Source organism: Anomalospiza imberbis, chromosome 4, assembly GCF_031753505.1.
Source record: "Anomalospiza imberbis isolate Cuckoo-Finch-1a 21T00152 chromosome 4, ASM3175350v1, whole genome shotgun sequence".
NCBI lineage: Eukaryota > Metazoa > Chordata > Aves > Passeriformes > Viduidae > Anomalospiza > Anomalospiza imberbis.
The window spans coordinates 50,573,025-50,716,147 of NC_089684.1; the positions used below are offsets into that span (position 1 = coordinate 50,573,025).

General features: G+C 45.2%; 2 protein-coding genes and 4 long non-coding RNA genes across 13 annotated transcripts in view; 3 read left to right on the top strand and 3 right to left on the bottom strand.

Moving 5' to 3' along the window:
* Positions 1–6,525: 6,525 nt before the first annotated feature.
* LOC137472930 (uncharacterized) lies at positions 6,526–11,965 on the bottom strand. Its single transcript, XR_010998491.1, has 3 exons — positions 9,560–11,965; positions 9,041–9,124; positions 6,526–7,692 (listed from the first exon to the last, which is right to left on the bottom strand). It is a non-coding gene; the product is annotated as an uncharacterized lncRNA (long non-coding RNA).
* Positions 11,966–45,649: 33,684 nt separating this feature from the next.
* Positions 45,650–101,183, top strand: FGFR3 (fibroblast growth factor receptor 3). Of its 6 annotated transcripts, none has more exons than XM_068188468.1 (18): positions 45,650–45,801; positions 45,989–46,220; positions 66,948–67,211; positions 71,542–71,595; positions 77,493–77,662; positions 82,351–82,474; positions 82,895–83,085; positions 86,362–86,512; positions 90,374–90,567; positions 91,434–91,579; positions 91,672–91,793; positions 92,960–93,070; positions 93,224–93,414; positions 94,103–94,225; positions 95,816–95,886; positions 97,317–97,454; positions 97,891–97,996; positions 98,085–101,183. In XM_068188468.1, exons 2-18 carry the CDS (start codon positions 46,040–46,042, stop codon positions 98,247–98,249), a joined length of 2,502 nt encoding a protein of 833 aa, XP_068044569.1. In that variant the 5' UTR covers positions 45,650–45,801; positions 45,989–46,039; the 3' UTR covers positions 98,250–101,183. The 6 variants fall into 6 exon arrangements, with proteins under 6 accessions (XP_068044569.1, XP_068044570.1, XP_068044572.1 ...); XM_068188469.1 differs by having other exon boundaries at positions 90,374–90,561; positions 91,431–91,579; XM_068188471.1 differs by having other exon boundaries at positions 90,374–90,561.
* An 81-nt stretch (positions 101,184–101,264) lies between these two features.
* LOC137472933 (uncharacterized) lies at positions 101,265–114,513 on the bottom strand. Of its 3 annotated transcripts, none has more exons than XR_010998493.1 (4): positions 113,486–113,569; positions 107,900–108,017; positions 106,400–106,541; positions 101,266–101,785 (listed from the first exon to the last, which is right to left on the bottom strand). It is a non-coding gene; the product is annotated as an uncharacterized lncRNA (long non-coding RNA). The 3 variants fall into 3 exon arrangements; XR_010998494.1 differs by lacking the exon at positions 113,486–113,569 and adding an exon at positions 114,392–114,513 and having other exon boundaries at positions 101,267–101,785; positions 107,900–108,006; XR_010998492.1 differs by lacking the exon at positions 107,900–108,017 and having other exon boundaries at positions 101,265–101,785; positions 106,400–106,544.
* Positions 113,782–114,932, top strand: LOC137472934 (uncharacterized). The gene is made up of 2 exons (XR_010998495.1): positions 113,782–113,868; positions 114,410–114,932. It is a non-coding gene; the product is annotated as an uncharacterized lncRNA (long non-coding RNA).
* An 8,899-nt stretch (positions 114,933–123,831) lies between these two features.
* Positions 123,832–125,651, top strand: LOC137472935 (uncharacterized). The gene is made up of 2 exons (XR_010998496.1): positions 123,832–124,269; positions 125,127–125,651. It is a non-coding gene; the product is annotated as an uncharacterized lncRNA (long non-coding RNA).
* Positions 125,652–141,721: 16,070 nt separating this feature from the next.
* Positions 141,722–143,123, bottom strand: part of LOC137473330 (coiled-coil domain-containing protein 42-like) — a gene marked incomplete at its 5' end in the record, with an annotated part of 2,333 nt that continues 931 nt past the window's right edge. The window contains 1 exon segment of the mRNA XM_068189208.1: positions 141,722–142,875. Within this exon segment, the coding sequence (XP_068045309.1) occupies positions 142,768–142,875 (108 nt within the window).

Below are 143,123 nucleotides of genomic sequence, written 5' to 3' on the forward strand. Positions count from 1 at the left end.
AGAAGCAATATTTTCCCAGCAAACTGCCAGCATTGTTACAATTTTCCATCTTTTTTTTCCTTCCACCCCCACTTGTTATTTAGTATTTGCATTGACAGATGAAGGTGGGATAGCAGGGTTCTCCCAGAGCTCTGGATTCAGTCCTGGCTCTCAGGACATGCCATCCCTGCCAGAAACTGGCCAGGCATCATCCAAGCTCAGCCCAGCCCTTGCTCCCTCCACTGCTGCTGGGAGCCTGTGTCAGAGCAGTGCTGCTCAGGTGGCTGAAAAACATCTTCTGATTTCCTGGCTATGTTTATTAGTGACCAGTTTATAGCCATTTGTTCTTGTGCCAAGTCTGCCTTTTGCTTTAATAGTTCTTTTCCCTCCTTTGTATCTACATCCCTGCTGTATTTATAGACAGCGGTCATGTTCCCTTCATTTTGCTGGGTTTAACAAGCCAATCTCTTTTAGTCCTGTCTCATAAAACAGGCTTTCCAGGCCCTGATTATCCTCCATCCTAGTTGCTTTTCTCTGCACCTGTTCCTGTTTGAATTCATCTTTTGTGATAAAGTCAAACCAGTTTAAAATCACTGAAATATCCCACTGACTCAAGGACTGGATTTGATTATTTTTCCAGCCAGAAGCATTGTAATAAATCTCAGTATTATTTTATGAGGGCTATGAACAAAAGCTATGTATTTTCTTAGGCTCAGGTATTATCTAATTATTACTTGAGGACCACACTACTCAATAAAGCTGCCTTTCTGGCTACTAAAGAGACACGTGGCTGTGATTGGCATGAAACAGATGTGACATCGCTCCATTCGGTGCTGGGAGAGAATCTATTTATTTAACTTTACCAATTAACCTTTATTTTTTAAAGTTTGCAATATCATCCATCAAACTGGGAGGATTGCTTTTCACAGGTGCAAATGAGTCATCGCATGTTTGCCAGCTTGGAAAACATTTAGAAAATTAGGGGCTAGGACTTCAGGAAGGAAAAAAAAAGGGAAAGAGAAAAGAAACTTAAGAAACTACAGTCAGTCTCACAGCCCTTACTGCGTTGTGGCTATCGTACAAGAAGCAGAAATGGGTTTTCTTGCATCTCAGGTATTGTGCTGGTTTCTGAGATCCTTGTCAGCAAACATCAGTGGCTCTAAAGCTGAGCCCATCCCGTAATGAAACAGTTATCCCAGACTTAAAGGCAGGATTAGCAACCCGAAGTGGAGCAGAGAGCCCCTCTGCACTTTTTAACACCTCATGAAGAGATCTGGCTGCCAACAAAAGGAAAATCCTAATGTGTAAAAAATGCATAATAATAAGGACTTTGGCTGAGTGGAATTCCATCACGGATCAGATGAAATTGCCTTGTGCAACTTGCTGAGGGCTCCATGCTATGCTAAATGACCTTTGTACCATGTAAAATGGGCACTGCGGCAGGATGCCGGGAGGATCAGGGGCTGGGCTGCTCTTTTATTTTCCCCCCCTATGGAGTTCAAGCTTGTCAAGAATACAACAAAAACGAGAGGGAGAAAGAGGGGGAAGAAACGTCCCATTGAATTTTTCATGAATGATTTTTGTCAGAGGAGAAGGAACATCTGTGTTTATGAAGGCTCCGAGGAGGGGACGCAGCGAAAGCAGGATGCCACCATCTGCTCCTGGGCACCCAAGGAAGTGTGCAATGCCCCATTCCAGTGGTAAAACCCAACCTGTGCTGCAATGTTTTGAGGCTGCAGATGAAAAGGACCATGCCTTTGCCCTCAGTCTTTTCTGCCTGCAGCTGCCTGCTTTGCACTTGTGAAGCAGCAGTGATTTCCAGAGGATTTGGGTCTGAGGTTCAGTGGATCTGGATGCTCAGCACCCTAAAAACCAAGCACTTTCTGCCTCTAAATGATGAAAAACCCATTACAGCCCCATTAGTTCATGTGTCTGAGAAGGGCAGTTGGGTGGCCAGGCAGGTTCATGTCTCTCTCCACATGGGACTGATCATCACCTGAGGCCATGCATGGATGCCCCCAGAATCCGTGAGGAGCTTTTCTTTCTTCTTTTTCTTCTTCTTTTTTTTTTTTTCTTTTTCTTCTTCTTTTCTTTCTTCTTTTTCTTCTTCTTTTCTTTCTTCTTTTTTTGCTGGGGTTTCCTCACCTCCCTCAGAGGCACCTGGGGCTGACAAGAGCTGGAAAGGTGTGAAGCAGGGAAGGACAGAGGGACTGATCCTTACGGAGGTGTTAAACACTGTCTTGGATCACCCACTCAGGGCTACATTTGGCACCATATTTGAGACCAGACTCTCTCAGCTCAGACTGGCAGGAGCTGTGGGGCTCTTTCCTTTTGTTTGAAGTAAGAGCTCTGAGCCTTTCTGTAGAATCAAGGGGGAATTTTACTTTACAACTCCTCTCCTATGTTGTAGTCAAAGATGCCCTTGAGGAATCCTCCACCAATAGCACAAGCTCTGAGGCTCTGACTGTAAATCTGCAATTTATTACTGCAGGGCAACGTTTTTTATCTTGTGGATGTGGACATGTGGAACAGATGCTCAGTGGTGACTTTGGGACTGGACATGTGCTGCAGAGTTGCCTGTTGTGAAGGAAGACTGAGCTCAGCATCATCATGTCTGCTGTCAGTTCTGTTAACTCTGCTAAGGACAGGGACTGATGTGCTGGGAGCCCAGACACAATCTTACACCTGCCAGTAGCATAGGATGCTCCCTTAGTAAAATAAAAAATAAATAGACGCCCAAAACTGATGAAAGGGATCCAAGGTATCTCAACAACTGTGTTGTACATCTGCAGAAGCAGGATATGAGCATCTGTTGTCATACACTCAGTGGTTTTGTATTTGATCTGGCTATGCATCAAGTGTCAAACTTCCCAAGAGCTCACAATTCAAACCACAGCTAGATTTCAAAACAAATCTTTTTCACCAGAGATCACCAGGTCAGCAGCTACCCTGAAAGCTTGCCCAGGATTGTGATGAAGAGTTCTGAAAGGATCAATCTGATTGCAGGTGCAGAGCACGCAAAAATCAGCCCTTGAGTTGTTGTCAAGACTTGTATTTCTGATGTTACCTTCTGCACTGCCCCACACCACAAATAATCCTGCACTGCCCCACAGGTTCACACCCACGTACCCCAAGGGGTGAACAAGCCTGAACAGGCAGAGATAAGAATCTGCTCCATGGCACTGGATACCTGAAGTGCTCCAGTCTCCTGAGGGATATCCATGCTGCCTCTTCAAACAAAGATTCCCCCAGAAAAAACACAAAACTCACACAGAGCACCCAGTATTCCTGAAGGCCAAAAGGCATATGGAAAACACAGCCAGAGAGGAGCTGGAGTCCTGGGTTCTTCTTCTACCCACTCTAGTACCATTTTGCATGACTCAAAATTGTTTATTCACTCTACCTCCAGATCTCTTTTCACCTATCTATGGAATTCATAACCACCTGCCAGAAATTTTTCATTAATTAATTTAGTCTGGGAATGTTGGAAGAGCTGTTACTTAAATACAAAGGAGATTTTAAAAAATATTATTATTTTTATTAAATCTTGTTCCTCCCTCCAGTACTCCCTCCACCCGCTGCCCATGGCCAGAAAGTTAATTACTCTGCACCTTCTGAGAGCATTACAGAGCAAGTGCTTCCACAAATCTCCCTAGAACTTTTCTTCACATGGGCTGGTATCATCAGTCAGAGACCTGATCCATCTGGAGATAACAGGAGTAATTTATCCTTTGTGGCAGCTCATCTTCTTGCCCAGATATCCTCAGTGCTGAAGCACTGAGCAGGGTGGAATCTTTCCCTTGGAGGACAAGAAGGAGAAATTGCCCTTGATAATCTCTTTTTCTGTTGGTAGCAGTAACATTTGACTCCGGTGATGTCCAATGTCCCTTCCCTGGCTGAGAAAGCCACAGAACAGACACAGGAAGCATACTTGTTGTAATTCCAGCTTTTCCTCCCATGCTACCTCCCCTTGGAGGGGTGTTGCTCTTTATGCAGACTTGGATCTCTGGGCAAGGGCTCAGGGGGATGGAAGTTCCTCTGCCCCATCAGCACTGCTCATACTCCATGTGACAGCACCATGGCAGCTGAGCAAGGTTCCTCCAGCCCCCAGTGATGGACAGCAGAGCTCTGCAGCTCTGAGGAAGGATCATTCCCCAGGGACATCACTGGACACACAGTCCTGTTGCATGGTTTTTGGTCAGCGCACTGCAAGCACTGCACTGTGCCCCACAGCAGAGTTAGTGGTGCTCTGCCAGCCCCCCGCGACTCCACGGTGCCTTCCCCAGCACCAACCAGTCCCCTCACAGCAACCCCTTTCTTCTTCAGTTCAAAGTGCTCTGGCACTTCATCTGGAAAATTCTTTAAATCTACATTACCTCTGCCTTATTTAATCTTTTCGGAAGCACTGACAACCAGTGCATGAAAAAAGAGATTTTAAGCTGAAAAGAAAGCAGCCCCTGATCACTTCTTGGGGCTAAGTTACAAACTGAATTGGAAACTGGAAGGTGAAAAGAATATGTTACCTTTTAAGTGTCACGTTTTTCTCTGCAAAAATGCCTTTTAACTGAGCTGTTGCAGAAGGCGTAGAAATAGCATCAAGCCACGGCCTTAGATCTTGCTCTATGTTTTGCTCCTAAACAGGTGCCTTTGGTGTCTGGCTTTGTTTTTACAGAAATGGGGGCCACCAGGCATTCACTAGGAATTTGGAAATCTCTCAGACTTGGGAAGATTTATATCTCTTTGTTGAAGCACTGAGAGTCCCCACTGTTTACAACACTTCATAGCACAAATCAGATCCATCCTCAGCATCAGCAGCACGGAGAGAGACCTGGACACTGCAAATACCAGAAAGAAGAGCAAAGAGGAATTTGTAGGCAGCACCAATGCAGCTGAACATCATAAATCCCTATCAGTCACATCTGAAAGCTGCAAACCACAATGCCACTTGGAGATAACCTGGGTCTCAGCTGAGGTGCTGCAGACTGTGTATCTGAGGTGAAGGATGTGCAGCAACACTCTCGTTGTACATTCCCTCCGTGCTGCAGGACACAGGGCAGACAGAACTTCCATGATCCTGGCTGAATCCCCATCAGCAGGACTATTTCAGGACACAGTCAGGGGAGGACACAGCCCAGAGCACATCACCTCTCCAGGAGGCACAGCTGCCTCCAGCTAATTATGGGTCAAAACACATCCAAGGTCACCACACCCCCAAAGTGCCTTCCTGCATCAGAGCATCTATTTACCTAGGGTGGGAAAACCACCAGCTAGCCCATGGCACATCCCAGCAGGACTCTTCATACACTTCTCCTGGTGGATTTGCAGGTGTCCATGACAGAGAGGAGATGGGCAAAGGTGCTGGGACAGAACAGGGAGATGCACGGGTTCACTGCACAGGTCAAAAGCAGATGGGGGGAGAAGAAAGGCTGAAGCAGCATTCCAGGGCTGTTTTTTCCCTGTGTATCTCACAAATTAATGGAGTCTTCAACATCTTTGCTGTAGCTGCACCCGCATCTGCACCAGGGTCACATCCCTGGGGTCCCGTCCCTCCTACCTGGTGGCTGTCTCTTGGACCCCTTACACCAGCCACCCCTGTCCTCTTGTTTCTGAATTTAGGTCTGAAATACTTTTGGGTCTGAACCCTTTCCCTTTTTGACCCCCAGGACACTCACCTGAGCTGGGACCCATCAATTTTGAAAGAACTTCAGCAGGAATTTTTCCCAGCTAAGAAAAAGAAAGCCACTATTTCCCTACAGATGACATAATCTCTGCTGTTTGTGAGCAAACAGGCTGTAGGACACAAGTAAGAGCAGTGTAACAGAATAAAACACTATTTATACATCAGACAGTCTGACAAATGTTGATTAAAATGTCTCATAATCAAATGGCAAATACAAAGACATATTTTCTTATCTGTTAAGGAGCTTTTATAGCAGCCTAGGCTAGAAATGCTTTGCTATTGTACAGGCTCCAGTGATATGAGTGCTTTTTGCAGAAACAGGCATGAACCTTTGTTGCAGGAGATCTTGTCTCAATCTTCTCTGACAGTGACTTGATTTCAGACAGCTCAATCCAGTTGTTTATGCACAGGCATCCAGGGCTACCAGACACGGTCTTCAGGGTCCCTCTAGCCCCCAGGTGACACAAATGTCCCCAGCCCTTCTGTTTGATGTGCTGGGCCCCTTCAGGTGTTTGACAAACTCCCAGTCTTGTCCAGAGCAGCAGATAACCAGTTCAGGGTGGTCAGATTGAACCCTTAATCCCCTGTGCATCAATCTGCAGTTTGCAAAACCTGAATTACCTTTTCCTCCTTGTTTTTTAAAACAGCCTAGGAGATCTGGGAATGGGATCTCTAGTGAGTCCCTATCAGCAGGCACCATCATATCCTTCTCTCATACACATACCAAAGCAATCTCGAGGAGAGCTCTTTCCCAGAGCACTGATTAGAGGTTTATTGATCTCCCTTGGGATGCTGGAGAGCTCCCCATGTGTGTACCTCCCCTGCATGCCGTAAGACCACTGAGTATGAAAACAAAATAGAAGCAATAAGGAGCAAATTGCTTTTTATTTATACAACAAAGCTGCAGGCATGCAGGGCAGAGGCAAAGGAAGCTCCTTCTCTGCCTGTTGAGGACCTCCCTGTGAGCATCAGGTAGAGCTTCAGCTCAGCAAGGCTTCATCAGCATCCAGCAGCTCCAGGGAAAGCGCTGGTTGGTGGAAAAGAAGAGGGGGAAGCAGGGCTGTGTTTGCACCAGAGTGCTGTGGCTTGCACCCTACCAGCTTGAGCTTTACAAGTGATGGATGCATGTGCAAAATCTTGGGAGCAAATTCCACTCCTGAACAGATGCAGACTGCCAGGAGCTGGAAATATGTCTGCTACCAAAGCTGGAGGCAGTGCTGTGAGGGAGGGTTGGTTCCAGCAGCTCCACCAGAGCAGCCTCAGGACAAGCTCTGGTGCAGACAGCTCTGACTCACCAGCTCTCAGATCTGTCCTGGAGCAGGAGGGAAGGGTGAGCCTGCACAACCCCACAACGATGATGTGTGTTCCCCCACAGTAGCAGCTGTGCAGGGATGTGAGCCAGGGGAGATGGAAACACTGCTCACTGCTTGTCCTGCTTTCCATCCCATCCCTTGCACAGACAGGACAAACAGCAGAAGTCCTGCTTAATTCTCGACCTACAGGCCAGGACACTGAAGGAGGTGCTGGCAGGCAGCAGACCAAGACTAAAAGACTGATGACAGAAAAAGGAGGCAAAGCAGGGAGCTGAACATGGATCCCTTGGGGTAGTTCACCCACCTGGTGGGGTCTCCTCTCTAAGGAAAAGCACTCCAGGTAAACACCTATTTCTCCAATGTTTATGCACACCTGAGTTTGCCAACGCCTCTCATCGTTGCCAGGGCCTCCCTCTCCCAAAGCACCCCAAATGTGCAATTCCCTCCTGGAGGGAAGACGGGCTTGGCTCTGATGCCGAGCAGACAGGTGAGCGCTGATGGTACCGCAGCTCCTCCAGGGGAATGATTACCTGATTTATCTCCAGCCAAATCCTCCCTGATGTAAATTGTAGAAGCTCTCTTGGCAGGAAGCCCCATCCCCTTATATAAGCTGAAATATTGCCTTTTGAGATTTATCCATTACTGCCAGACTGCTGAGCCGTCTGTCTTCAGCAAAGGCCCCAGAAGAGGAGAGGATGGTTGTGTTCATACCGGTTTTGTCTGTGCAAGGTAAATATTATTGCTCATTTTCCCCTGCAGCAGAGAGCCCAATGTCACCTGGACTAAGATTCCTCCTCTCTGCTGTGCCAAGACATTGGCTCAAATGGCAGGAATTCAATTTGACCCTGTAAATATCTTTCACATTTAAATGCTTGATCTTGTGGGGGAGGGAAGTCTCTTTTGGAGGTCTGAAATTTATACATATGCACAGAGAAAAATGTTTCTGAAGGAAAATTCCAAGCAGAAAATCACTGTGCATATGGGGAATGGGTATTGAGTAAACTGCAATGCCATTCCCCTTCAGTCCTCCCTCCCTTCCTTCCCACCCACAGAGGTACACAACCACTCATGTACACCCCAGCACCTCAGGTCCCCACCAGAGCCAAGCACACCCCTGGCCCCTGCCCAACTGCTCTTCCACACAACCAGCACCTCTCCAGTCATTTGTGCCCGTTTCCTGGAGGGATCTGGTCCCCATCCCCACAGCAATTCCACTCCACTGTTGGACCAGTTCTGTCTGGAGAGCTACATGCTTAAACCCTCTGAGGGCTGACAGGCCCAGGGAAGGAAGGCAGCTCTTCCCTCTGCAAAGCCCTGATAAGGTTCTGGCTGACAGACCTGGAGGGGCTGATGGGGTCTGCTGAGGTTTGAAATGCTCATTACACAACTGCAGATTGCAGAGGAAAGCAAACCTGGTCCCCAAAGTGTAAACCTAGAGATAGGGACAGGTAACTGGAATTACACTGCCTGAGACATGGCTTCCCTCATTTAATGTCACTTAAGATGCCACATGAACTTAAAGCCACTTCTTTGCACTGAGGTTTAGTAGGCGCCCTGTGGCTGTTCATTCTGAATCCACTGTTGAGCACTGGCAAGAGGGGAGCTCCTGCAGAGAGGTTTCTGGCCAGAGCTGGGTCAGGTTTTCCCAGCTTGGTGACAATTCATAGCCCCAAGTAGGAGCAACCACTGAGAGCTATTGTCCTGGAAAGAACACCTCTTCCCTTTCTATCTCCGTGTCCCAGTCTCATTCAGAGAGATATCTTTCATCTCATCCTGCCCAACCCACTACTTTGAGCTCATTCCTCTCTGCCATTCCCACAGCACTGAGGCAAACCACTGCTTCTCCAAGGAGAAGCCAGCTTGGATGCAATTTTCCCTAGCTGCAAGGGCAGCAGGGAAGTGAACTGCTGGCTGTCATTGCACGAATTGCTGTGCCCTTTCCTGGTGTTTCTTCTCGTGACAGACCCCTTTGCCACCTGGCAGCAGGGAAGACCCTCATACAAACCCTCAGAAAAGCAGGACTGGCATTTGAAGTGTGAGATCCTGGACTAGGTAAACCCCAATTTACAGTAAGACAGCCCCCCATCCCCTTCAGAGTGCTGTCATGTTTCTCAAGGGCTGGGGACCATTGTTAGAGAACAAAGCAGCATTTCTATAAAAGAGGAGAGCACAGTAAATAAGTTCACTAACTGAGAAAAACAGCCTTTTAATATCTCTCTTTGTGACTCATAGTGTGAGGGCCAGCTGTTACTACTGGAGAGAAATTCCTTGCTGATTAGTCTTTTAAAGGGCTTCCCAGATAATTAAATAATGATTTCTCTCCCCATTCATTCTAAGTGACAAGAGAGCCTGGCAAACCCACTAAGCGTGGAAGGGCAGCATGTTTTCCCAAGCCTTATAGGAGCTTAGCTATTCTGCAGCTAATCCGGTGCTTAAACCCAGCCGCAGATCCCCGCACTGAGGGACAGGCTGTGCCACCTTCCTGGTGCTCCAGGGCTGACCTGGGACAGGATGAACTCCTGAAAATAGGCTTTAGGCCAAGGCTGTGTTTTTAAACATGAAGTGACTATAGGAAGGATGGTCTCACCTGAGCAGATAAATTAACTTTTCTTTGACTCCGCTTCCTGAGAAATCGGCTTTGCCTGGGGTTTGCATGAGCTCAGCGTGGTGAAGGGGAATCAATCCCTCTCTGTCCTTCCTGGACTGTGCTCAGAGCCACCACTAGAAAGAATGAGTGACCAATACGGAGGCCATTTGGGCTTTTTCTGGGATGATCTGGCTTTCAGCACATCCACTGCGTTTCCAAGTCACAGCATGAATCATGGTGATTTGCTCAGGCAGGAATTTCAGCCATAAAATTGCATGGCCTCTCTGGGTACAGCTCCATTGGTCTGATGGAGTTATCCTGGATTTCCACCAAACTTAAAAGGTGAATAACAACCTGTGTGCTCTCCAGGTGAAACCAGGTGTAATCAGGTATATCCAGTCCATGCAGGATTGGGAAGCAGGTATGTCTACACCTGAATAACTGCATTCTCACTTATTTTCATGTGTTTGGCTTTCAGAGAGGGTCCTTACCTCATAGCTTACTAAACCAGTGGGAAATTTCAGGATTCAATAACCTCTGGGAAAAATTAAGGTCAAAAATTAAGGTCAGCACCAACAGAGAGACGTAGCACATATTTTACCAAGGATCAAGACTGGTTTGTAGCTCCAGTTGTGCTGAAACATTTTTTCCAGTGAGCAGATGCTTTTATTTAATTGAAAACCAATGAGAAATATCATCTGAGACAGAAAAACATTGACCAACCATATAAATATGTGAAAATGAGCTTGTGAGTTTTGCCCATTCCTAATTGAGAATCTGTTCTTGTGGTTAATTGAGAATCTGTTTAGGGGCAAGATAGGGGTGGGATAGATAGAAGGGAGAAATATTTAAGAAGCAAGTGTTCTATCAGTAACACACTGTCATGAGAATCTAGCAAAAAAAATTTTTTTTTTTTTTAACTAAGATCCATCTGGACATCTTGGCAAGGAAAACAAATGCAGCATTAGCAAAAGAGATTTTTGAAGAAGATGTTCCAACCCAAGTGCAACCCACAAGGGATGGACGTTCAGGCACTTGGAAATGTTATGGATTTGTAATGTCCCCACAGAACCTGTTGTTAACCACTGAATTGTCAGGTAAACTGAGGTAGAAAGTGGTTAAGTAATACAACTGTGTGACAAAACCTGTCAGAGGATGAAGTGCTTCCTCCTCTCTTTACTCCAACCCTCAAGGAAACTTCACCCAGCCATAATGAAACCCCGAGATGGAGTGAAGTCTCTGATGACAGGCGATTTTTGATGAACTGCTCCCCAGCCAGCAGCCATGAAGGCAACGGGCACTGCAAAACTTTCCATGGAAGACTGGCTGGGGGAGGATTCTCCTAGGAAAACTTGCATTTAAATGGCATTGAGTACTTAGCCTGACAAAAGGCAGGAAACCCAAAGCAAAGGGTGACACTCTGTCTTCAACTTACATTTTTATGTCTTTTATTCCTTTATTCCCCGCAGTGCAAATCAAGGACAGGGGGTCAAACTGATTCCCTCAGGATTCCCTGTGTTCAGTGGTCTTCTACCAGAGATATTTGGTGGCCAGTATCATCAGACTAAGCAACTTTTCCTGGGAATAGGAAATTAAGGCATGATTTTCTAATTCACAGTGCAGAAGAGCTCCATGGCCACCCTTGTTCCAGGGGAACCAGTGCTCCCATCAGCCTGGGTCCCAATCCTTTGACCCTGCAGGGAAGGTTAGTGAGACAGAGGTGCTGGGAGACAGGAAGAAACAGGGGTGCTTTGTAAACTGATAATGTTTCCTTTGATCTGAAAAGAGTGAAGGAAGGCAGAAGCTTTTTTAGATAAGCCATGGAAAGAGAGCAGCCCCAGAGCATGATGGCTGAGCTTCAGCAGTGGCTGGAAGAAAGATGGACCTCTTGCTAAAAGATAAATGCTTCAAACCCCCAAAGCTGAGCTTTCTGAGTAAGAGATATACTTTTTTCTATGATCTTTAATTCATCAAATTCTGGTTTTCACATCTGTTGAAACTATTAAAAAAATCTAAAAACGCTCAGCAAAACTAGCTTGAATCCAGGGAGCCCTAGGCATTGAGAAGTTAAAACTTATGGTCAAAATGCTACCACTCCCAATTCCTTTTTATCAGCTGTGTCCTTAGGAAAAAAAATACTTTTAAAGCATAATTTGTCACGTGAAATGTCCCTGTTGTTTTGTCTCATTATTCTGCTCCTCTGCAAAGGCAGCCACAGACCATCTTCCCTAATGGATCAGGAGGAAACCGAACCCTGCTGGTTGTTTTGTTGGACAGCAGAACCAGCAGTGGTTCCCAACATCTGGGAATTAAGGCGGGCTCTCTGCTCTTTGCGTTGCTTTTTTCAAGAGAGTCTCCAGGTGAATAATTATCCTAGGGTGAATCTTGGTCTTCCCAATCTCCACAGTCACTTTTGAAGTGCACTGGGAAGGGAGCTGTGGTGCCACAGTGAAGCTGTTCATGTTTTCAGAGGGGGCTGCACATCCAGAGTTGGGTAAACTCTCCTGTTTACCCACCAAACACAGCCCTGGCATTGTGGCTGGCACTAGAAGACTGATTTTTAATGCTTTCAGCTACTGGTAGCAAGTCCCTGGCAATCTCAGCTGGCAACATATTGATAAAGCAATGAAACTCTGGAGGCAAAGAAGCAGCATCTGTTTCAGCCTGGGGATCTGGGGTGGGTAGAGGTTCGATTTTGTCTTTTTTTAACTATTAGGAAAACATGATAATCAAATCTCTCTGCCACTCTTAATTAGCAAGGGGAAAAAGCAGTACAAAGAATAATTAGCAGAGGCAACATTCCTTTAATATGAGGCCACAGCCAGACACCCCAGGCAATGAAAACACATCGGATTGTGCAGGGGCATTCAAAGTCAGCTACAAAAGCAGAGGAACTCCCCTACATGCTAACATTACTGCCCTCCTTATATTGCACTATAAAACCGGGGTGTCAAAAAGGCTAGAGATTTTACACTTGGTGTCAGTGGTTTATAGTCATTAGACTAATTATGTTGGTGTTTTTACCACCTTTATTCTACTAATTGGTCTAAAAGCCAAACAGGGACATCATTACTTTAGACAAACAAGCAATTATTAGGCCATAAACACACCCTGGTTTGTGTTCCCTGGGTGAGGAGGGAGCTCCTAATGCTCTCTCTGTGGTGTCTGCCACAATAACAGGCATTACTGATGCACTTGACTTTAGCTCTGCTGACAAAGAGGCCTCAAAGCTGCTGATACACAAGAGAAACTGGGTATTTGTTACCTCCCTACGCACAGATTAAGGAAAATGGCATCACTCCAGGTTCAGCCCATACATTGCTCTTTGTGCCAGCACAACTCGACTTCATTTTTGGTTGGGTTTTGTCGTGTATTTGCTCTTCTAGGAAAGGACAGCTCAGTGGATGCAGCAAGAAAAATTTGTTATGAGACACCCATGAAAACTGTTGTATTTCCAAGAAATTTGGTCTTCTTGTAGGCTACTGGGTGGAACATTAAGCCGTGACATTCCAAGACTTGTCATTGCCTCGAGCTCTGCAAAATACATCTGCTTTTCCCGAAAGGGCAGCATCTTCCCAGGTTGCACACCCTGGCAGTCCTTCACCAGTTATTGCTCTCCCACTTTGGCTGTTTCACTAAATGCTTCCAAAGAATAGTGACTGCTCCTCAGTCCTCCTTGCATTCCTGGGAAGGCCATTTCTGCTGGCCACTGCGTTTTGCTTGAAGGCTCTGTGCACTTCACACTTGTTAGCACAGACTGCGTTCTAAATTGCACTTATTGGAGAGCAAACATTTGCACGTGGTTAGAAGAGCTGGGTTATGTGTCACCTGGCAGCAGCACTGCCACGGCTCAGAGACCTGGGCTCTTCATCACACACAGCAAAGATTTCAATACCATAATCCCTCACAGAAACCCTAACACACCTACTTCCAGTGACTGTGTGTGCAACGGGTGCTTCAGAAAGGTATGAGGGAAAAAAACCCAAAAAAAACAAAAGAGAAATCCACCTTGATATTGCCACACTGGAAATATAAAAGCGATCTAATAGGAATATCATGGTCTAAAACTTTATTTTATTTTACCACCATACAGATAGCTCCTCTTCAGATGAGATTATAAACTGAATTTATCTTTGAGTAGAACAAATGTTGACCATGCATTGTCTTCAAGAAGCCATAGTGATTTTCTGTAAGCACTAGGATAGCAAGAAAAGATTAGGGCATTTGGAAGGAGGTTTATCTCAGGCAAAGCAAGGAATGACCTTGCACCATCCAAAATTCCTTCCCCAGTGTCCCCAGGGTGTGATAGTCCTCATCACTGATTCAAATGTGTTTCAACAAATTGAAAGGCAGCGTTGTCGTGAACCATTAAATAACACATGTGTTTCCTACAAGGGTGATCTACTTTTAAATGTTTTTTGAAACAGGCTGTGTGGTTAGTCTGAGTTCAGATGCTGGAAACCTCTGTGTTTCACCTAAATAAAGTGCTCTGGACTGAGGCCTTTTTAGGTTGCTGAAGGACTTTGAAATCCTTGTGTCCTTACCACATCTCTGGTTTTTTAAGCCCTTCCCCTGAAGACTTCATCAAGTATTCTCACTTCAAAACTGATAACACAAAATGGTCCATTAGAATTAAATACATATGAAGAAAAAGTCAAATGCTCAGTGTTTCACAAATGTTTTCTGCAGCAAGACTCTGACTGCTGTATTTACTCAACACGTCAGAATTTTGACTCTATAGTTTCTTAAACAAGCCAAGTTTTTGTTTTATTTTATGTTCCATAAATCCATTTAAATTGGACTATAATTGTTAATTTTAAGCTCTCTCTCAAATGTTTCTAAGGGACTCTGTAATATCCAAGAGAGCTGGCTCCTCTCCTTTGGAAATAAGAAACTGCAGCTTCAGTGAGAAACACTATCTGAACAATGTCTTCTTTAAACAGCCCCCAGAAGCCCTGCATTTCCAACTCTAAGGGGAATTTGCATGTGTTTCAGCATCAAAGGTTGATATGACCCTATCACCTAGGGACTGTCATGTTATCTAAGTGCCCGCATATCAGGAGCACGATAACATTGTGTGGCTCACAGCTGTTGCAGAAACGACATATTTTCTGAATTAACCTAGGCTCGGATTTATATAAACTATCCCTGATAACATCTGCCCAGGACTCTCCTTTGAAAATGAGCAGAGATCCTGCCCAAGCGAGCTCCCTTCTGCAGCCGGGAACCGACAAAAAGCCAAACCAAAATCCTCTCCCTGCAAAAGCCATGCTTGGATTCGTGACGCTCACCCCAAGAAACGGTGGAAAAAAAGTGTTTAGCGGCGAAGGTAGAACAATGAAGATGTCAAGCGGCTTCTCGGGAGCGAGCCGCTGCGTCTTGTCATGCTTGGACATGAACGGGGAGAAAAATGTCTTTATTACCCGGCGCGGTAACCCCGCAGCGCGCCGCCGGCTTGATCCTATAACTTTCCCATTAGAAGAGGGCGCCCGCAATCCTAATGAGGCACAATAAGTAGATTACGGGAGTCCTTTTGTTTTGCTAAACAGCCGCTTTTTCTGGCAGGGGTCTCACAAAGGTGTGCGGGGCCCCGGTGCGGGGCCCGGGACGCGCCGTGTCGGGCCGGGCGGGGCGGGGGAATCGGCGGAGCCGCGGAGCGAACGCGCGGGGCCGCCGGGATGGGGCTCATCAGTACCGAGGCTCTGCCCATTGTATCTGGGCTATAAAGCTGTCAGAGCAGCCCGACTGAATGTTCCCTCACTCCTATCCTGGCGCTTCCTCCCCTCTCAGCAGAGAGCTAAGCCCCGGGATCTTTTGTTTTCATGAGAAACCACTGGCATCTCACATTTATAAGGACTTTTAAAGCTCTGCTATGAAAAATAGCTGTGTCTTGAAAATACAGGGGATTTTCTTGTTGTTGTTGGGTTTCTTTTAATTGCATGCAAACCAGCCAGTGAATTCGTGTAGTCCTCTGAGAAGTTATTTTTACAGAGAGATCAGTGGTTATTTAGGATGCAAAGGAGAGCACAGCTTTTCACCAGGCTGCAATCTTTCCACCTTGCATATTCATTTCAATGACTGGAGTAGGAGACTGCTCCAGGGGAAAAATAGCAGGGATGGATTCCTGCCTCTGTGAAGGGACTGGATCTGTTGGAAAGATAAGGGGGAATAGCAAGTGGGCCCACCACCCCTGTAATGGGTTTCTTAGCTATGTTCCTGTAACTATTTGCATGCTGGATGGATGTGGAAAAGATATTAGAAGTGTGGAAAAGTTGATAGGAATGAGCAAACCAGCCTGTAGGCTGAGGTGCGGTGTGCAACATTGCATTCTCATTTTCTGTTGGTTTTAATTAGGCCACCCAACCTTTGAAAATTGAGGTTAAGGAGTTGCAGGTCACCTGAGGACCCTGTAGTGTGGCTGCTGATCTGCAAGGAGAAAGACTGCACAGCCAAGCAGGAAGTTTCATCACAGCCTGCTCAGATGTTGCTTGTCATCACTCTGGTCAAAATGGAGATTTATGGAGAAGAGACTCTCCTACTCTGCTTTGGTCTGTACATGTGACTCTGACAACAGAGAGAGAAGAAGTATAAATTTTGTGAAAACAAGTAAAAGTATCTGGGGTTTGAGATCACTGGGAAGCTCTGTTTTGTGTTATAAAGTACTCTTGTTGCACCTTCAAGGGGGCAAAGCTGCCCTGGTGTCCTGACCAACCTGTCCACAGGGACAGGCTGTGCACATCTTTGCAAATCCTCATTTCACCAGCAAAGCACATGAGTGCCTGGACACAAAGCCTGGGCAAAGATCTTCTCAAACTAGAAGCAAATGTTCATGCATTGAACTTTTCTGATGGATCCAGAAATATTTGCTAAGAAATTTCCCTCACAGTCCTTGGTCTGGAATGGTATCTTAAATTTTTCCGTGGATACTCCTGTGGAATTTCATTGAAAATCTGATGTTTGTAATCCTCCAGAACCATTGCAAGTGTTTCTAATGAACTGAGACTACGAGAGGGAGAGGAGGCTATTCAATTTGTCACTGCAGGTTCCTTCTTGATTGTGATTAATACTATCTTAATGATGGCATTAACCCATCATAGATTGAGATCCCACTATGTGAACCAATATACCAGGGCAGATGGATGCCAGAAACCCATTTTTTCCCCCCGGAAGGGCTCACCCAAGGCACCAATAGGCACACATGAAGCCATGCAACCAACTGTGCCATCCCTAAGAGTAGATAGATATTTTTGTATGTCATAATCCAGGAAAGAAGACTCAGCTAATTGATCGCATCACTGAGCACTTGAATCAACTGCTGGGTTCATCTCAGTCAGCTGAAATAAAGTACAGCATAAATGTGATGAAACTGATTAAAGTTGTACCAAAAATAAAACCGGGAAGGATTTTGGATGTCAGATATTTTGAACTTCCTCTGTATTAGAAAAACAAACCAAACCAACCAACCAACCAACCAACCAAACTCCAAAGCAATAATTTCAAACCTTATCCAAGCAGCTGGCAATGTTTTTTATGGACACTTGAGACATGTTACAAGTGTGTTGTTGGGTCTAACCATTGCCTGAAGAAGCCCTTCTAGAGGAATCTTATCCTTAGATTGTATTAGCACATTTTGAAGGATTATACCAAATAATTTTCTCTCTGATCTCCCTAATGCCCCATTGGTTTAACTTTTTTTCTTCCCCATCACTGCCTACTCCTTGTTCAGCACCGCCAAAGGGCTCAGGAAGCTGCCTCTTTCCAGAGTTTGGATGAGGACTCTTCTCACAGCCATGGCAAAGCCTCTGCATCCTTGAAAACACATTGTAGGGCATCAGACTACACACTGTCACATTTTTAAAACCACTCTTCTCATGGGATCCAAAGAAAACAGCACATCCTGACTTCTGAGAAAACTGGGAAGACATCTGCAACCCTGGGCTGCGGGATAGGTTGGAGTAGGGTGCCCAAAACCCCAACAATACCAAAGACAGCTACATTACCCCACTCTGAGGTCTGCCCATCCTTCAAAACCCCTTCCTAAGACTCCACCCTGGACCCCCAGGGGATAGCAACAGTTGGTGACAAGCAGCTGGGAATGTTGCAGCACCAGAACTTTCCAACATACAAAATACAGCCTCGGGCTACCCAGCTCTGCATTTCTCCATGGAGGATCTAGGGATGTGCTTAGATAAAAGATATTGTTGAGAATAAATCTTGCTTTACAAGCGTTTTTACTCTTGGCAATGGGTGGGCCACTGGAAAAAGGACTGTTAGAAAACAAAACTGAATCTGTATTGTTGGCCAGGGCAGAAAACGATTGTCCAAAATAAAGCATAAAACTTGTTAACAAGCAAAGCACACTATTGGATTCAATGGCAACAGGAGTAGGCAAAAAAAATGAAAACCTTCTCCAGGCACACTGAATACAGCCCTTATGAACTAAACCTTTTCAGAAATGTTATTTTATTTCTTGTGTGTCGTGTGTTTCCCCCCCCACCACCATTTTTTTAAGGGCTTGGTTTTATTTTTAGCAGCAATCCGGTTTTTTTTTTTTTTTTTTTTTTTTTTTTCCCTTTTTCAGATATTTTCCTGCAAATAATAATTGGTTCTTTTGTGGCAGCATTTCCACATTGGCAGGGGTGTGTAGGGCTTTCTTGGAGGTGGCAAGAAAAAAGGGAGTGATTTGTTTCAATGGGTTATTGTTGAGTGAATGCAAATATCTGCAGCCACTGGAGCAAATAGGAGCAGGGGATTAGATGCAGGAAGCTGGCTGAGTGGCATAGGCCATCTGTCCCGGGCCTGAGAAAAGAGGAATCTCGTTTGCAGTGTATGTTAATTAGTTAGATGATTGGCTCAGCTGTCACCTTTGCAGAGTGAAAGCGCACGGGCACAATTAAATTCATGTCCATGTATGTTTATCAAAGCACATGTTTTTAGACAGCTTTGGTTTTTAGGTGTAATTTTGTCTTCTCAGACACCGAGAGGATTCTTTGCTATTGTGCCCACAAATGGAGGGGACAAAAAAAGGAAAAAGGAAAAAAGAGAGAAGAAGAAAGAAAATACTTTAATTAAAACATGATCTGGATTGTTTGCTGAAGCGTTTCTGGCCACATTCTTTAATGCACTTGAAATTACCCATTTGCATCAATAGGTTAGCTGAATTTATTTCCATTCAAATGTATTCCCTTGATGTTTCTACAGAAGGTGGTAGGTTTGGAAATACATGTATGGTAAGTTTGGGCTCCTACGGTGCCCCCATTCAAACACAATGTCAATATCCTACACTTAAAAGGGACCCATTAGTTAAAGTAAAACGCTCCCCAGTTTGGGGTGGGTTTTGGTTTTGTTGTCATTACGCTGACATCTCCAATGCAGCATCCCCAGTAACTTTCCTTGGGAAGAAGTTTTCTGCTTGCAAGCCCCAGAGAGTTATTTCCCACGGTGTCATTTCAATTATTTTTGATTTATTTGTTTACTGTCTTCCAGTCCTTGTCAATGCACAAAGGGACACATCTCCCCCTCCACAGGCACACAGGGCCCTGCCTGTGGGGTTTTGGGACACTGTGGAGTGCCAGAGGAGCCACGGAACATCTGCCCAAGTGCCTTCAGGGGTTTGTGCAGAGAGGACAGGCAAGGGGACAGGGCAGGGCTTGGGCAAGGGACCCTCCCTGGCCGGGGACACTGACACTGACCTTCACATAGAGGCATGAAAAAGCTGCAGAAGCTCTTGGTTCCAGGATGGAGGAGCAGTCACGGAGATGCTCTCCTGAGGCTGCTTTGCAGCAATGGAAGATTTTTTCCCTCACTGGTCTTCGAGGAGAAATCTGTCACTCATCCCACTTAGCTTAGGCAAGTCCTGGGGAGAGGAGCAGCCTCAAAATGCTCCAGCCCAATGCCATTAGACTGTGTTCACAGACCCAGCTCTCTGGAGAAAATCCCAGCCCCTGTCTTTCCCATCCTCTGGCAGGGTCTGGCCATGGTTTCTTAGGCTACAAAACCAGGCAAGGGCCATTTCTTTATGCCCTGGGGAGATGCTGTGCCCCTTGTTTGCCTGTGTCTTCCTGCAGGGATTCCCCACAAGCCAATTCTGGATTCACAAGGCAGGGTGGGAAAATAAATTGCCGAGAACTCCCTTTATTGCAAAACCCAAGAGCAAATGCATTCAGAGTTTCAATGGCCAGAAAGAGAGGGGGAAATGTTTATATGCAAAAAAGGCAGCTCCTGGTTGGGAGCTTTGTAAGAGGAATACACATCTGTATGCCAAGGACTCACATACTCTTTAGGAGTGAGGAGGATCAGGGGCATGAGGGTATCAGCATGGTGATGGGGCTGTTTTCCAGGAGCAAAATCCAGGAGAACAGAAGTAACATCTTCTTTTTCTGATAGGTAGTGCTCACACCCTTTACCTGCTGAGTTCCTTCCTTCCTTCCTTCCTTCCTTCCTTCCTTCCTTCCAAACTTCCAAACTTCCAAACTTCCAAACTTCCAAACTTCCAAACTTCCTTCCAAACTTCCTTCCTTCCAACCTTCCTTCCAAACTTCCTTCCAAACTTCCTTCCAAACTTCCAAACTTCCAAACTTCCTTCCAAACTTCCTTCCAAACTTCCTTCCAAACTTCCTTCCAAACTTCCAAACTTCCAAACTTCCTTCCAAACTTCCTTCCAAACTTCCAAACTTCCAAACTTCCTCCCAAACTTCCTTCCAAACTTCCTTCCTTCCTTCCAAACTTCCTTCCAAACTTCCTTCCAAACTTCCAAACTTCCAAACTTCCTTCCTAACTTCCTTCCTTCCGAACTTCCTTCCTTCCGAACTTACTTCCTTCCAAACTTCCTTCCAAACTTCCTTCCGAACTTCCGAACTTCCTTACGAACTTCTGAACTTCCTTCCTTCTGAAATTCCAAACTTCCGAACTTCCTTCTGAACTTCTGAACTTTCTTCCGAGCTTCCGAACTTCCTTCCTTCCAAACTTCCGAACTTCCATTCCAAACTTACTTCCGAACTTCCTTCCGAACTTCCTTCTGAACTTACTTCCTTCCTTCCGAATGTCCTTCCGAACTTCTTCCTCTTTTTTTTTTGGACATGGGGCACAATCCTCAAGCCATGTGGCACCTTGCTGGAAAGGTGAAAGCTGGGTTGAGTACAACCATGCACACGGATACTAAATCCTGTGAGAGGAGAGACAACGAGTAGAGACAAGCAATGTCACCAACATGGCCTTTACTGGGTGTCAGGATGTTTTGGAAGATTGTTCAGCCCTAAGAGTGAATTGATCCCACAGCACATTTAGCCATGCTGTTCCGTGTGATTCATGGGTCCTGGCCAGCTCTATTTCCTAATGCCTTTCATAGGCACCCCCTTACAGGTTGTGTGTAAATGTGTGTCTTATCCCTTTTTAAGATAAAGCACTATATCAGCTATATTTATAGAGGATCAGCAGATGGCCAGCAAGCTGGGGAAAAAATTGTATTTGTCGGGCTTATAAATCTGAAGAGGGAGTTTCAGCAAAACTTCACAGCACTTGATGCCATTAATTTTTGGAATGGGATCTTGTCTGTGAAAAATTATCCCAAGCTTTCAGTGCATGGAGGATGCATGGAATTATATGGGTGCCCTAACAGCAGCATCCAAGTGCTCCTGTTGTGTCCTTAGAGTCCCAAAGGAGGAAGAATGCTGCTGTACTGACAAAATAGGGGGAAGAAAAACTGGGGTGCACATGTGCTGAGGATCCCACAACAAAAAGGGGAACTGAATTTGGGTTGAGGGCGCAACAAGAGACATGGGATGAGCAAAGTCCTTCCCTTTCACCAGGTGCTTGAGGTACATCTGTGCTGACTCTAAGGCATTTCACTCACTGACTGTTCTGGACATTAGGGAACACCCCACATCTTTGCAGAGATTTTGGGGAAGCCTGGGAGGAGCCCCAACATGAAAATAAAGAGAAAAGCTGGAGAAGTTCAGGGAGGCAGAGACAACTGGTGTTTTCTTGTCCATCAGAGAGAGGGAAAGGTAGAAGTCCTGCAGGAGTGAGCAAATGTGCTCCCAGGATGATCCCAGAAATGGCACAACAAATGCAAGACAAGTTACCCCTTTTTTTTCTTTAACCACTTTGCTAAATGTGTCCAGAGAGTCATTCCATGGCACTGCAGTGCTTCCTCTCACGTCCTAGTTAACCTGTATAACCAGTTTACTCCCTCTCACTACTGGAGACATAGAGCCTTACTCAACTGGGCTTAAAAGTACATGTAATGTATTAGTGAAAATTGCCAAAAGTCCTAATTGAGATGGTTAAAACTGTGCATTAACATCAGCTGATCAGAGCAATCCCTGGGAGTTCCCCTCAGTAACACAGCAGGTGTGAAAATATAACTGGTCTCCTCTATGGGAGGCTTTAGGATGCATTAGCTGAAATGCTCTTAAAATACACTTTTCTCTCTAATTAAAACCAGCTTTCTGCATCTTGTTACTTTGGAGTCACAGCTTTTAGAGGCAGGAGGATTGCTTTATGGGGAGTTTTAACGTGTCTCAGAGCATGGGATGATGAGTGTGTTCAGCCATCAGAGGTGTGGGAGCACCGCTGTGCCAGGAGATGCTCTGAGCACCTGCTGGTCCTTCCTCACAACAACGCCCTTCCCACTGAGGAGGAAGAGCAAGTGCACGTACAAAAAAACACCAGTGCTCCAAGGTCATTACTCTTGATTACACTATTACTTGACTCAAGACTACCACAAAATTATCCTGATTTGCCACTGTCTTAAGCAGATGTTTAAGACAGCACAAATTGAGTGCTAAGTGGGTGTAAATCAATAACAACTCCTGAAGAGAGATCTCTGGCATGTCAGAGATTTCAATTCCATGTCTGTAGCAGCAAAGGATACCATATGCAACAGTGGAAAATCAGCTCCTACCTTCCTAATTTTACCTGCAAGATCTCTAAGTGGTGAGCAGCCCTCACTTGGACCATTCCCAGCAGTGAATCTCACACACACACACAATTTCCCTTGGAAATCCTTCCTATTTCACATTTTCTGGTTTTGGCCCTCGAAATTTCAACAGCAACTGATAGCTTAGCATCATTGAGGCTGCTTGTCTTCCACAGAGATTGGCAATGCTCCATGTTTCATTTAAGAGCTGTCTCAAAACAGCCAGTTTTCCTCTGAAAAAATAAACAAAACTCTGAACCCCATTCCTCGGAGAAAAACCCTCCCCAAAACCCAGCAAGAATCAAAGCTGAAGTATCCAGGAAAGTTTACTACTTAAAAAGGACAAGTGAAGTTATTTTGGAAGACAACTGCCAGAGGTACTATGAGAACACTGATATCCAAAGCTGTAATAATATTTGACCCTCAGAAAATAGGGCTATCCATCCCTTGGGTAAACTGGGATATTATTAAATGGGGAGAGGCAAAGAAAACACTTGTTTTCTTTTGGAAGAGGGACGTGGAGCTGCAGCAGCACTCCTCGGCCGAGCATGCAGGCAATGGGGAGATCAAAAGCTGAGCTCCACGTCAGGAGCCTTTCATCTTCAGCTCTGCCAGCATTTAGAGATGAAAGTCCTAGAGTTTCACTGGGAGTGACGAAAAACATTCCTTAGGACCTTGCTTGAAAGCATGGCTGTCTGCAGAATGGATTTGTATTTAGGTTTTACGCTGATTTCCTTTTTTTCTTCCTGATTCCTAGGACTTAAATTACGCATATTGGGTCAAACGCAGAAGTGGAGAAACTTCAAGCAAAGGAGATGGAGGTGGGATGTAGGATCTGCTCCACTGACTGTGGGTTTCAATCCCAGCCCCTCCAAGCTGATGTGTATGAAGGGTGGTCTTATTTCCCCCAGAAAGAAGGTCTTGTCTTTAATCTTCTCCCTCCATTTCAGGTCTCCTGGCTGTCTCCAGGAGAGCAGACGGGGAAGGAGGTGACCAGACTGTGGCTGCCACGGAAAGCATCGGATATGCAACTATTCAGTGAATTCTCACAAATGATGGTTCTGTTCTCAGAAATCAGGATTACTCAGCATATGCTTTACAAACAGGAGGGGATAAATCCATGGGATAATTTATTCACAATGAATAATTCAACCAGCAGAAGTGACTACTCCAAAGATTGGGTCAAAAGTTGAGTACTTGAATAAATGAATTGCCCTTTCACAAATATAAAAAGCAGAAATCTCAATATTTATCATTTTCAGACACACAAATATTCCAGAACAACATTTTCTAATGAAGTGGGGAGGGGTGTTAATAATAAATTCTATTGATAACAGGAGTTAGAAAAGCAAATAATAACTGACTGGAATATGTTTATATATGAAAAGTGACTTTTCAAACAAACTAGCAACAGTGGGCTGCATTATAAGACTATTAGGAAATAGAAACTCTGCAAATAACTTGCCTACCCTGGCAACTGCTGAACCTACTGCCAGTAAATAAGCATTACCCTGGAGCACGAGCCAAGCTGTCACAAGCTCAGAGACATATGGCAAAAGCACAAGCAGAGAGACTCGAGATCCACAGCTGAGACCAGATGTGCAGCTGACCAAGGTGAAAAATGGGAACCATCAGAGTCCTCTCCCAGTGTCGCATCCCTAGAGGAGTCTCATCCCCTCACTGGCTGGATGTGAGATGGGTTTTGCAGTCACTGCTGCTCAAGGACTCCGTGCAGCCTGGGAAGTGTCCCTGCATGGTAGGACAGCCAGAGACACCCCACCTTCAACCAGCATGGGCTGGGGTTGAAGCTGGCCATGCTTCAACCAGCATGAACCAGCATGGCCAGCAAACCCTTTGCAGCACAACCAGACACTTTGAGGCTCTTCTGGTTGGAACGGACCATGAGAAGCATTCATTTTGTGCCTCCTCTTTTGTCTCTCTGTGATGAAATGTCCATGGGGGCTCACTGTGCTTTCTTGGAAAGATGTTGTCCACAGTTCCTCCAGAGCTGAGTCTGCCCTCATTGTCTCACCTGCTGTGCCTTTGGGTAAACCTGCCCTTTTCCAGTAATCATAGGGACAGACCAATCTAGAGATAGGAGCTGACATGAGCTCATCAACTCCTTTCACCTGAACTACTGCTGGTCATACTTGCTCATGGCTGACCTAATCCATGGCAGGAATTCCTCAGCCTTGGGCCGTCCTTGGCCACCTTGTGGGCAGCAGTCACTGAACTTCAGCCAGATTAAGGGGAATTTGACACTGTGCAGTTTGGGCTGATGAAAATTAGGGTGCAAGTCCTGTCGGTTGGCTTACTCCAGTCTTGAGGCTATGCCTTGAGCTCACATTTGGAATCATCATGGCACCAGGTAGATAATTAAATCAAAATTTTTCTCATACTGTTCATAGCTATAGTGAGCAGAGTTCAGTCTCTGGCAAATGTGGAGTGGGAAAATTTACTTGAGACATGAACAATCCCCCCAAAAAAAGGGGAGAGGAGGTTGGTGAGAGTTAGAGGCACAGCTAACAGGGATTGAAGCTGGGGCATTGCTTTCCTTCTGCAATGGAGGTGCAGACAAAAAGCATCCCAAACATTGCCTTCGTATGAGGTTCTTCACCTGCCCCAAAGAACAGACACCTCCAACTATCCCTAAAGACCAGCTTGGTGTTACTGACCTACAAAGGTCTGTGAAACACTGCCCAGATGGTTTGCAGCCATGGTTTGTGGCCTGGAGCAGGACAGAGAAGCAGCTCTGCTGGGACAGGGAGCCTGGGAGGGCTGGTGTGCTGAACTTCACTTTGCTCTGCCATGAAGCCCTGCCTGCTGGGAAGAGCCATGGGCCACACAGCAACTTGGTGGCCAAAGAAGCAATCTCAACCACTTTGGAGTCCCCCTCCCCTCAGCGCAGCTGGAGCACAGCCTCTCACTCAACAGTAGACCCAGAATGCAAGAAAGGTATCTTAACTGGATTTTTTAAAAAATTATTTTATTTCTGGAGAAAAAAGGAAAAGGCCATTTTCAGTTTGGCTACAATAATAACAAACACACAAGAGCTGAGAGCCTTGATTTGTGTTTGTATTTCTACAGTTTCATCTCAACAAGGATTCTGGACCCAGGAGAGGCAAATAGTGCTCCCACCCTATAAAAGACATACAGGGGGCAAGAATGCAGTCCAGTAATTATAGAAACGGTCTGGAGTCAGAAGGACTCTGCTACAAGCAATTAAAAAGAAAATTAACCATAAGAAAAGTTTTCTTTCAGTTTTATAGCTAAACCCACAAATAGAAGAAATACTGTACTGCTGAACTCGAACAAACAAGCATGCCTGATTTTAATGAGCAAAATGAAGGGCTTGTTTTATGGGATATGTAATATAATAGTCCCATGGTAAGGGAGTCTATTTCTCCACTGCTCTGCACTGCATGCAGTTATTCCAAGTGATGCAAAGTGGATGTAAAACGCTACCAAACCCAAATGTCTTCCTTTTGTCCTCCTTCAGTCCTCTCCTACACCCTCTGAATGTATGTGTGCACCACTATGCTGCATGTGGATCATTAAAGGGAAAGGACAAGTACTGTTCCAGACTCATCCTCTTGCCACAAACCTCCTGTATGATCCTGGCTGAGTCACTTAATTTTGGCAGGACATGTGATGGCAGAGCTCTGGCAGAGGTCCAGAGGTCTTAATTGCTGGTGAGGGTGGGATGCAGAGGACTGGCAAATGGTGAAGCACCAATGCCATGGCTGAGCCATGCATCTTCCCACTTGATGCTCCTTAAGTGCTTCTGTGGAACTCTAACTCTGCTCTCAGGGACAAAATACCATTCCTCAAGTGACTATAGCCATCAAGGCACTCAAATACCCCTACAACAGGGGTGTTTGGAGAGGAATCTTGCTGTTATTGTGGCAAAAACTACTGTGGTCTATGAATATAGAGACAATAAGCAGAAGACTGGCAGCAGCAAGAATGCAGTCCCAAAAATTCCCTGGGGGAGCTGCAGACAGCTGGGCTCTCCCTCCATGCCAACAAAGACCATGGATGTCCATGTGTGTGAGGGACATCATCACACACAACACAACCTCATCCCTTCCCACCACACCCCTCCTTGCATTCCCTGAGCTCTCTCATACCAGAGTCAAAAAACCCTATCTATGCTTATACACCCCACCACTGCCACCACCCTTTGTCCCACAAAATAATCTGTTCTTACTTGACCAAATATTCTAAAAAAAAAGGCAACTTGTTATTTATAAATGCAAAAGAAAATATATGACTTGTTTGCCAGGGTCTTAAGGGAAATAGTCTTAAGGCTATATAGCAAAAATTATTTCCAGTTGACTCCTTCCACCCCATCAGTTTCAAAGAACAAATTTTTTGGCTACTTTGTTTTTGCTTTATTCAAAAATAAAAGCTTTTTAAAAAAAAAAAATTATTCTAGCTCTCATATTTTATGCCATTCTTCTTGTGGGCAAGAATTGCAGGGACAATACCAGCACAGAGAAGAGAGAAAGGTCTGAACAGCAGCTGGGTATGAGTAAAAGCAGTAATCTTCAAAGCTGGCTTTTGTCTCTCGTAGCCCGTATGGTGCGAGACAGTGATCTCACCCAGGGTCGTGCTCCTGCTCCTTCTCTTCCTCCTGCCTCTTCTCTCTCAGTTTTGGGTGTTGCTGGTAGAGGCTGCCCTGTTAGAGACAAAAAACCCAGGGTTGCCTGTCTCAGGGCACAACACGTGGTGAAGCTCGCTATGAAGCTCCGAGCATCCCGGACTGCACTTTCCAGGGTGGCGGCACCCCAGGGCCCTTCCCCAAAGATGGGTTTGGCTGCCCAGAGAGGCCAAGCAGCCAGGATCACCTCCAGGCAGACAGCAGTGTGGGCCTTGGGTGCCACGAGGGTTGTGGAAATGACTCAAACACAATGATCACAGGTGGTTTGGATGGCAACCTGGTCTAGTGGAAGGTGGCAGGGGGTTGAAACAAGGTGATATTTAAGGTCCTTATAACCCAACCCATTCTGTGATTGCAAACCAGCTAAAGTTGCTACTCCTCAGCAATTTCTCAGGGATACCAGCAATCTCTGGAGTAACCAATCTCACCAACTGCATCACCTCCACCCCTGGGGAGTGCCTTACTTTGAGTTAGTAAGAGAGTCACCATCCCCACCAGGTTTGCTGGAGGTTGGACTGTTGAAGAGGGGAATGAAGAGGCAACACCAATTTGGCACTCACATCCCTCAGAGTGAGAAAAAAAAAATCTCTGTAGTGGTTGCAGCAAAGATTTTAAAGGCAAAGCTATCCACTGTCCTTGTCCTGGGCCAATGCAAAGTCCATTTCAGAGGTACCCAGCTGCTCTTCCTCCCCATCCATATGACAGCAGCATCCAGAGCTGATTCTCAGAGGTACTGCAGGGCACCTCATATTTGTTTTATTCTGCGTTGGTTTTTTTCTTTTCATTAACAGCAAGAAAATCAGAAATTAAAGATTTTGGAAGATTAATTTGCTTGCAAATTCAGGGTGATCTGGGCTAATAGTTTCAGCCAGAGGGGGGAAATAAAAAAAAGGAAACTAAGAGAATAGAGTGGGAGGAGAATTCTGAAAAAATTTCAAAACACATTGTTTCAAAATCTCCTAAACAAAATGGGATGGGTTTTTTCTGAAATACAAAAATGTTGCATTTCGACATTTTCCCATTCGGGTCTCAAAACAGCCTTTTTGTTTTACAAACTAAATAAATCAAAAGAAAACAAAGTTGAATGAAAAGGTTAATAAATGTAATAAAACATTTGGGGTTTGGACTGAAGAAAATATTTGGTCTTGACCCTACAGGAATCTCTTCCTTTTTTTCTTCCCTCAGTTTGCCAAGAAAATGCAAATAATTTGTTTTGGTTTGACCTGAAGCAATTTATTTATCATTCTTGGAACATGAAACGCCATTGTTTACCTAGATCAACTCAGCAGCTCCCTGGCACCCTTTTCTTGGGGGAATTAAGGAGATCAAGGGGATTAAGAGAGACCACATTGAGCTGCTGCCAGGAGGGTTGATGTGGGGTCTGGGCTTTTTGATCCCAGAAGAAGTGCTTAGGTGCTGTTATTTCCCACAGTGCCCTCAGGAGAAGAAGCAGATGTGGGGAGAGGTGAGATTTTTTTATTAGACTAAAATAAAAGATTAATGAAAGATATTATCTACACTCACAAGACTTACCTTGCCTGGAAGTTGAAGGACAGGACGGTCACTGTTAAAGCACAGCTCTGTCCCAAAGGACACCATAACATCCTAACAGAGTAGATTTTATGGGCTTTGGAAAGAAAATCAAGATGGACAGGTTTCACAACTTGCCCTCTGAGAAAAAAGGCAGCAATTCCTGTCCCTATCCATACATTTGAGAGCTGACAGACTGACAGACAGACAGACAGACAGACATGGGAATGATGTGGAGGATCCTAAAACAGGGCTGGCCCCAGGTTGAGCTCCTCACTGTGCCATGCCAGGGGCTCCTGCATAACATGTGATTGATTTTGGTTGCGTAATGCTGAGCTGTAAGACCTCATCAGCTGCTACTCATTACACAGGCACAGCCCTTCTTGAATAGAAACCATAGCAGAAAATAGATCTGGGGATGTAAAACCTGACATCTTGAATTCATAAACGGAGCGACAGCATTCTTGTTTAGAGTCTGAGGGTGGCCTGTTCTGAACTCGCCTTTTTTTATACCAGATGAGTCTAACCTCAGAGCCAGGATGACTCCAGCTCATATCATTAGCCTAAGGCAAAGAAAAGACCATGTCTCAAGTCTCAGTGCTAGTCTCTACAAAGTGCCCAAGCAAGGGACACTGAGTCTGATCCTGCCATCTCAGCAGACCCACCGACTTTCCTCAGCAGGGACAAAGGGTGCCACTCCAGGCTGCAGTCAGACTGTCTTCTCACACAGATATTCTAATCAGGAATGAGTCCCAGCCACTAGAAAGAGGCAGAAAATAAACCAAGAAATCACTCTCCTCCCTACCCCACTACCAAATCTGTTTCTTTCCCGAAAGCAGTGACCCAGAGCTGTGTCAAAGAGAAGGACAAGATCAACTGTTTTCATTAAGCAGTGGAGGGCCTGGGGGAAGGACTCATTGACCTCTCAACAATTTTTTGGTCTTCACAATTTTCTTTACAGTTCCACATCCTTGTTTAATTTAAAAGTGGGTTTGGGGAGATTGGGTCTTTATGCCAAATCTCCTGCATGAGCCCAGGGAGGACATCTAACCTCTTCCCGCCTTTCCAAACCCATGGTAATATGTATTGACAGACCCACAGTGCTGACTTTGGCTGGAATAGAGTTAATCTTCATAGAAGCTCGTATGGGGCTGTGTTTTGGATTTGTGCTGGAAGCAGTGTTGATAACCCAGGGGTGTTTTTGTTATTGCTGCCCAGGACTCACACACAGCCAAGGCCTTTCCCGCTCCTCACTCCCCAGCAGTGAGGAGCCTGGGGGTGCACAAGGAGCTGGGAGGGGACACAGCTGGGGCAGCTGACCCCAAATGACCCAAGGATATTCCATACCATATATATGGCATCAGGCTCAGTATATAAAGCTCGGGGAAGGAGGAAGAAGGGGGGACAGTCAGAGTGGGGGCATTTGTCTTCCCAAGTCACTGTTACGTGTGATGGAGCCCGGCTGTGCTGGCATGGCTGAACACCTGCCTGGGGAAGTGCTGAATTGATTCCTCGTTCTGCTTTGCTTCTTTGGGGCTTTTGCTTTATCCATTAGACTGTCTTTATCTCAACCCATTAATTTTCTCCCTTTCACTCTTCTGATTCTCTCCCCCACCCCACCGAGAGGTGAGTGAGCAGCTCTGTGAGGCTGAGTTGCTGGCTGGGGTTAAATCATGATATCCATTCATTAGATAGTGGTGCTGGAGACATGAAGTATCCATCTGGCCAGCAGGCATGGACAATTGCAAGAGTAACCTGAGAAAGTATTAATTTGTCGCAAATACACCCTATAACTGTACCTAACCTGCTCATAACCAGTCTTCTTCAGTGCATCCACTAACAACAGTGAGGTCTTCTCCTGCAGCTCCTTTTGCAGCTCCTTGTGCCCTCTCCACACCGTGGATCACTCTTTTGCAGATTATTTCCAAAATGTCTGGCAGTGCAAGCCCCTTTCTCACCTATGCAGTGTGATAGAAGTAATCAAATATGAGATAAAAACACACCCTGTGCAGCAGCCTGGCTTAAGGATGCTGTCACCAGGTCCTGTCTATTTATTCTTTGTCAGCTCTTTCTGCTTGCTCCATCTTTCCTCACATACTTCAAATCTGCGTCTAATTCAAGTATTACATCCATTTATTTTCTTAATGCTCTTATTCCCCTGAACCATGTTTTTATGCTGGGTAGCCGTCTCTGGAAGCACAGTGCTGAAATAAAGCACTTATTGGCTGCAGCTCCAGGGATTTTAACCGGATATCTGCCTTTGTTTAAATTAAGTAAACCAGGATGTTTCCTAAACACCATAAGGACAGAAGTTTAGACTTCTACTGAATCAGCTTTTTGACCTAAAGCCAGAAATGCTTCAGTCAAGGACATCCCCCAAAGGAGTCCAAGGAGTCTGAAAATCCCCTTCCATCAGGTCCAAGGGGCTCTGGGACTCACTCTGTGGGGACACCAGTCTCAATCCTTTGGAGGGGATGCCCACCCCTATAAAGTGCCTTCCCACAGCCACTCAAAGCTGCATTACATAAATCCCACTCTTCAAATGCATTTTTGGATACAAGGCTGTAGTTTGTACACTTAGACATACTGACTCATGCTCCCCAATGAAAACAAACCTGCAGCCAGTGATGCGGTACAGCTTTAGACACTTCTACAGAGCCATGGGCTGATACCTTCAGTTTTTATCAGGTGGGGAGTTTCCAAAGTGCTCAAAGGTGGACATTATGGTGAACTCAAAATGGAGATTTCAGCCCTGTTTCTTACTCTGATTAACTTTCTGGAAGCCTGGAAGTATACAATTTCCATAAGCAACAAATGGCAGATGGACATATCTTCCAAGCAGATCCACAGCTTGTGAAGACAGGAGAGTCCCAAAAGCCCAGCCTTTAAGGCATCTGTGCATCTTGCATTTTTATTTCCTTCTGAAGAACCATGGTGGCCCAGATGCAGCACAGAGGGATCCAAATGAATAAGAAAGTGTCAGTGTACCCAAAGAAAACTGACTGCTGCAAATATTGACTGCTGGGTGAAGAGGGAGGGTGAGTAATTCCTAACAGAAATTGGTCCAATTATTGGGAATGCTGACAAAAGCAAAATGCACAATATACTGTGGTTGTTCCCAGCCAAAGGTTCAAACAGTTTTGCTGTCCTTCAGCCACAGGGCACAGACAAAACAGCCCAGAAACTGCTGATGGAATTAATCATTAATTCTCTTAATTAAACAACTGAGAAAAAGCTTTGTAATCAAATATCTACCTTCCTTTTGTCAAGAACAGCTAACACTTTTGCAACACAGGGTTTGGAGAACAATCTCTCAAGGTCAGTTTTAGATTGAACTGATTCCCATTTGAGGCTCTGAGGTGCTTGGCTGGGTTGTTTCCCTGTGAGCTCCATCCATAAACCATTACTGGGGCTTTACTCTTCCAGCCTCTTTCCCTAAAGTCAGCTGCTCTATTTAAGGAAAGAGACACTTCTCTCTAGGAATGGTGTTAGTAAAATATGACCAGCAGTCCTGACTGTGGCATGTCTACAGAGGTCACTGGCTTTGAAGGACTTGTTAAATACGTTTTATTTGTCTCAGGTAATGCCATCGTGGTGATTCACCCCGTTTTTGTATGCCAGCAAAATGAAGGAGCATTGCTAATGTTTTATATCAAGGTGCATAGGGCATCATTAAATGCCTTCACACAGGCAAGTGATGTCACACTTTTTTTTTTTTTTCTTCACTTCTCCTCCTTGGCATTTCCCAGGACTTCATCAGGAGAAAAAGCACACATAGATGCAACACAGGCCTCATGTGTCTCAGCAGCAGTGCCCTACATCACTCAGATTTTACTAGCAGCACAGTTTTTAGATGAGAGCTGTATTCATATATAAACAGAGCTCAAAACGTTGTCCAGATCAGCGAAAAAGGAAGTTAAATAATTAGCTATTTAAAAAAAGCAAACTTAATGAGAAGCCAGGTAATGCCTAACTGAATATAATACTAGAAAGCAAAGGAATCTAAGTGAGGCAGTTTACATATCTTGGCAGCAACGTGCAGCTCAGTAGGAATGTCTGGAAGGAAATCACATCCACAGTTAGCACAGCAGTGTTAACCAAGATTTGAGCCTAAAAAATCTACAACTTAAATTGCCATCACTCAGACTCCAGTTCATATGTCATTCCCATGTTAACAAAGGGGTAGAAAACCAGAAAAAATCCTCTGAAGGTCCAGAGAGCCAGCCAAAGGACTTTGGATGCAAACTCCTTGGGAAGAATGATATATGACTGAAGGAGTTTATTTCAGACTGTGCAGAAGTTGATCAAAGATTCTGCTGTAGAAGAGATAACCTGTAAACATACCTTGAAGCAGCTTTAAACATATAATTAGCAGCAGTCTGAGCCAAAAGCATAGCGGAGTAGCTACCCACACACTCACCCTTCTTTGAATGGGTTGTGTCACTACTTTGGACCTGGCTGCTGCTAAAATTATACGGTTTGGATTAATCTGCTCAATGCTTCAGCCACAACAGTGATGGCAGAAAGGACTCTCAGAGTTCTGAGAGTCCAGCATTACCCAGTACTGGAGAGGCACTCACCAGATATATGCCAAAAATTAAAGCAGAACCTCTACAGAGGTTGTCTTGCCACCAGGCACCTGGAAGGAGGCACAGATGGGGATGGCTGCAACACGCTCCTCAAAGGAAGAGACATTCAAAGAGCAGCTCAAACCAGACAGAACTGACTAAGAAATTGTCTCAAGTACCCAACGGTGAGGGAAGCATCCAAATTCAGTTTCTTCCGTCTTGTAAGTGGGTAGCAGAAGCTGAAGACAAAGGGAAATAATTAATTTTAAAGCTTGTTTCCACTACTGTCCTTCAGTGCCCTCAGAGCTAAAACTAAGTGACTGAAGTGCAGCTGGGTAAACACAAATCAACCCAAAACCCAGTCTGCTTCTTGAAAACATCACTAGTAGCTGCTTGTTTGCAACTAGTTTGAGAGTTTAAAACCTGCTGGACCTCCAAGGACGTGGCTGCATGGATGTAACCCTGCTCCCACCTGCTAGAGCAACCTGCCTGGTCCTGCTCACCACATCCCTTGAGGAGAACCCAGTTGCCCAGGCACAGAGCTGGGAGCAAAGGTCCTCCCCAGCACCGCTCTGCAGGATGGCCCTTGAGCAAACGCGCTTTCAAGGGTAAATGCTGCTGCCCCTATCTTTTCTTTCACCTCTTTAATCTTATCAGTCTGCCTAAACCTGGTCTAACAGGCCATCCAAGGGACAGCGATTGCCTCAGGGGTGGACATGCAACCGGAGAGAGCCTGCCAAGTATGCAGATGGTTGTTATCTGCAGCAGCATTGCTGTGCAACAGGCTGAGCCGGACTCGGCCATCTCCTGAGGAAGAGTAGAGCATGTCCCAAGAGCGCAGTGTTCCCGTCCTTCAGCCTTTTGAATTCTGCCTCAGCAGAGGCTGCCTTTGATCAGATCATCACCAAACTCTCCCCAGATTAAATTCCCCCAAGCGGATCCTCAGCTGTGGTAAATCAGCGCGGCTCCCCCAGGGTGGATGGAGGGATGGCGAAACCCCTGCGCCTGAGGATCCATCCACCCCTCTTTCATCCAGATCGAGCATTAGTGATAAATGCAGCCAGTTTCAAACGCCTTTGTCTGCCTGTTGGAAGAATGCAGATTGTGAAATGGGAATTTGCAATGCTAACAAAATCCTGAGGAAGGGCCTCAGAGAAAAATAACTGCAAACAAACATGACCAAACCCTCTCCTGTTTAGAAGATTCACAGCATCCTAAGCAGGTCAGAGCACGGAGTCAGAAAACAACTCCACTTTCTGAGGCAGGTCTGTGGGCAAAGGACACCTGATATTGCAGAGGGACTTGCTGGCTGCTTTGCAAGACCCTGAAGATTCACACAGCTGTGATGGAGTTGTGCACCATAGAGGTTTTGGCCTGCCCTGTTTTCTCCTCACATTTGCATTTACTCTGGACACAATCCTCACATTTCTGCTAAACTCTGGTATTCCCTTGGCACGCTGCGCTGCCAAGGTGTAGCATTGCACTGGTCAGTGGAAATGATCCCCGTGAAGAATATGTAAGCAGAGACCCTCTCTCTCTGCATCCACCCACCCACACAGCTTCTCCCCATTTTCTTGCACCTTCTCTCATTTCTGAGAAACTCACCCTCAGCTCAGTTCCTCCATCTGCAAAGTCTTTCATCTGGAATTAAAAATAGAGTTGCTGTAGGCAATTTCTAGACTCACTGTGAATATGGAGAGGTGAGATGTGAAAACTGACTTTGCACCAATTCTGGCCCAAATCCCCTGAAGCTCACCTCTTGCATTTTCTGCCCCAGTGAAAAGGCCATACTCAGAGCTTCGAGGAAGAGATGGGTTACCTTTCATTGCCTTTGCACAGGACTGCAGTCCTCAGGCCTTCTCTTTAACATCCTTGGGAAGTAAATTTACAATACAGACCAAGGAGGGATACAGACAAAAGAGCAAGTAGCAAAGCCAGTACCATCAGGTGTATCGGAGCAAAAGTAAAACATTTGACTTAAGCAAGACATGATCTCTCCTGCTTCCTCTGGATCTGCAGAACTCAGCATGAATCCCCCACAAATCGTTCCTCAGATCCTCTCTCAGAACAGTCCTCAAGACACCCCTGAGCTCCCCACTGCCATGGGACAGGCAATGCCCTCTACCATTTTTTCCCCACAAATAACTTCTAACTTGAGTTTGCCAATGGTGACCTGTGGTGTCAGAGCACAGCCAGGTCCCAAAACACAGAAGCTTTGTATAAATAAAGGTTAGTCTACAGGTGTGAAAATGGCACAATATTTTTAGTCCTTTTCACATGGGTTATTGCAAACACACCAGTGAGGCTAAAGCATTTAAAATGAAGGCAGAGAAAAAGACTGAGTGCAACAAAATAAAAGAAGCCAGTATAAGGACCAGTGGTTATTGTATACAATAACCAAAGGAAAAATAACATTTTTCAGTCTTCCCCCCTCCAGTACTTTTGACAAGGAAGAAGCTAAAATCCAAATCTTTCTCCTTTTTTTCCCCCGAACAAGCATCACAGTCTCTCGGTAAAATGAATTTCACCCTGAAAATTTAGCTGACACCAGTTAAATTCACAGATCTCTAGTTTTCCAGCATCATCCACCTAAAAAACCCCAAACACTTGTGACATTAAAATTGCTGCAAGAGACTGTTTGATTTGGATAATTTTCCTTGTTCCCTCTCAGGCCTGAGCATATGGTTGGCATTTCAGCATCCTTTTCTAAAGGCAAAACAACCTCAGCTTCCTCAGCTGCTCCTCATAAAATCTGTGCTCCAGACCATTCCCCAGCTCCATTGTCCTTCTCTGGATACATTCAGCACCTCAATGTTGTGCTCAATTCACCCCTCTCGTTGTGAGGGGCCCAGAACTGGATACAGGACTCAAGGTGTCGCCTCGCCAGTGCCCAGCACACGGGGACAATCCCTGCCCTGGTCCTGCTGGACACACTCTTGTTCATACAAGCCAGGACGCCATTGGCCTTCCTGGCCACCTGGGAGCAAGCATCCTCAGGAAAAACACCTTTCCCTAAGGTATAGCCTGTGTTTCCACTTGCAGGTAGGTTTTCCTTTGGCTTTCAGCTAGAAGGTTAATTCTGATAAGCCATAATACTTTGTTTTAAATTGTTTTTATTACCAGTTTGACACATTACACTAATACTTATTTTTGAAATCATTCCATGAAATACCTTACTGATACAATTGAAATGGATATTAACTTAATGGATATTAACTTCGTGTTTGGTCTTCTCAGGACCAATATTCACCTGGTATCTTAAATCTGTCCAAGCCTGCTTATGAAAGGAATGTTTTCAAAAGATGAAGTGAGGTAGAAGCAAATGCAGTACATTTCACACATAGTAAGAGACCAAGAGAACTCAAAGTTAGCATATGAGTCCATTTCCTGCCACCAAATTCCCGAATGCTCTTTTAATTTCTCTGAGCATAATATTCCTCCAACAAAACGATCCATAACCAGCTGTTTATCAGACTTCAGACCTTCCAGTAATGCTTACAATTTCCTGAAAAGTCAACATTTATTTTTCAAGTGGCTGAGTTGGGCCTCAAGTAATTTATTGGCTGAAATGAAGTGAGGCATTTTGAAAGCTAATGTATAACTCTGGATGATATCCATTGTGCCATAATGTGTTTGAGAAACCAGCAGAGATGACCATGATAGTAATATTTTGTTGTGTTTATATTTCATTACTGTGTTATATCATACACTCCTGCATAGTCAAAATCAGTGCTTTAATTTTGAATCATCTCACAGCATACTGCAAAAAATGTATGAAATAAAAGCAGCATACTTCAGTCATGTAGCATGTCTCTCCATCAACCTTATCTTTATTATCTTTAAGGAAAACTATAATTGGATAATCTTTACTTAATGTAAACTTCTAAAAGCTGGAAGCCATTTCAAGATTACGCAGATTAACTGTGGCTACCTGTGAGAACATGCTTCAACATTTTGATGAGTTCAGGGTGGATAAAATCAAGCATCTCCAGTATTTACAAAACTATTTTGGCAAAGAAGTGACTGAAAATTTTTCACACAGCCTTCAAGAAAAAATGATAACTTTACTCTAGTGTCGTTGTATTTCTTATTACCCCATGAGCCAGTCATATGGCTGGAAGCAAATAGTGGTTTTAATTTTCTTTGCAGACAGAGTTCTCTCTGGCTCCCGGGTTAACTTTAGCACTGTCTGCTGCAGAGAGGAATATATTTTCAAAGTTCAGATAATTTGATTTTGGTATCCTTTTTACATGTGCAGATATCCCTTGTTATGAGCTGCACAGCTGTCTGCAGAGAAATCAGCCTGACAGTGATTATCCCCCTTCCACTCTGTAGTAAGATACAAACTATTACAAATATTTTTATATTTCTATGGTTTGAGGCATCAACAGCCACAGAGAAAATATGCCCTTTTAAACCAAGTTCCTACTTGTGTTCTCAATTGAAAGAGGAGCAAATATATTCCTGGCAATGTACAACGTTTTTGTCTTACCATGGCAAATGATTAATGCTACGCCTAAAATTTGGGGAAGGACACAAATTTGCTATCACAATCAAATGGCTTGTATGAGCCGGATTGGATACTGCAGCCAGCTCCTTGTCATTGCTTCCAGAGTGCCCAGCTTTGTGCTTTTTTCCTCACAGAAAATTAGGATTTTTCTCCACCACTAGGCTACAGAGATTCCTAGGATCTGCACTGTTTGCTGCTGTCTCCCACAAGCCCACCATGGGCAATTAAGAAATAATTTCTGGGTAAACTACATTAAGCCTTTTGGCAATTATTGCTATTATTCTGATTCATTTAAAGTCCTTTCTCCCCTCATTGCAGCAAGTTCAGAAACTGGTGATTAAGAGGAGTAACTTGATTTTGTCCATTAATAATAGTTCCCAGTTACAGCTGTTGTTACACTCCACATAGGGACATCACAAAATAATTGAAAATATCTAAATAATGTTCACCTTCAGCCTTGGAGAAAATGTCTGTCCCGCCTACCTAGAAAACCCACAAATTCCAGACACTATAGAGACTGAAGCAGACAGTTCACATAAATATATGGCAATATATATTGCCCATCCTATTTAGTTACAGAAGAATAAGTATATAGCAGTTTTCAATCAGTTTCAGTTTGTAGGTCTTTGGGGTGCACTGACTTCTGAATGGTCTACAAAAATTCACAAGAAAAATAAGCATATTGTCAGTAGGCTTCAATTTAACTATATGAGGGGCTGAAGCTCTGCTGGTAAAAAATGTGAATGTCTGCAAATGAAAAAAATTGAAAACCACTGACTGAAAACCACTGGCTACTCTGCCTGTTTGGGTTTTTTTTTAAGGAGGACTGGAGTTATGCTGTGAAAATGCTTTCAGAAGGACCTGTTTACCTTCTCCTAGTACTGAAAACATTTGAGTGGGGTTTGCAATGAAATTGTGATCTTTGGATTTAATGATGATGAACAAATGGGAAATGATGCTGTATGAAATGAAGGCCACATATCCTGACCTCCAGCAAGGCTCTAGTTTGGAGAAGTGAAGCCTTAAGGGACCATGGGACTCCTGCTTTGGATGCACCTGTGGCACTTCCAGACAGTGTCCATGGAGTCAGTGGAGTCCTGTCTCTCTCTACACCATAGGGAAGCCTTCAAGCCCCTCCATCATCAGAAAGCAACACTGGAGGCTGATAAAAAGGGGTGAAAAACAACCCCCCTTCATCAGCTGAGCATCCCAGATCCCTCCACTATCAGCAGAGAGAGACAAGCACCATTAGAAGAAATGTAAGTTCAAAAAGTCAGGTTTTGGAGGCACATTGTTCTTATCAACCATAGCTGAGATCCCTCACGTTCCTAATTCAGGTGTTTGCTAACTTCACTTGAAATCATGTGAGGTTTTTCAGCCTACATGGGCAACACAGTGTCATAGAGAGAGGAGATGCTCAGAGAGGGTGGGGAGTTTCTAGAGTCACACGGTTAATGGCAAATCTGGGGGTAAGCCTTGGGTCTCCTCCATAAATAAAAACCTTTGACCTGTCGGTGAATCTTTTACAAGGTGCTCAAGATCAGCAGTACCTGGCACCCAGGGTTTCCAAGTGCTTATTAATGATTCATCTGATCCACTGACCTAAAGCAAAATTAGCTGTGAAAAGCACGGCAAATCCATGCAAGCCTTGCAGGCCTGGTATACTTGTCCCCCAGCAATTTTCTGGTCATGTTTTAAATGAGTCAGGGCTTCCTTTCAGAACAGATAGAGCCAATGTGTTAAAAGTATATGCAAAATGATTGGGGCAAAGTGCAGTGGAGGATGGAGCCATCACCATGTTCTGGAAAAAAGTATCATGAGCAATTTTTTCATATAAAAGAATAATAAGGAAGATAATTTCTATTACAAGAAAAGCTCCCAACATTGAGTTCACTTCTCTTCTAAGAAGAGGATATTTGTCCAATATAGGAAGAAAGCGCTCTCATTTAGTAAAAACATTAATTTGCCCATCTCTCCCAGGACCACCAGGACCACCGCCTGCCCATGCCCATGGCAGCATCCCAGCTCCTCTGGAAAGGCTGTTTGAACATTGCAAACTGCACTACAACTCAAGAAATCAATTCCCTCCCTAGGAAAGAGGCTTCTAGAGCATTGCAGTGTTCCTGGAATGTTTGGAAATACTTGTCAAAACATGACTCTGATTTCATTGTTAGTTCTATTAACATTCAAACATTTCCCTTGTTGATTAAAGGCATTGGCTCCATGAAATGTCTTGAAGTCAATGCCTACCTGCCTCCTATCCAATTTCTTATGCAACTGCTGCTTTCCACACCACAACTGTTTTTCCCTTAATGGCAAATGAAATTATTTATGCCACAATTACTACGCAGAGGCCTTTTGAGGCTGATGGAGGCCAAACCTCCCTGACCACCGATTGCATTCTTCATTGTGTTTGATCTGGACATCCAGCATGCTGCGTGAGGGGAATCACATTCCTGCAAAAGCACAAGATCCATGAGGTAGTTATCACTTTATTGTGACAGAGTTGGACATGGTCCCACAAGCCAAGCTGCAGACCAGGAGTTGATATTTGGGAAGGCATTTCGCCTTCCTGGGCTTTGCAATGACTGAGTGTACCACAGGGATAATAACACTTAACCATCCCCTAGAGGATTATCTCTGTTTGTAAAGACCCTCAATTGCTTTTCCTCTGCAGAGCTGCTGGCCATGCACACTAAATCTGGAATACATGTCTGTTGCTTCTTATTTCAAAGGCCAGTAAAAGCTGTGGAGTCACCTAATCCTGTAATACATCCTGTATATTTAATATGCTGATACACGTCTGATCCACCCACCCTATTTCTGCAGCAGAATATACTCAGAGCAGAGCTTGCACCATGCCCTTTGGAAAAATAAAACTACCAAGGGAATTGCAAGAAGACAGCCATACAAATCAGGCTCTAGATGTGGCTGGGCTGGTGTCAGACACAACACTGTGTCAGCACTGGCTTGAGGGAGCATACAGTCTGTATTAAAGCAGAATTGAGCATGACTGAATTGTCCCCATATTCAAGCTTCCTCCCAGGTAAGCTAGTCTTCCACTGAGAAAGAGCTTGCCTAAAGGTCATAGCAATAATGACTAATATTGACCCTAATTCTGCTGTCCCTTATAGATGGAAGACCTGAACTTGTATTTATTTTAGGTTGTGGCTTCTTGTTCTGAAAGTTCCCATGCCACTCACTACTTGTCCCTTTCCCTACCTTGGAGTGGGGCAGAAGAGGGGAAAACCCCTGGGGAAAGGAGAGCCACCAGGGGCCAGTGGGCTGGGGACCTGGGGAAGTGCTGGGGACCTGGGGAAGTGCTGGGGACCTGGGGAAGTGCTGGGGACCTGGGGACCTGGCCAGTGGGGCCAGGACCTGGGGAAGAGTGCAATGTGTGTGAGCTCTGAAGGGCTGCAGAAAAGGGAAGCTTCTGTAACCCCTGCTGCAGGTAAGCAGTCAGGGTGGATGGGCAGCAGCAGACAGCTGGTGCCCTTTGGTGGTCTCTGGCCACATCCAGGAGAGAAAACTTCAGGGGCAGCTGTAGGACTCCCAGAAGCTCATCTTGGCAGTGTGTGATTCCTCTTTACAGGCACCAGCCTGCAGAGGCTGGTCAGGGATTAAACAGGCTAAGGCTTCGGTTCAAATGCCCCTCAAAGGGAGGTGCCCTGCTACACCCACAAGGGCAACCCTGCTGCACACACATTTGCCTGAAATATCCTATGTGGCCATGGCATGAAGAGGTCTGGCAGGCAGCAGTGATCTCTGTCTTGTCCCCTCCAGGCCCCAGCACGCTGCCTCGGTTTGCTCCAAGGACAGACAACACCCAGCCCGTGCAGGTGGTCAGTGACACCTCTGAGAGCCACTTGTGACCCTGGTGCAGTGCCCTGGCTGCACACACACAGCTGCTGTGCTGAGTCAGCGTTATTTCAAGGTCTGATTTTAAATCCCTGCTTCTCAAACCCTCCACAGGCTTGCTCCAGTTTTTTGTTTGGGTTTTTTTGTGGTTTTTTTTTTTTTTTTTTCTCCCCGCTTTCCCAAATTGCCTGCTTTGCTTTCCAGGCTGACAAATTATTTTACCTCTGCCACCGCCTCCCATATGAAGCTCTTGCAGAAGAGATCCAGCATGCCTCTCCAGTTCACTTGCTCCTTCTTATTTCACCTCAAATAAAACAACTCACTCCTTGCCCTCCATTCCTTGTCTGTTCCATGCCATTCAGTGGGAAACAAACTCAGCAGGATAAGATTTTGTTGCAACCAGCTCACAGAGGGTGCAGGCACAGAAAGATCCTTCACAAGGTGCTTGACTGTTCACAGTGTTTACCCTGACAATCATTTGGATCCTTAATCTTAGCAACAATGACTTTTGAGCTTGAAATTCAATAAACCACCCTGGAAGTGCAGTTCTAAGGGCTGGCTAGCTAATAAAAAGTGGTTTAGCCGTTCCAATGCACCTTATTGATATAAATGGATAGTGACATGAGCTCTGGAAAATGTACCCCAGTGCTGGCATCCACTGATGCTATTTAACCCTTGAAGGCTAAGGGTGAACAGCTTGGATTCTACTCATGCACACTGATACTGACCTCTGAACCAATATTTCAATTCAGTTTTGTGTGAACTCGTAGCATTCGGCTGGGCCAAAGGAACAGCCTGTTACAGCATTGTGAGGCCACAACACTCAGTCTGGCTCACAAGTCAGCTAACAAGACCCAGTTTTGATAAGAAATATTTGGGAATATTTATTGTGTGTTCCTAACCTGATATGATTCAGCAGCTTAAGTGACCGAGACTCTGATCAAACTTGCCAGCATATTAAAATCTGAATTAAAGCTTCACCTACTTCAGTGCTCTGCTCCAACTCAGTAAAATTCAGGAATTGCTTTCTGCTGGCTAAGGAAGCAGCTCCTGTGAGTATCAGATGTATGGGGGCACCAGACCCCAGTGTAATTTTTTCAAGATCCTTGTTGAGACCAGCACTGGTGCCTGAGACTTCTGGCTGCCATGCTACATCTGACAGCTCAGATGTGCAGGGGACAGCTTTGCACAGTGCATGAGGCAGGCTGCAGGGGAAGGGAAGTGATCACAGGCTTTCTGACAGCAATGTCATCAAGGCTGACATTGGCATGAATAAAGCCTCTCTCCATGCCTCTCCAGAGCCTCAGTCCCAAGGGCTTTGGGACAAGCATCTGACAGGCTGTCCTGTCCCCATCTCCTGGACAGAGAGGCAGAAGGGACTGCTTAAAGCATTCACACCTGAAGCCAGGTCCAGTTTTTTTAACTGCATCCTTCATGTAACTTAATTTGAGACTATCAACAGGTTGCACCTCCATAGAGAGAGATTAGCAGCCTCCCTCTAAGGTAGGGCTTTGGAGAGGCATGAAGGGAGGGGGTTTAGCCATGCAAATGCCCCACAGGGCCTGCAAGGCTCTCCAAAAACTGTCCCAGGGCAGCCAGTCTCAGTGGCTGAGCCCCCAGTGAGGTCTGGGCAGATGGAGGTGTGTGACAGTGACAGGCTTGAAGCCACTCACTCAAAAAAGGGCAACCACTCACCATCCCTGAGCTGCTGAAAGGGGCTTGATTTTCATCACAGGCAGCTTTGGATATTAAGGGGATAAACAAATATAAAGGTCTGGGAAGGGAATTCTTATAAAGGGTAAAAGGAGAACAAACATGTTGGCAGAGAAAGTATCCCTGCATGAAGGAGGGTGCATGCTCCTAGCCTGAGGAGGAAGAAAAACTTTGGGGCTAATATATGGCTTATGGCATAACAGTGCTGAAATAAATGCAACTGTGTTGTGCAGGCTTTACTAGCCTATGTACATGGATTTTTTTTTTTTTTTAATAGTAAGAGAGTGGCTGAGACACAGTCCAGAGCTGCAGTTTTTGCTGCACAGCTCTACATCCTGGGTTCTCTTACAGTGGCCACCACTGTGACAAAGCAGCATAAAAAATCTGTATTTAATCGGGTCTGTGCTCCCCAACACCACATGAGTGTTCTGCATGGTTAATAAATGGGAAACCTAAAAATATCCTGCTGTAGGGAAAACTGCAAACCTTGAAGTCCTTCATACAGGACTATCTCAATACCCATTTGATTTCCTGTTGTAAAGGGCTTCCAAATGTTATAAGCTCTTGGTTTTTTTTCCAAATGAAAACCAGTTCAAAACCATTAAAGGGCTGAGCTAACTTGATCCACGGTGCAGACCTTTACATCTCCCAGCAACCTTAAAACTCCCGGGGTTCAGATCTGCTGTTTCCATCCTGTTACTCCAGGAGCAGCATGAGAGTGTTTACCCTCACCTGACAGAAAGGAACAATCACTGTGGCACTTTTAAAACTCAGCTACAGTGTCAAAAACCTCACTGAATTCTCACAGACGTTTTAATTTTTTCTGCGAACTTAGGAAAGCTCGTGGTCCTCCTTTGCTGCTCTCCTCTTGGAAAATTGAGGTAGTAATAGTAACAATACTAATACTTAGCAATAGGAACAATAACGCTACAACAACAATCCTACCCTGGTGGCTTTACTTGAGAGCAGAATTTGGCTCTGCTTTTGCAATTTTGTCTTCAAAGTAATGACACTAACAACTCCTTGTGCAGTGTTATAATTATGCTGCTGTTTTAATTTTTTGTGATTTTCTGGCACCTCCAGCACAGCAGTTATGAGAGCAAACATCGTACAGCTCGACGTGCTGCCTAACCGTCTCTGTGACGGTGAAATAAGCACATTTTATTTATATGTCTGCTTTTCCTTCCATTGTTTTCATTTAAAAACGACGGTGTCACTGGCGAGGGTCTCCGCTGACATGTAGGATTTCCTCGCCGCAGCCCCGTCTCAATGCTGCCCCACACAATGCCACAGTATTGAGATGTCAGAGTCTCTGTGCCTGATAAAGGTGTCAAGAGAGATCCCGGTTGCAGCGACAACAGCGCGAACGCCGAGCCCTCCACGGCGGCCAGCAGCGATCCCCGCTGTTTGCCCTCGCTGCAAGCCAAACCTCCGCTCTGCCCGCCTTTCCTCTGACCCAGAAAAACTCCCCCTGACTCTTATGCAGGTTGGGTTTTTTGGGCCCCTTCTGCAGGGCATTTTCAGCTCTGATAATATCTGCGTCTATTTTCAGCGAATGAGCTGCTGTGTCAAGTGGGATTAAAGCAGAGCTGTGACTTCTCTGTATGAGGCAGCTCAGCTCGCTGTCAGCAGTAACTGATGCATGTCACTTCAGCAGCTCGGCCGTGTCGGGGGTCTCTGAGATGACCACAAAAACCCGAACTATAACTGTGATAGTGACTAGATCATTGCAGTCGTAACTGTAAATGTGACTAGATCCATCTAGTCAGACTTTATTAAAACAGCTACTCCAGTTGGCAGAGGAGACACGCAGAGTGCCGTGGAGTCTGTCATTATTCCCATACACGTATCACAGCGATTATGGGTGTGGGGGAGTGAAGTCTGGGTGCTCGAACCGGGTGGCTTCACTTCGGGGTACGGAGTGGCAGCCATGCAGGGGAAATGGGTGCATGGGCCATTTGATGCTCAGGTCCCAGGCTGAGCCGAACTGCTGTACGCACAGAGCTGTCCCCAACCCACGGATCCCCCTTCCCGCCGCCTCTCTTCAGAAAACGCGCTGTTCCAGAGCCAGGAGAAGGGGACGCGCGGGTGACCGCCGCGGGATCCACCATGGGAGCACTGCGCCAACTTTAATCTCACGTCTGTGGGAAGCGGGTGCCGCTCCACCCCGCGGGCTTGGCGGGCGCAGCCCCGCGCGGCACCGGCCGCCCCCCCGCGCAGCCCCGGGGCCGGGCGCGGAGCGGCGCGGGGCGGGCGCGGCCCCCCGCGGCGGCGGCGGCGGCGGCGGGGCGGGGCGGGGCGGGGCGGGCGGTCCGGCCCGGCGGGCGGGGACATCGCGGCCGCCCCGCTCCGCGCCCGCTGCGCGCCGAGCAGACGCAGGAGCGCCGCGGCGGCGGGCGGGCGGCAGCGGTGGCTCCTGCGGGCGCTCGCTCCGTCCCTCCCTCGATGCGCGGTGCGCGGCCGGCCGCGGGGCTTGCGCAGGTAGGCGCCCCGCCGCCGCTCGGCGCACGGCTTCGCCCGGCCCCCTGCACTTTTTTACTGCTCTCACCACTTTTTTTTCCGCCTTTTTACTATTATTTTTCCTGTTCCTCCTCCGTGTGGGCACTAGGGGCGGGGGGTTTTCTCGTCCTCGTCCCCGCGCTGAGCGCCTCTCTCCCTCTCCCGGCAGCGCGGCGGCGGAGCGGAGCGGTGAGCGGCGGCAGCATGCGGCGGCCGGGGGATGTCTGAGGCGGGCGGTGCGGCGGCGGCCGCGCTGCCCCGGCGCCGCTCCGGAGGCATGCGGGCGGCCTGGGGCTCCGTCTGGTGCCTGTGCCTGGCGGCGGCCGTCGGCGGGATGCCGGCGGCGCGGCGGGGCGGCGGCAAGGCGGCTGCGGCGGCGAGGAGCGGCGGGCAGCCGGCAGGTAAGGGCTGCGCGGCCGCGCACACATGTGCTCTGCGGGGACGGCTCCGGCCCGGCCGGGTTCGGCGCTACGAGTCCCCGTCCCTGAGCGAGCGAAGCGGGGCGGATGGATGGAGACCGCAGGAGGCGGCTATGGAGCGGGAGTTACGAACGCGAGGCCGGGGCGGTTCCATCTCGCCGTGGCTCGGGGTAGTCTCAGAGGCGCCCAGGAGGGACAGAGTGCTTTTAAGAGGATCCCTGTCTGCCAGGAGCCCTCTCTCAGCCAGGCGGTGCATGGGGCACCCCGTGGGTAACAGCTGGGAAGATGCTTGCGTGCGTGTGTAGCGGCGCATCTTCGGCACACATCGGAAATGCTCTGACTCCGTGTGGTTCGGGTGGGAAAAGTAAGGAAAGGTCATTTATGTCCTCATCTTGGGAGCAAAAGGGGTGTTGCCACAGCTCCGGGTAGGCACAAGCTGGGTTGCAGCTGAATGAGCGGCTGTGCTGAGAAGGGAAGTGCGTTTCGGGGGAGCCGGTGACGATCTCCCCTGGAGTAGCAGCACTGCAGTTGCAAGTGGAAAAAAAGTTAACACGTCGGGCAAAAGCTGGGTTTTGCTTTTTTCCTTCTTCTTTCCAAGTAATATACGGCGGGTTTGAAACATCGTGTCTCTCTGATCCGCCTCAGCTGCTACCTGAGTCCCTGTTTATTTTTCAAAGCTCTTTAATGGAAGGGAGCCCCCTCGCAGCCCCCTGTCCTCCGGTTTGCATGTACCCGGCAGAAAGTTTCCATTGTTCAGGAAAGGGTTTGAAGCCTGTTTGCCAAAAAAGTGACAGGGGGGAATAAATGGACTTCGTGGAGGCTGGGGGTGGGGGGCATTACTTTAATACCCCTTTTGGTTAAAGCTATAAATCACACAGGGGGTTGGGTTTGTTTTCAAGAAAGTCCTAATAAAACACCAGATTCTTAGTGTAACTCGTTTGGCTCATTTTTCACAGCCAAAAGAATTGATTTATGGGGCAACATCGCAGGGACTTGGTCAGAGCAGATGAGGTCGGTGTGCGGAAGGCAGCGAGCAGCCCGTGCTGGCCACCGGGCTGCGTGTGACAGAAGCGAAGTGTCCCCAGTTCTCTCTGGCTTAGCCTGAGGTCCGTGTTGGTCCTGTCACTTCCAGGCACGGCTGATCCCATGGGGGTGAGGAGCAACCTCGGCGGCTGCTTCAGTGGTCCCTGGGCTTCCACCCTCGCATTCAGCCCATAGGTGGGGTCGATGATGTGTTGAAGTGGTGCTAAAACCCCTCCCGTGCTCTAACAGACTTTTGCAAGTTAGAGCTTTGGGACGCTGTTGGAATCATAGCAAGTGGCATACTCGGAGGTCACACAGAGGGAAGCAGCCTTCTAGTGATGTCTGTGAAGTGAGTGATGGTTGGGTTTTCGAGGGCCTCCCGTGGAAATCCTCGGGACAGGCTCTCTTACCTGTCGGTCAGCTTTCTCTAAAGGAAAGATGGCACTGTCACTTCCCGCTCTGCTCCCTGGAATGGGATTCCTCCCTGAACCAGGAGGGTTCCTGTCAACCCTGAACCCTAGCAGTGTCTTCAAGAGTTGCCCCAACCCTGTGAGCTGTTGAAAACTCCTGTGGATGGGGACTGTGAGGGGAGAGACAGCTTTTCAGTGCCAGTGGCTGTCCTACCATCTTCCACGTGCATGGGGAAGCGTGAAGCCAGCGCTGCTTCCCCAGCTCTGTGCCAGAGCCAGCGGCTCTGCGACCGTGAGGGCACCCGCTGCCTGTCCGACCTGGGGGGGAAAAGGTTGTGCAAAAGAAACTGTAAAGAATATAAACCTTCAGAGCCGAGTAAAAACACATTTTACTTTTTCAGTCTTTTTGAATTGAATGGTAAAAAGCAAATTCTTTCTCCTAGTCAAATGGGCCATGGGGTATTGGCTCATTACTGAGGGTTGTTGTTCGCTGGGCTTTGCATTTACAGTCTAAGGCCTTATTTTCCATAAAGGGGCTTGGAAGGATTTTTCCCCAGTGATCTAATTCTCCACACGGGGCTGTGAAGGCTATAACAGCTACTGCTTTGTGCCTATACTCAGCTACATAAAACACACATTGAAGGGAGGCATTCTCGAGGTATGTGTATGTTTGCTAATATGAATACTGGCTATTAGCGGAGGTGGAGGGGGTGCAGGTTTTAACATCTCCGCAGGGAGGTGTTCGGCTGTTGGCAGGAAGGAGGCAGATGGCGGGGCTGTTGCTGAATAGAAGCTAAACTAAAAACACCAGGGGCCTCATCTGGGCTGAGTTTCTCTTCTCTCCCGTTCTCGGGGCTGCTGTAGGAAGAACAATGTCAAATTTCCCCACTCCCTCTTTTTTTTTTTTTTTTATGAATGAAAGTAAGAGAGGCGAGGCAGGATTGAATGTGTATGTCATTCAGGGGCTATGACAGAGATGATTAGGGAGGTCAGTGAACTCCTTTGCAGCCTTGAGCATGCGGTCACTCTATTCAGCAGCCACAGAATAGACATCAATATAAAAAAGCCCGTCCAATTTGCATTAGTATTCAGATAAAGATATTACTTCGTACGATTTGTGAATGTCAAGTAATGCTGGCTGTTTTCTTAAGAGAGCAGCCCAACTGAAACAGCAGCATTTAACTTTTAAGAAATTCTGATAACCATCCTGTCTCCTGTAACTGGCTTGTGTATATGTCTGCACACAGTATATGTGGAAAAAGGCAATTTCTGGGCTCTTTAGGGTTTGTGTTGCACTAGTTAGCTGCTGAGGCTGTCGGAGTGCATTGAAAGAGTTGTATAGAGAGCTGCTAATGTTTGATCAGGTTGGTACGGGAAGGGGAGGGGAGAGCTCTCCCAGTCTGTCAGGAGCAAGAACCGAAGTTTCCTTGTGCAAGGAGTGGAATTGTTACTCAGAGTTAATACTGCACAGGCAGTTTTTTCCAGAAGAACAGAACAAGGACCATTTGGGGATTTTGTTGAAGTTTAATGGGAGAGCATGTACTAATTCCTGTGACTTTTTTTTGTGCGGAAAGCAGTGGTGATGTGCCGGCTGTGGTGTTTCTCATGCAGCTGATGGCAACTGGGCTCTTGCAGCCTTCCAGCGTGAGCTCCGTGAGGGGTCCAAGGTGGAGGGTACGATCTGTATCACTTTGCTTTGAGTGTCTGACTGTTTCAAAGTTCATCCTGAAATTATAGGGGTATTGAAGTGAGTGCCAAATGGCACTGGCTGTTCCTGGAGCTAGCCTTGGGGTTTATGCATTCAAACCCTCTGCAGAGTCTCTCGTATATTGATGGTGCTGCTTATTTTGTGCCCTACACCAGAAACATTTTAGATTCAGTGGACAGCTGTGAGGGATAGTTCTGAGATTAAAACTTGATCCATTTGTTCTCATGAACAGCAGCAGCTAAAGAGCTAGTTAAGTCTTTAATATTGAGGCTAGCCTATTTTGAGTGAACTAGAAACTGAACTCTGTTCCAGTGCAGAGATGGACTCAATATAGTCAATAGCAGCTGTATAACATGATGTTTTCTACTGACACACACTGACAAGTGTCACTCCAATTAAATCTGAGGATTTTTTTCTTTTCATAAAGACTTTATTATGAACTGCTGAGTAGGAAATGTGATGAAAGTAGATCTGAAAATTGTGTAGCAAAGTGTTGATCTGCTAATTAAATCATGCAGTTAAAGTAAGCTGCTCTGACTGGCATGTTAACTTTTACAACTCCCTCCAAAAAAATCCTCAGTGCTGTTTGGGAAGGTGAACCTGTCCTGAAGCCTGATTGAACATGGGTGTTGAAATTAGGTGAACACCAAAGAACTCTTCATTATGGCATTCCCAGTGTATCCAGAGCATTTCCATACAGTGGGACCCAGTGTGCTGGTTGGACAAAGCTGAAATTTTTCATAAAGCTAGAGGAGCATTTCCCCCCCCCCACCTTATTATGAGGCTGAGAAACAAAATTTTCCCTTTTAAAATAGCAGTGAACTTTGATATCCACCTGAATGCTTAGAAAGCTGTCCTTTCTGAAAACTTGCTGTGTACATCTGCTATTCACTTAGGATACCTAAAGGATAGGGAATCAGCCTGGTTTCTGAGCAATTAATACAATTTTCAGTTTATAAAAGCATTGGATCAAGGTGCTTCTGACAGTGATCTCTCGTTGGCATGCAAAGCTGTGACTGAAGGCATTTGCTGCACCATCATTTTAGCTAAGGTTAGGGCATGGCCTGCTGGTGGCTTTTTCTGGCTGGTCATTGAAGTGTGCAGGAGCCTAAGCATGAGCCATTAGGTTTCATGGAGAAGTGGCTGTGTTGTCATCATAGTTTAGCTTTTGGCAATTTTTACTATATATAAGGTAGACCCATCAGGCTTATAACAAATTCAGATATTTATACTGAAAATAGAGTTGAAATTTCCTCCTCAGTTTTCCCCAGCTCAGCAGAACCTGATACACAGATAAAAAATGATTCTGGCTATTTTTCTTATGTTTCCCTGTTTGAATAGATTTCTATCTTGTCCCTCATGGGCTACATGCTCATAACTTTTCTTGTGTCCTGGGAGTTTGTCTGACTCTGCATATCTGTTTCTTCCTTTTTTTTCTGACCCTTAAAAAACACTCCAGCCTTGAAATTGCCTGCTGACTCCAAGCCATTGAATAGAGTGGTTTGATGTGGCTGTTTCAGTGTTTGCCATTTCATCTCTTTTAACAGCGAGTAGTGATAAACTTGATTCTACATGTACCAGACTGTATGCCAGAGAGGATGGTGCCTGGTAAAAGCTTGCCTTACACTGGGGTTTTTTTCAGCACATGGGACTCTGGTTCAGCACAGCCACTCAATGGTATGTGGCAGCAGGCAGCCCAGACTGTAGGAGGAGTAAATCTGAAAGCACCTCTCTGAAAACGCTGGGCTAAAACCATGTCTGAAGATGCATACAAAGCTGAAAGCACCTTTAAAATATCTTGTTACACCCTGAATTTTTTTCCTTGGCCTCCTACATAGCTTATCAGTTTAGCAGTTTCCCCTCTTTGGGCTGTTTATCTGGTGGTCTTGTTAAAAAACCTCCTTTTTCTCTGAAGTAAAGCTGACTCCCCCAATGTCTCCTTTCTCATAGCTCAGAGCTCAGGTTGCCAAGTGCCACAGATGTGATTTAAAGCTCTATATGTGTGAAGAAGGGCTTTTATTCCTGCAGCAAATGCTGTATTCCTGGTGTGCTTACCCCTAAAGTATCTGCTCCTTGGCTTGAATGACCAGGAAGTTTCTGCAGTACCAAAAGCAAACAAGAACTGTGAGATACGGGCTGAGTAAAACCTTTAGCAAACTTAGTAGTTAAAATGTGAAAGGTAATCAGATGTAAACCTGCCCCATTATTCTGATAGGCTATCAGGGCTTTTGCGTTCAGGTGGATAGGAACTAGCCAGGAGATAGATAAACCAATTTTATTTTTTTTGTGCAGTGACACTCATGTTACTCAATGTAGCAAAGCTATTTTTGAAGAATAGCAGCACAGTCAAGTAAGAAAACATTTCTCCAGTAACTGCTTGAGTTTCAGATGTATTATTCTAAAAAAGGGCTGGTATTTATTGCAGAGGTGGAGGGTTGGTCTAGTGTGCTGGCCTTGCTTTCTCAAATCCAGAGAGCAAGGTAAGATAACGAGTTGGTTAAATAAAAAGCTTATACTGAAACTTGGAAGTAGATCTCTTTATCACTCAGAACTGTATGCAAAACAATTGCCATGTGCTTACATGTTTAGCATCTGTGAGATTTTGGGGCTGTGCCATTTCTGCAGGTTGTGAGGGGTTAAAAGAATTAATAACTCAAGTGAGAAGGGTTCCAAGTTTTTAGGTGAGGAAAGGAGGCAGCCCAGGATCGCTCTCTGGGAGCAGGCTCTGCTCCACAGGCTGCTCTGTGTGCCGAAGGCTCTTCCCTGGGAACATCACAGCCCTGGGACCCCGGCACTGCTGTTTGCACCAGTACAAGCAGGGGTGTACTCTGACCTGCTGAACTACCTGCAGATGTCACACTGACACATGGCAGCATGCTGGCTTGGATTTTTCCTCCTTATTTCCTTTTCACCAAAGGAGCCAAGCCATCAGTTAAGTTCCTTAACTTGAGTGTGAGGCTTTTAGGGAAAGACAGTAACAGGCAATGGTAGTGCAGCGTGGCATGCCAGAAACCTCCAGAGGTGGCTTCTCAACTGTTGCTTTTTCACAACTGATGAAAGTGTTTGTGAGTTTATCTTCATTTAAAACTTTTGCCCCGGAAAGTGAAGTGTTTTATAGTTGTGCCTTGATTTCACTGAGCTACCTTGTGCTATTCACAAGGAATCTCACTAAATTACTTGAGCTGATGTAGTTAAATCAGTAAAGCTTTAGAGACCAATGCTGGATAAGGATTGGACTAGTATCCAGAAGTAATGGATTTTAAGCATTTTGGAGTTGACCTGGCTTGAGCTGGGTGTAGGGGAGACAGCAAAATAGCAGGGTATTGCTTAGGGGCCAAACCTGGTGGTGGTGATGTGGTGCCTGGGTGGGTTCTCATTGATGCCAGGAGGGAGGAGTGGTGTAAAGTAACAGGTGAGAAGGAGAGGGCTTCACTGTCAGAGGGCTCCAAGGAGGGTGCTGAGGGTGCTGAGGACGAGAGCATTTCTGATGCTCCTCTCACAAGAGGCAGGTAGCACCTGGCTCTGTGAAAATGGGATTCAGGCACGGTCCTTGTAGCAGGGCCATGTCCCAGGAGCCAGCTGGTCCTCTGTGTTGCTGGTGGTGCCTCTGCAGAGGGCATTTACTTGGAGTTTCACTGTGGTGTGTGGCAGAGGCGGCCTTGGGAAGCCCTGGAGATGTTTCTGTTCTGCAGGGCGACTGGCATCACCCTGAACTGACAGCTCATCATCCCCTCTTGCTCACTCCCTCTGGGGAAGGTAAAATACACCTCTGTGAAGGCTTTTATTCAGAGTAAAAAGGACCTACGGGAGATATCTCTGGATCCAAATGATGAGGCCAGCCTTTCTCAACCTTCTGCTTTCCCTGTCAGAAAATTGAAAAGATCTCAAGAATTAGATTTTTAATTTTATTTTGATGCTTGACAGAGCCTGTAAAGATCCTTCACAGCAAATTTGGCTCCCAGTTTGGAGGGTCATTGCTTTCTTTAGGGGTTTTGCCATTCTCTGCTTCTCGTAGTCCTGTAAAAATAATAATGAGGTCCTGATCTTGTGCCTATTGAATCCTAGGCAAAAAAAGCCCCCATTGATTTCCAAGAGAGCAGGCTGAAGCTCTTCACAGATCGTGGTGGGAGCAGCTATTTAGCATAAGCAGGGATTGTTTGGGAAGTTTTCTAATGACCCAAACATTTTAACAAGCAGAGGAAACTCTGGTGAGTAAAAGGGCTCCCAGTTTGGGGGTGGAGGTCCCTGGAACTGGCTTTCAGTGACCTCCCATTCCTCTCTAACCAGCTGTAACACAGACCTTCACTCCCCATCTTGCTTTCTGTAACTCCAGCTTCGATGGGAGCCCACGGCAGCATCACAGCCCAAGCTCAAGCACCAGAGGCAGCGGCGACAGCCACCACCCAGCTCCCCGTGCCTCTGTGTGAGTCCTCTGTGGAGCTGAGCTGATGTGCTGGCCACTGTCCCCTCCCGCCCCATCCTTGCTGCCATTTTATCCGTGTTGCCAGCATCAGCCCCGTCATGAGCTGCCAGCAGCACAGTGCACCGGGAAAGTGTTAATAACCCTGTGGGGTCTGGGGGTGAGCCTGAGCCCTGGGACCCTGCACCCCACAGGAGCTTTCCTGGCACTTCCTGGGCAGACAGAGCACAAGAAAGAGTTTTCCCACAGGATTGTTCTTTTTCTTTTTTTTTTTTAACCCCACTTTCATGGGCGCAAGACTCAAGTACAAGCAATTCCCTCCCAGCAAAATACTTCAGCAGCTGGTGTGGAGGCTGTAGGGCCTGAACGAACTGATGATTTCATTTTTGTTAAAATTTTTTTTAACTTCTCTGTATAGGTTCCCCCCGGAAAGCATTTTGTTTCTAGCCAGTAGCAGGATCTGTGTAAGATGAGCCAAGATGTGCCTTGGGAGATGGGAGTATCACAGCTAAAAGTGAAGAGGAGAAACCCAGTGCAGTGAGAAGGTTAAGGAGTTCTGAGTGTGCCCTGACAATTAGCATGTTCAAGTGAAGATAAATCCTCAATGAGCCTTTCTTTAATTAAAAGAATGATTGGAATTACTCATAGCATCATCTCTCCTGATCAGTATCATGAGTATCTGTACGAATAAAGCATTTCTGAGGAGGGAGAAAACCAGCAGATTTTAATCTTCCTTTGGTAGCCGATACATCTGCCTTTTGCAAGGGCATATTTCTCCCTGTCTTGGAGTACCCAGGCTTGTTGACAGTAAACAACTGTCACTTGGCAGTTTATGAAAGGAGAATGTTTTAAGAAAACATGTCCAGTTTAAATAGTTATGTTAATAGGCTGGGGATTCATGCAGAACTGAGGGGATCTGGCAAATGGAGGTACATAAATTAGCTGGTATTTACAACCATAGGATCGTGGATTGGTTTGGGTAGGAGGGGACCTCGAATATCACCTTAATCTAACCTCGAGTATTCAGTATGTAAGAAAAGAGCTGAATGCAGCTGGGGGAGAAAAATTAAAAATGCTTTTCATTTTTACAGCCAGTGTGTTATGCATGAATTCACAGCTTTCAGTGAAAGCATATTTTTTTTCCCAAAGAAAATTCCAAAAGCCTCTTTCTTCCAGCATGGGGTGGGTTGGGCCGGGGGGACCCTGGGTGGGACGAGCTGCAGGGCTGGGAACCCAGTGCTCCCACTGAGTGCCCCGAATGCTGCTCCGAGCTCCACAGGCAGCATTTGGGCTTTGCAGCTGCCCTGCCATGTCCTCAGCCTTTGCCTCGCAGGGGTGGTTGCAAGAGGAGGCTGCAAGAAAACTTTGCCTCCTGATTTGTGAATTGATTAATTACAGAAAGGAAGGGGTGGGGTGGGGAGTTGGGGGGAAGTAAGAAATAGCAGATGGTGTCCTCTCTGCATCCCTGCCCAAAGTTGCTACAAATCCATCACCCACCTTCTTTTGAGTTAAACACTGCTGGATGTAGTGAGAGATGAGTGAGCGCAAAGCGTTCGTCCCAGCTCAGCCCAAAGTCATCAGTGTCAAAATATAATGAGTGGGGGCCTGGTGTCAGGCACTTGAAATATGTAATCAAGCATAAAAACTATGTTTCAGGCTTTCCAAGGCTCCTGGTTCACCCAGCTTGGGAAGAAGGATGTCAGTGGCTAATGGGGCCTACTAGCATTAGCCTTGAAGATACTGGGTAAAACCACTCTCCTGCACTCCAGCTGCCATCCTGGGATATAATATAATAAATAAATATAATAAATGGTGTTTAAATACAGAGTACTGTGTTACAAATATCCCAGGCTGAAAGAAAATACCTCAGAGAGGGACATCTTGACAGCAGCACCTTCTCCTGTTCTTGTTGCAGTTAGGGCAAGAGAGCTGCAGGAGCAAATGGGAACCACCAGAGTTTTGACAAAAGGGTCACACTCAATTTTCTTTTGCCCAGTGGTTCAGTTAATATTGCCATTATTTGAACTAGGAGGCAAAGGAAATCCAAACACAAAGCCTTCCACTGCAGAAATGCTTTGCGATCTGCCCAGTCAAAAAGGAAAGTAACTCCTGGAGAGTGTTAATGGAGTTGTGCTGGGGCTCCAGCCTGTGAATTATTTAGTGAAGGAATGAGATTTCTGCCTCATTTTTAAGTGCAGGCATGCTGGCATCTTGAATTTGAGGAGGCAGTGGGCTTCTGCATGGTGAAAGTCTTCATGAAGAGGGGGGGGAAGCACAGAGATAGCAGAGGGGACAGCAGGGGTTCTCCTTTACCCTGTCCTCCTCAGTGCAGTGACAAAAAGGGGCAGGTATTGTACCCACCCCTGTGGTCTCAGTGGCGAGTCTTTGCCTGGGCCTGGGTCTGGTGGCCCCATGCAATGCAAATCCTTCCTGGGAGGAGTCATCTGTGTGCGCTGAACAAGATTGTCTCGTGGGTGGAATGTGTTAGTCCTGGCAGAAAAGGGCCTGAAACCTCCTCAGGTGCTTTCAAAATGCATGTAAATGTTTGAAGTAGAGGTTTTCTCCCTCTCTGTCCCCTCCTCCCAGTGCATAGCAGATGAAGTGCAGACAAGAGGTGCAGTCTTTGCAGGAATAACTTAACCCAGTGTTTGAGCCCAGCTGTTTTGGGCATGAGATGGAGCAGTTGGAGGGGTGACATAGGATGTTTCAGGGCAGGTAGGAAGAAAAGATGATTCTGGATTAGCCACCCACCCGTGGAAAGGGAGTGGAGGGGGCAGAATGCTGTGTGCAGCTCTTGCTCAATTTATGGGTTATGTATCAAGGGAGGTTGTCCAACTTTGTGTCTCCATGAGTAGTGCATGGTGGTGGTTCACCCCACCCAAGGGAGACTGGCAGGAGCTTTGGTGCCTGACTTTCAGACAAATCCTGCCCTTTAGTGGCTGCTGGATTCAGTTTTTATCATCTGTATCTTCTACCTGGCAGAGAGAAGTGGCTGTTTTCTTCTTCCCTTGGCTTGCCTGCTGCACTGACCATCTTTGGCATCACAACAGCATCCATCTAATCCTTAGGGGCTCGTTTGCACAGAGAAGAATTTATAAGTGTTTCTGATAGGGAAAGGAAAGGAAAAGCTGGGGAAATGAGAGTCAGGACAGGGAATATATCCTAAAGTGCCTGTGGAAGGTCCCTGGTTCATGCAGGTAGGACCAGCCATGTCTTCTTGTAGGAAGGTGGAAGTAGCCCTCTGAAGAGGGTCTGCACTTCCTTACAGCAGCACTAAAATATCTCTGCATAGAGGTATCTACCCTGCTTCTGGAAGTTCTGGATCCTAATGTAGTGCAGGTTGTAGATGATTATTTTGGGAGCCCTAAAACTGCTTGAAGGCAGTGGGAACCAAGACACGCATGACTTCCTTGAACTCTCTCTTAATTTGTGAAGTGGAGTCCAAAGCCTGCTGTAATAGATAAGGTTACAGGAGACCATTAAAAGGTCCCTCCTGGTGAACCTGATGCCCTGGTGCTGCTGCTGGAAATGATAAACCTCTGCATTCAGGTTGGATGGTATGCCATGCCCCGCGTGTATGCGCGTATGCATGGAAGCTGGTAAGTCCTGCTAATTTAGGGATTGTTTTCCAAGTCTGTTTTCTATAACCTGTAGACTTAATACAAATAAAGAACTGACTAAGTTTCCTGTGAGAAGCGCAGAACAAACGCTAAGTGTGGGATTTGAATGCAGAAAGGTGAAAACACAAATGTATACAGAAACAGCAAGTCAAACAAGCTGAAAAAATATTGTAAGGTTGATTTAACAGAGCAGTGAACTCAAAGCTGTCTAATCCCTTTAGCAGCCTTCTTTAAAGAGGAGAAATAAAATAATTTTTGACATTACTTTTCTTTGCCATCTCTCACAACTCTTTCTAATAATGCTGAAGGATAAGACTTGAGTTTAGCACAAGGACAAAGTGTTGTGGCTTTAGTTAGAGGTGTTTTCTAAATAACAAAATCTTAGTTTGTCATTCGTGACATTAAAGTGGATCAGACTTCCTGAAAGGAGATTACTGTTCAATTTCTCCAACTGGGGTACCTGGCACCTAAATCTCGCTTGAGACTCTGAAATAACAAGCTTGGTTTTGAAAGATGCTGAGCCAGGTCAGGCTCTGCATTTAAATCATTTAAGCACTCTCAAAATCTGGCTATTCATTTTGATGCATAGATATGGATTTCTGGGCTTAATCACTGACCTTTGCATTTCAAATGTTTGACCTTTGTTTTCTTTACTAAGTATGCAGACAGAGCGGCCCCCAAATTATTATTATTTTTCCCTTTTACACAGCTGAAAATGGCCAGCAGAGAAGACTTGAAGTTCTGCATCTTATTACTGAGAAATAGGGATCTTTGAAAATAGCATTTTATGTTACTCAAGGGAAACTTGCAAAAAGGGGAATATTTTCTTATTTTCATTCACGTGAACATGATCCTTCATATATCTGAAACCCACAATCAGTTGGAAAAAAACCCACCCAAACTACCCTAAACCTTTGCCCTCTCTTAATCCCTGTACAAGAGGGTTTTTTTTAAGATGTCCTTTTCTCCCCCCTGAAATAAAGGCAATTGATAGGCTTATAAACAAATACCAAACATTAAGTCCTAATCTCCATATAGAGGAGCCTGACCCTTTTTATGGAGAGAGAGAGTAGAGGGAGGAAACGGGGCCAGGAGTTTCAGGTTTAATGCTTATTAAAGTTTTAGTGGGTGGGAAAATGCAATCAATAAATTTTGTTTAATGCCTCAAAACTGGTGTTAGTTTTCACTAGCTACACCGGAGAGTAGTTTTCATTTTGAAACTAGGACACTTGTAGTTGGAATGACAATTAATGTGGAGTGAATATGGTCCCAGTTGGAAGCCGATTTTTTGAATAGCAGGAGAACTCCCCCCACCTCCCTGCCTTGGCTCCAAAGTGGGGTAGCTTCCGTTTTTAATTAGCAAACCCGGTAAAATTTAGCTCATTGTGTCTTTCTGATCCTTTGGCCCAGTGGATAGCTTGGATTTCTCCATCTTGCTGTCTTGAGGCAAGACAGCAAGATGTTCTTTTTATTTTTTTTTCTTCAGTTTTGGTGCGGGAAGGAAGGGGGGGCTTCAGGATACTTAGGATTAAAGTCATTGTTTGGGGGTATTTGCAGCCAGCTGCCTGCATTAAATGAAGATTAGAGGAGTGCACATTAAAAGTGCAAGGGAAATACAGAGGACCTGGGATTTGGGAGCTGCATAGCTGTGAACCGAAGGGGAAAGGTTGGGGCTTTATGGCAAATTTTTTCTGATGCCATGTGATCTTAAAGCCCACTTCAGAAAGCATCAGAAGTAGCTTCCAGGGCAAAACTGGCTTGGGAATTGGAAAGGGAGCAGGAGCATTTGCATCCCTTAAAAAGTTCCTCTGAGGTAAACCTAAACTTTTGAGCCTGGGGAACTTACATATTTCTTAAAAATTCATCTGCAAGAGCACTCGAGAGGTGGTGATAGAACTGACCAAGTAGCTGAAAGCCCACCCTGGAGGTCAAAACTCCAGCAGTAATGAATTTTTGAAGGATTTTTGGGAAGGAAATGAGGGTATAGAGAAAGAGCCCAGGAAAAAAAATAACCAGAAGAATCATTCAGCAACATTATAAGAAAGTTTAAAAAAATTTCCAAAGATACAGCTGCTCTCCTTTCCTTATGCTCTGTGGAGCAGTCATTTGTGTAAGCAGTGTCTTGGTAGCAAACTCTGCTAATTGCTTGGGGTGTGTCACCTAGAAAACCCCTCCAGGTAACCTGGCCCAGCAAAGCAGGAGGGATGCTGTGGTGCACTGATGTTGAAGAGCACAGGTTTGATCAGGGCCTCCACAGTTTGGCAGGACCAAGTTCTGCTCCAGTGGTGTCTGGGGCAGGCTTTGCCCAATCTGTTGGGATGCTGGGAAGCCTCATTCTGTGCCTCAGTTTACGTAGTTGCTGCCGCTGGCTTTGAAAGGGCTCGTGGTAGTTGCTTGCTTGCTGCAGTGATGCGGGTTTTTTGGACTTCCTCAGGCATGTAGCACAGAAATGTAAAAGCATCAGCTGCTTTGTGGTGGGATCTGCCTGTCAGCATCAAGCTGGGATGCCCCTGCTGTGCTGAGCAAAAGCTGAGGCCAGGCTGACCACTGCTCTTCAGCAGCAAGAGGCAGGACACCAAAAGGATGACAACACAGTCTCAGGTGCTCCCCCAAGGATCAGCCCAGTGAGTTCCCATCACTCCGCCTTGAGGAGCGAGCGGTGTGGGCTGGCCACGTTTGGCCACCATGGTTGGTGAGGTGGTCTGTGTGACCTGTGGGCCAGCAGCTGCCAGGGTGTGCTCATTGTGCTGGGCTGGGGCTGATGTCACCCCCACTGTGAGCATGGGCTGCTGAGAATTGATGCCGCTCATTGCTGCCCTCCTCGAGGCAAGCACAGAGACTTTGGCACCTGGGCGAGCAGGAGCCACCTCTGTTGTCACAGCCTGGGGACCTCAGCACACCCATGCTGCCTCCCATCTCCTGCTCCCTGTCTTTGGGGACCATTGATGAAGTGGAGACATCTCATATCAGTTCTTTTATTTCTGTAGAAAAAGCTCAATGCAGAACTCTGAGCTAACTAGATATGTACGAGCGGTGTTTGCTTCCCTGTTTTCAGAGGGGAACCAAGTGTTTGGTTGTACAATCTGGCCAGGTTTTAAGGAAAACTCCCCATCACTGCTTGATCTTTTAAGCCAGCAATCCCCAGCTGATGGCTTGGGACCAGTTCTGGGCTCTCAAAAGCAGCCAAAGCTTTGTGCCTCTTAGAGGGGTTTACATTCCCATCTTTTTAGGTGTAGCCAGGAGACCCCTTTGATTTGTTCTCTGGTGGATTTTTTTTTTTTTGTCCTCCTCAGGGCTTCCAAGTGTCAGAGGGAAATCCTCCTGGCCAAAGTGTTTTTGTAACTGTTTTAGCTTTGTGACAATTTATTTCTTTAAACTCTCTGTGCCTGAACTGGGTGATCTATGAAAACAGTCCATTAAAAGGAGGATACTGTAGAGTCCTGATGAATCCTGTTTTCTACTTGGCCGATGGAACAGAAAGCTAATTGCCAGTAGTAAATCCATTCAAAGGAGAGCTGGAGGGAGGGAGAAAAGCTAATATTCCTCCTTGAATGCCATTTAATCTCTGAAACCTTTCATGCAGATGTAAATTAGGATTTGCACAACAGAGTCAACAGTTGCTCCGTAGATAAGGCAGATTTGCAACATCTGCTTTTTCCATTTTGGAAGCTCTTCCAAAGTCGGGGATAGCCAAGCTAAACAGTAGAGATTTTTTAAATTCCTTTCCATAATCTCTTGTTTATAAAGAAAGCTGCATATGACAGAACTAAACCTGGTTATTGTTCTGCTAATTCTCTAGGAAAAAGATTTGCTCTTCTCCTAAAACAGATCTAAGAAAACCCCCATGGGGTTTTTACACAGTGCAGTTACTTGTTAATATCTTTGAAAGAAATGGCTGGTAACAATTGCATAGGCCACTGCAGTGCAAATACAGTATAAATAGTATACTTTGCAGCAGCATTATTGTTGTTGTTGTTGTTATTATTATTATTATTATTATTATTATTATTATTGCTGTTTTAAGCTTTTCCAGGAGAACTACTTCCTCCCAAGCAAACACTTGCAATATAGGAAAGATAAAGTGGTACCTTTGAGTGATCTGGTCCAGGGGGTGTCCTTGCCCATGGCAGGGATGTTGTAATGAGATAATATTTAAGATCTCTTCCAACACAAACCATTCTGTGGTTCTATGATTCTGTGAAATAATCGAGGCAAATCCTTTTCAGATATGATTATCTAAAGACATATTTTTATATCACAGTTTAAACTTTTACAGATGCAGTTATGTTATTTTTGCAATGTTTTATTTCTGGGTGTGAGCCCCACTGAGCAGGGGAGATAACCCAGCAAAACACCACTTTTTCAGGGGAGGTGATACTGCTTCAGCAAAGCATCCTGTGCTGCTGTGATTGCCAGAGTAAGCCCCTTCTTCCGAGGATGGCTGCAGCCTGACATTGGGAAGTGTGGTGCAAGAGGGGTCTTGAACCCACAAGGGGAGAGGAGCTGGGGAAGAGAAAAAACAGAAGGTTTTACATAATACTTTTTATTTTATAAATAAAATATAATAGAAAATCTGTACACAAAAATACTTTATATAATATCATGTGTGTATTTGATATATTTGCTGTGCCAGGCTGGTGAGGTGCCTTTTGGGGTGACAGGGCCGTAGCCAGACAGGGATGTTCCACCTCTGGCACCATCATGGCTGTGCAGAGAGGAGGGGGAGCTGTGTCCTGCATAAAGCACTGCCAAATATACATATATTAAAAAAATACCCCACCAGCTCCCTGCAGAGCAGTGAGGGTTTGCAGGGACTGCACTGCTGCCTTGATCTTACCTGCCCTGAGAAGGCAGGTTCCTGGGGAAACTGGTGATCCCACAATCTTATCATGCCCAGCTGTCACAGGGGCTGCAGTGCTGCCCAGGACTGGTTTGGAGGTTTTCAATATTCCCCCAGGCTCTCTCTGCCTCTCTGGGAGGAGACAGAGGGAATGGGGATGTGGGTTCTGTTCATGGCATGGTTCCTATGGGGAGGTGACACTGAGGCCACTTGTCACTTTTCCTGGCTACTTTTTAGATCTTGATGGGTCTTAAATGAACAATATTTGGCAAGGAAAGTGTTTTATTTCCCTTCTGGGACGTTTGATTTTCCCAGTGCAGAAGTCCCAAGGTGAGGTAGGGAAGTGACTCCATCCCAAGAACAGACACACAGGTGTTGTGAAAAACACCTAATAGTATTCACTGGGTGAATAATACTCTGTTAACACAGGTAGGACACTTAGTTAGAATAGACCAGGCCTAAATCTACAGGACACAGTGCTGGTCTCAGTCTAGAGATAGTGTACATGATCTTTGCCACCATGGCTGTGTTCATCCCCCTGAACCTAGAGATTCTCATACACCTCCAGCAATTATTCACCAGCTTGCTGGCTGGGGCCATGATCCCCCGGGAATGGGATAACAAACTCAACAGGAGAAAGCTCTGGCATGGCTGTTGCTCTGTGATCCTATAATGTATCCTGTCATGGTGGATTTAGTGCAATAAAATACATAGAACAAGAAACTATTCAAATTAACCTGATGAGAGAAATGCGTGGAGCACTGCTGTCTCTGTGCTTGTTAAAATGCCAGATACAGCTTGTTCACCTTGAAAAGGGAAAAATATGATCTACTTAGAGCTGAGTCTTAGTCCATTCCAGCCCTGGGCTGTGAAGAAATGCTGGAAAGCCTCTCGGGGTTGACGGCGTTCTGGGTGGGGTGAGGAATCTCTTGCTGGTCGTACTGAAAGTCGTGTGCCTCAAGTGCTCTGTGGGGGAGTCCCAGTGTAGTTTGAGCTGTGTGTGGGTGTTCCCCTGCTGCAGGATGCCCACTGAAGGAAAAAGGATGATGGTGATGTGGGATGCATGTACCCCACCAGAGCAGTTCTTCAGGAGACTCCTGAACACTTTGGTCTTTGAAAAAGTAGGGTTGTGGGAAGTTATTCCAGGGGAAAAAAATCAAAGGTGAAGAGAAAGAAATTTTCTGGAGCCAGAACTTGGCACAATGTGAGGTGACATGGGACCATGGGGCTCCCTCACCCCTAGCTGTGAGCCTTTGCTGCCCAGGAGCAGTCCTCAGCAGCATCTGGAAATAGTCCCTGACACCCAGGAGGGCATCAGGCAGGATTGAGGTTGGCTTGGATTTTTTGGGGGCCATAAGCAATCCGGGAGTAGCCCACCACTCTCCACCTCTCCCTCATCCTTTCATGCCTGAATAATAAATAACTTGGGAGCTGCATGCATTAAACCCAAAATAAAACATTTCCAGGCTCAGCCAGAAACAAGTATTGATGTCTGAGAGGAGCAGACAGCTGATGGAAATACTGACACACTTAAGTACTTGGAGCTATGAGCCACACAGAAAGTGAATTATTGCTGGGATGAGCCAAGCAGCTACAGAGATGAAGTATCTTATCCTTATAAGTGAATACATACAAAAGCATTTCAGCGTTGCTGGGCCAACTGCTCCTCGTTGTGGAAGGTGTTTCCAGCCAGTTGCTGCCTTTTTGCTCCTCTGAACAGTTGAAAAATTGTCTCTTTCTGTGAAGTGTGTTTGCTGCGAGCAGTGATGATGCTGCAAGTGCTGATCTTCATCAGATGCATCTCTTGGTGATTCTCAAGTCATTACTGCTTTGGCTAAACTAATAATTTGTTGAGTTTTAGTCATACCTTGGGAGCCCACAACCCAGATTGCCTCTTTCTCTCAAAGAGCCCGTTAAAGCTGCAAATGTGTCAATCCCTGCTCTGCTGGTAAATGTCAGAGTGGACTCCTGTAATCCCTACATGGGTTATCTCCCTGGTAATTTAAATTTGTGTGTCATGGTTTAATCCCATCTGGGAGCTCAGCCCCACACTGCAGCTTGCTTACCCCATCTTGGAGGATGGAGGAAGAATTGGAAGAGTAAAAGTGAGAAAACCACCCATAAGAGTAGTGATAAAGACAATGTAATAAGAGAAGCAAGGGCTGTACACAGAAGCAAAGCAGAACAAGGACATAGTTCTCCACTTCCCCAGGGCAGGTGTTCAGCCATCCACAGGACAGCTGAGCCCCCTCATATGGTGACTGAGAAACACAAATACCACCACTCCAAACAATCCCCCTTCCTCCTTCTTCCCCCAGCTTTATTGCTGAGCATGATGTCGTATGGTCTGGAATATCCCTTGGGGTCAGGTGGGCTCAGCTGTCCTGGCTGTGTCCCCTGCCATTTTTTTTTGTAGCTGGAGAGTTGGCTTCAGAGGGGGCAACTTCATGTCTCCTTCATGTCTTGGTATCTCTGGTTGAAAAGGTGTTGGAAACACCAGGCACATTGCACTGGAAGGCAGGAAGGAGGTGCTGGACTCTGGTCACCCTGTGAGAGATGTGAGCTTTGATTCCCTGCTTTGAACTCCTGCTGTTTTAAGCATGAAAATGAGACTGTCTCTGCTTTCAGGTTTATCTTTGTACTTGAAAGCTATATAAGGAATGAGAGTAAAAGTCACAGTTGGCAAAGTGCTTAAAAGCATTTGTGTGCCCATTTAAATACTATGTGGAGATCTACAGTTTGGGTCCTATTTATTTTTTTAAGCTATAAGTATAGAAGCAAAAGTTTGGAAAACAGTTAACAGAATTAACAGATTAAGACCATTAGTAGTGTTCTCCTTTTAATTCACTGCTGCATCTACCCTGAGATTATTCCCAGTCAGTATGAATGAAGTCTCTAGAACCAAACTTTGCATCACAACATCTGCTGCAGACCTACTGGGGAGACTGAGGGTAGAGATGCCAAAATAAAGTTGTCAGAAACAAGAGGTGTTGCTTCATTCCAGAGAAGAAGCTTGAGACCCCAGTCCATTTGCTGAGTCTTACTTTCCTCTTCATTCCAGCATTCCTTCTATACATTTTATAAAAATTCTTTGCTGCTTTGTCAGTAACCCAGGTTCATTATGGTTTTTTGAAAAAGAGTTATTTCCTTTTAAATGACTAACCAGTACAGTTTGGCCTGTGCTTAGTCTGGGCTTGTTCCTGTTCAGTAGGTTTATAATACAAAAGCCAAAATATACAAGGCTTGATCGTTTGGCAAACAGCTTTGGTAGAACTGTGTTTTGTGTGGAGGGGTTGTACAGTTGTGTGGGGTTTGTTTTCCAGTAGATTAAATTAGCAAGAGGTTCCATCAGTTAGACCAGTATTCAGTCTTGGAAGTGCAAAGCTGTCCACAGGGCATTTTAATTTGAAGCCAAAGTTGGCACCAGTGAAAAAATCCTCATATTCTAGAAGAATGAAGAAAAAACTTGAACATTTAAATCAGAATATTTCTTGACCATATTTTCCCCAGAGATATATCCCATTTGGGAAGAGACCATGGGTGAACACTCAAATGTAGCAATGAGTGCTGGTCTGATAGCAAGGAGATTCTGCATGGAGCTAAATATTCTTTTTTTATTTACTAAAAGTACATGATTTCAGGGAACAATTTTATTAAAAGGGAAAGAAACCCTACACCCCAAACCTTTGACTGCATGAACACCACAACATTCTGGCCAAACCATAAAATATTTGGGTTGGAATTGCTGCTGTGGTATGAGGAGAGGTTCTTTGTAATGCCAATGAGTGTGGGCTTTGCCTCCTGCGAGACAATACCTCCCATGAAATACCACCTTTTCAGGCTCCCAGAATCCTTCCTTTCTACCTTGCAAGGCTATTGACTGCAACATTTTAATATTTTAAATCTTTACATTTATACAAGAATAAAAACCCACATGACAAGAGGAGAAAAGCAATAAGTTTTTCTCTTATAGCCTGCTCCAGCTCTTTCACCTCAAGGCAAAAGAGCAGCCTGGAGCCAATGCTACATCCTCAGGTATTTGAAGCTGCTCTACTTGCACTGGTTTCACAGTGAAGTCATAATCTGTGAAGATGTCTTTGGTTCTGCACTTTTGTTGCACACAGAATAACTTCAGTAGGAAGCTAGTGATGGTTTCATTTCTTTTAGCTTTTATCTTCTGTCCAGCCTTCCACCTGTTTTCTTCAGCCTACAGACGTTGCCTTTGGGTCGCTCAGAGTCACATAAGAAATTTGGTTTATCCCCAGTTCTGCTCCTTTCTGTCCTTGCTGGGTCTCGTAGGGTTTGTGGACAGACTCACAGCAATAAACAAAAGGAGGTTTGGAGACTGAGCTGTGAACGTGCCAGCACACACTTATTTCTGCCAGATCACCCCCTCACCTGCAGCACTGGGTGTTGCAATGACCCTTCTAGAGGTCTGTGCTGTTTGTTGTGATGCACCTGGTGGGGCGGACGTGTTCTGGTTGCTACAGGGTCAAAGCCATCCTTGTAGATCAGCCAGAGACCTGACTGTCTTTGCACAGCTACCTGCCTGTGGCAGGCAAGGGGAAGGTGTGGGCACATGGAAGCATCAGTCAAGCAAATACAAGATATGTTTCTTTTTCAAACACTCCTTCTATCTCTGACACCTGCTCTTATTTATTCATCTCTATTTCTTTCTCCCTTTGCAGAATACTTGAGGAGCGAGACCGCCTTTCTGGAAGAGTTGGTGTTTGGAAATGGAGATACCATTGAACTTTCCTGCAACACCCAAGGCTCTTCTGTGTCTGTTTTCTGGTTTAAAGATGGTATTGGAATTGCACCTACCAACAGAACTCATATTGGACAAAAACTGTTGAAGATAATCAATGTGTCATATGATGACTCGGGGCTGTACAGTTGCAAGCCAAGGCATTCCAACGAGGTCCTGGGAAACTTTACAGTCAGAGTTACAGGTATGTGCAGAAATACAGCTGTTTCAGTGATTTTCTGTTCTTTTTTTCTTTTTCTAAAAAATTTTTGCCCTTTCACATGTTCAGCACAACTGGTGGTTTGTGGTGTTTGTCTGTCCTTGGAAGGTCTGTACCTCTCTGGTAACTCCTGGCAGTGATTAGACTGGCAAAGCAAACCAATTGAAGAATGTTGTGTGTCCATACCAAATGTTGAACCTTGATGTTAATACTGAGAGAGACTTAGAAAGGGTGCTGGTCAGCTTGAACCTCAAATCCCCCTTAACACTCAAATAGATGCAATGCTACATGTGGCTTTGAAGTTTTTTGTGAGTGAACAAAATGTGGCTGACAGGGGTTGAATGATGTTTTCCATGTTATGTGACAAATCAGTGGCAAAATTGCACGTAAGAGCTGGAAGTTCCTGAAGACTGTTGTAGCTGGTAAATCTCTGCCCTCCATCACAGTTATCACAAATTGCTAGCTTGTTTTAGAGGTAGCTTATCTGCAAACTGTGTATATCCAAACTATGTGCTTTGTTAAAGTTACTTACTGGGATTCAGACATTGCAAGCAAGTGCTGTGTTAGCAAAGCGCATGCTGTCATTTGCTTGGCCATATTTTTTGTGATGAGGACAATAGAACAGAACAGCTACAAGCTGTCCTAGCTTGGATCCCTAAACACAGAGTGCCAGAAAAATCTGTTGTTTCCAGATAGCTAACCACCAACACAAAGGTCATTTTCATGATTTCAGGCTGGTGCCTTGGTAGGTGGATACTCATCACTGTGAGCAGATAAAAACTCCCCTGATCACAGGTTAAAAGCCTTAATTTTCAGGAGAATTAGCCCCTTGGGGATCTCAGGTTTTGAAAACTTTCATTTGCTCTTAAACTATTGGAGCTTTTTCGAGAATCCTTGAATAGCAGGTTCCTTTCTCCAAAGTTCCTCAAAAAGTAAGAGTCTCTGTGTGAAAACCAAACACAGAGATGTTTGTAATTGTGAATCACATCCACTCCATAGAGAGCTTTCTTGTGCAATAGGATTTTGTGTGAGAGAAATCCCATCATGAGAATAAAAGCTCGTTTCACCGAGCCTTCAGCAACATCTGCTTTTTATTGAGCTTTACTGGAGATTGCTGTGAATGCTTCAAGGTCATATCAATTAAATGGTTAAAGAAGTATTTGGCCCTTGAAAGGCTTTCTTTAACTAGGTACGATTATTGGAACTATCCAGCAAACTGCAGGTTGTTAGAAATGTTACTCTCTCTTTTTTTCCTAAGTGACATGAAAATGCTTTTGAGTTCAAGGGGCAGCAGGGAGGCAGGAGAGGGCAGCTGGTTACATGCTCAAATGAAACAGCTGCCAGCCCCAAAAGTTTGTAAAGTGAGAAATTGTTTTTAATAGTGGAAGGACTGATAATCCACTGCTTTTAAAAAGTTAAAGCCCCTGTATTTTCCTCTTCACTAATAATAGCTAATAACAGCTTAAGAACTAGCGAGTAACCTGAACCTGCTTTCTGACAACATTATGAGTCTTTGATTCTATTAGCCTACTGTCATTACCACCAAAGTGCTGGTAATGTGGGAGCCTCCTTTATAGCTGTCAGCAGCACTTCTTTTAAACTTTGAAGCCCTGCTTTATGTGGCAATAGGGGTGCCTCTCATATACTCAGATATTTCTTCATAATTAGTATTGATTGCTCAGCGTGGCACTGCAGAGATGAGATTGTGATTGGAGATTTGTGGTTTGTGTCCTCAATTCTTAAAGGTAATGCCAGCAATTAGTTCAGGTGTCTGGTCAGGTGTTCATGTGGATATCTGATGTTTGGGGCTGGAGTTGTTTTCTACATTAAACTGGTTTAAAGCTGTACTGACACTGGAATTGCTCTGATCTCTGTTCTTAAGTGAGCAAGACTAGGCTAGGTGTGCTTGGAATAGCTGATCCACATGTAATTTCCATTTTGAGAGATCCTTCCATGTCTTAGGGGCATATCAGGATTTTCCTACATAGAGCCATGAGGTTTGAGTCTGCAACAAGCTGACTGTTCTGCAGTGACTCTGACTGTGCACAGGGGATGTTTGATGCTGGAAGCAGAGCAGCTAGATGCTGGAGCTGGCATTCAGGGGCTGAGAACCAGGCTGATGAATAGCAGGATTTGATCTCTTTAAAATTCCTCCCTTGACAGACAAGGGCTGGAGTGTTTTGCTAGTTTACAAAAAGAAACATACTGTCCCCTTAAAACCTGAACACTTGGAAAGGATCGTGTAGAGGCAGCGTGCCCAAACTGATATCCAGCCCTGTTGGCAGAAACTCCATTTCTGCAACCACTTCATGCACAGAACAGCCTTTGGATTTAGTGGCTGAGCAGCACCCCTGTGATGAACACGACCTGCAGGCTGGTACCAGCAAACAGAGCTTTCAAAATACCCAAGGCCAAGCATTACAAAACAGGTGACTGAACAAATTAAGTCCCTTTTCATTCATAATTAAAACACTTTTGAGCAGTTCTTGCCAATACTTCAACAATTTCTGCTAAGGATCACTGTTTTAGTAAATTATAAACAAATAGCTTATACGTTTTAGTCAACTTTTTGAAAAGGTGATGTTTTAGTAACTTGAATAGGACAATAGCTAAGAATATGGGATATTTGGTCTTAAAATCTAAGCTGCACTTCTCATCTTAAAAGCAGAGTCAAAGACTTCCCTCAACCTTGTGAAAATGTTTTTGAATTAGTTTAAAAATTGATTCTATTCCTCTGGTCATGATGGATCCATTGGAAAGTAGAAGTTAACTATAATCATGTGTTAATATATGGGTAACCAAATCTGAGAGCAGAGCTGAGAAGGTGCTGATTTCTCCGTCAGTGCTGGTGGGGGTTTGGCTCAGTTTCTGCCTTCGCCAGGACGTGAGTAAACCTGCTGGATCAGCCAGAACACCTAAACATCCACTTCACTTTCAGCAAGCCCCATGGCATTTCCCTAGTTCTGCTGCCAGCAGGACCTCAACTGTGGATTTGCAGTTGGATACATGCTTGAAGTCGTCCTTGAGGCTTTGCCAAGGAGAAGGTGCAAAGCATGATGAACCCCTGCAGTCTAAGGCGGGGAGATGTTTCCTGTGTTGCTTCTGTGCATGGCGAAAATGCCTGGGAGGCCCTTCCAGATTCTGCAGGGAAGAACTATTTGTTGTTACCTTTCCTTCTTTTTCCCTCCTTTTATCCCCTCCCCACCTTTTCCTTTTTCCATTTTTACCTCCACTGGTAAAAAGTTTTCCAGTGCATCTTGCAATGAAAGATGTTCTGCCTGGCTTGATCTAAAGCAGCTCTTTACGTTTCTGACCACATGTTGAACACTCATAATGTTTCCTGTTTTCTTGTGTTTAAGGCCAAGTTCTCTTACCACTGTCTCAGAACATAAAGGCTGCTGGTTTGTTAGCATTTTGCCTTTATTTCAAAGAAAAATACCTGGAAATTATGTAATATCAGTGATGCTAAATCTTCCAGATGCTGAACTGTACTAAACTAAACTGTGTAAACTAAATCAAACACTAAGCTGCTATTTGATTATGGCATTTACATTTACAGTAGTCACTTGATGGGGGGAAGAGGGACTGAGCCTTCATTGTGGACAGCTTGGAGAAGGTGAAATGTTAGACCACATGAAAAGAAGCAGTTCAGAATGTTTTGGAGAGATACAGATGGAAAATTCCCACCTGCTAACCTGTATTTAGTTACAGCCTTGAGGTGTCTCTGTGGGAGGAGTATAACTAAAGGGAACTGGTTCATGGAATAGCCATCAAAATGTTGATAGGGAGAGGTTTGATTGCAAGGAGTTCAAAAGTTTTGGTCTTAGTGTTTGAACAAGGAGCTAATGGAGGGAGGTGTGGTAGGAGGATATTGAGTTAAAAGAAAAATGCAAGGGAAGTGAATTAGAAATGCTGACCTGTAGTTTTGAGACATGGTAAAATAAAAAGTCTTCAGAGTGAATGCTAGAGGGAAGAAAAAAAAGAAGCAGTCAGAGACTTGTTCTGCAAAAATAAATTTTCCGGTTTAGAATTTCTTTTGTATTTATGAGGAAGAGAACATTTCACACAGGGAGAAGTATTTGACATTGGACCACGTTTTCAGAGCACTGACAGACTCTTGACACCTCTCTCCCCGTGGAGAAAGCTCCTGTCCAGTTGTGCCTGGCCCAGCATCATCAGAGGGGTGGGCTGGTGGAGCTGCAGGGAAGGGGGAGCCACCACTTGGATGTCCCTTGCTGGACCAACAGCCTCATCCAGCACGGTGTCCCCACGTGCCCTCCTCTTTCTGCTTCACTTCTTTCTTGTCTCTTTCCAGATTCCCCTTCGTCAGGTGATGATGAGGATGACGATGATGAGTCAGAAGATACAGGTAATTTATTTTTCTGGGATACAAAGGCCTTTTTTTTGCAGAAGCTGTGGCTCCCAAGCAGTGCAGCTCATCTGGGTGTTCACGCAGTTGCACAGCAGCTCGCTCTTAGTGTTGAAATCAGTGACCTTAGGATGGAACCATGATGAATTTTATCTAAAAATTTAGAAACAGCTGCCAGAGTGGTATTGCTGCTGTGGAATCCTACAGCAGCAGTACTGTATTTTGAAGACTTGATGCTGAGATTCTGAATAGATGTGTAGTTACAAATTCCCCTTGCATGTAAATCCAGACAAGCCCACTTACTCTATATATATATATATATATATATATATATTTTTTTTTTTTTTTTTTTTTTTTTTTACTGAACTGATGTCACACCAATTTTATACCATTTCAAACCTTGTCTGCTTTACTTTTAACTATTCTGATTCTGGTCCTTACCAGCATCTTGACAGGGGTCAGAGTAGAAAACATAAACTAGCCAAGGGCCAAATTTACTGATGCTATAAGTGAGAGCAACGTCTTTGGCCTTACTGGCTTTTTCTTTCACTCCTGTGAGGAAGGGTGTCCCAGGACAGTGCTTGGTGCTTTCACAGTGAATCCCTTTCAGTCCCAGTGCTGCTTTCTTTAAGTGCAATAGCATTAATCAGGATCATTACAGGCTTCAGAGGTGTTGGTGTTGTGTTTTATTCTGCTCTTTATACTTCTGCAGAGTGAGCTGCCCATGTGGATGTATTTTTAATAAATAAATGCCTTGCGTTTGAACTCCCAATCAGCCATGTACACTGGCAGAAGTTCAACATGACTGGAAAATCTCTCCTGCCCATAACATTGCACATGCAATGTGGACTCTTTCAAATAGGTCTGCCACTGCAATAAGTTAATACTGTTGTGTGTGCACTGTGTGGACAGTAATGGTGAGTTACAGTGCCAGGAGACCCAGCAGCAGCAGTTAGTGGTTTTCTGATAGCTTCTAATTAGGGGCCAGATCCTGCCAGGTGACAGGCACCTTTGCAGAGGTGCTCAGGGCTCCTGGTACCTGCTGAAGAATGGTACAGACATAGGGATAGTCTGTTTTGGTAAGGATTTTTTCCTGCTGCAGAGCAGCTTCTGATGAGCACAACTGATTGTTCTGTACAGTTTTTAATGTGGTTTATAGAGAACTCAATCTCTTAGCAACAGGTATCACAAAACATCAGCTGGCTTATGGTACAGAAAGACGTTCTTCTTCACTGAAAAGAAAAACACATTTCACCACATGTATTTATAGCCTGTTTTCTGGGTCTTCTTGACTTTGAGGCTGTCTCTGGTTTTAGACCTGAAGGTAATGGCTGTCTTTGCTTAAAGGTCTTATTATAAAAAGTTGGATTCCCTTCTGCTTTAAAAATGGTTGATTAGCCTAATGTGTCAGTGCGCGGCATTTCATGGCATGGGTGTGCTTTGTGTTGCTTTCTTTGATGTCAGATCCTCCACTTAACCCTCAGAGGTCTCCTGAGTCTGGGGAGCTGTGTTGTTAACCCTGGTACCACCAATGTCAGGACATCCCACCAGGAGCAGGGGCTGAAGGACCATCCCAGGCAGGCTCACACGGTGTAGCCAGTGCCATGTTCTGTGGAAAGCCCAAAGACCCAAGTCCTCTATCTCCTGGGGCAAAAATGTGCCCTACTGATGGGGTGTATGAGCCCCTGCTCAGGCATCAGACACAGCTGTGGTGAGTAGTTAGAGGAGGAAAGGCAATAAATGCTTTCATGGAAGAGAAAAATACCACAGTCTCATAGGATGGCTAGGGTTGGAAGTGACCTTAAAGGTATCTATTCAGTGTAACTGGTAGTGTTTCATATTTGAGGGGAGGCAGTCCATCCCGGACTGGCTCACTGTGTGTTGCCACATTGCATATCACTGAATAAAATCCTTTTGTCCTGGCCCCTTGTGATGATAAGTTACTTTTCTGGCTTGTGTTACTCAACAGAGTTTCTCATCCTCACATAGTGGAGAGTTGAGAAAGCTGATTCCAACAGCATCATGAGTTTGAAGCCAATCTTGTTAATTTTAAGGGTTGGAAATACCAAATTCCATGTGGAGTGCCCTACTTTGCTCACTCTCAGCTTCCTCTCTGAAGGGCAGTGCAGAAACAGGGCGTCCCCTAGGGATGGGCAGCAGAAAAGAGCAAGGAGAAACTTCTACAGCTTGAAATCAGCTCATTTGTAGCAGCCTTTTCGCAAGCCGGGATCCGCCTTTGCAGAAAGAGGCTTTCTAATACCTCTGTTCTCTACAGCTGTTTTTCCTGGCCCCGAAACAAAAACAGAGCTCCCTTTTCACACACTGCGCTTCTGCCCCAGCGCTCCCTACCCCTCTTGTATCTGTTTGTTTGGAGCCCCCGCTGCGCAGCCCCAGCACCGTCAAAGAGCCCCCATAATCTCCAATTAAATCTGGCTCTGTCCTCGGAGGCATCAGCTGGGGAAATTACACAATTAAGGGTGATTCTGTCTGCCACAGAATTTGGTGGCAGCTCCTAATTGCTAAATGAGTGCTTGGCTGTATTAATTATTCCGAGTATTGCTCTCAGTTTTTTTTTTAATTGGTCATTCCAGTTGGATGGGTGGCCGGTGTCTTTGACGAACAAAATGGACTGTCAGGCTTAGTGTTCGATGATGGGAAAGGGCTGGTGATAATGTTTGGGGGTACCTTTTTTTTTTTTCACACCTGCACATGCAAAACCATTACTAGTAATTAATTTATAGAGAGCTAGTCTAGAAAATTTTCCTGTCTTTCATCCTTCCTCTTTTCCCGCTCCCAACTCTCTGGAGCTTTGCAAGCTTTGCTTGAAAAGAAGAGTTAGCAACGTTTTCAGGCCCTTAAAAAGTGGTAATGAAAGGACTCAGAGGGCAGAGCAAAGCAAAAGCAGGGATGTTTTGTTTGCTGCTCCTGCAAGTGGGAACAAAGGCACTGTTTTCAATGTGTAGACGCTTTTTTCCAGTTCCAGTTTGACTTGAGAGCAATGCCCTGTTTGAGTCTTGGCACAATAATCCAGGGGTGCCCAGCCCTGGCAAGCCCTGAATCTTATAGAAGAGCACCCAAATGAGGGAAAGCACTCAGGGAAGAAGTCGTGTCTAATTGCAGCAGGCAGGAGTGAATCCTGCCTTTGCTCCATATGGAGAATATCCCCAGCTGGAAATTTTCCTGGGCTCCTTCTTGCTGCTCTCAGATGTGTGATAGCAAAATCCCCCTTGGCTTCAGTGACAACATTTGCAGCCAGTGGGTTGATGGATCTCCTGTGAGGTTCAGACTCATCTTTTTGAATGAAAAAAATGTGATAAAATGTCACCATGCAGCACATGCAGATGTCGTGTAAAAGGGAAGAGCCCCAAAAAGCAAAAGGAGGAGCCTGGCCCTGATGAGGTGACCATGTGATGTAATTACACCTCAGTGCCTAGATGCTTGTCACCAACAACATAAAATGGGATTTCTTGTGGGCAGATAGGTTAATCAAACAACAAGGCAGGTTATTTGGCTGCCCTCTGTGGCGGTGGCAAAAGGGGACTTTTCCATCCGTGCCTGGCCTTTGCCACGCCTCTCCCCTGTAGCCCCCAGAAAATCAAGGTGCACTGTCAAAAGGAAGCATTTGGCCAGAAAATGGCCCAGTCTTCAGAAACCATGGACCAGCATGGGTTTCTGGGGCCCTCTCCTCTCCAGCCTTCCCAGCACCACCCCAGGTGTCCTCTGCATTCACTCCCCTGTTGCTGCCTGGGGATTTGCCCAGTCTGCTTGGTTTCTGCCCTTCCTTCATGCTATAACAGCATCATCCTTTTACCATCAAGACCTGTTCCTTGGGCGGTTGCACCCTCTCTTCTAACATTTTTTGGAATATTCCCCATTTTTGTGCAGTTCTGCCGTCTGGAACGGTAGATGGCTGCTTGATGTCCAATTTTAGCTCACTTTATCATGTAGTACTTCAGGCCTTCTAGACGTGCTGTATGTTCACAGGAAAGTTTGTAGCTGGGATTTTCCAGGACCACGGGAATTGCGGGGATTCCTCCTTTTGCTGTTGTTTGTGCCAGCCATAATCCTGCTGGATCCTGGCAAGAAAAGGGCCTTAAGCAGTTTCGTTATTTGAAAAATAAGGCGTACGCGGGATGTGTGAGCGCAGATCCCTCTGATACGTGGGGCTGACTCTGATAAGCATCACGTTGTGCAAGGCAGGCTGAGGGCAGATGCAAACCCTCAGTACTGGATTTCCCCCCCTGAGATGGTGTTACGTCCAGCCATCCCACTGCAGAGGTGGGAAAGCAGATGGGACATGAGGTGTGCCCAGCGGGGCTGTCTCTAGCACATGGAGGGGCATCCTGGATGCAGCTCCTGGCATCCAGTTCCTCATGGACTTTGCAAGGTGGAGGAAACATGGGGAGAGTGTTGGCAGGTGCTAAAAACCAATGGGTGCATGGATTGCCTTGGCTGAGATGTATGAGCTTTCCTGCAATATCCTTGGAGCTGGAATGCAGCAGGGAGCCTGCATGGGGGACCCTGGGGACTTACACCAAGGTGGGGTCAATCACTGACTTAGTGGAGTTGTAATGGGATGGGTATCATGCAGCCAAATGCATCAGGGATAAGGAGTGCTGGAGAAAGGGAGCAGCTCCCATGCATCTCAAAGGGATGCAGCAAGAGGGAAAACTTGGTACACGCTTGTCATTAAGAAGGGGATTACAGGGGCTTCAGAGTAGCGCTGAGATGGGGCTGTGATGCTGGCTGCTGTTTCTGAGCATTGTCACCACTGCAGGAGAGGCCAGCAGCAAGGCTGTCCCAAGTGTTGGTGGCCATCGTGTTCTCCTGGGCAGTTCTTGGAGGACCAGTGCCTTCAGTTTGTCTTGGCCAGAAGCACACACACCTCTGCAATAGGTGCTCCATGTCTGTGAGTTTTTCCCACCCAGCTGGAGGAGATGCCATTTACAGTCCTTGCCTCCTTTTTGCTATTTTGCAGCCCAGACACTGCCTGCCCCCATCTCCATTTGCCCTTGGTGTGGAGCACAGATATGGGGGGCTTGATGTGGCCCTGGTATGGCAGTGGAAACATAGCATGTGCAGCTCTGCAGTGTTGCCTTAAGCAGAAATGAAAGCTTGGGAGGCTTTTTTTAAAACTTTTTCTTCCTTCCCAGTATAATGAGTTTGCTGCTGCTGCTGCCTTAATTTGGAGTTAATATGTAATGTTTGTAACACAGCCAAGGAACGTAGCTGTACTTGAGGCAGATTATAAAAAGTATCTCATGCTAACACTGGTGTTCTAAAATTTATCCCTGTTCAAAGGTAACATGAATCTTTAAAACTAAAATCACTTGTACTTAAAGAACATAAACACGATAAACCAGTTTGGCAGTGGCGCGTTTTCTTCTTTCCTTCCCTTAGGGAGGCTACACTACATTTGTACTCACTGAGAGGAGCATTTTCCACTGCACTCAGCTCATACATTTTCTCTGCTCCTTTGCTGGCCCATCAACATTCTTTTACAGTTCTAACATCTTTCTGCTGTTTATGCTTCTTGGCTACTAATGTCCCAAAGGTACATCTGTGTCTTTTTACACATTGAGGCCAGATTCTCATCCTGATCTGGGATAACTCTACTTGTTGATTTAAAAGGAGCCACTTTAGATTTATACTGGCATTACCAAGACAAGAACTTGGTCATGAACCTTTCATCACAAAACTGAAATGCAAACACCCTCTCTATGTCTATGAGAGTCATTTAGCTGGAAAGCATTTCTGTGTCATTTATCTTAATGGCAGCAGGTAGCAATTTAGCTGTCAATCTGCACATGCCAAAGACTCTTCAAATGCATCTGTTCACCAGCTGATATCATCTGCTGCAGAGAGGGGCCTGTTCAGCTTGGTTTTTCCTTTCTCAGGTGTCCCCTTCTGGACCCGGCCAGATAAGATGGAGAAGAAGCTGCTGGCAGTTCCCGCCGCCAACACCGTTCGCTTCCGATGTCCGGCGGGTGGAAACCCAACTCCTTCCATCTACTGGCTGAAAAACGGCAAGGAGTTCAAAGGGGAGCACAGGATTGGGGGCATTAAGGTAAGGTCTTGGTTTGGATCTCAATTTTTTATTATTTCTGCCGACTAGGAAATTGCATTGTGCAGTGATTAACATGGGTGGTTTTAAGAGTACTGTGTAGAAATTAAGGTGGTTCTAGCTCTCTTAGGAATTGCTTGGCACCAAAAGTGTTAAAAAGGACTGCTGTCCTTTGGGATCAAAGGCTAATTCTCTCTGAGTTTGTCTATAGTGGTCATTCAGGGAGTAGGTAAAAACGGGGCTGGGTTTATGGTTGCATTGTGAACAGGCATGAAAAAGCAGGAGCAGAAACTTCTGTCCTAATTTCTGGAGATGAGCCCAGGGCATTGAGATGTGTTGGACCAAGCCATAGCTATTCCCAGCTCTCAAAGAAAACCTATTCAGTGTCCTGTGAAGGTATAGGAAATCCCTCACCAAGGACCTGGATCATCATGCTGGTAGTCATTAACATTCTTGTGGTATAAATCACTGACCCTTGGTCAAGTGTTGGATTCCCTTGTAGCCAGAGTAATAGCATCTGCTCCTTGGCTGCTTTCTTCTTCCTGCTTCCTTTCTACCATGAGGTGTTCTGGAAAATGGTCTGGCTCATGTTTACAGATAGAGCTCAGGGACACAAAACTCCACTGCAGTCAAATTATTTAATTAGCCAGAAGTCTCTGTGCTACTTTATATGATGAATTATGGCAGGATTTTAAAAGGAAAATCAGCATTTCTCACCTTCTGCTGCTGCTGTTATTACTTTGTCCCCTTGAGGTCACAGTCAGACTCTTTTTTCTGGTTTTATTTGCGGGCAATAAAACTGCTGCAGCTAATTATAACAAAATCATCATAGCAGGAAGGACTCTTGAGCAGCAACTTCTGCCTGCAGTCTGCCAGCCCTGACATATTCCTGGACTCTGCTGCTAAGGAGAGAAGGTGCCTTGTAGGAAGGCACCTTCATCAGAACTCGGAATAGCTGTGTGCTGATGCCTGCCACATCCGTAGTGTTTTGAAAGGAGACTGGGCATGCAAAGCGTGCCATGCTCCAGAAACCAGAGAAGGATTCAAAAAAAAGTCTCCCCTCCCCACAGTTTTGGGCTGTTTCTTTCCTGTTAGCTCAGACCTGTTTCTGAAAGAGCCTTTTGTGATGGCTTCAGTGAAGCTTTTAAAGCTCCTTCCTCAGTCCTGTCCCTGCTCCAGTCTGGATGAGGCTGAGAACACGCTCAGGTTTGGATCTTCTGAAAAGCCATGGAGCGTAAAGAAGTGGAGAGGCAACTCCTGAGGGTAAACTGCTCTTCAGCAGATGACGTTCACAAAGCACAAGCATCTTTTACTAATTGCAGGCTGTAGGGATCATCCTGAAGTGTTTTCAGGCTTGCATGCACCATTCCAACGGCTTTTTACTAAACTGTGTCACATCAGCTGCACTAAATTATGCCTGCAGAAAAAAAAAAAATCTAAAGCTGAAAGCAATTCCCCTCCCCACTTTCCAGTAGTTTTAATCTGTCTTTGAGTTTAAATTGACACGTTTCATGCTCTGAAACACGGCAGTGAGTCTTTGGCATCGCTGTGCTTTGCTTCTCTGGGGGCACCTTCAAGCAACAAGTCAATGCTTAAAAGAGCTATTGAAGGCAATATCAGGACAATTACAGGAAGATTGGTTTAAGCTCTCTGTCTAGGTGTAGTTCTTTGTCCCATTCTTGATATAAAGACATCTTTCTCTGTAATTTTCCTTTCTTTATTTCCTTGCTTTTGGTCATGAGCCACACTTAGATATAAGTAATCTAGTGTAAATCTCATCCAGTATAAATATACTGATAGATATCAGCTGAGATTTGAACCGGAAAAGGGGATTGAAAACTTGTTCAGTATCTCATGTATTTAAGATTTAAATTCCCGGTTACAACTTAACTTCGTAACAGGATTAGGCAGCTTGAAAAGAATGGGCAAGATCCAGATCTGGCAGGGTTTGGTTGGCTTGCTTCATCTCGAGATCTGGTCTTAACCCAGAAATCCTGGAGTCGGGAATGTTCTCATTTGTTTTCAGTGTGTGAAAGGGTTTTAATGTTGATTGTGAGAAGTCTGTTACCAGCAAATGAAAGCTGGCCACTCTTCCACATCTGCCCCTTGCACATGGCATTTAGACCCATGTGACCGCCCAGTGTAAAGCCTGCAAGAGAGAAGGGTGAGTGTTGAAAACATGATAGGCAGGCTAACCTGGTTTTGTTACAGTTCATCCTTAACTGGTAAAGGAAAGAAATTCATATGACTTATCATATGAAATTTCCCAAAGAGCATTAATGGTTAAATCCGTGTTGGAATCTCTTAATATTGTAAGCCTGTGTGTGTTAAATGACCCTGGAAGGGAAGACTGAGGGGGAGGGGAGATGGAGGATTATCCCTTCCCCAGACCATTGCACTGACTTGCATACCAGTCTGGCAAACACGAGGTTCCAAGTGTGTCTGCAAATGTTTGTTTCACAAGGAGCCAAGAATGACAACACCAAATAAACCAGAGGGATTTCCAGTATCTCACCCACTTGATTAATGCCTGCACTAAGTCACTTCATGTTTCTTGTGTTTTATCGAGTGTAGTGACTATCCTAACATGAGAACTGCTATCTGTTGCCAAAGGTTTTCAAAACTAAAAATGTCTTCCTAGGTTTCCAATCAAGTTATGCCCCATTAGTCTGTGTTCCCAGGTTCTTCTCTATTCAGAGTACAAAGTTCCCATCATAAACCTGACAGAGAAGTTTTTGAAAGTGTCATAAAAGTGTCTTTGAAAGTGCATCCTTTGTAAAACACCTAATTTGGACCTGGTTTTAGAATATAGGTCAGACTAGAGACTCATCCATGTGTCTGGAGCCCCGTTTCCTTGGAGCAGCTCCTGGGGGTTCCAGATGCAAGCGTTTTGCAGTGCTGAAAAGCGGATTTAAAGAAGCCTTTAGACACAACTATGAGACAAGCCAGTATGGAAATGAGCCACTGAGCAGCCACAAATTTGCACTGAAACTTCCGTGGCAGCCTAGAGTGTTCAGCTGTGGGCTCGGGGTCCAGGCTCTCTGTTGTCAGATCTTCTCTTACTCTGTAATTGCCACAAGGCTACAGAGATGCTGCAAGGGGGATGCTGTTTTACAAAACGTGAGATGTTGGTTCTGCTCCTTCACTGACCTCCTCCATTTGTGCTGTCCTGGGTGGGCAGAGGTGCAGTCAGAGCTGACCAGACATCTTCCACAGCTGAGATGTCTGTACCAAATGTTTGGTCACAGCCTCCTGTTACCCATACTCTAAAATGAAAAGAAATGCCATATTCAGCATTCTCTGAAAAATGGGGTGCTCAGCAGTGCTATTTTCAGGGCTGCAGAGGTCTACAAATTGTTAAAATTACATTTGCTTGCTTATCTTGCAAGTAAGCTGTCTAGTCCTATGGTTTTAAACCTGCTCTTCGCAAAGTTCTGGCTTTGATTGCAGCTTGGCCCTCTTACGGAACGCATGTGGATGCAATTTATGTGTAGCAAAAGAGGTTAAATTACTTCATATTTGAGTTCACCTGCTGCAGCAAGAGATCTCCAGGAGCAATTACACCCTTGTTTTTTCCATCAGCCCTTGACATTCTATAGTGTAGCATTATTGTAAATCTCCTACTTCTGTGTCCTTGGGGTCACCTTCAAAATGTTTAATAAAATGTTCTGCTTTGGGTGGCAGAAGGCATCAAATTAATATCCAGAGATTTGAAGACCTTTCATATGCTCTGCACCCTGAAGTCATCTTTGTTACTGTTGGTTGCTTTCTGTATTAATTCAAGATTTGCTTTCCATATCCATTATTTCCTTCATAATCACTAGAAACAAGCATTCTAGCTGAGATCACAGGGCAGCAGGTCAGGGTGGAGACATGGGTTATGCTTTCCCTTCTGCTACTAAACCACCATCAGCTCTGGACATGAGCCACATCCAGAAAACCAACTAGTATAAAACTCAGTGCCAAAATAGAAGGGCTGGCCAAGCATCCTAGGGACTAGATTTGAGGCGGGACATGTTTGCTCCTGTCTTTTAGAGGGAATTTAGGGGACTAACTCAGTTGGAGAAACATGTTTCTGTTCAGACAAACGCCATAACCTATTGCCTCCATAGTGCAGACATTTTAAAATATAGATCAGAATATGAAAAAGTATAAAATACATAAAATATAGATCCTATGGGATGCCTGCTGAAGTCATTATTCTAGTGAGAGGTGCCACATTCAGTTGTCAGCTGACTTTGTTATTGTGATTATTGTGGAAACATAGAAATCCCCATTGAAATCTCAATGTGTTCCATTGTGTTGCATCATTTTTGCCTTGGTCTTAATGCCTTTTCTCATTAAGACTTTACAGAATTCACAGAATGACTAGGTTGGAAGAGATCTTAAAGATCATTGAGTCCAATCCATGCCCTAACACCTCAACTAAACCATGCCATTGAGTGCCATATCCAGTCTTTTTTTAAACACATCCAGGGATGGTGACTCCACCACCTCCCTGGGCAGACCATTCCAGATCTTTGACTCTTTCTGTGGAATACTTCTTCCTTTTCCTTTAATTACCCTTGTAAACGGGTCCTTGTGATGTTCAGGCTTCCTCTGGGGTCCAGGTGTGTGGAAGCTCAGTGATGGTTCATTGAAAGGTCTGGTGATGATGGTGCTTGACCACGAGCTTGATTGATTTCTTCTAGTTGCGACACCAGCAGTGGAGCCTGGTGATGGAGAGCGTTGTGCCGTCAGATCGAGGGAATTACACGTGCGTCGTGGAGAACAAGTACGGCAACATTAGGCACACGTACCAGCTTGATGTGCTAGGTGAGATTCCACTGTTTTCCCTCAACAGCTGATCTGTGGTGATGTGGAATAGGATATGGGGAGCAGGAGCTTGGTTTCTTTCCCGAAGTGTTGGATCGTGTGTCTTCTAAAACCAACAACAAGCTTCTTTTTGGCCAACAATTTGGGCTCACATCTGTGATCAGTAAATTACTTAGTGGGTCTGCAGAGGGCCTAAAGAAGGAGTGGGAGGGCTGAAATGCCCCCTCCCTTCCCAGGTGGTCATTCCCCATCTGGCTTGAGAAGCCCTGGGTAGAGCTGTGATCAGGACACCCATGGGGGAAAACCCTAATTTGTACCCCTTCCCCTGAAAAGCCAGGAGATGAATGTTTCAGAGGAGAATACTTGCTGGGGAAAAATAAGACAAGTAAATTAGGATTTCTCCTCTTTTCTGTTTTTCAGAAAGGTCACCCCACCGACCAATCCTGCAAGCAGGACTCCCTGCCAACCAGACTGTGGTGGTAGGGAGCAATGTGGAATTTCACTGCAAGGTCTACAGCGATGCCCAGCCTCACATCCAGTGGCTGAAACACGTGGAAGTCAATGGCAGCAAATATGGACCCGATGGAACCCCGTATGTCACAGTGCTGAAGGTTGGTACATGCTCCTCCTTCTCACCCTCAGGGCAGTCCTTCTGTAAGTCTGCCCAGTAGATTACTCTTCTTTTTGGAGGGGATGCAGCAAAAATGTCCTGAAATCAATGTTCCAAACTCTTCTGTTTGCCGGAGATAACACTACTACTGTGGTGGCACAGATAAGCGAAGTTGTAAGAGCTGAGGCAATTGTGAGAAATGCAGCATAATGAAAGAGCTGTCAGATTGCATTTGACCTAAAATTGTAAAAATACCCTTTTTTTTTACAGCTTCAATGGAGGTATTTTCAGGGTTTATTAAATTAAATGTCTCCCAACTAAAACACATTCTTTCTTTTCCAAGTAAGCACATTGCAGCGTGCACATACCAAGTAATGCTGAACTACCAGCACTTGAGAGCCAACATAATCTTGTTCCAGTCACTAAATTTGTGAACGTTGCTGTTATCAGTGTTCAGAAAAGCCTTGTTTTCTTTATTGAACAAAAAGTATATAGTAAGACTACTTTGCTAAAATGCTTTCTTGAAAGGCAGCTTTCAGATTACAGCCATAAAAAAGCCAGGCGATTTGGTTCCCTCAACCAATGTAAATATAAAAGCAGGGAATAGGGAGTGAGGAGCACATTGCACTTCTAAAATACTTTAAAAAATAGTTAAAGCATCATGTGGTGGTGTTTATTAAAATATATAGGGCCAAATGGAGTTTTTCTGGCTCTGCAGTTGGTGCTGAAAACAGATTGTGTCTCTGCAGCTTCAAGCTGAGGCTGTCCTGTGTGCGGACATTCCCTGTGCACATCCTGCTGCACACACCCTTCTTCTCTTTGTATGAAGTTTAAAAAAAAACAACCACCACTTATCAGACAGTATCTACAAAACTGTAATGCAGCCAAATACATTATAATAAAAGCCAGAGACCCTGGAAATAATTACACAGATTGAAATAACAGATTGGTTGGAAGAAATGGTTGGAGACAGTTCTTCGGGACTGGCAACATGTGCTTCTCGCGAGCTTAGAAAACTTTTTATTTCTCGCCACCTCTCCAAATGTGTTTGAATTATGCATATTTGAATTTCCCCCTGGTTTCACAGCCCAGCACCAAGCTCTGAATAGCTGGTTGTGTCACATGCCATCTCATATAGTCTCCGAGCTCCGTGTGTGGTCCCCGTGGGATAAAGTGCTACCTTTTGGAAGTTTGCAAAGCGGCTGTGAACAGTGCCTTGTGTCACAAGCACAAGCCCCCATTTTGCCGTGGCAAAGAACATATAAATAGTCCGTATAAATAGTGTTTTAAAATTAAGTTGGAGCGGCACTGGGGTGGGTAGGTAATTAGAATTGCCAAATACCTTCTCTTCTGTGGACGGCAAAGGCTCCGCATTCCTCGAAGGGGAGCACAGGCAGGCGTTTAAAAGCACAAGTTTTGTTTGGTTTTATGTTTTTTGGCTGAATAGGACCAGCACACGTCTATTTGCTACTTCTGGTTAATCAGGAATGCTTTGAATTGTATTAATGCCGGCATCAGCGCTGGGGCACGGAGCATTTCCATTTTGGGATGCATCTTTTGTGCACCAGTACTGGGCCTCCACTGAGCTGTGTCAGGCCCAGCTTTGGAGGGATTTTTTTTCTTTTCCTTTTTAAATGTGGTGTGCTTGTTTTTTATATGTAAAGATCTGATAAAATGATCTTGCTGTCATCTCAGGGCTGCTTTGTTGGCATTATGGACCTGTTTCCCTCATGCCGTGCAGTGCTGCTGCCTTGTCCCAGCATCCTGGCAGGAGCAGGGTGTTGTTTGTTTGTTAACAGCCCCCCAGCCCACAGAACTGCTCTCTCCTGCCCCATGCTGTGCTGCCTGCAGGGAGATAAGGCTTTTTTATCAACCTGCCCTTCCCTCCTGCTTTCAGGAGATTTTGTGGGTGTAGGAGCTGCTGTAGGGCAGTTAAAGTATGGGGAATATCCCAGTCTCCATTGCAGCAAGGGAGTCAGAGAGGTGCCCAGCATGTGAAATTCCAGCCCCTGTACATCTAAAAGGGAGGGTGAGGGGGTGTCAAACCCCACCCAAGTCCAGATGGATAAGTTGAATGCTGTACTTTGAAACCATTTTTTAAACAGCCTGACAAAACCAAGGCATCACCTGCATCAGTTCCTGAAAGCCTGAGCTAATTTGTGATCAAAGAAAACCCCTTTTTCTTTGCAGAAGAGCACTAAATGCATTCCAGTTACAGAAGGGGGCTGGCAACACTGTGCCCAAGCTTTGTCAAAAGCTAAATAGTACATTCTGCATTGAAACATGCCTGGTTTAATTAAAAACAAGGCAGCAACAGCAGGCAGGCACGTTTCCCCACTAGTCAGGGCAGACAGACTTGCACGTAAGCCTTGGAGATGAGCTCAGGTCGAACCTGGTGGTGTTTGTCATCAGACATGGACACTGGGGCTCTTCTCTGGTGCCTCCTCTGGGTTCAGTTCCTAATAACCTATCAGAGCTGGCTGCCTCAATGATTTTAATGAGCTGCAAGTCATATTGGCAGGATCAGGCTTGGAAATGAAAGGCATCAAGGCTGGGCTGGAGAGTGTAAGACCAAAACAGAGAAGACATTTGCTTTATTTTCATTTCCAGAACTAAAGCTTCTTCTGAGGCCACTTAAAACAGTTATGCATTTTCAGCCAAAATAAAAACAACTGTTTAGTGTTTAGGGAAAAAGCTGATGTGCTGTTGTGGCAGCATAGAAGAAGAGAAATAAACCCATTGGTTAAAAGTTTGAAGTTTGTTTGATTTATATACACCACTTTATTTAGTAAAGAAGAGGCTCCTATAAGCAGTGGAAAAAATTACAGCTAATTTCTGAAAGGCAAAGTCAGCAGCGAGTTTCAGACCGCCACTGCTTATATTTTGTTTCCAAATTCTATTTTGGAATCTGATAATTGAAACAGTATTTGCTGAGCCGGGTTGCAAACACAAATCTCTGCTTAAGCCCTTTCTCTGGTGCTCCTGTCTGCGGAGTTATTAAGAAACTATAGAGCCTTTGACTGCTGTCAGATGGAGAAGGGGCAAACTGGTCTGTTTTAAAAAAGAAATCACATGTGTGAAGGGAAGGGAGCTCACCTGCTCGTGGTTTGGGAGCCAAAGGCCAACTTCTTTTCACACCCAGGTGCTGGGTTAGGTGTCTCACCACAGGGTGAGCGGGGGATGTCAGCACAGCGTGCACAGTCAATCCTAGCTGATGTAGGTGCGATGGAGCTATTGTTTGGTTTACTGAAGTTCAGGTTTCTGTCTATTCCTGCAGTCTTGGATCAGTAAAAACGCTGAAGCCGATGCTAACCTAAATCTGTTCAATGTGACAGAACAAGATGAAGGAGAATATCTGTGTAGAGCCAACAATTTCGTAGGCATAGCCGAAAAGCCATTTTGGCTCCACATTCGCAAACCAAAACCAGGTAAACCACAGACTCTGTCCCAAGGCCCTGGCAACTGCAAGAATGAGCTATAACATTTTTAAGAATCCAGTGATTAAAATTACTCTTCATTTTGTATTATACCCTGCCAACTGACGCTGAATGGCTTTATCTTATTTTCTTGCTAATTTTTTTTTACAAGACTGTAATGCCTATACAGCAATTGCCATGGAAAAATTCCCACAATAAAATGACTGTCAAATTTTGCTATCAACTCTTCATACTTTTTTCCTTTTCTTTCCTTTCCTTACAATTGAGTGCTGATAACAGAATTGCATGTTAATGACCTGTGACATTCCAAGCTCTGGAAAACCAAACTGTTTTGTGTTTTTCACCTACAAAACTGAATTAATCAATTCTGTCTCTTGGAGAAGTAATGGAGAAATAAATATCAACATTGGCTCATTCAAATAAACATGTTAGCTAGAGAGGAAAACCAATCTCATAGGCTCTGGGGTTTGACTCCAGCCTAGGTTTGACTGCTGTATTAGTCAGTGCACTGCAGGAAAGTTCCTTAAAGGCACCCTCTGGTTATCAGCCAGATTCTACTGCAGTGTCAAGGTCTGTGTAATCAATATATGGCTTTGAGATGCCCACTGAAGAAAGTCTAAAAAATTCTAGAATTCTTTATTTTCAGTGAACTCATGAACCATAATGTTTGTATATTCCTCTGATCAGCACTTGAATCTTTCCCCACTACATCTCCCCTCCTTTCCCCTTTCTTTCTGTCTGTCCTCATTTCCCCACCTCTCTTTCCCCACCCCTGTACTCACCTCACTAACCCAAAGTCAGTCATATTGTGGGGGCAATTTTTCATTTGGATGCTTTTGCTTGCATGCTTCTTTAGTGGGACAGAGTAAGAACCTGGTGAAGGGAACTTTTTTTTTTTTTGCTTTTGACGACAGGTTGCAGAGGGGAATGAATAAATAAATGTGGAAGATGGGCCATTGGAAAATAAAAAAATAAAAAAAAAAACACCTTAATCTGCTTTTGAAATTTGCCTGTGGTGTCCTCACACTTGCTGGGAATGTGGCTTATTCTCTGTTTTCCCTCTTTCTATATGTGTGTGTTTTTTTTCCCCGTAGACGGCAGGTGTTAACACAACGGATAAGGAGCTAGAGATTCTGTACTTGCGAAATGTTACTTTTGAGGATGCTGGGGAATATACTTGTCTCGCAGGGAATTCTATTGGGTTCTCACATCACTCTGCTTGGCTGACGGTGCTACCAGGTATTTCCTTCTGTGCTGGCCTCTCCTTCCCTCTCCAGGATGCCTCAATGTTTTGCTTTGGAAATGCCAAGTTCCCGGAGGCCACCCCTTGATTGGAGCAGGGGTGTTTTCCAGGGAGGCCTCTTCTCTGGGATTTGCTGCAGACCCCTGTTGCATACTTGCAGCTGGCTCTTTTTTCATTGCATCTCAAAATTTAAATGATTGCAGCAATGATACAGTAAAACACACAGAATCTTTTTTTTTTTTTTTGTCTAATAACAGGGAGGTATTCACAGCCTCTTTGTTAGGACTGTTAAGTGCCAAAATAAGGAGCTTTGTCTTCTTACACTGACAGTGGGTGAAGAAAACCTCCCCATCAGATGATTCAGGGCACCTAAATTGGACATGAACTGTGGATCATCTTAGGAAGGATCCTTTCTCTCTGACTTCATATCTTAACCTAAAATTAGATGCATAAGTGTCTGGTGTGAGTACACCCTTCCCTGCCTGTAGCATTATTTCCACTTCACGGATGAGCAGGCCAAGATAGCGATCTCAAACAGAAGGTCAAGGAGAGTCATCTGCAGGCAGAGCACAGGAGTCCTGGCTCCCAGGGGCATTGCATGCTGCCTGCTCCAGCTGGGATCGATGAAAGCTGCAGTGGGCTTGAAACCCGAGGCCAGAGTGACCTCAATTTTGTGGTCCTTTCATGTGCAAAGCTCTTATTGACAATGAAGCCAGCACAGAATGTGCAGCAGAGAGGTCTGTTCTGCAAAAGGGGGAATGAGGCTGTGTTGCCCCATCACCTGCTGAATCTGTCTCTGGCTGCAGGGCAGGCTTGAGCATGGTCCAGGGAAGTACCAGCAATTCTCATATTGAACCTCATATGTGCTGTGCCTTGCATTCAGTGCAGAAGCAAACCTACAGTACGTTCAATACACTTTTACACCCAAAATCCTAAAGAGCCCACTTTGATTCATCCAGTCATAGACCTCATTTGGGTCCATCTCACAACACATCCATCTCAGGATGTGTTTAGGAACCGGAAACTTTGGCATTTCTAATCTTGACTTTATCTGTGCGGGTGATTTGGATATAATCACTTTTACTGGGGCTTAAGAAGGTCTCCTCCATGCCCAACCCTGCTGCCAGTGGGATCTGCTGATCTTTCCTGTTTTATTTGCCAGCTCTTTAATAGCTGATCTGATCCTGTTTCTGTTTCTGACATCCACTGGATGAGAAAGCATTTCCTTTGGTTAGAAGACTAATGTCTCTGTTATTTTCAGAATATCACGATATTGTCTCATCCGACTCATACTCTGCTTTTACAGTTTATGAATTCACACCTCTTAATTAAGCAAAAAATAAGCAGGAGAAAACTGACCATAAATCAAAAAGTAGAACTTTATTTTGAAGTCAAATGCAGTGACGGACAGCTGTCTGTGCAGCAGCAGGCCCCCAAAGAGAGGAGTGCAGGATACAGCCCATCTGGGGAACTTCAGCTTGCAATGCCCTGTCCATGCTACAGGAGGAGAGACAGGGAGCAGAGGGCAAGGCAGCTGCAGTACTGACCACAGTGCCTGATCCCAGGAGATCTGGTACTCCTGTCTTGTGGGAGGAGATGGCCATTGCCAGGATCAGGCCCTTCATAGCTGGCACACAGGCTGGAGCAGCCCTCAATGTCACCAACAACCCTTTCTCCATGTCCTCCTGGGCTCTGCCCCCAAATACTTGAAACAGAGCCTGCTGCTGCCAGGGAAAGGCTCCTGCTGCTTGCTGAAGGGTCTGCTCAGCAATGGACACAACCCATTACTGAGCTAACCACACCAGCATGACTTCATTATAAAGCTTCCCACTGCTGACTGTCCCTCTGATGCCAGCACACCTTTAGGGGACAGAAAATCAGTCCCACCATGGCTCCTTCCTCTGGTCGACATGCCTGTCCTGAAAAGAACAAGGGAGAAAACACAGCTGACCATTGCTGGTCTCTAAGAAGTCTTACAAGCAGGAGGTAGCCACTGCTGATGGGCTCATGCCATCACCCTCCTGGCTATCCCATCTCTCTGGGACAGACCTTCCAGCCTTTTCCAGCAGAACTAAGTTTTCATTAAATAATTTTTAATTATTTAATGAAATAATAAGCAGATTTTTCTCTTGAGACTTTCTCCCTGTGTGATGCCTTACTGCTGGGTGCTGTTCAAGCCCCTTGGTCCCTCAGGGCAGGCACTGGTCTGGTGGATGGAGAATCTGAATCAGCAAAGTGCAGCAAACCCAGTGCTGCACATCCAAGGCATCCAGCCACCTTGTGTGGATACGTGGAGAGGTGCAAGGTCTTGGTCAGAGGGACAGCACAGACGTGTGAAGGTGCCTTCAGCCTAGAGCAGTGGTTTTCAGTCTGGGCTGGGGGCTCTTAAAAACCCAAAGTAAAATTACCCCAGAAAGGGCAAAGCAAACTAATGTTTGCAGCTACAGCTGCAGGTGGAAAACCACTGGCCTGGGAGAGTCCCCCCGCTGAATTCACTGACATTGACGTAGCTGAACAAGTCCTGCCCAGATTCTCTGTGCTGTATGTGTGTAGTTGTGTGTGAGCAGCTGCCCACCCTGTCCTGACTGCCATCTTTTGTCACCCTGCAGCCGAGGAGCTCATGGAGATGGATGATTCGGGCTCAGTGTACACTGGCATTCTCAGTTATGGCACTGGCTTTTTCTTCCTTCTCCTGATGCTGGTCTTGGTGATTGTCTGGAGGATGAAAATGCCAAACAAAAAAGCCATGAACACTCCCACTGTTCAGAAAGTCTCCAAATTCCCACTCAAGAGACAGGTAACAGAAAGTAGATACAAGATTCCTATTCCCCTCTATGGTGTCCCTCCTTTTTTTTTTTTTTTTCCTCCATCTCTTTGAAATTCTCTCTCTAGGTGAGAAGCTCCACCAAAAAAACATTGCCCAAGAGGGACATCATTTGGCTGCAAAGAAGTGTAACCCCCTTTTATTTATTTCTATGCCCGTGGAGCTTTGGCAGAGGTGGCAGCTGACTCTGGCTCGTGAGCAGCCCCCACTGCTGTTGGCCTTGCCCAAGAGGTTTTGGCAGTGCAGCTGTGAGTGCCACAGAAAGCACATCTAGCAGAGGAACTCCAGTCCAGGCTCCCTGGAGGAGCGGAGATTTGGAGAGAAAGAGCACTGGTTGTGCTCATTCCTGCTTTCTCAGATGTCACTGGTGAGCCCAAAGCTGTTGCTGTGATGGTGGCAAAGGTCCTCTGTGAAGTTAGAGATGTTATGCTGCATGAAATTGCAGAGGGACAGGACAAAAGACACCGCATAAACCCTACAGTGAGGGGTACGGATTTCAAGTTTTGGCTGCAAGCTCACGGTGGGCATTGACAGTGCCAGGATGGGAAAAGTCACTTCATAGCCTGTATGGGCTGTGGAGATGCAGCAGAACAGCTGAGTGGATTATACCTCCTGTTGCTGGAGGGCACTGGCTGACCTGTCCCTCCTTTCCATCTGCTAAACACTTGACCACAAGTGCCTAATTGAGTGGATTTCTGCAAGGGTGGGGGCATTTCCCAGTTAGAAATTCCCAGAAATCTGTCCATGGGCCCAGAGAGCTCAAACCTCCTCAGTGATCCATCTCGGGCACGGCCTGCCCTGGAGATACAGTTGGCAATAACACTTCATTTGCTCTACCCAAGCAGGTGTCGCTGGAGTCCAACTCTTCCATGAATTCCAACACGCCCCTGGTCCGGATCACGCGCCTCTCCTCCAGCGATGGGCCAATGCTGGCCAATGTTTCCGAGCTGGAACTACCTCCAGATCCCAAGTGGGAATTGACACGGTCTCGGTCAGTCAGAGCCATGGGTTGGGATCTCTGTGCCTGCTGGGAGTGTCCCCACACCAGGACGCCCTAACATACCTGTATATTCCTCCCTCCAGCCTGACCTTGGGGAAGCCGCTTGGCGAGGGCTGTTTTGGCCAAGTGGTGATGGCAGAAGCGATTGGGATTGATAAGGACAAGCCAAACAAGGCCATCACAGTTGCTGTCAAGATGTTAAAAGGTATGGGGAGTCCACAAAGGACAGAACAGCATATTGTGCTGGGATTTCCTCTCTTTGCTTTTAAGTCTTTTTACAAACTAGATACAATAAAAGAAAGCAGGAACAGCCTCTCCTCCCCTTTACCCACATAGCCTGGGGGTGAGGGCTGTCCCTGGAGAGCAGGCAAAAGTGCAAATCCCATCAGGAAGAGGGACTGGGAATTAACCCAGTTCTCTGCCAAGGGGTAATAGCATCCCTAACAAGAAGGGGAATCTCCCTGACTTCTAGCCAGCTCCACAAATCAGCCCACTCCTTACTCCTCCCCTAACCAGCGCTGCCTGTTCTACCAAAAGCTTGTGCAGCAGCCTCAGATGGAGCCTGCGGAATTTCAGCTGACAAACTCCTTCTTGAGGAACTTTTTCATTGAGGAAACTTGGTCCCAGACACCTGAGAAGTTAAAGGGAGACAGAAATGGGGGGTTCAGTCTCCATTTCCCATCCTGCCCCCAGGCACAGTAACCACAGACAGCTGAGGAGTTCACCTGGAGCAAGCAGGGCAGTGAGCAGCCTGGGCTTGAGGTTACATGGGGGTACATTGGGGAAAAAAGTAATATTTCATATCAGAAATGGGTTTGGTTAATTTACATTTCCTTTAGTCTTTTCTGAAGCTGGTTTTGGAAGTAGGAACATTTCCGTCTTTCCAAACCAAAACATTCCTTTGAGGAGGTTTTCTCAATTTTTCTACTTTTGTAGATAGGTTTTTCTAATTTTGCAGAGAAATTGCAACTTTTCATCCAAAAAATGCATTCCCTCCCAGCCCTGACCTTCCACCATCATTAACTCCTGTCCCCTAGAGATGAGGGACAGAAACTATCAGAAAAGCAGGTACTAAAATGTGAATTTTTTTTAATACTTGTGAGGATGAAACAGAAGACAAAAGGCATTACTGATTTCCTTATGAACATTTACTTCCACTCAGTTGTTCTTTTGTCTTTTTTTGTTGCCATGGTAGTAGGTTTTGTTTTTATTTTTATTCTTTTTCCCAAAGTAGAATAAAGCCAAATACCCCCATATTCTGAGTATTGTTTCCCCATCAAAGCCCCACAAGGCTGCACAGCAGTTGTAATATACCCCTAACACTTATTTTCTTCCTGACATTTTTTTGCTTTCCTCCTCTACTTTCTCCAGATGATGCCACAGACAAAGACCTTTCTGACCTGGTCTCTGAGATGGAAATGATGAAGATGATTGGGAAGCACAAAAATATTATTAACCTCCTCGGTGCCTGCACGCAGGACGGTACGTAGCTGAGCAGCCCAGCACTAACAGGGTCGTGGGAGGCTCAGATTTGGCCATCCCTTCTTTGTAATTACTGGCTGCCCAAAATGGCCCAGATGAGATTTGGGTGGTCAGGTCTTCCTCTGCTGGATGCTGATGTGCTCTTCCTTGCAGGACCACTCTATGTGTTGGTGGAATACGCGTCAAAGGGGAACTTGCGGGAATACCTCAGGGCACGTCGCCCACCTGGCATGGACTATTCCTTTGACACTTGCAAGCTGCCTGAGGAGCAGCTGACGTTTAAGGACCTGGTTTCCTGTGCCTACCAGGTGGCACGGGGCATGGAGTACTTGGCATCTCAGAAAGTGAGTTGAGAAACCTCATTTGGTAGAAGCCTTGGTCAAAGCCACGTGTTCAAAGGCAGGAAATGCTCTGTGTGTGGGACAACCCCAGGCAAAACATTGCAGGCTTCTTCTCCATTTAGAGGCCAAATTTTGGTGGATGAAGTATCTGGAGGCTCCATCCCTATGCAAAGTCTACATATGCTGGCTGCATTCCTGAACCATGCAGCTGTACAGCTGTCACCTGCAGGACCATAAGCACCCCCAAAATGCCTATAAAAGCACCAGCGACCCAGACCATTCTGCGAGTCTATGTATTTGGGATACCTTAATTTGAAGATCCTTTCCCCCTCAAACATTATCCTGCACTCCTCTTCCTGGGGGAAGCAGCACAGAAAAGCAGCTGCACGTCCCAGTAAGTGCCCACAGAGGAGGGGAGTTGTCTTTCTCATCCATACATCCCATCTGGAGAGAAAAGGCGCGTGCGTGGTCGTGTCGGCTCCAAGGCCGCCAATTAGGTGTTGCTAAGAGGTGGTTCCCACTGAGCAGGCACGGTGGGGTGGTGACACACAGAGCCAGGAGCTAAGCAGTGCCCACAGCTTTATGAGCCTGGGAGTCAATGAAACAGCAGCTCATAAACCACATGGTGCTGTTGGTTCCAGGCGCGAGCAGCTAACGAGCCCTTATTTATTGGCTTGCTCACCTTTCACAGTGCATTCATCGCGACTTGGCAGCCAGGAACGTGTTAGTCACTGAAGATAATGTGATGAAAATAGCTGATTTTGGCCTCGCTAGAGACGTTCACAACATTGACTATTACAAGAAAACCACCAATGTAAGTACAGAGCTGCCAAGCACACGCAGTTGTCCTTCTGGCAGGGTCATCCCTGCAGCTCGGTCATCCCTGCAGCAAGAGGGCTTTGTCCCACATCTCCCTTTCTAGAGGGGCTTAGGAGAAAGAAATCTGACAGGGACTTCACCTGGTGAGGGACTGTAGATAGTCTAGTCCCAGGAATCTATCCACCATCTGGTTTTGTCCTGACAGATCCTGGTCCTGCTACCAGCTGGTTGTGAGGTCTCAGCACTGGCCAGGATGCTTTAGACTAAGAGAAACTGAGGCTTCTCCCAAACAGGAATGGAACCCTTACCAGTCTGCTCCACTACTGTTCATAAAGGTCCCAAGGAGCTAACTTCTGTCTCACCAGAGCCCATGACAGAGGAATGTCACTTCCTGTGTACCTGGATCTATTTGTCTTTCATGCATTTCTCTCTTTTTTACATCTGAGCTTCTTGGCTCCACTGCCAGGAGTGAGAAGATGGTCCCACACAAGGGCTGAGGCCTGGAGTTGTTCATATTTTCTGTAGAGATGAATTTACAAATGAAGGGCTGAGGAGAAGAAGCCCTGTGTCTTGGTTGAGCCCTGAGGTAAAACCCTAACTAGGACAGAGAGAGGAGATGGCAGTGGAAGATTGAGGGCAGTGCAGAACCTGTGGGTCTTGGGATTGCAAGGGGTTTAGATGTCCAAGCAGTCCTTTGAAGTCCACCATGTCCATACTGATCCACTTCAACAGCATATCAGAAATCTTCCTTAATTGCCAGGATTTCTTAATCATAAATTAATAACAATTCTTGGGAATTTTAATTAGAGACCAGATGGATTTTTCCCAGTTTGAGCTGTGTGGGACAACTGAGAGCATAATCCTATTTGCATATCCTGCCTGTGTCTCTAGTTGTCTCCCACAGTGAGAGAGTGGGTGAGAAGAGGACAAAGTTCCCCCATATCCAAATTATGGTTCAAACACAAAACAGTACTTTCTGTCTCCCTGCAGGGGCCAAGCAAAGCCCCAGAGAATTATGATTAATCTAGTCTTTCTCATCTTGTATTTCTCACATGACAGTCTGCGTTTATGATCCTGATGTAGGATGGGATCAGACCTCTTCCTTTTAGCCTCCAATAGGATCAGGATGTGTTTCTTAGAGGACCTGGCCCTTGCCTTCACTCTTTGGAAGTTTCCCTTCAAGCTGAGCCTAAACTAGGCTTGGACTTGGAGTTAACTGTACTTTCCAGACAAAGAGATGGAAAGTGTTGTCCCATGCTCTGCCACAGAGTTCACTGTATCTGTGAACCTTGAATGCCGTTCCCATACAAAGATTTAGATGCACTGATATGTTAAACCTGCCTTGGCAGTGAAATACAGTCCTCTACAGAGAGCATTTACTGAAGAGATTGTCGGTGAAGATCCAGGGATCAAATGCTCTAATCTGTTTATATGTGGCCACTGCTGCTTTGCCCAGTGACCGGGAAGGCAGATGTGGTTGTTAATGAAAATGTTTCAAACTGGATTAGAAAAGAAGATTCAGATGGTGCCGTTGTGGCTGGGGGAATATGCTGATGGGATGTTCCCATTGTCTTCCTAATTACAGGGTCGGCTGCCTGTGAAATGGATGGCTCCAGAAGCCTTGTTTGACCGGGTCTATACTCACCAGAGCGATGTGTAAGCAAACCCACACTTAAAAAAAAAAAAAAAATAATATGACTGGGAAATCAACACCCATAGTATCTTACAGACAAAAGTACTGCTAAGCATGACCAGGGCTCGTTCCTTGCTGGAGTGCATGGGGATGCAAAAGTACAGGAATTGATTCCAAGCTGCATCTTCATGCACGTGGTTTTATTTTGCTGTTATCTGGTTGCTTTCATCTGAGGGTCTCTAGGGAGCTGCTGAAAAATTACTGGAAAGCAGGCAGGTATTTCGTCCACTTTATAGATGAGGTGATTCATCCAGCAGTTGAAAAATACTGTGCCAAAAACACCTCATGAAAAAAAAAAATTACCCTCTGTGTCCTCCACACTTTGCCCCAGACTGTTACACTTCAGTCAAGGATGTGGAATGAGCTTGAAATATTCTGCCTCTTGTTAGAATTGATCAAAGAATATTCAGCAAATATAGTCTCAGATTAATTTTGCCATTTCATTTATTTTCTTTATTTTTCCTAATCCTGTCTCATCTGTTTTAGTGCCTCTGCAATAACCAAACAGCAGAGCACTCCTTACATGTAAATGAGTAACACATCTGAATTTTGCAAGGGCTGAAGCAGCTCCACATATACACTAGCTTTTTATTGTAATATTTGATCAATAGTGGCATTTTTATAGCTGGCCTGCCTTATCCCCAGAGCTCACAGCTCGCGATTGGACAAACAAATCCTTTCTATTTCTGTATTTTTCAGATATTTTGGCTTTTATTGATCTTAAATCATAGTTTCCTTGCTTAGGTAATGCCGCAGAGAGCATGACAGATAAATCAAAGCTAGAGAATGGGACAGTGAGTGTGCATGAAAGTGAAACAGAGACAGATAATCCCTGTTTTTAGAAAGAAAATGAAGAAGGCAAAAGATATTTTTTAAAAAAGGACTTTTAACCAGAGCACAGCTGCGGGACTGAAGTGTGTAACATTAGTGCTCTGCTGATTTTTGTTGGGGTATTTTTCTCCCGGCTTGGCCAGTGAAATGGGTGTTGTAACAAGCAAGTTTTGGTATCAGCTTGCACAATTAGTGGCCTGTGGTTCCAAGCCTGCAATTCAGTGAAGCCGTGCATGAATAATTTGATTTGTTCCATTCAGTGGAGCTGGTGGAAGACCTAACAAAGAGCTGGCGGTGATAGATGGGCTGTCACCTATCTGATTAAATGCTCATTTCAATTTCAGACTTGGTGCCTGGGATTTCTTTGCTATTGAGTTGGATCAGCAGAGATCTCCAAGTAACTAGTAAAAATGGCCTAGGCAATTAGTCATGCTATTGATGACTTTGTTAGATATGCATGGCTGCACAGAAATAAAGCTGAGCAAGGGGGATGGGATATGGGGGGGCTTGGAAAAAAAAAAAAACCCTCATTGAATTTTAAAGATCTTTCTTTGGTTTCCAGCTGGTCTTTTGGAGTGCTACTATGGGAGATCTTCACTTTGGGAGGGTCTCCATACCCAGGAATTCCCGTTGAGGAGCTCTTCAAGCTCTTGAAGGAAGGCCATCGGATGGACAAACCTGCAAACTGCACCCATGATTTGTGAGTGTGTGGTGGGGGCGGACCTTGCTCCACCCCCCGCTCTCTCTGAGGCCAAATACACCCCGCTGGGCTCTGGGGTCTGGGCTGTGGGGACATCCCCACTGGGAAATGGCGTGGCCATCTCCGGGTAGACTTTCCTCAGCCCATGGCTGCTGAGCGACACACAGCACCTCCCCTCGCTGGGTGGGTGGCACCTGGGGATGTAGCTCTGGTGTGTCACCATCAGGACAGGTCCTCTTCCTGCTCTGAGGGCACGGTCATGTGTCAGATGATCAGTAATGAGGACCATAGCTCCACAAAACCCTCCTCTTCCCCCCAGCTGGCCATGGCTGAAGCCACGTTGGCCACAGATGTTCATTCAGCGATTTGGAGATGGGTGAGCAGGTGGGTGGGTGTCACTTGGCCACATGTGACTGTCCCATGTCCCCACGTGCAGGTACATGATCATGCGGGAGTGCTGGCACGCCGTCCCCTCGCAGCGACCCACCTTCAAGCAGCTGGTGGAAGACCTGGACAGGGTCCTCACTGTGACATCCACCGATGTGAGTGTGGCAGGATGGGCGCGGGAGGGGGTCACTTGGTCCCTGGCATGGGGGACACCCAGCACTGATGGCTCTGTCGCCCTGGCAGGAGTACCTGGACCTCTCAGTGCCCTTTGAGCAGTACTCGCCGGCCGGCCAGGACACCCACAGCACCTGCTCCTCAGGGGACGACTCGGTCTTTGCACATGACCTGCTGCCCGATGAGCCCTGCCTGCCCAAGCACCCACCCTGCAACGGCGTCATCCGGACGTGAGGACCCCCAGGGCACATGGACAGACGGACGGACAGACGGGCGGGTGGGCAGTGTGCCCGTGGCGAGTGCGGGGCGCCGAGCATGAAACCGTACTGAAGGATCTTCCAGTGGAACTGTGTGATGGTGCCTGGAGATTTGTGTTGTTGACAAGCTGTTCAGGGTTAAAAAAAAAAATTAACTTTTTTTATAATTTTTTTTTTTTTTTCCCCTATTGCTGTATGAAAAGTCAAGAAGCACTGTTTGGCCTGAAGGAACTAATCTCTTGCCAAGATGATCTATCCTAGATGAATTTTTGTTTGGTTGGTTTTTTGTTTACTTTCCATTTTGTTAGGGATCTTTCTTTACTACGCAGAATGTTGAACCTGGGGGGTGCTGACACCTCCCAGCCTCCGCGCTTGCGTTCCGAGTGCCAGAGTAACCGTTCTGTGCCTGCAATACGAAGAAAAGAGAAAAAGAAATCTTCCTTTAAAGAAAAAAAAAAAAAGAAACACACGCAAAAAAAAAAGTGTAAAGAATGTGGAAATTCTTCGCTTATGCAATCTGTACATGAACCTTTTTGGTGGAGCTGAAAAGCCACGTTGCCTGCAGGGATTCATATATTTATAAAAATATCTATATTTTTGTTGTCGTCGTTTTTATAGCTTCAGGATCGTACTACCCAGCTACATAGAAGGAATCCTTTTCGGAAGAAGAGAAAACAAAGCTAAGTAAAATGCAAATTGTCATGGAGAAATGAAAGTAAAAAATAGTAAAAAGAGATGGTCAAGTCATCTGAAGTGTCAGCACCTTGGCCCTTGCACGGGGCTGGGGGCGACGGGTCCGTGCCAAGGCAGGAGCAGACCCCAGGGATGGGCAGAGACCCTGTGGGGTCCCTGGGGAGCAGAGCGTCACCCACCTGAGAGCGGAGGGTGCCCTGACACCTGGCTCCTGGAGCCCACGTGGCATCTCAAGTCACACCCTGACCTTTGAGAACAGCCAAATGGGGGGGAAAAGGAATAAATCTCATTTTTGGGGTTTGCCTGTTCTTGCTTGCCAAGGGTGAGTGGGGGGAGCAGCTCCTCCATCCACCCCTCGACGCCAGAGGTTTGGCTCCATCAGCGTGCAGTGACTCGGAGAGGGAAGTTACGGGTACCTGTAGGCAAGAGCCTTTAACTTATATCAAAAAGGTTTATTCCAGAGAATCTGTGTATATATCTATAAATATATCATGTATATATATAAATAAATATATTAAAAGAAAAGAATGTATAATACTAATGCAACATAAAGCAGTACTGAGAGAGAGAGTCTCAAAATACGAGCATTGCAATCTAGGATATACTGATCTGGGCAAAAGAAAAGATGTTTTTGATTGTTTTGTATCTTGACAGTTTTGTTTTAAAAATTGTACCTTAACATGTATATTTGTAAAGTTATTTATAGACATTAACATATCTGTTCATTGGTTTAAATAGCATAGCGTTACTGTAAACTTTAAATTTCACCAAACTTAAGGGTGTTTTTTTTAACTTATTAAAAATGGAGAAAAAATATATTAATCAAGTTTTTCCTTTGTGTTTATGGGAAATATTGAAAGAATGTATAGATGTACAGTCCTTTAACAAATTACATTTAATGTTATAAATATATATATATGTATTCATTAAAAAAATATTAGTTTATCCTGGATTGCAGTGAGCAAAGGTAAGTTTATTTTTCAATACATCACCAGTGGTTAAAACCAAACAAATAGCAGCAGAGAGATGATTTTTACATATTTCAGAAAAACAGGGCCAAGAATTCTTCCATCAGTTTAACCACTGTGCATTAAAGGGGTGTGGGTGTTTATTTTTCTATTTTCAAATGAAGGTATTCTTTGTGGTCGATTTAATAACAAGTATGCAGCAAAGTGAAATGTTGACTTTGGATGGTGGCAGGGTAGGTTTTTTTCTCTCCTCTTTGCCAGTACTGTTGTATTTTGGGCTTCAGAAATGCCAAGTGAGCAAAATAGTGACACTGTTTGCAGGAGAGCTGCTACAGCTGCATTTCTTTTGCATCTAACACATTGGAAAGTGCCAGTGATGCCTGATTTTTGGTGTTTAGAATGCTGTGCTGTTTTGTTCCTCAATGCCAGATAGCCGTGTAAAAGCACAGGAGTGACCTAAAGAATGTTAGCATGGATCAAGCTGACAGTGGGGGAGGTTTGGGCTGAGGATGTTTTGTGGGTGAGGTTTTTTATTTTTTGTCCAGAAGACTTCTTTATGTACTACCAGAAGAGGCAAAGCAAATTACATCCTGAATTCTTATTTTTTCATTTTTCTCTGGTGCATATTGCATATCAATGTTGCAGAATAACAACACATGACAGCATCTCATTTAAAGATTTTTTTTTTCTTCTTAGAGCCACAGAATCCTTATCCTAAAATAAATAATTTATAGTTTGAGATTACTTCAATGGAAGTTTGAGAAGGTAGATTTCTATAGATTTTTGTTTTGTTGGAATAAAAAAAAATTTTTTGGTATTTTCTTACAAATGTCTGCTAATTGTGTACATTCCAAGTACTCGAAGCAAAGAGTTTTCCTGTACTGAAAAAAGAAAATGTACAAAACTGTGCATGGTTTTAAATGTTACTAGATATTATAAATATATATATATAATTTATTGAGTTTTTACAAGATGTATCTGTTGTAGACTTGTTGACTTTAACATTTCTTATTCAATGCTTATATAGTTTTATAGCCTGGACTATTATCTTTAAAAGCTTAAAAAAATTAAAAGTTCCAATTTTGTTACATTTTATACTGTTGATGTTACAATCCACAGGTTTGCATAGTGTGATTTTTGCAATGAGCAACTCTGTTCAGTTTATTTTAATACTGTACTTCTGTGCCTGACAGCTGCAGCTGTTGAAGGTGTGAGATGAACACTAAATAAAACTATTCTGCTTTTGTTAACATGGGAAACTTACTTCTACCAAAAAAAAAATAAACAAGTTGATAAATTTTGGGGTTTATTCCCAGTTGTGAGGGTCCTTTGCAAAAGCAAGTGTTCGAGGCACTGGGACTTGTAGCGCCAGGAAGGTTTAATTTTTATAGTGCTGCTTTGCAAATCCTGGCCAGTTCAGGTTTTGTATTCATAATAAATTAGTTACAGCCATTTTGGTTGAAGGGCAGTCTTCTGTATTTGTTAGTGGGTGTATTTATAGCCACACAAGCCATTGTGTGCACAGAGGTGTCAGCCCTGGCTTTGACTTTGGGGGGGCTAAGCAAGGGAACTCAGTAAAACCTGGTTTTGCTGGTAGCAGACAATGCAGGGGATGTTGCAGCTTGGGAAACTTTGGGCCAATCCTACCAGCACTTTCATATAATACTGATTCCTACAAGTGATCCTGTTGAAATGCATCCCAGACACCTGGCTCTAGGCATGCAAGTTTGCCTACCTGTGTACAGCCTGCCCACTAGCAAACCTTTGTGCTTTAAGTAGCTGGGCATGGAATGGCATGCATCCAAGAAGATTATATCTGTGGCACTGGGACTGGCACCAGCGCTGTTCCATCCTGGACAGAAAAGAATTTTAAAATTACATGAGATTCAGGTAATTTCCTTGCCATTGTAAGAAAAGATGCCATTCTTTCAGCGCTACTGTGTTGTGAGAGGAGTCTTGCTACCTGAAATGAGTTGCTTCCATGCTTTAAGGACACACTTTGGTGGCCAGCCCTGAGCCCTGCCCCAGCAGGAGCAGCATGGGCCAGAGGACAAGTCCTGGCCATCCAGGGCTAGAGGCAGTGTGTGGCTAAATGGCCTTTTGCTGGCTCATGGGGAACTTGCTTCATCAGGGCAGGGTGGTGAGGATTTTGTGCTCCATTTGCCACCACCAGGACTGGAAAAGCAGGGGAGGGCCAGATCCTTCTGCAGTGAGCTCTGGTGTATAGCACACCTGTGCTTGAAAGCTTTCCCAATAAAAGCCTGCTGGGCAAACAGCACAGAAGTCAAAGTCACAAAGAGGAAAGTCTGTCCTGGTGCAGTGGCTGACCTGCACATGGCGCTGGCTTGGTGTTTGCTTTCCCTCGGGTTTCATGATGTCATTCTTCCTCTGCTGGCCTTCACCCGCAGCCGTGTTTGCTTGTGGCCTAGGGAGGAGAGGGTAATATTTTACTTTAATTGCCCTACAATGCATCCAGTTCTAAGCCCACGTTGAACATTTGGCTGCAGCGTGTGACGTGAATTGAGCAACACATAAAACAACCTCAAGGAAAATTTGCAAATTTACTTGGTTAGGCTGTGTGACTGAGCGAACATCCCACTGCAGCTCATCTCCCCTTCAATGGCTGCAGCCTTCCACCCAAACCCAAAATACCCTTTACACATGAAAGAGTTACTTTTCAAAGCAAAACAAATGTCTTCTTTCCTCTGTGGGTGACTACACAAATAGAGCCTCTCACTGGCCGCTGTGACCTGTTTCATAGCAACATTCAAATAAATTCCTAAAATTGTGATTTATTTCCATTGGTCATGGCTCCATGGTGAGACAGGGAGGATTTGGCAAAAGGAACAAAAGTCTGAAGCCCTGCAAGTGTCAGTAGGAGAAGGCAGCTAGAACCATAACAGCAGTCGTGGTGGTTGGTGCCATTTCAAACTCAAAGGAGGTGTTTCCTCTGGTGACTCTTCTGAGCAAGCTCATCCCTCCCAGGAGCTATATAATCTGCAGAGAAGGGAATATCAAGATGTGTTGTGCTGATATGGAAAAGGAGAGTAAAGGGTGGATGATGGCTCTGCTTAACACAGCAGAGCTACTAACAACAGGAGGGCATGAGGGAACAGCCAGAGGAGATGCCAGGAGCTGAAGAACTTTAATGGGTTTTGTGGCCCAGGACCATGGGCTCACCAGATACAGGGAAAGGATTTGTCACTCTTTTTTATACCTTCTTTTTCCTTCACTTTCTCAGGCATGTTAACTTTCATTTAGTTTCTCTGTTTCATAACCATCATGTTGTTTTTCACAAATATCATCTCAGGTGTCGGTAACATATCAAGCTGAAAAAGCGTTGTGCCCTGCCCCAACAAGATTATTATCTAAAACCAAGAAAGAAATCATTGTTGTAGTGTACAGTGTTGCAATCAGAGCCTCGTGGGGACATTTCTGGCCACACAACTCTGCGTTATGGTGCCCATCAAAGACCAGCTCTGTCCCAGACCTTTTTTTTTTCTTTGGATGGTGGTGTCTGGCAGGAGCAGGGGATGGGGAAGCATGCGAGCAGAAGAAAGATATCTTACCAAATGTGCAAGTGGGATTGGCACAGGAATGATTTTGCTTAAGGCCAAAGTCTGCATCACACTCACCATCCATGGTTTGCTCCAGGTTCCTCACCAGTGCAGGAAAAACTGGCAATTCCATCAAGAAGGAAGGACCCCAGCTGGGAGAAGGGAGCAGAAATAAGGAACCAAGCCAAGTGCATCTTCCAACCCAGTGCTATATTCATATAGGCATTGGGCACAAAATTTAAACAGTAAAAGCAAGAGGAAATGTGGTGCCAGGAGACCATAAAGCACCTCCCCACCTCCAGGACACCAGGGTGCACTCCCTACACATTTGGCCAGAAAATAAGGCAGCACAGACTGATAATGGGCAGAATGAGATGGATAATCAGCACATATCGTCCCCAGTGATAACACACCCTGCCTAGCCCTTCTTGCTGCATTTAGCTAAATGCCACGCACACTCACCTTTGGGGCTGCCTGGCCACCCTCTGTATGCTCACTGAGATGGGGTGGGAGGTGCTACCACTGCCTTACATGCCAGGTAGGCACTGGGTTCAGCCAACCCTGAGCCAAAGGCAACATGGATGTTGGTGTAATGAGAGACTTCCAGATGTTACAGACTGTATTAAAGAGCAGGTTACAAGCAGGAGTGGTGAAACTTTTGACTCATACCAGCAAAACCTCTTAATAGGACAGGAGCAGAACTATGGGCAGCAGAAAATCAAGGCTGAGAAAGGCAATATAAAACATAGAACATCCCCTGAGGGCACTGCCAGACTGGTAGAACTGGGGAAAAAACCCAAATGAATTCTTACAAGTCCTCAGTGAAGCTGCCTCAAGGAGCTATACGCTTTGGAGAATAACTTAGTGTCACAGCCTGCACAGACACAGCACTGAGCTCCTTGAAGAAGTGCTGTTATGCACTCCTGACGTGTTCCTGCACAGCCAGAACAGCTGCCTGGACAACCAGGATGCAGCCAGCAGCTCACAACTTTCCCAGGAGCCAGCATGTTACTCTATGTGGTAGCTCAGATCCTGCCAAATCTGCCCAAACCAACACAAGAGAAATCATTCCTTGTCTTTCCTGGGCAGCACAGTTATCTTTTGCCCCAGTAGAGAAAATAACTCAGTCAAGAAATGACTCTTTCTGCTGACCTTTCATCAGACACTTGTCTAGTCTGCTCAGCAAGGCAGAAAACACATTTATTGGTTTCAGCCAATTTTTCCACTTTCACACCAGTAATACAGAGGAGGCAGAAAAAGCCAATTTTCTCCCAAACAACAGATGAGCTTGACTTTGCAGAAGTTTTCAAGCAGACTTTGCTATTAAACCTGCTTTAGTAGTGCTGACAGGTAACGTCTTCACATTGCAGGAGACAGAGATTTGTTTTCAGCCTCCTGTGCCTCCCGGCAGTGTTTGTCTGTCACACATCCATGTCTGTCCCACAGGCAATGGCATGCCCAGAGGTGATGGTGCCTGAGGCCATTCTGGAGGAACAAACTAAAAGAGCATTGACAGATGCTCATTGCACATTACAGGGTTCCAGAACAACCACCTCCCTGTCCTGGAGTGACAGACACACATCTTCCATGCGGGAAGATCATGCACTTAAATGCTGACATTACATGGATGACGCCCACCATATTTTCATTCATTAATTTCATTCATGCCTTCATGGACGTCCATGAGGCCTGAGCAGAGGGACAGGATCAGCTCTTGGATGTGTCTAATTGATTCCTTTTGGACAGTGGCTTCAGAGGATGTCCAGTGCCAGTCCTAGGGTTTTGCCTAATGCCATCTTCCAGGGATGTCTTCTCCCATTTGATGGCAGTTTCTTATCTTAGCAGCAGCCTGGCTTCTACCACACCCCTCCTGGCCCAGCCAAGGGAATCCCAGCAGGTGATACCGACAGGACTATGGACTTTAAACCCTTAGGAGACTGCTGAGCAGGCAGTGCTGGGCATGTCAGCATAAAGGCACTGAGATGTTCAGCTGGTAAAGGCAATGTGGAAACCAAAGGAGAAGAACAGAGATGGGCACAGGGGAAGCTGAGTCATCTTCATAAAAGGACGGAAAGTTCCAAGCTGTCAGATGGTTTCCTAAGAAAGATGCAATACCTTTCCAGTTATTTGTGAGTTCACACACTGGGAATGTGCTGCTGTCAGAAAGGGCCACTCATTTATCGCCTGCATGTGAGAATTTCAAAGCTGTGGTAGTCTGAAAGTCATCTCAGAGCTCTTATTATACACGTAATGCAAATATTTGGTGATATTCTTTCTTGGACAGAAACCATGCAGCCAACTGTAACCTACACAAGGGATGCAGGAGGCAAATTTTAGGCCTTTTTGATCTGGCATTGTAAAATGCTTTTGTGGAAATGCCCTCGTCAGCATATACATTCCTACGGAATGCTTCTGTTGGAGGTTTATAGTTTACACATGCAAAACCTCTGCAAGTACCTCCCAAAGGCATTTATGGTCAAACTCTGGGAGAACACCTGCACCATCTTGATGAGACTGTGCAGTCTTCCCTCTTCAAAAAAGCCATTCCACTCAGAACAACCCTTATTGCCTCAGCCTGGGGTGTGTAAACACCCAAATAATAAAAATCATCCGCCAAAAAGCCCTTCACAAACTACCGAAGGAAATACTCATATGACAAAAGCATGTGAAAATTAGGTAATGCTTTTGCACGTTTTATCGTCTTTCAAATAGCTCAAGAGAGAGGAGAAGGTGTGCAGTATAGCCCTGATCACCAGGGACTTCATCTGGCAAATCAACTACCAAGGTCTGAAACCCCCATATCTCCATATCTGGCTCCTGGACAGCACAGCAACTATTAGATTAAAAAAAAAAAAAAAAAAAAAAAAAGAAAAGGAAAACAAAAAAAAAGGCAGATAAATGCAACACACCTTGTGAGGCTGATGCTGAACCAACACCAAGATCCAGACAGAGCTGCTGGCTCCAGGCTGCAAGGGATGAAGGCAAAGGAGCTCCCATCTCTCCTTGTACAGGCTGAGCAAAGAGGTTCATGATGGATGAGTGGAGCTGGACCTCCTGCAGCCTAATAAAAGCAGAAAATTGGTGTTTCTGCTCAGATCAATGTCTGTGCAGAGGGCAGAAGGGTATACCTGGAGCTCTGCCAGGTGGGCATCACTCTCCTTTTCTCTGCAAGTGTTTTTTTCCTGCTATTAACAAATACATTGTAATTAATATATAGTGATACCTATATGCTTGCTAGCTACAATTTCAGCCTAGGAGCAGGTCTGTTGTTAGGTAAAAATTCTAGGAAAATGGATGCTTTTAGTATTGCTTACCAGTTTTATTGATGTTTACCACTAAGACTAATTCTGCCTTAAGCTGGAGAAAGTCTCAGATGGGCTGAAACATTCTGGATGCACTTCCTTCCACCTCAACCTGTGCCCCCTAATTGTTAATTACTTGTGATGAGATTTTTCATCAAAAGGGTCTCAGAGCATAGGAGATACATGCACACTCTGTTTTTATCCCAGATTATTATTTATTTGTGATGATTGCTTCTTTTTCTCTTTAAAAAAAATAAAGAGGACTTAAGACACCTGAGGCAGTGAGAGCCTTCAGATACCAAGTTCATTTCATGCAAAACTCCACTACCAGTTTTCACTCTTTGAGAATGATTTTAACGACATTTTCAGGAATTGAGTTTGCAAAAGCAAGGCTGTTACTGGACATTCACAAAACAGAAAGGTAAGTGCTTTATTCATTACAGCATTACAGAGTGCTGTTGGCATGACTTTTCCAAGTATTGTACTCAAAAGTAGAATTTAAGAAATTTTTACAAGGTAGAGAAAGGGCAAGAAATTACTGGCAAAAGGGGTTGCTCTGAGGTTACAGAATCCAAAATAATTTTGGTTGGCTGAATGCATCACAATCCTCACGTCAGGGGTACAACTCATATTTGCCTTGCCCAGATCAATGAGAATCATGGATTTTACAAACAGAGAAGAGTGTACAAACTGTATGAGCCCAAGGAGAGTGGGCAGCTCTCCAAAAGGGAGATACATCCTCATTATACAGTCAGCCTCAAGGAACCCTGTAAAACACCATCATTTCAGGTGTTAGGCAAAATTTCCAGCAAAGCCAATAGAGGTTTGCTTGTGTGGGAGGGACTGGAGAAGCAAGGCCTCTGTGCATGTGTGAGCATGTGGAACGGGGCAGAAAAACAGTTGTTTATGCAACATTAAAGTTGAGAAATGAAGCAGTCAAGCAATGCAGTGTTAGGGGTGAATGCTCAGGTGCAATGCTGCCTCCTGGTATTTAAGTGTTGGTCATCACAGAGTCACTGAGAATGGAAAAGAGCTTTAAGATCATTGGGTCCACCAGTCAGCCCAGTATCACTGTGCCCACCACTAGGCCATGTTCCCAAGTGCCACATGCCTTTTAAACACCTCCAGGGAGGTTTGCATCTCACTGTGACTCCATGCAATAAGCAAGACCTGTGAAATATGCTATAGCTGGGGTTGTTCAGTGACAGGTCCACCTGTGATTATCCTGCAAAGGAGGAAAAAAAAAAGGCAACACTATAATTTGAGACCTCATTCTTCACTCAGGAATTGGCTGTTTTGTGATTCTGATCTGGGATGCTCCTCACAGCTGACTCATACCAAGGCAACAGCCCCTTCCTAAAAGCACCTGAAAATGTTCCTGAAGTTACTCCCTTGCAAAGTCCACATCATCCCTCAGGATTCATCTACACAGGACAGAAAGGGCCAGCAAAGTCATCCCATGGCTTATAGCAAAGCTTTTTTATCCCACTGAGAACTGAGACTCTGTGGCTACAAAGGGACGAGCTTCCACATCTCTTTGCTTTTCAAAGTTTGCATGTAATTCCAAATGATCAAATCTAATTCAGATCTGATCTGTGTTTATTTTTCTTTCCTCAGTATCTGAGTGATACATTTGGCTCAGAAAAGGGATTTAACTATCAAGCAACTGCTAATTACAGTGACTGAAACCTGACACTTAATTCCAGCCTCAAAGGTGTGAATGGTTCGCATTAAATATCAGATGAGGTGCAACATCTCAATTTAGTCCAGCTAAAGATTTGCCAGATTTCTGTGCAGAATGCACGCATGAGCAAGATACAAATAAGACAGAGGAAATCAGATATCACCAAGCTCTCAGTAACAGTCCAGAAGCACAGCTCACAACATTCATCTTAGGTACCTTGAAATTCAGGCACAAATGCTGCAGATTTTGGATGGGGCATCTCATGTGCAGAGAGTGGGAATTTCAGCAGAAAATAAATTATTATCAGAGAATCAGAGAAACATTTAGGTTAATCATTAAGTTCTCTATTTTCACATCTTACAGGTGCTAAAAAAAGAAAGACTTTGGCAAATTTAATAGAGTATTTAGTAGGGTGATGCAAGCTCAAGGAATGGGGCGAGTTGGCAAGACATCTCCCAGGAACACAAATGTAGGCAGGGTCCAGTGACAAGTGGGAGCACTGGAGGGGCTTTTCCTTTCTCTGAGTAATCTTTTAGGGTGGTGCCAAAGATGTCAAACTTGAAAGATGAGTTTCTACAGCTAATTATCATAGTTTACAGACACTGAAGCTAAGGCACATATTTTCAGAAGGCCTGAGAGATTCAATATGTTGCAAATTAAAGCAATAGCTTTGTTCACTATCTGATCACATTGCAGCAGTACCCCTAGGAACTGGGGCACAGGGACCACACTGGATGAAGTGGAGGATTAGATTCTGGGCTTCTCGACCTTGCTTGGGTGAGGTGAAAGAGATATTTCATTATTTTTGACCACTCATTCACAAAAATAATGACAAGCCAAAGAAATGGCATTTTACTATTTCCAAATAACATGGATTTAAACGGCCCATCTTTCAATGCTCAGGTTTGAAACTTCTTACAGGCATTCTTCTGCCTGACATTAAACTTCACATTAGTTTGCTTCAGAAAGCCAAACACTGTCAATTGAGGGTGGCTGTGAGCCGGACACAGATCATCCCAGTAATCCCACATCCAACCATCCCAATAATCTCCCTCAGCAGGAAACGCCCAGATGCAGCATTTCAAGGGTTCAGTCACATCCCAGCAGTCATTTTTCCTGCAGTCCTGCTGCATCTGTGGCTCTTACACTGGAGCACATCTAACGCATCCAGCTGCCCTGGAGCCAGGGCTTTACCTCTGCTCATTCACCATAAAACCCTGCTGTTCTGTGGGAACATCTGCTCATTTGTGCTCCACCCAAACACCCCACACATTCTTCAGAAATTTTTCTTTCTACAAGTCTGGTTGCTTTTTGCCAGCAGCAATGTACACTCTTGACATGCTAAGAAAAAGTATTTAACAGGAGGGAAAACACGTTCCACATAAATTATTCTCACTGCAGGATGAAGAGGAGCAAACTAACACTGTGGTACTTTGGAAAACAGTTTGCAAAAGGAAAGGAGCTTAACTCAGTCAGTCAAGGTGAAATACCTGCCATTCCCTCTCCATAATATGCTTCAAAGAGCATTTATTGTAATTAACCCAAGTCAGTGCTGGCCTGAGTGACTATGTGGATGTAGAGCACCCTGGGAATTGCATTTCCCCGTGTGAATCCATGCTTAGGGAGGGCCCAGGCAATGGATTTCTAGCTGGGCTTCCACCTTGGCTTTGGTGAAACGGGCTGTCTGGCCAACTAGGACAACTCTCCCTAACTCCCTGGTGGTGATCCATCCCTGACACCAAAGACTAAATTTCCACACAAGACGAGGAGTCTTGTTTCGATGGGCATGGCAGAAGACACTGCTATGACAGACAAATGCAGGGTATGGGGTTTATAGCAATTTTCTATACTAATAGACCCACACATTCACAATTCCAGCCCAAAGAAGCAGGACTTTTAATTCTGATTACCTTTCAGTCTAAGCCACCAGTTGGATACCCTATTTTTGAATTTTCATTGTTTAATATGAAGAGTACTTTCCAGGAGATGTTGACAGCTTTTCTTCACAGCACCTAAACACCATGTAGTGTCACAATCCCAGTACCTAAGGAAGCAAAGATGGCAGTTACCAACTCTGCTCTTCACTCATATTTAAGATAATGTAAAAGTATTTTTAAGGAAATCTTCAGGCATGAACATATAAGTTTTGCAAAATTAGATAATGATTCAGCTCTGAATGCCCTTCTCGCTCTTTCCTTCTCTCTGACAATGATGTTGCTTCAAGTAGAACAGTTTTCTAGATTTGTGGTGGTGACTGGCCACTAAAACCTCTGTGAGAGGTGCTGTTTCAGTCACTTCTGTGCTTCACACTTAAATCTTCAGCCATATGAAAGCGAGTAATACTTTACTCTATGTCTTTTGTTGCTTGAACTTCTGTTAAATGATCCTGTACTCTTGCACAGGAACAGGCTGTCCAGTGAAGTGGTGCAGCCACCATTCCTGGAGGTATTTAAATACCTGGAGGTATTTAAAAGTATTTAACCAGTAAAAGTATTTAAATACCTGGAGGTATTTAAAAGATGTGCAGATGTGGCCCTTAGGGACATGGTTTAGTTGTGGCCTAGGCAAAGCTGCATTAATGGTTGGACTTGATGACTTTAAATGTCTTTTTCAACCTAAATGAGTCTATGATTTGGTGGGTGTTCTTCAGAGCTTCATTTTGAGATTGGAGATTGTGTGTTCTTCTCATTGGGCTGCAAACAACAGTCTCTGAGCAGACATGGGCAAAAAGCCTTTCCTGGGCTTCTTGGGTTCAGTCTTACTATTTTATTTAAGTACTATTTTTTTCAAGCACATTGCACCCAACCCCTGATCTCTAAATGGCTGCTGTGGCACAGGCTGAGATGAAAACTGAGGCTGTACACAGCACCAAAGAAAGGAAATGAACACAAGCTCTGCAGGACTCAGCTCTGACTCCACACCCTTCTACTTAAATCTCTACAAACCCTTTTACTTAGTCCTTTGCAGAGTTACCCACCTGGTTCAAGAGTAAAGCTAAAGGGGTCATTTCTTGAGCCCCCTTTAGCTGGTCACTCAAGAGTTGCCTCTGGTGGGATGGTCAGGGAGGTTTGGCAGACAGAGTTCCTGTAATGCCTACCCAAACTGCAGCCATGTGCTTCTTCCCTTCACTCCTGCAGCTTTGGTAAATCCAGCTTGATTTAATCTCCCATAATTGTGCAGTGTGTTTTTATTTAAATTTGCCTCTGGTCTCCTACCAATTAGTGCATGCAGGCATAAGTGATGGTGGTACCTCAGATCTTGCTGGACTGCCTCACTTACAGTTTCATCATCTTCAGCTCTAAAACGCTCCAGCTCACTGCCTGCAGCTGAGTGAGTGTATTCCTCCCTCAGATTCCAGACCACTCCATGAAAAGCCCTCTGTGATCACAAGGACTGCCCTGGAACAGCTCTGTGTGCAGGGAAGCCCTGCAATCACCCTCAGAGCCATGCATCTTATCAGCCACACTCCCTCTGTGACTCTCAGAAGTGGTTCCCACTGGAAGAGATGTGCTTACTTTGGCTTGCAGGAGAAAGTTAAGAGTGAACAACTGTTACTGAGTTGTTCAAATCCAGTTCAAGTTCCATCTCTGTCATGCTTAATAAAATTCTTAATATCTCTGTAAGATTAAATGGGCAGTTACATATGGACCCCTCTGGCCTCCCTAATACCAGAGTGGCAGTCACAGAATCCCAGAATAGTTTGGGTTGGAAGAGATCTTAAAGACCATCTAGCTCCAAAGCCCTCTGCCATGGCCAGGGATGCCATTCACTGGGTTGGGTTGCCCACAGCCCCATCCAACCTGACCATGAACACGTCCAGGGATGAGGCAGCTACAACTTCTCCATCCTGGGGAATGCTAATATGTCAGCCATGAACTGGGTTGACCAAGTGATAACTGCTCCCATACTCCAGATAATTAGTGGCCCTTGTGCATGTCTTGGTCTCAGAGTTTGGTGAAACAATTTTCAAAATCCACTTTTCTGGCTCAAGATAGAAGATTTACCAGATTCCTTAGTAGTGTATGCATTGCACAGGGTCAGGCCAGCAAAAACAAGCAATGAAAGGGCAAGAGCATGCTTCTCAGCTCCTTACTTTGTGCCTACAATGACTTTCACCATCTTCCTAATGCCTGTATCCCACCTGCCCTGATGTTGGAAAAAAAATTAAGGGAGCAGTAAGTTCTTTTCCAAGTTCCCCCACATTTCCCACCAACAATTCTGTTGAGATAAATGAGCCAATGCTCTCCTCTCCAACAAACATCTCTATAAAAGCAGCTGGTAGTTACAACCACAATGAGCACAGACACCAGCTAGAGATGATTCATTTATGTACTCTTTAACTTGTCTGAAACTACAGATTATGTCTACAGTGGAAAAGTTCATCTTGGAAAAGTTCATCTTAGCAAATATATTCATTAGTATGATTAGATCAACACCACCACAATATTCAATTTTACTTTGCCTTTGGCAGCAGCAAGGACAGCTGGGCAAAGTAGCATTTACCATGGTGCTAGCAAAGGCATGTCAGATAATATCCTTTCCAACACAAGGCAGTCTCCCACAGCAGGCAAGCCATAGCAAAGGAACCAGTTTTGGTGGCCACTGAGTAAATGAAAATCTTTCTGAGGTTTTAAATGTGTGGGCTGGGTCAACACCCACCTGTGTAGGAACCTCTCACAGCAGGGGCAGCTCTATGCAATGGTACCAGCATAAACAGGAGTTCTGCACAGTCCCAGGAAAATTCCACAGAATTAGGCATTGCTGGGATCTCCAGTCTGTCTTGGAAATTTCTGGAGGCTGTTTTCCAGATAAATTAGCAATGCACACTCCCTAGAAAGGGCTTATCGGACACCAGAGCAGGCTGTGCCTGTGCCACAGCCATATCTGTCCTCCCTGTGCACTTCCTCGGACCTGGGGGCAACTGTGTGCACCCCAGTCCCCATCAAACTGCTTTCCCAAAGCTGATGCTGTAAAGGTTTCAGTTGCAAATGCTGTCTCATGTTACTTACTTGAAAAGCACATGCTTCCTCTCCAGTGGTTACAGGCACTCTACCTGTGCAAGCAGGTAATAGATGAGGTGCAAATGATGCAGTTGAACACACAACACACTCAGGAATAGTTGCTTGATCAGAAGGAGCTAACAAACCTTGCTGTGTCTGTAAGATATTTCCTCCAGCTGCTCCTTATTCCCCACACACACCCAGTGAAAAGCACCTGTTAGGTGTAAATGACACACACCCACTCTGTAACCCATCTGGGAGATGTAAAAACTACAAGAGTTCTTTATTGCAGCAAAGAAATTATTCTTCAGCAGAGATCAGTCAGCACAGCAGCATCAGAGCAGCTCTGGAGGACCAACCTGTGAGCATCAAATCCATCTGGACTTCACTTGGTGAGCTACAGACTGGCAAGGCCAACTCAGTCAATACACAGGCCACCATTAAAGGTCTCTGAAGGTTCCTGTCATCACCTGAACTCCACCTACACGAGTTCACCTGGCATGCATCAGGATAAAGGCACTACTGGCTCTTTACCCATCTCTAATCCAGTCCACAAGCTGGCAGCAGGAATTGTTCTGCGCTGACTCTGCCCCACCAGAGGATTCCCAAGCCCATGGAAGATCTTTCCCTTAGCAGCTTAGCCAGTTTTTCTGGTTTGCTCTGCACTGACTTAGTGGTATGGAGCAGCTAATGTGGCTCCTCTGGATGACTGACTCTTACTCAGCTGCCTAGGAAAACTCTACAGTGGAAGCAAACATGGAAGTGAAAAGATCAGATTCAGAAAGATTTGCCCTGGCTTGAGAAAAGCCAGAGAGATGGTGTTGCAAAGAACTTGGGCCAACATCCAGAGAAGCCCATGTGGCAGAAGTTATTTCCTCCTCACAGTCAGGAGAAATTTCTAACCAGCATTCCAACTTTTGCTTTATCTGCCAGCCCAGGTGCTTTCATGGATCCCCTAAGCAGAAGATCTGTGCATTGCAAAGATGTGCCTGGATCAGTGCTTTCCCTTGCCTTAGTTTCAAAGGTGGTAATTGAAACACAGGCAAGATTTTATAAAGGACCAAAGACTCTAAAAGGGCCTGCAGCAGAGTGGAGATGTCAGCTCAGCTGAGCTCCACTTCAGAACCCCCACCTGAAATCCATTTGTTCTCCACAGCTGAGTGCCTGAGCACACGGACTAAATGCCTACACATGGCATGCAGTCTGTGGACCCAAAAAAGAAAGAGTTCTCTCCACTCTTTCTGCTTGTAAACATAAGCAAACCCTGCATTCCTTGCTATTAAAAGACAAGCTGGTGAGTTACTGCATGGATACAGCCCCTGCAGGCAATCATCTCCCTTTGCTCTCTAAGATTTACTCTTGTTTACACCTGCAAATCTTTTCCCCCCTGACAGGTATCAAACGTTACCAAGAGGTCTTCAGAGTTCTCAAGAGACCACAGCTCCCAGCCTGCAAAGCCAGAAAACAAAGCAAATTTAACTCATGATCTTTGAAACCCTGGGGCTTCACACAACCCCTTATCCCATCTCCCACCTCCTAGCCACACACAGACTATTCCATGATCCTATTCAATGCATTTGACCAGCGGAAGACTAATCTACCTCTCAAAGAACTTGCTGGGCTAGCAGTGAACAGCTCAGAGAGAGGGCTGGCAAGCCCCAGAGCTCAGGAAGGGCCAGGAGACCACACAGCCTAGGGCAGAGGTGGAAGGAAGGAGTAGAGTAAGCTAGGGATTTGTCCTAAATGAGCTCTTGGATTGTCCTTGGATGGGCTCTTGGGTTCTCCTGTGAGGTGATCCTGGGCTGTGCTGGGAGGGGCTCTCCTCTCCCTTCAGCTGTTCTCCCTGCACATGGATAGACAGGCCAGATTTACCAGCCTGTGCCACTATTGCCATGCCAAGGGCAGGGATTTTCCCTCTCTAGCTGAGAACAGAATGGGAGGCAAGAAGCCACACGCTTCAGGAGGAGCTTGCAGCCTGAATCTGATATGCAAAGTGACCCCAAGAGACATCAGAAAGAGTACCCCAGCATCAGAAACAGCAATCCCATAAGAGAAAAGTCTTTACAGTCAAAAGTTTCAAAATTATTTCTATCTGCATTGCAATGAATTTGCCACTGGCAGGGGTTGAAACTCAGGAGTTCATGTAGTGCAGGTTTTTGGTGAACGAACGCTTCTGGAGCCATAATTCACGTTAATTGACAGGAGCTGTCTACACGGCTGTGAAATATGCATGTCGTAGCTGCAAAACAGGAATCCCTGTGAGCATCACAAAACAAACAGTGCCTCTTGCTTCCAAGCACCATGATTGCTGCTCCGTCTCACATCAAATAAAAACTGGTAGTTACATCCAGATCTGAAATGACGTGTGAATAGTCAAAGATGCATCAGCAGCAAACCAACCGAGCACAGGAGCCGCGAGAGGAATGTACGTGAGGAGCAGCAGAGCATTCCCATCCATGCCTCACTTCAATCACAAAACACACAGGACAACCAGTGAGCTCAGGGCAATGGAAATCATCAGGCAATTATCATTTGTGTCGCCCAGTTTCATCACTTCATTTTAAAACAGAGGCCTATGGGGGCAAACTGGCTTAGCTCCATTGACTTGAGCACAATCGTCCGCCTAAGATTAATCTGTTTGAAAAATGCATATGTTCTGTGAATAGATCTGCTTTTAATGGCTAAAGTGGACTTACAGCCTTACATACATATTTAGGAGAAGAAGCTTAGTTTCTTAATGAGAGAATTAGTGAGGGGATGTACACAAGGATCTTTACTGGGTTTGCTGAACCATGGAAAATTTGTTAGAAATAAAGGTTTGTGATGTGAGATTTCAAATGTTGTGTACTGAGAACTTCAAGGCAGCGAGGGAAACACCCTGAAAATCTTTAGTTTCTCAAAATGTGTCAGCACATCAAAGCACAGCCATCCTGTGAAGACATTTGGGTTTGACAATGTATTTGGGGTACTTGTATTCTCTGGAAGCTGGAGGAATCTATATCTTAGAGGAATGTAATGGTATAGTGTAGATTTCTTTTTAATGAACTTCTTGACCCAAACCCAGTAATGTTTAAAAATTCCATTTTAGGACACGACTCGAAAACAGTTCTATACTTCTCCTATGCAAAATGAAAACTATCTTTGAAGCTATGAAAGCTGAAACAAACAGAGTTATCTGCTTTCGTCAGTAGCTGTAGGGGACAATGCTAGAAAACCAACGAACCCAGCCAATGCCAGTCAATTCTCACTGCAGTTGTAATTAGAGAGGACTCTCTTCCCTCCTTCTTTTCCCTATTAATGCTATTGAACACTAATATCTTCAAGGAAATATATTGGGAAGCAAAGTCTTCTTTCTGGATTATACACAGTGAATGATTTTTGTTCCATCACCAAACACATGGATAGAAAGCACTGCCTTTGGGAAGGAATGTTCACCAGGATTCTTGTCTTTTGGCAGTGATAAGAGACAATAACCCCACCTGGCCCCATCACCCATCTATCCATCACCATCCCTGAGACCTGTGAAACCCCCATTCCTGGAAGAGTTCAAGGTCAGATTGGATGGGGCTCTGAGCAACCTGGTCTAGTGAAAGTGTCCCTGCCTAGGCAGGTGGGTTAGAACAAGACCAGCTTTAAGGTCCCTTCCAGCACAAGCCATTCTAAGATTCTATGGCTCTGTGACTTCCCGCTGGCTGTGTTCCCCTCCCAGCATAGGCTTCCATCTTCATCAGATCTCCCACCAAATAAGGTGCTGTGGAGCTCCAGGCTGGCAAAGCAAGGCCTGGGGAGATGTGGGTTGGGGTATGGCATGGATGGGGACAAGGCAAGAGGTGGTGCTGCTAAATCTGAGAGACTGCACAAGGTTCTACCAGGTTTTTCCCTGAAATAAATCTTGACATAAACTTGCCTAAATTTTTAGACCCAGGATCCAGGATATTTTACATTCCTTATGCATTGTGAGGAGCAGTAGAAGAGGCCTTGTTCATTTCCTAAACTAATGGCAGGAGTCTGCCAATCTCCTCCACATTGGGCAGTTCCTTATTCTCAAGAAGGGACCTGCTATATAAAACATGATCACCTGAGGTGCTGTCAGTGAGCTCGGTCAGCGGGATTCAGCCCAGACAGGACATCATGACTGAGCCCTAACTCATACCTTTTGTCAGCAGAGCCCTTCTGCTGGCTGGCTCCTGTGTGAGTGGTGAAGAAAAGAATGAACCATGATTGCTTACCCAAAAGGCCTGGAACTCCTGAGCCTGGCCCTGCAGTCATCACTCCCACAGCTCTTCCTTTACTTACACAAGCAGTTCCACGTGTGGATGAGGTTGGAGGATTTTTGGGATGAGACCTCAAGTAATCCTGACCTGACCTGACTCACAAATAAAGAGAAAGGAGTTCACTCCAACTGGCTTGGGAGGCAGTAAACCTTGCCAGAGATACCTGATACCAGTTTCCTTGAAAATAAAGAAATAATCATCTTTCTGATTAAGTTTAGATACTCTTAGATGGGCAAGAAGCAATGAGTCAAAGCTGAAGAAGTAGAAGAGGAAGATAGAGGTCAGGACAAATTGTTTTCATTTGGAAGCTCAGCTGAAAGAGGTATTAATTGCAGGAGATCGGTGTTTGCAGCTAACGGCCTTGCTTGTGAAGATTTCCTCTCCCACTCCAGCCCAGATGCTGAGTGAAAGCAAACAGGGCTCTTCACTCTTTTTGAACCTGATCCTGCACTATTCAAATCAGCCAGGCTTTATTTTGAGCCTCATTTCCAGGTGGGGACAGAACACAGCCCACAGTGCACATCCTAGTCTGATGGCAGCAAAAAGAGCATTTCAGAAATGTGTCAGCTAAAACATTTGAACAAGCAGGTTTTCAAATCCCAGTGTGGACAGAAGGAGCTGCTTTTTAGCAGGTGTTAGCAGGAAAAGATAAAGCTGCTCAGTTGAAAATATGTCATCTTTCATTTGGAAATGTGTCAGTACAAGCATGTTAGCACCTTTGTGCCAAGTCTGGACAAGCCCTGGAGGAAAAGAATGGCTGAACTAACAAGGAGAGGAAGGTGAAATATCTCTGGAGGCAGCTGAGTGCTGCAGTACTTTGTGTAGGAGAGAGAAAACAGCTAACCTGTAATGGGAGCATTTTTAAAACCAAGGGATTTAGGAGTTCACAACTGCCAAGATTTTTACACCTTCCCCAAGTAAAGTCTGAGGATGCTGTTTGAGACAGACCACATGGAGATCTTTCTGCATTAGGATTCCTGAGGCTGATGCTGCTATGGGTCCCACTGGGTTCTGCAGCACTGGGACCACTACAGGAGCCAGAGACAGAGAGAAAAGGGATCACCCCTCAAGAGCTCAAACTGGTCTCTGCCAGATCCATCCTGCTGCTATAGCTCTTGGCATCCAAGCTGGCATTTTGCATCCTACACAACCACTGCAAAACCCAGCCCAGGCATCTTCATGTCCTCCATCAATATCCATAGCAGAACTTCAAGCACAGGGTTAACTTGGCTGGTTTTTCTCTCTGCTTAGCCCCACTCACTTGGAACTTACCCAAGCAGCTGCTGATACAGCCCCGAAGAGACATAATAAAAAGGCAGGGGAAATGTACAAATTCTACTTAATATGGAACAAGGGATCAGTTCATCTGATCCCTGAGGAACTCAAATATATTTATTTTCATGACAGTGTTCCAAGAAAAGAGGTCTCCTACCTTGGATCCACACTCCCTCTGTGCAGACTTGCCTGAATACCCAAGCCAGCTCTCAACCTGCTGCTTGCAACCAGACTTTCTATATTTTGAGCTATCTCGCTCTTTGGCACAAAAAGATGTGTATAAACCCAAGGTACAGAGACATCTAACAGCAGCAAAGACAATGTGAGTTGGGCTGCTCTGATTTCTGTTCTGTTTCCCATGGTTCCACTCCCATCACAACAAATCCAGTGCAACACATCAAGCAGGGGATTATTAAACACATTCTTGAAGTCTGAATGGAGTTACGAGTAATGAATGGCTAAAGTCAATGCCCCGGTGTCCAGGACAGATTTCTAGAGCCATATCCCAACCCACAGACACAGGAAGAAATATTTAATTTGAGTACAGACTGAGCAGAACTATGAGAATATTAGTCCTGATAGTCCTCTGATTATTAGCACAGCACTAATTACTGTCATGGCAGCTTTCAGTTCAGCTTGTCCCTCCAGGTCTGCACATTATCTCACAGTTTCCCAAGCAAAAGCATTGCAGCCTTCCCTGCTTTGCTGCACAGCACTGCCAGGTTTCCTAACCCTCCTCTCCATCCCCAGTGCCGCGAGTATGCGGATCCTGCTGTGCTGACCCCACACTGGGGCAGCTGTAATTGTGTTGCCACAATATTGGATTAACAACAGGGTGGCTCTGAAGGTACAACTTGTTTTTAATTTCCTATTTGATGAAAAAATATTTCCTTAAATCAATTACTTTTTCATCACATTTAGGAGGGTGATCAAAGTTCTGTTACTGTGCATGCCCAGAGCTACCTCCTCCTTGGATAAAACAGGAAAAAACAATTTCCTGCACAAATCCACTTGGGATACACAAGTTCCTTGAGCAGGGAATTCTAACAGCATGAAATGTCAGGGCCAATCGAATGTGGTGTGCTAACATGATGCACAGCAGCCACTGGCACCTACACCAAAAACACATCCCAAGGGAAGCTCTCAACACCATGGCAGCCATGGCAGCATGCCAAGAAATAAAAAACTTGGGATTGGGCTGCTTCCTCAGGGTGAGGGAACTCAAAGACATTGCTTCCATGAGCCTGCCTCAACCACTAACCTGAAGAAAAGCCTAAAGGAGAAACCTTCAGCACAGGAGTCAAGACCTCTTTGCAGCCAAGAAGTTCCAAGTGACCATCAAAGTGAGAGCAGGAAAGGAAGAGCTGCCTGCAGCCTCCCGACTGCAGCACTCAGCCCTGAAGAAAAGGAACATCAAAATAGTTTTTTAAATCAGCCCTTGAGGAAATACAAGATATCCTCAACTCTTTACTATGGTGGTTTTAATGGAATGACTCAGACAGACACCAAAATCCCCTGAAATATTTTGTAAAGGTAATGCAGGGTACAGTTTTCAAAGAGCAGGCAGTGAGTGTACTGGGTGCTTAACCCTTTTCAGCAGGTCTGATTTCCACTGCTTTTAGGAGTAAAAAGTAGTTTTCAGAAGCAAATGAAGCCACTTCCAAAGAAAACCCTTCTTCCTGGGGCTGTGGAGGGCCAATTCAAACAGCTGCAATGGCAGCAGTGTCACTGTAGAGGCACAGCAGGGTGGCCATGGGGACCAGCAGAGCAGGGCCAGGCTGGACATGCTGGCTTTCCTCTGCCCACAGCCCACAGCTGGCAAGGGGATCCTCTGAGAGCTCTGGACAGGCCATCGGTGTCACTGTGAAGGAGAAAAAAGTCTGTGGTTACCCCTGAGCCAAAATTGCTTTTTCTCCACATAGGAAAAGTTCTCAGAAGTTTTGGAGGAATGGTATAGGAGGATCATGCCATCAACTTGAGCCCAGGTGAAAGAACACAGCAGTGCCAGCTCAGCCATGGATCCAGGCCAACCTGCAGGACCCTACAGAAGAGGAAGATCTGAGTCTGAGCACAGGTACCAACCTATCAATACATTCATGATGACAAAAGACTCACAACCCCTCCCTCCCAAGCACAATGAGACACTCTGACCTCCTGCATTAGTTCAGAGTGTCCAGGCAGCCTCAAGCACACTGAATATATTCTCAGTAGAAGAGAGCCCCTGTTTTCAAGTTTTTTGCTTAAATGCACCATACAAAGGGTGAGCTTCACACCACAATCCATGGTGGGAGGGTAAAGTTACTCAGCCCAAAGACCAATCCCCACAGGAGGTCACATTGGTCCTCCAGAAGTCCAGTGACTCAAGCAGATAACAGGAGATCCTTCCCCTGGGACAAGCAGTTCTTCTGAGCCGTGCAGGGACAGATTTAAATATGTGGAGAGGGCAAGACTAAGCCAGTGTGTCATCTCTGTGGCTCTGTGTCAAGGCAAAGCAGCTTGCCAACCACTTTGGGACCTGAGAAGGGACAAACTCTGTTATCACACCAAGCTGTCCTAGGTGCAGGATGAGCCTCGAAGGGCGTAACTGAGCAAGATGTACCTCCCAGAGTAAGACTGAACAAGACCTTTGTGGCCTTTGTGTGGCTCAGTCCTTTCCAGTGTCCACGTGGTGGAAAGACAGCTGGCAGATTAAGGGTCTCATTGCTGACAAGGCAAAGGAAACTTACAGGGGCTGAATGAGAAAAATGATGCAGCATGAGTTGTTTAAAGCAAGGATCATCTCTTTATCCTTTGCTGTGCAGGGGGGCTGCAACTCCTGTGGGGGACAAAAGTTCCATAATTCCTCTATGGTACAGGGACCACTGTTCCTGACTGGCAAATATAAGTACTCATGCAATAAAATGAGAGTAATAACAACCAGTATGGCCATTTTAAGGAAACAGAATTAAATATAACTCACCTAGTCTGAATGTCAGCTGCTGTTTTCACAGTTTCGTTAATAATGGAATCATTTGTCAAAGGAAATTAAAGAAGTCACATTTCAGAGGATTTTATGGACACTGGATGAAAGAAGACAGAACATATATTAAATAAATTGTTGTATTAATAGAGGGGAATGGAGGGGTTATTTCTTTTTTCATGCCTAATTTCTGTGCATGCTCAGCCTTTTACCCAGAGGGATTATCTCTCTTTTTCCATGGTAAGATTAAAACTGCCTACTTCTCTGAAAGGTACAATTCAGTGAAACACAAAGTACTCAGCTTAATACAAAAGTAAATGGATGAAGTTCTGTAACCTCTGTATTTTATAGGGGATGAGACTGGATGATCTAATTGTCCCTCCTGGTCCTACTGACTGTAATTCCATCAATGAATGACTTTTTAGAAGGGATTTTTATTTTTGGATCCTCTGCAATTCTTTTTGCATCTTTCCTGGGAGATATGAGATTTAGGGAGCTCAAGCTGAATTAAAGATCCATATAACAACAAGTAAACAAATATGCAGTGGTTTTGCTGACAAATTGAGGGTATCATGGATCAGCAGTTTTATTATAGTCTCAGAGAGAAAAGATCAAAAGACAGATCAATTCATCAGCTTTTAGTTGGTTTTAGATGGCATGCTAAGGGATTAAAAACTCAAAGGATTTCCCTTCAGTCTCAGAGAGTCTCCAGAACATGTAACAGTTTTAGGTCAAATTATAATAATTAACTTGAGATAGTGTGTTGACTGGAGAGGAACTTTGCCAAAAACAATTTTGCACATCACTAAATACTGACGTTCAGATTCAGAAGGGAAACTTGCTTTAGCTCTCTCACAAGTTTATACAGGTTCAACCATTAAAAGCGAGGTTGGTCTTTGCAAAAAACAAGAGCTGAAAGTTGTAACGCTTCCCAAGTCAGATGGGAAGTAGTCCCAAGAGGATAGTGTATAATGTAGCAGAAAGAATGTTTAAAAATACATGGCATCATACTGCTGTATGGATATCCATGGCCTCTTAAAAGTCTGATAATTAATTAGCAGCATGATAGTTAATCAGTGCTCCTGTGCTCTTTATAAGATCTTCAGGAAACTGGGAAATGTAAATGCCAGGGCTTATTTTTAGTAGGCAACTCATCTTTGATAATGAATAGCTGGACATCTGGCAGGAAAAGAAAATACTATCTCAGCCCAAAGTTGAACTTCTACATTCCTACTGAAGACCTGCTGTATCTCAGCCAGGTGGAATGGCCTGGCCGCAGGAGTCACTGGGTGACTCACACAACCTGCATTAGATAGAGAAATAGGCTCCATTAAGAGCAACAATTTTAAGGTCGCATGTAGCAGTTTTTTTAAATAGAAAATATCCTTTTCATGTTGCTTCATACCCTAATGAGCAAGCACAGGGGAGGTCAGATATCTGCATTGGCCAGACCTAACTCGATTCAATTTTATTTCAACCCACATTCTTCAAACTTCAGCTGCCAATACTTCCTATCACCCCAGCAGGCTGCTTCACCCCTTTAGAGGAGATGAGGCAGCTGGAGAAAGTAATTTCATTAAAAAAAAAAAAAAAAAAAAAAAAAAAAACCACAATAAAACCCACAAGAAACCAAAAAACAGGCATCCAGGCTCCAGCTTGAAGAATTAGACAGTCCAACAATCGCTGGGTCAATTCACATTAAGGCGAACAAAGAGCAGACGGCCACAAGAAGATGAGTTAAATGGCTCGGTGGCTGCTGCCTGTCCCTAATTCTCTGTTGACTTTCGGCAGCGCCTTGTCACAGGGGGGCTGCAGCGTTTGACCCCCGTTTCCAGGCGCGGGCAGCGAGCTGGGGACACATGCGGCAGCGCTAAATAGGCGGCTCCGTCCCCGCATGCCCCGGCCCCGCCATGGGTGACTGCTCTCCCAAGTCAGCCTATCAGGAATTTATTGCCTCTTCTCCATCACCCGGCAAAGGAGCTGTCTCACAGCTGTTGGCATTGTAACTCATTCAGTGTCACCGTGGGGTTCTCCGCCATTGTGTCCCCGCACAATGGGGCGGCATTCGGGGCAGGGCACGGCGGGGCTGCCGAGGTAGCCCGGGGCCGGGGCTGCGCCGAGGGCTCTTTGTTGGGGCTCCGCAGCCCAGGGCATCGCCTGCCCTTGCACTCCCCTGCGCTGGAGGCAAGGCCCGGAGAGGAGCTGGCAGGAAGGAAGGATTTTCTGCCTTTTGTGGGCTCTTTCTGCGCTATTTTTGTTCTCCGGGACAGCTTTTGTTGCCCAAGGTAATGATCCTTGGCCCTTATTCACATCTCTGCTTTTGTCCGGGGGCCTTTGTGGGCGATGCGCTGGGGGTGAAACGCGGCAGACACAGCACCAGGGCCGGCCCCTGCGATGTATAGAGCTATAAATAACTATCTGTGAGCTGTCTGCTAGGAAATCATGCTTGTCACAGCATTGGCAGCAGGTTGTGTGAAAGGTTTCACCAAGACACAGCAGATGCATCCTGGCCGAGGAGAGCATCCCCAAAACACACCCCACTGACCCCAGAGGTGACCCCAGGGGGATGAGCAGCATCCCAAAGGCTGGTCAGGATAAGGCTGTACCACAGCCATGGGCTGGTGTCCCCTGGGCTCCTTTGAGTGCAGGCACACTCCTATCTGTAGGGAATGAAAAAGCAGTTCCAGGAATGATGTAAACCAAAGCAAAATGCTCCCCACGAATTTCTGCCGAACCCCCTGGGATCATGTTGTCACCCCTCCTGAGTGCCGCTCTCCCGGTGCCTGCAAAGGGACGAGATGACAGGAAGCATATACACACTGGTCTTCGGGCACACTCATATGTAAATCGATAAAATAAATATAAAAAGATAAAAACAGCTTTAGTCCTTAAACAAAGAAGAGTCAAGGCCTCATCTTTCCCCTCCAGTGTCAGCACCAGCTGCATCCTCACCACACTCAAATTAGAAGGGAAAAATGCAGGGGACACCCACTCTTCACCGGAGCCACCCTGGATGCTCAGGGCCAGCATTGCTCTGGATCCCTGCACAGTTCTCAGAGCTCCCCCCGGGCTCCAGACCTGTGAACAGTTATTCAAGTTCTCACATGCATACTGTTAAGCATATTTGTTTTTATTTTTTCAGGTTCAAGGCCTCAGAGTGTAAGCTCCGGAGGGTAGGGAGGCTCTGCTGTTCAGACATCTAAGCTGCCACACCCACCCGTGAGGAGGAGGGATTTTTTTTTAATTTATACTTTTTTTTTTTTTTTTTTAAATCTCCCATCCATCAGCTCAACAGCAAAAATGGTGCCAAATGAAGTCTTTCCACTCATGCAATTTTTGTGGTCTAAAATTCACCACGTGTTTAACCACGACTCCTCGGCCAGTGTCTGCAGCACCCAGGTTCCCAGGTGGTCCCCCAGCCCAGCACCAGCCAAGCCTGCAACTGTTTAGTTTCTAAGCTCTGGGCAGTCAGGCCAGAGTGGATACAGGCCAAATATAATATAGACACACACAGGCCTATATTATATAAAATACATACACACACACACATATATTTTATGTATATGCATATACATATGTATATAAAAATATATCAACTCACATACAATGTGTGTGTTTAAAATAGAAACACCCAAGCAGAAAATAAAATATTTTACTGCAAAGTGAATGGATTTTTTTAATGCTTAGAAAAACGTGTTAAAATATAACTAGAACATTAATGAATCCCTGTTCAAATGCCGATGAAATACAGGGCTTCTTACTGACTGCACAAAAAATTTTTACTGTTTATTTATATCACTTCTAATAGGAAAATATAATTTGGAGTGAAATACTATACTTACTACAGAATGGGCCTAAGTCTTCATGGCCCACCAAGCTGTCCTCAATAGCAAACTTATGGCACAGAGGGTCCAGAAATCTCATGGCCTCGCTGAATGCAAGCTTGAAAATCAAAACGGAGCTGGAGCACACGAAGTTCACCCTCCCAGTGGGATCCTTCTGCCCTCATGAAACTGTGGAGCCAGGCAGTTTCCTCTGAGCCTGATCTGGGGAAAAGCTTTCCCTGCAGACCAGCACCTTTTTTCAAGCTTTCCCTTTAAACAGGTGTCATCCACTAAGGGGAACTGCCTGGTGTGCCCTCAGGCAAGGTGACCTCCTCGAGTAAAGCACTTCTCTGGAGGTCCCAAGCTGCTGTCCATGATGCTTTTGTTGGAAGGGATGACCACTGTGCTTAACAGACCCTGTCTGAGGGACAGAGCCTCGTGGGGGTTGGTAACCCAGCCAGGGAAGGGCTCTTGGCACAGGTAGGCTTTGAGACCTCAGACCTTCAAACAAAAGCCACAGATTGTGTGGGCAGGTTTCCTGAATCACTACACCCTGTTATTAGGGCTTTCAGCTGGGAAGGGGAGAAACCTGGACTGCTCCACTGGCAATTTAATTATTTTATACAGATGGGAACATCTTTAAAAGTTTCAATCTGGGAGAGGCTTTGAGAGCTCTGTTTGGACATTTTTTTGGGAAAAGTAAGTTCAAGTCCCATCAAGCAGAGGAAAATCACTCATGGGAGTCTTCCATATCCCACATGGATCCTTTATAGGTCTGGGCATGGAGAGGAGTGAGGAAAGCACAGCATTACTGCTTTCTCCAGCTCTTCAGTGGACAGAAATGGTTAACTCTTCTTGTGCATCACAGACCATGTCCAGTCTTTGAGCCTCTAGACATAACAGACACCTCTAGCCCTCGCAGAAGTGACTTCCAAAGGTGATGGCAGATGCTTCTCTGAGGTGGTGAGTGTGATAAGGGTTCCATTGAGCTTACCCTGTGGTCAGTGGCCAGAGATGGGCTTCTCCAGAAGGCAAATACAACCACTGATGGTGCAAATTTCCCTCCAGAGGGGTGTGTCTCTTCTTACTGAAGAAAGAGGGATTCCTGGCCACCAGAGTGCAAGGAACATTCTCTGGTGCTGAAAAAAAAAGATTAATCAAATGGTTTTGGTTGGAAGTGAGCAATCTCGGCACCAAATCTCAGTGTTTCCTCTACCCCTTCCCTCATGAAATTCATTAATATGACCCTGTGCAATTCCCAGTGCAGTGTGTGGATGTTTGGTTTTCCTGCATAAAGACTATTCACACACTGACCCATAACCGGTCAGAGGAGAGCATTAACATATGTAAAGGACTGAGCCAAGCTCTTGGAAGCTAATGGGAAAAAAAACAAACTAATATGCTGACATTGTACTTTAATAAGGAGTAATCAAGAAAAAGAGCAATGTTAACACGGCTTGAACAATGCATGAAATATGTAATGCTGACACTGAAATGTCTGGAAAATGGGAGAAATCCCTTCTCCTCAGAATTCAGAAGATGGTGCTCTGGACTAGCTGGGAGGGACAGCCTGCCAGGACAGCACAGGACAGCAGAACCTTTCCAAGTCTGGTGAGTAATTCACCACTTTAACAAAGAACACTTTCAGCATGTAGGTACAAGGATGGCACAACCTGAGGAGATAAAAGGAGAAGCCCAGCATGAACAGTAGAAACAGGCCAGTCTGAGTCAGTTTGTTATGGCGGATGTGATCTGAGATCAACAAAGGTGATTTGGAGATTCCTTAGGTAATCTCAGGCAGCAAACCTAGCTAAAGGCTGTGCTCTGGTTTTGTGCAAGTAATAATTGATAATCACAGCTGCATCGGGAGGAAAAATACATTAAAAATAATTTTGCTTTGTTCAACTTAGTCTAGAACAGCAATGTAAATAGTGAGGTTCCTTGGGGGAGAACTTTTTAAAGCAAATTTACTGAGCACACCTCACATCAATTGGGTTCCCCTACATCCCCAAGAGATCCAGGATCAGTAACTCAGGCTTTTCACCAGCAGTTCTTGCCAGGGACCAGCATGTGACCAAGGGTGCAAGGAGAGCAAAGGCGTCTCAGCCATCAGTGTCTGGGTGACAGTCTCTCCATCAGGAACCAGAGCAAACCCACTGAGTTGCTGGAAAGAACCTCACTCACTTCAGTGGTCTTTGGATCCCATCCCAAAGGGAAAAGCAATTTCCATCACAGAAATATGCCTGCCACCGAGCTCATTTATTGCTCCTTTGTTAAATGTGCTGTAAAGACTCACATAATAAAGTTCCAGAAATCATCCAGTATCAACAGGTTTCAGCTGGAGTGATTAACCAAAGCACAGGAACTTGGAGAGCAAGCGTATTAATGTCTCCTGGCCACTAAATCTTTCTTGCCAAGAAATAAAAGAGCCAAAAAAAGATAAATAATTAGGAAGTCAGAACAATGACTCCAAATCCCAGAAGGGGTTCACTAATTGTTTACAGAAGATAGACTGCAATGAAGGGATGATTAGAAATATGTCAGCTGCAGGACTTCGATAGCAGCAAATCTGTCTTGGCAGGGGGAGGAATAGATTACAGAGAGGAACAACAACAGCAGTCAAACAGGCAGAGGGAAAAATCCCTCTCACAGACTTTGCAGTCCTGCAAACACCTACTCTATGGGTCTAAATGTAAGATGGCATTAGACATATGCCAGAAATTTTGCATAATGAGAAACAAATTAAAAAGAATTGGACACATCATGGAGCCATGGTGCTGCCTTTCAAGCCAGCTGGGACCATCCATCCAGCTGATGAAGCACAGACTTTCCTTGGGAGCAGCACTGCACACAGCTGCTGCTGGTGCAAGTGCTGGGCAGCAGGGACCCAAGGCAGCTTGTGCCAGTGCAGCCCTGGGAAATGAAAGCAGATTCTGGACCTTCTTGGTGTCTTTCATATTAAAGGGCTGGGGGAAAGCACAACATCTGGAGTGCTTTGATCAGTGTCACCTGTGACTAGACAGTAAAGTCAATTTTTGCAATCATTTTCACACATTTGGGCCAGTGTAATATATCCACAGTGATGCTCCACAGTCCCTTCTCTTGCCTGGCTGCAGCCCACTGGTCTAAACACCACGTGTTACTACATAGAGCTTTGCAGACTGTTGCAAACTAAGCACGGGACAAGCTTACAGGAGCAGGAAAAGGATGCAGGGCCACTTTACCCATCCAAAAGGTCAAGACCAACCAGCAGCAGTCTTGTCACATGTGTTCCTCTGTCTGCTGCATCTCCCCACCCCAGCTGTGCCAGGAACCTTGTACAGAAGCTCAAGGCATCTATCAGAAGCACAGCCAAGCAAACATACACAAACGTCCCCATGCCAAGAGGCTGATAATGTTTTTTTTCCTCTCTTCCATGGCTTCCAGATCCAATTAGCTCTGTTTCTATGACACTCTTTATTTTTCTAATTTTCAACACTGCAAACCCTGCCTGAAGCCTGTTAAACTATTTCCATACGTGCTGGGACTCAAGTGCTGGTCACAGCAGTAAACTGTGGGCTCTCAGGAGAGAAAGAACACAGGGATGAGTTGTATTGAATTCTAATAGGGTGCTTGGAGGAGTCCTCTGGGCATGGATCCATGAAGCTTGTTGCACCCCAGCCTGACCAACCCAGCTGGTGTGCCCCATCTTGTCCCCCCATACCAAGCAGTCCCAGGCTCTCCAGTTAAACTGGCCAGACAAGGCATTTTGCTCTGCTGTAGCCCCTTCAGCCACACAGACCTCATAGCTGGTGCTGGGAATTTCTGCCAGGGACATCAAAGAGGGCAGGATTCAACTCATCATTTGAAGCCCAGCCCCGTTCCCTGTCCTTAGGCAAGCGGAGGAGCCATGAGAACAGCTCAGAAACCTCAGCTGCTTCAAAGCACATCTGCCTACCTTGGGAATTAAGAAGTGACCTACAAACACTTCTCCCCCCTGCACCTGCAAAGCAGGAGACCCTGAGAGTTCGTGCTGCCTGAGATGAGGTGAGTGCCCCTGCCCTGTTTGCCAACTGCACAGCCCTCAGATGTCTGAGTCCCTCCTATTCCACATCCCATCCCAGCTCTTCCTACTGCATACTGCCACAAAAGCTGTGCCAGTCCAAAGGCTTTACCTGAATAAAGGCATAATCCTGTCTAGGATGCATGGCCTGATAGCTCAGCTTCCCTGAGAGCAGTGGGGGAAAAACAGCACAGAAATGTTTTAGTAACATTATGGCAATCTCCTCTCAATTAATAGTTTATTGCAGTAATTTGGCCTGTTTTGCTACTTGCAGGTCGTCAGTATGAAGTCATTCTCCCCCAAAGGGGCTCATAATTCAGATGTTTTCCCTCTGTGCCATGTTCTTCCTCACATCCTGTCCCACCCAAGCGTGAGGTCAAGCAGCGTCCTCATTTCCCTAGGAAGTCCATGGGAGCATTTTACAAGTGAAGTGATATGATGCCTAAAAACCCAAATAAAACAGGACAAGGGGCTGTCCCCCAGGCCTGGGCACACAGGAGAGGCTGGACAAATGAATGTTGTCCTCATGCCAAGAGGATGAGTTTTGGGAACAGCTCTGTGCTCGTGTGTTCCCCTGATGGTGCCAGGACACCCTCTTGGTGAGAGAGAGTTAAGGCAGACCAAACCTGTTCCGAGGCATTTGCTCACACTGAAGCTGTGGAATGGTCACAGGCCAGGGCAAAGACCATGTATTGGCCATTCATGTCCACCAGTGGCCATGGAGCACTGGGACCTTCCCGTGCTGACCTCATGCTGCCAGGTCAGTGAGTGACCTGTTTAAAGTTTAGAAAAGCAAAGCCACTACATTTTCTGTATTAAAAAGGCCCAAAGGGAAGTTCTAAAGAAGTCTTGAGACACTTTATGGCTCCTTGGAGGAGCTGGTCCAGGATGCCAGTGCATGAGGCAGCATGTAGCCTTGGGGAGATCTCCCTTTTGTCTCCGGGACTCTGCTCCCCATCTGCCCAATGGGAAAAATCAGCACGCTCCATTCTCACAGGGATTGTTAGAGTTGTACCTCAAAGAACACAAGGTGTCCAGGGACTGTGGGGATAGGAACCATGTAAGCACCCAACCTGAGCTGGAAACACAAAGGCATTTTCAAGCAGAAATAATCCAAGTAATTTTTGTCATCTCCAACTTCAAAGACACAAGCTCCAATATTTTGTCTGATTGGGAAGTGAAAAAACATTCTTCTTGTCCAATACAGATCCATGCCAACAGCAGGCAAAATTTTGGCCTATTGAATTAATTAACATAGTTTTTAATTAGACTCCAAACTTCACCCAGCCTGGTGTAGGGCATGTCTGCACAGATGGGAGCAGACACACACGGGCTCCTCTGTCTGCCTTCCAAACCAGCTTGACTGAGCTGGCTTCGGCACCACACCAAGCTTGCATGAGCTCTCTGGCTAATTGAAGGGGGCTAAAACAGGCTCCTAACAGGCAGGGTGGAATATTTAAGCCCAGCACTGCATGAACATGGCTTCATGGCTTCTTGATGAAGCTGGCTTGTGCCCAGTTGGCTTGCAGAGCAAGAGATTTCACATCTGTTTGCATCCATCCATACAGGCATGCCCTTGTATGCCTGTTTTCAAGTTTACTAAATATCTTTTTATTTGGCCACCCACTACTGTAAGTATTTTCATGACAGCTTTTAGGAATTGCAGTTTTCCATTTTACTTTTTCCTTGTACTGTACAAAGCCAAATTATTGAGGTGTTCTCAATAATAGCAAAAAATCAGGAATAGAAACATATATTATTATAGCAGCATTAGATAACAACAAATTAATTACATTTGTAAAATGTTTTTGTTTCTGATAATCACAGGTGTTGTTTACAACACAGGTTGTATTTCATATGGGGGTGTATGTAATGATCTATTATTTTGCCAAATTCTTCTAAAAATAGTACATTCATCGATACTTACTTCAATAAAACAGAACCCGAGTCAAATCTACATGACATGGAAATATCCATGGAATGGATGCAGTCACAGGAAAACAAACCATTCCCATTTCATCTGTTTTAATGTTCAGCCAAGTTTTGGATAAACATACACATGACAAATATACACACAAAACACAGCTGAAACAATCTCAGCATTTACTATTATTAGTTTTCAGCACAGGCCGTGGATTTGTTCAGAGTGAATCCAGTTCCTGGGAAGGAATGAAATAATAGGAAATACACGAAGTGTACAGAGGAAAAGCCTTTTCAGAGGAACACAAATAATTCAAAATTTGCAGGGACATAATTTACAATGAATGAAGTAATTTACTCAGGGAAGGAGGAAACTTGCAATAATTCATTTGAAGTGGCTTTCTTTGCAAAAACACTGTCCAAGATAAGGCTTATCAGAGGCATTCTTATAGCTTGTGTGTGCAATTGAAGTAATCTGTGCAGTGTAAGCTTGCAGTTATTCTGACAGAAAACATACAAGCAAATTAAATAGATTTAACCATTTGCTGTCCACTGCTGGAGTAATGTCAGTGCTGCTTGTTACTCTCAACCAAAGGTTTTGCTCATGACATTGGTATTTTGACAATATTGCCAAGAAAAGGCAAAATTATCGTTCCTACACAAATAACATTGTCACCAAAGAGAGAAATTATAAGGAGAGGTTGCTGGGGGAAAAAAGCCTAGAACCAAAAAACATGCTAAGTAGCACTATGACTTCTTCTTCCATCCATGGACTCTATCCATTGCCAGCCACCCTGCCCTATCCCATCCAGGCAGTCCTCTCCAGATCAGGAAAGATATATAATACTCACAACTGCAATACTTTAATGTTCCACAGTTGCCAAAATAAACTCTCCATGAGATAGAGTCAAAAAAATTACTAACAGAGTGAGTTATGCTCTGATTGCTGCATTCCTCTCAGCTTTCCCTGGGGCTTGCTTGCTGCACAGCCCTTCGAGGAAGGGTTCTGCGTGCTGAGTTTGTTTGTGTACCCTTTTCAGGATTTAACTCTAGCAACACCTTAAGGCAGCTCATGAGTGAATGGGTGGATTAACGAATACAAAATATGAGCAAACAGTGTGCTCAGCACAGCTCCTGATTTGCTTTATCCCACACTTGTTGGGCCAGGCTGAGGGCAGGGGGATGTATTTGTGACCCACCAGGCTCATCCTGCATGAAAGCATCCACATTCCTAAGGGTTTTGAATTCCCCACTGTTTCATTTTACTGAGTCTTTCCTTACCTCTCTTTGCATGCACTGAAAGGAAAACCAAAAGCTCTCTCATAATCATGATGTTCCCTTTTCTTCATCCTCCTGAGTCCCCTCAGCCCCTCTCCAAGGCATTTGGCCAGCACCCTGAGTTGTGGGCTATATGAGGCCACGTTACTCATCCCACTCACATTTTCTGCCTTTAGTCTCCACCTTATTCCCTTCCCTCACCTCTAATTGTTTTCCCAACTGATGAAAACATGGAGCAAAGCTTTTCCTTACCTGCAACTCTTTCCTGGTTAAAGCAGTCACTGAAAACACTTTACATGACCTGCATTAACCAGAGCTTCTCACGTCATCATATTCAGCCTTTTCATTCCTGTGGCTTTAATCACTTTTTCAATAGTTGCTGCAGCTCTTTACATGTATAGAGACCTGGCTGACTGGTTCATTCATTCCCCAACCACCTTAATGGGGTTTTTTAGGCTGTAGTGCAGTCTGGGCCACACTTTGCCTCTCTGGGGTGACATGGTGAAGGACCCACACAGTCTCACTGCTGTTGGCATCTCACTCTCAGCTTCCTTGGGAACTTCCAGCCACACAGGGGCTTTTTGGACAATAAATTGTATTTTAGTGGCTTGAGAGGCCATCCTATGGAGAGATGTCCCAGGTGTTTCTCTCTTTCACAGGCCTAATGTCCTGTGCTGGACCAATCTTATGACTCTATATTCATTATATTTTATGGACATCTCCTACTAAACTCATGATTCAAAGCCTAAGGATTGAGGACATATAACCACCACTCCCCTGTCCCTTCAGCAGGTTCAATACAGATTTCAGGTTTATAAGACCAATGCCCTAGCATCAAGCAAATACTAAAATCTACTTTGTGCTGGGCAAGAATAGTGTGATACCACATGGATGTGACAGTCACTCCCCTGTCATGGCAAGGTGCCCTCCTCAGCACTCTAATGCACCTAAATATGACACCATTCTTCTACAAACAGCTCCAGGAGCTGACTGGAAAAGCATCTGCTTCCTGCTGCCCTTCTGCTTTGCTGCCACATCTCCATGCTGTGCCCAGGCTGTGGGCACAAGGTGCCAGTTGGGGTGAGTGTCCAAAACAGAACCTGGAACTGGGACTCTCTGGGACAGATCCCTTGGGAATACTCATGTCGGGCACTTCTCAGTACTTCTGCCTGCAAGGAAGTGACTTTTGATGCGTTTCACAACAAAAACTTGCATCTCTCCATCAGCTGACCAAATCCCCTACCTCCCATTCTTGCTTCCAGCTATTTATTTGCCCCAGATAACTACCATGGAATGGCAGGGGAAAGGTGGGACAGCTGTGAAAAGCAAATCTCCCGTGGCACACTGAGAGGGTGCAGACCTGTTAGCACAGCCAGGAGCTCATTTCTACAGCCTCTGCACACTCCCTGCCCAGAGTCTGCCAATTCATTAATTAAAACCTGTGTTCTGCAGAAAACACTGGTCTTGTAGCTGGGATTGGGTGCTGCGTCCAACCCAGGCAAAGGCCCCGCTGCCCCACACAGCCCAGCTTCCCTAGCAGTGGACACTTGCTGAAGTAAAATGGATTACCTGGTCTAAGAATGAAATTGCAGCTCACCTCTCCCCAGGGCTGGTTTGCAGGGACAAATCCTCCTTTCCCCCTGGATTTGCCCTGAGCAGAGGGTTGCCTGCTTTAATGGGGAAAATGCTTTTTTGCTTTTAATGGGTCATGAAAAGAGTCATGTCCTCTAAAGTATTAGGGTAGTTGTAACCTCAAAGCATGACATATTAGTTTTCAATTAAACACCTTTATGTGCTATTTTTAGGAATGGACAGTATACAACCTGTATAAAAACTTAAACAGCACAAACATCAACTTTCAGAGTGGAAAGAGGACAAGTTTCTGAGCACACCTCAAGCCAGAAAAACACTCTCAAATTAAATGGAGAGACACAGGATTATGCAAGCCCTTGGGAATATCCTGGATATCCAGTCACCACAGGGTAAATATGAATTGGAACAGAGATAAATTTTACCTACTCTATAAAGATCAATCAAATGAACTTCTGAAATAATTCTGGGGTTTGAACATGGGATAATTAGAACTAAAGCAAGCATTTTATGGCTCAAAACTCATTTTCTTCAGCCAACAGATTTTCTAAACCCAGAAGCAGAGTTGTACCTGTAATGTCAGTGGCTTTGCTAATAGCAGTTGTGTTAAGAATCCATTTATTGAGAAAACAGCAAAAAATTTTGAGCTGATAAAAAAATTTCTGCTTATGAAAAAAAGTACCTTTGGCAACAGCAAAAGAAGCTCTGAAGATCAAAATAGTGGTTTAGGAGCATGATCTGTGCTGAAGCAACTCTTTGAGTTGTCTGAGGATTATAAAATTTGCATAGCTGAACTAATTGAGGTATGTGACAGCACAGAGAGGCAAATCACTGTCACTCCAATGGGCACAGGGGGGTTACCTGAGGTGTTGAAATGCCTGAAACTGTCACTGGCAGAGGACAGAATACAGTTTACAACCCTGCATTTTTACCCATTAAATAGAACAGTCATGCTACTACCCTGGCTCTCCCTGGTATGATAATTAGACTGTGATATTTGCCAGTGGACCTGATGTCAAGAGGGGAAAATACATCCCAAGTTTCCAGTTGCAACCATTTGCAATCTGGGATCCAAGCAGGAGCCCCTTAGTAAAACATCCTCCTACAAACTGAGCAAGAACATTCCCACCAAGTATGTTTAACCTGTGTGCAGGGACTGTGTAAAAGGAAAATTAGAAACTTAACCAAGGCAAACAAAATGAATGGCAGATAGAAAATAAAAACAAATATGAAGGTCTAATTTTACGTATCACTGGAAAATTCCACCAGCTCAAATGTCAAGATCTGTGTATAAATTCATTGGAAGCAACAAGGGGCTGATTTTCAAGGCTCCTCTCACTGTTTTTACCATTGCCATTTGAGCATCTTTCATTTGGTTTAAAACAATGGCACTAAGAATACAATAAGCCCATGAAATTAATTCTGAGTGGATTCGATAGACTAGAAAATACACCTTGTGCAGACATAAATCTGTTTTATTACAGCAGAATGACATTAATTTTATTTTAATGCACACACACACACACCAGTGCCTTGCTGAGCCCCAGAGCAGGAGGTGAGTTAATGCCAGTTCTGATGCACCCAGGGACACAGGCTATTATACAACTTTTTACACCAGGTGAACCAAATTCACCAGTCACAGAATAGGTCATAGAAATTATTTGGTTTGGAAGAGGCCTTTAAAGATCATCTCCAACCCCAGAGATCAAATTCAGTTCCGTGTCTCTTCTTCCTTAGTGACAAACTACTGGTAGTCACAAAGCAAACTTTTGGGTTGTACTGACAGAAATGAGCTCTACCAGTGCCACAGGGCTGCCAGACCTCTTTGAGGCACCACAGACCAGTTCCTGTCTCTCCAAAGGAGAAGGAGTACAGGCACAGGGAAAATGGGTGAGAATTTCCTGGCATTAGTCTTTCTAATATAAATTACAACAATTTGAAAACTCCTGAGCAATTGATGCGATTCTCAAATCAGAGTTTTGGCTCACAGAACTTGCTAGCTTTGCACACCTGAAAACAAAATAAGATAAAAGCGTGAAAAACTCACAAGGCCAAAAAGAACAGCAATAAATAGCTCATGATATGGCCATATGAAGTGGCCCACACTTCAGTGTGTAAAACCAGCTGTGGCTGCTCTATCAACATTCATTGAAGGACTCATAGGAAGTAATAATGGGAGAAAAGTTTCCTATCTCTCATTCAATGCAGAGATTATTTAATAATATTTAGCTTAAACAAGTTTACACACAGTCATGTGGTTTTTTTCCCAGTTTGAAAACAAGCCCAGAAAATTTCATCCCAAAAGCTGAAAACTGTAACAAATTGCTAACCAAGTTAGAATGAAAACCATTATACAACTTTATCTTTGTTATGCTAATTTACAGCTACTATTCCCTTAGGCCTAGCAGAATGCCAGACTCTAGTCTCTTATCAGTCTTTCCCCAGGACAAGAGGTTCCTGTGGTCCCTCATGTTTAGATATCATGCAAAAGCGATGCTGTAAATTTTAGTTCAATTTTGAAATCCTGTGTGTTCAACTCCTCTTCTTGTAACGTGGTTTAAAAGAGCAAGAGCCACCAGACTGACATTGCATAAAGTTGCCTTTCCCTGAATTCACGAACCTTGAATAGATGTGTAGGCACATCAAGGCATGGTATCAGGAGCTGCATACAGAGAGGAAAACTGCACCAGTCAGAAGCACACAACACGTTATGGATCAGCTATATCCTTCATATATTAACATTTTAGCAAATAGATCTTGTGATATGAACTGCAGTAAGGGAAAAAGGGAGCTGGTTAAATCTACCCAAGGTACCACGTTCATGGAGAAAAGCAAATTCTGGTTTATCACAACCCTACTGGCGCACTCCCAAAGGCTCACCCACATCACCCTTCCCTGAGGGAATGTTCCCATGCACATCTTCTGGACTCCTCTTTCCTTGTCCACCAGAGGCCTGCTGTCCCACCCTTCACTGGCAGCAGCAGGAGCTTCACACCTCTAAGATTTGCTCCAGGTGGAGGGTGTAACAGGGATGCACAGCCCCCAGCCCCACCCTCAGCCCTTTGCCCATCACCTGACACTCGGCAGAGGCAAAAATGCTCTGGGTTCAGCGTCTTGAAGGCATTTCTCTCCCAGAAGCTGCCACCAGGTAGCTAATCTCTTCCTTTCCTCGCTGTGCACTTTCTGTGCATGCATTTGTATTCATGAAAAATGAATCAAAGCCTCTGTATCGAGCAAGGCGCGAGTGAGAGGACTGGGAGTGGGGAGAGAAGGGCAGGTGTGGAGCAAGACTGCAATGCCTCGCCATCCAAGGGGGCAGAGAGTGAGTGGTGACTTGAACATCTGTTATTCAGCAGTGTGGCTTCCTCCTGAATCTGCAATTTACTTGGTGTTGTGTGGGAATTCCCACAGGACACATTTTGAAAGGGTTAGTGAACAAGTGTGAGCAGCTGTACATGCTCACTCTGAAAGATTATCCTTTCCTCTCCAGGACTTCACACATATTTAGATTTAACTCTATCTCATCATCAACTCTCCGCTATACCATCTCTCTCTGGCTTTAAAATAACCATTGGCTGTTACATAAACACTGGGTTGATTTTTTGCAAGCAATTTAACTAATTTCCCCCCCACTTTTCCCTACCTTTTGAACACAAGAGAGCCCCCTATGTGCAGCTTCTCAGCGGGTGCCTGGCCCCACAGGTTTGCAAACCCACATTCACAAAATCCAGCCCATATGCACTCAGAATTGCTCCAGCCAGCACCTCATGTAGTCTCTCTGCTGAGTATTCCTTCCAGCTGCTCCCCTTTCCCTTAAGCTGAAGCGTAGCCTTTTTTTTTTTTTTTTCTGCCTTCACAAGGAGCTCTTAGTGCAAACTGGCTCATCAACCAATCACTCTTGCTGCTGGTTGCCCCTGAGTAGTTGTGTTGCCAAATTGACAGCCAGCTATTGCTCATCCAAAGGTGTCTCTCAGCTAGCCATCAAAGACCTGCAAATGAAGTTTCTCCACCCAGTACTCAATGCCAGATGAAGGGCTGGGTTGTTTTATTTACACTCATTTCAACGACCTACCCAGGACCACCCCAGGACCACCAAATGACCTTCAGCTGTGACAATGCCACAATAATGGCAGCATTTGGAACTACACACATCTTCAAGGCAAGGAAAGAAGACTTAAAACTGACTTTTTTTTTTTTTTTCACACTGCTGTAATCACACATGTATCTCTGTGTGTCTGGGACTCAACAACAAAATATCAAACCCTAGATATTTTGAATAGTATAGACTATTTCAGTTGGAAGGGACATTCAACAACCATCTAGTTCAAGTGCCTGACCAATTCAGAGCTGATATCTGATTGGGTGCTTCCTTTTTTTCCTTTTAAAGCCACTCAAACAAAAATTACAGCTCTGTACTCTCTACTACACTCTGATCTTGCAAATACTTCACAGCCAAGCCCAAGAACATTGCAATTCCCATTACCATTGAGCATGTGCTGTGCCCACAGTGGACTGAATTTCATACAATAATAGAACAGTTTGGGTTGGAAGGGACCTTAAAGATTATCTAATTCCAATTCCTGGACATGGGCAGGGACACCTTCTACAAAACCAGGTTGCTCAAAGCTCCATCCAGCCTGGCCTTGAATACTTTCAGGCATGGAACACCCACAGCTTCTCCATGCAACCCATTCCAGTGCCTTACCACCCTCACAGTAAAGAATTTCTTCTTAAAATCTAATCTAAACCTGCCCTTTGTCCTATCATGCCATGGCCTTGTCAAAAGCCCCTCTCCAGCTCTCCTGGAGACCCTTTAGGTACTGGAAGGTGCTGTAACATCTCCCAGAGCTTTCTCCAGGCTGAACCACCCCAGCTCTCTCAGCCTGTGTCCATAGCAGAGGTATTCCAGCCCTTGGAGCATCTTTGTGACCTCTTCTAGAATTTGCTCCAACAGCTCCATGTCCTTCTTATGTTGGGGGATGCCAGAAGTGGATCCTACCAAGATCCAGGTGGGAACTCAGCTGAGTGGAGTAAAGGAGAAGAATGAAATTGGGCTTTACATTTGTGGATTTTAAACCAGCATTTTATAGGAACTGTGGAAGGTGAGAGCCTGGCAGAGGACAAGCCAGATGCAGTGTTCCACATTTAATCCAATAGCTCCTGGTGTTAGGGGGCACAAAAAGATATATTTCACCAGAAATGCATCATGGCCCCCAGGAATCCCAGACCTTTGGGACTCCAGGGCACAAGTACAGGTGTAGCAAGGCACTGGGACCATCCTGCCCTGAAGCCCAGGATGTAACATGAGATAAACATCACATAATCACAGTAATCCTGGGAATTTGTCCCAATTTACTCACATGAAGTGACTGGGCTACACTTGCACTTGCTGCTCATAACAGTGGAGGATTTGCTGCACACCAGGGTTTGAGCTCTTGATGAAAGAGTGACCCCAAGGCCAGCCTGGGAAGAGCACGGTCTGTTGGTCTCTAATTTGTACACAACCCAGTGCCACGCAGCACGAGGACGGAGAGTGGATCCGAGAGGCTGCCTGCCCCCATGAGAAAGATCTGCCTTCCTGAGGAATGATCACATGAATATTCTCAAATTTGAAACCAAATTCTAAACAGGAGTCATCCTGTCTCCCTCACACGCATCTATCATTCCATTTAATTTTTACTGTTTTTTTCCTGTGTAAAATATACAATAAGGCAAAAAAGTTATAGAAAGAGGTTTTTCTCAAGAGACCAATGCTGTGTTATTTCCTAGATTGCATTCTTTTCTTTCTCTGTCCTATTTCAGAGAAAGCCACTTTCTTATCCCTGCTGCTGCCAACCTCCTACTTACAAGAGAATGAATCCAAAATAAACTCATTAATTCTGGTGAAGATACATTGGAATTATTTCAATATAACTCCAAGAATAAATTTTCCCTGATACTCCTTAACCACTGCACGGATTCCTGTTATGCGCTCAGATTTCATTTTCAGCCTGTGTCCAGCACTCTTAGTACCCCAATTAATGTCAAAAAACCTCAGTTTTACTAGAATTTAAAGAAGAAACAAAGGCCTTGCACTGCCTTGTCTCAGTTAACAGTTGGTATTCACCTGAAAGAAAGTAAGAAGGTGTAAAGCTTTTCTTTCCTGCAATTTTTTGATTTAAAAAGAAGTATTCATGAATTCATTAAAAAACTCAAACCAAAAAAAAAAAAAAAAATCCCAAACCACCAAACCAAAACAAAAAAGAAACAAGATTCTTTATAACAGCCTTAGATTTCAGCTTTATTTCCTAACTCATGGCAGTGTGATGTGGGGAGATGCAGGAAACTGGACCAGGCTCATGTGAGGATAGTGAAAGAAACATTATTTTTTGAGATGTATGTTCTACATCTCTGTATCCTCATTTTAAAAGCATAGCTATAAAATGGAAATATTTCCATAATAGTCATATTCCCAACCAAGAGGATGTTAATTAAAGGCTTTAATTTGTTGGTTTTAACCTTTATCATGAAAATACATTTTTAAAAAATCAAAGGTAATAATCCACATGACCATTCAATCTAATATATTTAATTTATACCATTCTGAAATTTCCTGTAAGAATATTCAAATATTATTAATTCCTGTGTTGGCACAGGGCTCTGAAGCCCTCATTTAGTTCTCTTGTGTAAAATATTAGCTACTGAAATTTGTCTCACTTTTTATTTATGAGCACAATGCACTGCAAAGCACACAGGATACCAGCAACAGCTGCATTTCAGCCACATGTGATCCCTATGGAAATTGGGATTGTTAGAAGGACGTGTACCAACACACAAAGAGGATTTTTTCTTCCTAATTACCCGCATGCGGGAAGGCAGGGTGTGTATATCAGTAAATCTCTGAAGTTTGGAGGAGAGGTAATACCCAGGATTAAAACTGTTACAGACACGTTATTTCTTGCCATACAATGTGGAAATATCAAAGTTCACACCCTGTTTTTTTGGAAGATCAAACCAAGTGGATGGCAGAACCTGCCTGGCTAAAAAGAGCCAGTTTGGGATTCATGCTCACTCATATGCTCACTACGCTGAAGAACTTGAACGGCTTTTTTAACACCAATTTTTAATTCTTCCAAATTATCTCTAGGCCATGACTTTAAAAAAACAGCTATTGTAAGGACACTGCACAACAGTGAGGATGAGGAAGATGGAAACATCCCTCTGAATGAGTGGTGGGTGTTTTGGGACATGCTCTCAAAGCTAATTCCCTGATGCTCCATTTCCAGCCCTACTCCTCCCAAATCCCACCCAAAGCCTGGGGACAGCTGAGCATCACACACATAATTTCTGCATTGCACTGTGCAACCTTTCCCCAGTCCCAGAGAGTTTTATTTCCTCTTCTTCCCCCAGCTCAGGACAGAAGAGCAGGGAGCAAGAGCATGTGATCAATGGCCTCTTACCTCAAAATCTGTAAGCTTATGTCATTGAGGCCTTGGTGCATACAAAGGTTCTCCCGAAAAGACTGTGGAGACTGACTGACCACCACAGTGTGTCCCCAGAGCCACTGCTAGTCCTCTTGTTTTGCATTCATCATGGTGGCACACGTGATGAGCAGCTACATGCTCAGCTTTGGCTGGTTCGTCTGTCACCTATATCCATTTTCCACACTTTCCCTAAGATCCTGGGGGGAAGGTGAGCTTTAGTCCATAACACATGGCTGTGCAGAGAAATCCACATCCATAGAAGTGCTGGGTGTGGTGGTGGGAACTCTCTGAAGCTCTCCTGAAGCACAGTCTCCCCACCTCGCTGTGACGTGTCTCTGAAATATCTAAGAGCTTAGGTTGAGTGGGATGTCCAAATGTGAACATTAGTAGTGATCCCTGTTTGAAACCATACTCCTGTCCCAGCCTGCTCTCACAATCTTGCCAGCTTTGCAGAAACACTGTGTCATGCAACCAGAATTCTATGGAAGGCCCCCCCCACAATGCTGTCTGGGGTGAAGCTGTGGGATGGAGTTGCTCTGATGTGTCCAGTCCTCCCAGGAAATGAAGAGACACCTTTATTATTTCTTTTAGTCTGGGGTATCTGTAGGGTTCTCTTGTCCTCCTCTTTCCCTTCCCAACCCACTGAACCTTCACTGGCAGGGCAGGTCATGCTGCCACATCCCTTTTGTCTTCAGAGTTGTAGCAACCCTCTGGTGGTTCTGCATCTCCTGCATAGAACTGGATGTCTTTAAGGTGTTGGATAAACTGCTGTGTCTAGGGTGGAAAAGAGAGATGGCAGAGCTCAGGGCAGGGATGGGAACAGGAGTCACAGGGAGGCTTGTTGGCTCTTTCAGATGGCAAATGTCACCTATCAAACTGAGCAGCAGAAAAGGTCATTTGCCTTGCTGGATCTGCACCACCAGAAGGGACTTTTGTGGGTGAGCCTGAGTTCAGGGCAAGGGTGAATAAAAGCATTGCTGGCCATGGCTTGATCTGCATCCCCTGCCTCAGCCTGCCTGGCT

Excerpts from the sequence above, each read along its gene's own strand:
- FGFR3 (XM_068188468.1), top strand. The coding sequence starts at position 46,040 with ATGTCTGAGGCGGGCGGTGCGGCGGCGGCCGCGCTGCCCCGGCGCCGC. Across the intron at positions 46,221-66,947 it reads GAGCGGCGGGCAGCCGGCAG|AATACTTGAGGAGCGAGACC; the intron begins GTAAGGGCTGCG and ends CTCCCTTTGCAG. Across the intron at positions 97,997-98,084 it reads TCACTGTGACATCCACCGAT|GAGTACCTGGACCTCTCAGT; the intron begins GTGAGTGTGGCA and ends TCGCCCTGGCAG.